Raw genomic sequence first — 142,001 nt, 5'->3', positions numbered from 1 at the left:
AGTGCGGGTCTGACAGCTGGGACCACCAGCAATCCCTAGAGAGGGGCTCACACAGCCTTGTCTGAATGCAGCAGAGGAGGTCCGCTCCTTTCACAGGGGGCTCTGACCTTCTCGGGATCGCTGGGGTCCAAGCGATTGATTCCCAGTGATTAGTACATTATTCCTTACACTATGTATAAGAAGATAAACGCTTCTAAGAAAAAACATCATTGGAGAAAGATGGAAACAGGGAGGCGACTCTTCAATCAGCTGCGGCAGAGAGTCCGGAGGGCAGCCGCACCGCCGACATCTCTCCCGTGATCGGCTCTTCCTCAATCTGTGGTTTCTCTGTCACCGCAATGCGATGATACTCGTCACATTTTATGCCGCTACTGCTTATTGCTTCCCTTTGCTGACAGTTGGAGGCGGCGGCATCTCCCGTACTATGATGATATGTTGTGATCAGATAAACACACGGCCCGCAGCCATGTTATAGTCTTCACAGCTGTCACTTGTCCTGTGCAAGGGAACCACAAGTCACAGCATGCACATTCCTAGGTCAGTTAATGCCCTTTAACTAGAGGTGGGAGGCTTGTGCTCACCCGTTCCAGGACTACAAGTATCAGCACTCCTGTACGTAGCAGGTACAATGGCAGATGTAGGGCCGAGCACATGTCCGGCAGGGGTATTGAGGTCGGGCTTCAGTTCTCTTAATGATAGATTTCAGAGAATGTTTTATAGCTGAAAGCTTTCAATGTCTCCTTCACGGATGTCTGCAGCCCACAAAGTCCGCACATGTCAGAAGAAAGAACTGGAGGAAGATCAGAGACAAACGTCTGGATCCAGAGTAAGTCTGACTCATCCACGTTCACATCAAAGGGCGCTCTGGACCGGACACATAGAGACTGTCTTCCAAGGAACATGTATGTGCGTGAGGCACGGTGAGACTTGCACAAGAGAGCGGCTCTGAGCCATGACGTGTGCGGCGGGTGATAACGGACACGCGTTACACAGACACGGCCCCGGGGAAGGATCTGCTCCTTCTCGTCAATGTCCCGGGATTTTACACTCTTCACGTCTGGTCATGGCTCCTTGGCTTCTGTGTGCTGTCTTCTGAGACACGGTAATTGACGACTAATACTTCACTGATCGCTGGGTAAAAATGATCAAGATCCTATCCGAATAGTGACCTTACGGCCTCGTCCACACGGGACCGAAACTGCAGATTTCAGGACCAGTCACGAGGACGAGGTCATGCGGTGCGTCGTCATTGCAGGTCGTCCGTCAGAGTAGCGGGATGAGATGCGTCCACGCGGGAACTCGCAGTGTATCTTCAGGCCCAAAGTTAGAGAACGACTATTAATCCATGGGATTATGATGCCTCGTTTCCATGTGTTGCATCACAGGATTTAAAACCGGTGTGAGCAATGACACAGGCCGGGAAGTGTGCAGATGTGCTGCGTGCGTGCCCCCCGACGTGCGTGCCCCCGGGGGCTGGACAGATATAAACCTGTGTTGTGAATTCTCTCTCTGGCTTCCCTCTGGTGATTACTGAAGATAGTGGAGCTGGTCAGATTGAGAGTTCTCTTTCTGGGCTCCCTCTGGTGGTTACTGGAGGTAGTGGAGCTGATCTGATTGACAGAGGCTTGCCACCTGATAATGAGGAAGACGATTGGAGATCTGGGGTTTCTGATTGGGATTTAAAACAGCTGACTCCCTCTATCCCTGCTGGTGATTTTATTCATGTGCCTCCTGAGGTCTGATGTCTCCTGCTCTTTCCCTGCATGTTCAGCTAAGTGGTTCATTTGATATTCTGCTTGCATTTGATCTGGTTTTGTCTATCTCTGCTTTGTGCGGGTCAGCTTTCTCCGGCTGGGGCTGTGCTGAATCACCGCCCATATCAAAAGCAATTTAAGCGGGCACCATCAATAAATAGTACAAAAATATAACCTAATGGGATCGCCAAATTTACATAGAAATACTATAGATTCTAAATAGATGAAAGACTATGCAAAAAAAATAATTTAGGATCACCACACTAATAACTAGTAATTGTGAAAAAATCATAAATTTTATTGTACATCAGGTCATGAAACACTACACACAGTAAAAACATTTAAAAACAAAGCAAGGGACTATAGCAGACAAGAGGTCCCATAGTCCACAATATGTCCACCAACTGCCTGTACAATATACAAATAACATATAAATTACTATTTAGTAGTAGTATGCTACATAGGTTCTACATAACCTATGGTCTTACCTAAATGGAACAACCAGCAGCATACTACTACTAAATAGTAATTTATATGTTATTTGTATATTGTACAGGCAGTTGGTGGACATATTGTGGACTATGGGACCTCTTGTCTGCTATAGTCCCTTGCTTTGTTTTTAAATGTTTTTACTGTGTGTAGTGTTTCATGACCTGATGTACAATAAAATTTATGATTTTTTCACAATTACTAGTTATTAGTGTGGTGATCCTAAATTATTTTTTTGCATAGTCTTTCATCTATTTAGAATCACTGCCCATATGTTACTGCTTGTGCCAGTTTGTTTTGTCCCCTTTTATATTGGTCTCTTTTTGCTCTGCTTTCAGAATATACCAGAGTGCTGATATAGTGGGGGGTGAAGTCGTGCGACTTCATTGTTTTTGTGCATCAGACGTGTTGGACTTTTTTCAGGGTTTTAGCGTGATTGCAGACAGTGTCTTTCCTGTCCTGTCTAGTCAGTGTGGGCCCCATCGTATGCGCAGTCTATTTTCCTGCCTGCGTTTGTGTTTTCATCATGCCTCACTGACAATATATGTTTGGGGGCTGTCTATTCCTTTGGGGTCTGCTCCGGGGCAGTTTAGATTTCCACTTTCTTGCTTTAGGCTTAGTTAGCTCTCCGGCTGTGCCAAGGCGTCTAGGATCATCGTAGGCACACTCCACGGCTACTGCTAGTTGTGTGGACAAGATCAGGGGTCTGCAATCTGCTTAGTTACCCACCTCTCTGGTTTTCTGCTTAGCCTGGCCTGCTCTCCTCCTCGGTGACCCTCTCATAACACACCTGCCTGTGTGATGGATGCGGATCTGAGCGCTGACTTACTTCTCTAGACTATATGACACCATGTGATTTCCACGACTTGTGACCTTGCTCCTTTTCCCTGCGAAGTTCGTGAAATCTCCTGCTGGCAGCATCGAGATCTAGTGATCAAGAAAAGAAAAGAGATTAATTAGGATTAATAAGTCCAGACAGTGATTTCATAACCGCACACATAATGGTGTCACAAACGTGGCGAAAGACGTGAACTACGACACACAAGCAACACGAGGCAAGAATGAAAACAAGTACAAAGATGAGGGAGCAGAAAATCAGACCGATCAGCTACAAGCCTGAATATACGGCAATACAAGAGTCACAAGAAGCCGCACAGGAGCCCTAACATTCACGTGGCCTCACTGAGCGCTCATGGGGCCGCTCCATGCAGTTCTGCAGCTGCCGCCATCCATCATCGCAGAACTCTTCAAGAACAAAGTGCATGCCCCATACGGCGGGGACTGCAGTCTAGCGCATAGACCTACGGCAGAGATGGAGAATATGTACTGTCTGCAACCGCCACTAGGGGGAGCTCCCTGTATACAGAGATACATGATAAGATCCTGTCTGCAGCCACCACTAGGGGAGCTCCCTGTATAGAGATACATGATAAGATCCTGTCTGCAGCCACCACTAGGGGGAGCTTCCTGTATACAGATACATGATAAGATCATGTCTGCAGCCACCACTAGGGGGAGCTCCCTGTATACAGAGATACATGATAAGATTATTAGTGTGGGTGGTCAGGAGCCGGAATCTCCAGGAGTGGACCCTCTGGACCGTGGCACCGAGGGGCCCCGGGCGAGCTGCCAGGTGGAACCAACCCCTATACAGGGACCGTTAAGAGCAGGCCCAGGGGTTCAAGTACCACGGTAGCCAGTATCGAGAGGGGTGGCTCAGGATGGACTGGAGTGGGAGTGTGGGACTGAAGTGTAGACGGTAAGGCTGGAACGTGGAGAGATGGCTGGAGCGGGACACAGGAGTCAGGACTGGAGTAGGATGGAACCGGAACAGAGGAACAGGACTGGAGTAGGACTGTAGGAGTGTGGATAGTTGAGAGGAGCAGGAACACCGGAGGCAGGGTTGGAGTAGGCTGGAACAGGAACAGGGCAGGAGACGGAGGAAACAGGAAAACTGGAGCAGGACTGAGAATACTGCAGGGAACAAGGAAGACAGGCTGCGAGGCTGCTGCAGGAAACACCGAGGACGGCACCGAGAGGCTGCAGAGAGCACAGGAGGAAGCAGGGCCCAGTGTGCAAGGTAACAACGATCAGGCGTCTCCCTCAGGGGGAAGCGGCCTGATATGGCCCCGTCTGGTCTGCCATAGGTCCGAAGGTGCTTCCGGGTCAGGGCACAGCCGGAGCACAAGAAGCAGAAGGGAGGCACGGCTGCGGACTATGGCGCATTGCATGCAGAGATGGCGTCGGCCGCGAGCTTGTCAGACGTGACCGCCATGGCCGTCGGGTGGTGAGAGGCTGCGGCGTGGGAGCGGAGGCCGGGTGAATATTCAGAGACTGCGTGAGAGCGGAGGCCGGGTGAGTATGTCGGAGCGGTGTAACAAAGATCCTGTCTGCAGCCACCACTAGAGGGAGCTCCATGTATACAGAGATACATAATATCCTGTCTGCAGTCACCACTAGGGGTAGCTCCCTGTATATAGAGATACATAAGATCCTGTCAGCAGTCACCACTAGGGGGAGCTCCCTGTATACAGAGATAAATGATAAGATCCTGTCTGCAGTCACCACTAGGGGGAGCTCCCTCTATATAGAGATACATGATAAGATCCTGTCTGCAGTCACCACTAGGGGGAGCTCCCTGTATACAGAGATAAATGATAAGATCCTGTCTGCAGTCACCACTAGGGGGAGCTCCCTATATACTGAGATACATGATAAGATCCTGTCTGCAGCCACCGCTAGGAGGAGCTCCCTGTATACAGAGATACATAAGAACCTGTCTGCAGCCACCGCTAGGAGGAGCTCCCTGTATACAGAGATACATAAGAACCTGTCTGCAGCCACCGCTAGGAGGAGCGCCCTGTATGCAGATCCTTACAGATCCCTTTAAAAGGGATTTTCTGGTCTAAGAAGCAAAGAATAGCAAAAGATTGAGAGACGTCAGATGAGGCAGGTTGGCACATGACCGCAAGTAAGCAAAATCATGACAAATGTGCGCAGACACTTACAGAGAATACAGACTATTCTACCTGCACTGGAAATCTCCTTTAAGAGCAATAATAAAAGTATGCATCACCGTATTGGTGGCTGCAGGTGGAATATTATAGAACGGCAGATGTGCAGCTCTACATATAGTCAGCACACAGCGAGGGCAGCACTAGAAGATCTGGTCCCTAAGGGAGAATGCCGGCAGCATTACGGGGGGCAGTCGGCTCTTCCATACAAAAATAGAAGACTTTATTGGTTATAATATTGTAAATGATAAAAGTTTGATAACTAATCACAGGCACTTCTGGATGTTCGCTGGGATGTGAGCGGCCAAATTCATTGTCATCACTGCGGCCACAGGGAAATTTATTTTCCATTTGTTTCTGCAAAGGAGAAATTTTGCTGATGAAATATATAAAGGAAAAGCAACGTAAAAGGCAGCCGATCATATATCTATGGCACAAATATAACGGAGGAAGTCTCAAGTGCAAAACGTGACTCTATGGTGAAATCCTCCGTTGTGCAAGACAGCACCAAGTGTCAAATATGAGCAGAATATGATGAAAGCGACCACAGAAAGGGGTCAGTGCGACCATCAGATGCGACCAGCGGACGTCCTGCGGAGAATGAGATTTCCTGGCACAGAGCTTGCCGAGCATCGTGGTGCCAAACACTGGGCCCCTGAGCTTCTCCCGGCCGCTCTCAGCTTCACTGCTCAGCACCGCGCTCCTCTATGTGAAACGGCAGAAAACAGGCAGAGATGCTTTACCTGCCCAGGCCTCCAAACAGAGGCACTAACAGGGTGCAGCGGACCCGACTAAAGATGGCGGCAACACAGGTGCAGCAACACCGATGAGGCAGACACAACCTGCCAATCCCGATGAGACAGCTATTCTCAGCCTACCGATCCATGGAGGGGGTGGCTGTTTGGTATATTAGTGCACAAGATAATAATCTGTACCCGGCGTTATTCACACACAGGTGATGCAGCGTATCAGTGACGCCCATACTCAGGCGGGCCGCCCAGTGCTAACCAAAACGCAGCCTGTGTGAACAGAGGTTGACGTGGGTTGGGAGCCTCCATATTTTGGCCTTAATATCAACTAATACGTCACATATATTGATGTTTTTTGCACTTCATTTATTTTTCAGGGTGCAGTTGGGCCCAGATGACTCTGTAGACTGAAGCCTCTGTTCACACAGGGCAAGTAATCATCTCTCCCTTTTTTTCTGGTAACATAGCCTAAATACTATGTGCACACGCTGCGGATTCACCCGCGGATTTGTATCTGCGGATTGGCCTGAGTTATTTTCCCTGCGGTTTGACATCTGGACAATGGAATAGGTGGTAAACCGCAGCGGAATCCGCAGAAAGAATTGACATGTCAATTCTTTCTGCGGATTAAAAACTGCAGCGTGTGCACAGTGCATTGTAAATCCCATAGACTTACATTGTACTGTACACTGTCTGCAGAACTTCTGCAGATCCGCAGCAAAAGCCGCAGCGTGTGCACAAACCCTAAGGTTGAAGGAAGACTTGAAGTCCATCTAGTTCACCCCATATCCTATCCTAACTTGCCCTAAGGCCGGGGTCACACTAACCAACGCAAAATATGGTCAGTATTTTACATGCGTTATACGGATGAATGGCCCCTAAACAGTGCTCCGTATGTCATCCGTATGGCGAGATTTTCTCGCAGGCTTGCAAAGTGGACATATAATGGAGCCCTATGACAGGTTTTATAACACGAAAGAAAGAATAGATATAGACACATAGAATGCATATATATATATATATATATATATATATATATATATGTGTGTGTATATATATATATGTATTCTATGTGTCTATATCTATTCTTTCGTTTGTGTTATTAAACCTGTCAGTGTGAGTTTACTGTATCGCGCACTGAATTGCCGGCTTTGCTAAAAGACACCAGGTGCGTATTTCTCGCAAGTCACATGTGTGGTCCGTGTGTAATCCGTATTTTTTGCGCACCCATAGACTTGCATTGGCGTACTACGGCCGTAGTACGCTGACAGTCCCAGCATGCTGCGATTGGCACGGACCGAATACAGATGAGAAATATACGGCTGGTGTGAGTGACCCCATAGAGAATCATTGGTCCGTGTCTAATGCGTGCTTTTAGCGCCTCTCACTCGGCCGTATTCCTCGCCAGTGTGACCCCGGCCTAACATGTTGATCCAGAGGAAGGCAAAAAATAAACCCATGTGGCAAACAGTAAGCTTCACATTGGGGAAAAAAATTCCTTCCCGACTCCACATACGGCAATCAGACTAGCTCCCCAGATCAACGCAATATCAAGGAGACTCGTGTATATACCCTGTAATATTATACTTTTCAAGAAAGGCATCCAGTCCCTTCTTAAATGTTAGTAGGGAATCACTCATTACAGCATCATATGGCAGAGAGTTCCATAGTCTCACTGCTCTTACAGTAAAGAATCCGCGTCTGTGACTATGCTTAACCCCTTAACGACCGCTGATACGCCTTTTAACGGTGGTAATTAAGGGTACTTAAACCACAGCGCCGTTAATTCACGGCGCTGTGATTTAAGTGAATTGCGCCCCCCAGTGTCGGATTTTCTCCGGGGTCTCGGCTGCCAGGGGTAGCCGAGACCCCAGAGAACATGAATCGGTCGGTTTTTACCGACCCCCGCTTTTGCGATCGCCGTTATTAACCCTATAACGGCGACCGCAAAAAAAAAAGCCGCGATTTTACATTTAATTTCTCTTTCCTCTGATGTGATCGCACATCAGAGGATAGAGAAATAGGGTCCCCGATCCCCCCGGTCCCCTCCCGGTACCTCTCCCTTGTCCTCCGTCCCCTCCCGGTGGTCCCGCTCCCGCCGGCGTCATCCGATGGGCGCCGACATCTTGAAAATGGCGGGCGCATGCGCAGTGCGCCCGCCGGGAATCTGCTGGCTCCGGCTGGCAGATTCCATTCATTATTTTGATCACTATAATAAACGAACATAGTGATCAAAATAATAAAAATAGTACATAACCCCCCCGTTTATCACCCCCTTATATAGGCACACATAATGAAATAAAAAAAATATTTTTTTTTTCAGTTTTCCATAAGGGTTAGGGTTAGGCTAGGGTTAGGCTAGGGTTAGGCTAGGGTTGGGGCGAACTAGGATTAGGGTTAGAATTAGGGTTGGGATTAGGGATAGGGGTGTGTTGGGGTTAGGGTTGGAGCAAGAATTGAGGGGTTTCCACTATTTACCAACTTTGGGGGTCTAAAAATTGGGGTCTAAAAAATCACTTTTGTGGAAATAAAAGACTTTATTTTCACGGCTCTGCGTTTATAAACTTCTGTGACGCGCTTGGGGGTTCAAAGTGCTCACCACACATCTAGATAAGTTCCTTAGGGGGTCTAATTTCCAAAATGGGGTCACTTGTGGGGGGTTTCCACTGTTTAGGCCCATCAGGGGCTCTGCAAACGCAACATGATGCCCGCAGACCATTCCATCAAAGTCTGCATTCCAAAATGGCACTCCTTCCCTTCCAAGCTCTCCCATGCACCCAAACAGTGGTTCCTCCCCACATATGGGGTATCGGCGTACTCAGGACAAATCGCATAATAACTGTGGGGGTATGATTTCTCCTGTTACCCTTGTAAAAATAAAAATTTGGGGGCGAAAAGATCATTTTTGTGGAAAAAAAAATGGATTTCTTATTTTCACGGCTCTACGTTATAAACTTCTGTGAAGCACTTGAAGGTTCAAAGTGCTCACCACACATCTAGACAAGTTCCTTCATGGGTCTAGTTTCCAAAATGGGGTCACTTGTTGGAGTTTTCCACTGTTTAGGCACATTAAGGGCTCTCCGAACGCAACATGGCATCCGATCTTAATTCCAGCCAATTCTGCGTTGAAAAAGTCAAACGGTGCCCCATCCCTTGCGAGCTCTGCCGTGTGCTGAAAAAGGGGTTTACCCCCACATATGGGGTATCGGCGTATTCAGGAGAAATTGTACAACAAATTTTGTGGTTGATTTTCTCTTTTAACACTTGTGAAAATAAAAAAAATTGGTTCTGAAGTAATTTTTTTCCAAAAAAAAGTTAAATGTTAATTTTTTCCATCCACATTGCTTTCGTTCCTGTGAAGCACTTAAAGGGTTAATAAACTTCTTGAATGTGGTTTTGAGCACCTTGAGGGGTCTAGTTTTTAGAATGGTGCCACTTTTGGGTATTTTCTGTCATGTACACCCCTCAAAATGACTTTAAATATGATGTGGTCCCTAAAAAAAATGGCTTTGTAAATTTTGTTGTAAAAATGAGAAATCGCTGGTCAACTTTTAACCCTTATAACTTCCTAACAAAAAAAAATGTTGCTTCCAAAATTGTGCTGATGTAAAGTAGACATGTGGGAAATGTTATTTATTAAGAAATTTATGTGATACATCTCTCTGATTTAAGGGCATAAAAATTTAAAGTTTTAAAATTGCAAACTTTTAAATTTTTTTGCCATATTTCTGTTTTTTTCATAAATAAACACAAGACTTATCGAAGAAATTTTACCACTAACATGAAGTACAATATGTCACGAAAAAACAGTCTCAGAATCAGCAGGATCCGTTAAAGCGTTCCAGAGTTATAACCTCATAAAGGGACAGTGGTCAGAATTGTAAAAATTGGCCTGGTCATTAAGCTGCAAACTGGCTCTGTCGCTAAGGGGTTAAACCTTCTTTCCTCCAGACGTAGAGGATGCCCCCTTGTCCCCGTCACAGGTCTAACAGTAAAAAGATCATTAGAAAGGTCTTTGCACTGTCCCCACATATATTTATGAGTCTGAGTTCACACGTGGCGGTTTTAACTGCGCGATTTTGCCGCAAAAAATAAGCATCCCATGCATTCCTATGGGATTCCGCAATGCTGTGCTAATGCTGCGGTTTTTACCATGGCGGAATCGCTTCGCGATAAAAAACGCAGCATGCTCATTAATTTTGCGGAATCGCGGCGATCCTGCACCCATAGGAATGCATTGTTCCTCTTACTTCCCGCATGTGGCTGTGCCAACCATGCGAAAAATAAGCAGGACATTTGCGGATGGTACCCACGGGCCGGAGGAGAGGAGACTGTCCTCCGGGCTTTGGGTACCATATCCCTGTAAAAAATAGAATTTAAAATAAAAAAATATTGTTATTCTCACCTTCCGGCGTCCCGCGCAGCCTTCCCGCCTCTCTCCACGCTCCCGGTAATCCTTTGCGAGCGATGACGTCCGTTCTCGCGGGATCGTGAAGTCTCGCGGTCGTCGCGAATGACCGCAAGACATCGCGATCCCTCGAGAACTGACGTCATCGTGGTAATTCACGCAAAGGACTACTGGGACCGGAAGCGTGGAGAGAGGCGGGAAGCCGGAAGGTGAGAATAACAATATTTTCTTTTTAAAATTATTTTTACATCCTATCTTTTACTATTGATGCCGCATAGGCCGCCTCAATAGTAAAAAGTTGGTCACACTCGTCAAACACTATGTTTGATGAGTGTGAGCAACCTGTCAATTAGTTCTCCAAGCGATGCTCCAGATCGCTTGGAAAACGCTAGCAATTCTGTAAGCTAATTACGCTTGGAAAATGCTAGTTTTTCCTCGAGAATTTAAAATGCGATTTTCCCGCGGAATGTTATTCGGAATTCTCGCGGTAATTTCCGTTACGTGTGAACCCAGCCTTAATTGTAATTTTTTTTTATTTTTTAAAATTTTTGGAGGATTTCTAAGTCCTCTTTTTGTGTCGTGAAACAGGCAGAATGTCACCCATAAACGAAAACCAGAGGAAACCCATCATCCGTGGCAGGTGGAGATTGAACAGTGCCACCTAGTGGTGATCAGGATACATGTCAGTGAATCATAAACAAGCCGGGGTGGGGGCAGATAATCCGAGATGAGGCTGCGCTCGCTGAGAGTAAACTTAAAGGGAATCTGTCCCCCCTTTTTTGAGATATCATATAATGATATCATTCAGTTGTGTGTCACATAAGGATTCTCTTAGTACTTTTGCTTCCCCCTGACCCCGCACCTTTCATGCATAAATACCTTCTTTATATCGGTTCAGATGTATGTAAACTGGCGTGGTCCGGTCCAATGGGCGGGGCTTATTCACCTGCTCCCCCCCTCCATGTCTTGCTCTACGTATTTCTTCTTGCATAGAGCAAGACAGGGGGAGGGAGCAGGTGAATAAGCCCCGCCCATCGGACTGGACCGCGCCAATTAAGGGTATGTGCACACGTAGTTTTCTTGGTGTGCGGATTTTGTAGAGAAAACCGCAGGACAAAAGTCCTGCGGTTTAGGCCTGTTTCACACTTCAGTTTTTTCTGTCAGTCAAAATCCACCAAAATAGTGGAAAACGGATCTGCTGGCGAACTGACAAAAACGGGGATTAGCGGATGTACGGATCCACCAAAGGTAAAAATTTAAAGGAACCGCGCTGAGGGAGAGAGATTTTTTTTCTTCCTTCCAGCAGCAAGAAAATATTCAGGGTTAAAAAGGGAAAATGCGGATCCGCAGGGCAAAAAAACGTTACAGGCTCCATTCGATGATCTCAGCGGACGGCAAAAATTTGGCGGATCCGCAAAAAAACGGATCCAACGGATGGCCATCCGTCAAGATTCGCCGGTAATGCAACTCAATGGGGAAAAAAACGGATCCGCCAAAAAAAATGGCGGATCCATTTTTTTTTGCAAAACGGCAGATTTTGACTGATGGTGAAAAACGGAAGTGTGAAAGAGGCCTTATCTGCGGTTTTACACCTCATAATGGATGAGTAAAACTGCAGCGTTTCTGCACCAAACAATTGACATGCTGCGGATTGTAAACCAAAGCGGAAAAATCTGCATCATGTGCACAGCGCTTTTTAACTTCCATAGGAAATAAAGGTCCTGTACAACGCAGCAGAATCCGCACCGTGTGCACACAGCCTGACATACATCTGAACCGATATAAAAAAGGTATTTATGCATGAAAGGTGCGGGGTCAGGGGGAAGCAAAAGTACTAAGAGAACCCATATGGGACACACAACTGAATGCTATCATTATAGGATATCTCAAAAAAGGGGGGACAGATTCAATTTAAGACTCTTATTTACACTTCCTTCTTACTTTTGTTACTTTCCTCCAAAATTATGTTAAATGGAAAAAATAAATCTGTTGTCTTAGGCCTGTTTCACACCTCTGGTTATTGACGTCAGTTGCAATCCGTTAAAAATCCGTGTCCGTTGTGACACCAACGTGTGCCACCGGACCATTGTTTTAAAGGAACCGCAGCCGAGAGAGCGAGAGCAGAGAGAGAGCGAGAGCGCGAAAAGAGAGCGCGAAAAGAGAGCGCGAAAAAAGATCGCGAAAAAAAGAAGAGAAAGATATGAAATGTTTCCTGGAGCTATTCTTCCGGCCATGCGCAATGGAAAATAGCGGACCGTAAAGGCAAAAAAAGTTGCAGAGTCCGTTTTTTTCCACAACCTGGCGGATTTTGACTAATGTCAAAAAACGGAAATGTGAACGTGTCGATAAGGCCTGTTTCACAGGTTTTCAGTGTGGATTTTACAGGCTTAAAATCGTATAAAAAAAAACGGTCCAGTCAGTTTTTTGGTGTGGGTTGTGGTGCGGATTTTGGTCTCTCTTGTGTTTTGGGGTTTAGTACTCATCAATCAGTGAACAAAAAAAAACTGAAAAGCATCTGAAAAGGCGGCGAAACGAGAGCTCCAGGTGTGAGTGCCATCCATAGGAAACGTAAGGAGGACATGAAGTCATCGTTAATGGAGAATTTGCACTAGAATCAACACCAATAGCCGTGCGAGGAAGCGCAGAGTCCATCCTGAGAGCAGCGTTCTCCGACACTGAAAAAATCCTACAATATTTTCAAAGGAAATCCATTGGCTTTTAATAAGGCTTTCAAATGCGATGGATAATTTTGATGCTTGGATCGGCTGCCGAAGAAATCTGCATCAGAGCCGCAACACGTTTCACCGTGTGACATCGCGGGCGTCCATCTATACTAGTAGGAAGCGCATTCATATTTTCATAACCCATGTAAGATCCGGTACGACCACCCCCGCTGCCCCACGGAGTCAAGTTCTGCCATTTTCCTACATGTTAATCCCCCGGCAGAGCTGTAATTTGTAACCGGATTCTGTCAGATTTTCCCATTATACCATCGATAGGATCGGTGTGATGGCGCCAAATATAACAGACTTCACTTTACCGGCGGCTGAAATGACAAAGTGTGGGACGATCGACGCCTCCGACCACACCGGATCTTCTATGTGACCAGGACGTAACGATGGCTCCGCTCCAGGTCCACTCAACCCACAGAGGAAGCCACACCTGGAAATCGTCCCAAAGAACATGGCCGTAGGCTACGGCGAGGAGACGCCGCATGGCGGGGAAGACACGGCCCAGATACAGCACGGCGGCGCAGACACGGCCCAAAGACGGCACGGCGGGGAAGACAAGGCCCAGATACGGCACGGCGGGGCTGACACGGCCCAGGTACGGCACGGCGGGGCTGACACGGCCCAGGTACGGCACGGCGGGGAAGATAAGACCCAGGTACGGCACGGCGGGGAAGATAAGACCCAGATACGGCACGGCGGGGAAGATAAGACCCAGATACGGCACGGCGGGGCAGACACGGCCCAGATACGGCACGGCGGGGCAGACACGGCCCAGATACGGCACGGCGGGGCAGACACGGCCCAGATACGGCACGGCGGGGCAGACACGGCCCAGATACGGCACGGCGGGGCAGACACGGCCCAGATACGGCACGGCGGGGCAGACACGGCCCAGATACGGCACGGCGGGGCAGACACGGCCCAGATACGGCACGGCGGGGCAGACACGGCCCAGATACGGCACGGCGGGGAAGATAAGACCCAGATACGGCACGACGGGCAGACACGGTCCAGATACGGCACAGCGGGGCAGACACGGCCCAGATACGGCACGGCGGGGAAGATAAGACCCAGATATGGCACGGCGGGGAAGATAAGACCCAGATACGGCACGTCGGGGCAGACACGGTCCAGAGGGGAAGATAAGACCCAGATACGGCACGGCGGGGCTGACACGGCCCAGATACGGCACGGCGGGGCTGACACGGCCCAGATACGGCACGGCGGGGCTGACACGGCCCAGATACGGCACGGCGGGGCTGACACGGCCCAGATACGGCACGGCGGGGCTGACACGGCACGGCGGGGCAGACACAGCCCAGTGGGGAAGATAAGACCCAGATACGGCACGTCGGGGCCGACACGGCCCAGAGGGGAAGATAAGACCCAGATCATAGAATCATAGAGTTGGAAGGGACCTCCTGGGCCATCTGGTCCAACCCCCTGCTCAAAGCAGGATTCGCTAAATCATCCCAGTCAGATGTCTGTCCAGCCTCTGTTTGAAGACTTCCATTGAAGGAGAACTCACCACTTCTCGTGGCAGCCTGTTCCACTCATTGATCACTCTGTCAAAAAGTTTTTTCTAATATCTAATCTGTGTCTCCTCCCATTCAGTTTCATCCCATTGCTTCTAGTCTTTCCTTGTGCAAATGAGAATAAAGTTGATCCTTCTACAATGTGACAGCCCTTTAGATATTTGTAGACAGCAATTAAGTCTCCTCTCAGTCTTCTCTTTTGCAAACTAAACATTCCCAAATCCTGCAACCTTTCCTCATAAGACAGGGTTTGCAGACAGGTCACCATTCTGGTCGCTCTTTTCTGAACTTGCTCCAGCTTGTTGATGTCTTTTTTAAAATGTGGTGCCCAAAACTGGACACAATATTCCAGATGAGGTCTGACCAAAGAGGAGTAGAGGGAAAGATACGGCACGTCGGGGAAGATAAGACCCAGATATGGCACTGCAGGGCAGACACGACCCAGATACGGCACCGTGGGGCAGACACGGCCAGATACGGCATGGCGGGGAAGATAAGACCCAGATGCGGCGCGGCAGACACGGCCCAGATACGGCACGGTGGGGCAGATACGGTCCAGATACGGCACGGCGGGGAAGATACGGTCCAGATACGGCACGGCGGGGAAGATACGGTCCAGATACGGCACGGTGGGGCAGACACGGCCCAGATACGGCACGGTGGGGCAGATACGGTCCAGATACGGCACGGCGGGGCAGATACGGTCCAGATACGGCACGGCGGGGCAGATACGGGGCAGATACGGCACGGTGGGGCAGACACGGCCCAGATACGGCACGGTGGGGCAGATACGGTCCAGATACGGCACGGCGGGGCAGATACGGTCCAGATACGGCACGGTGGGGCAGACACGGCCCAGATACGGCACGGTGGGGCAGATACGGTCCAGATACGGCACGGTGGGGCAGATACGGTCCAGATACGGCACGGTGGGGCAGACACGGCCCAGATACGGCACGGTGGGGCAGACACGGCCCAGATACGGCACAGCGGGGCAGACACGGCCCAGATACGGCACGGCGGGGAAGATACGGTCCAGATACGGCACGGTGGGGCAGACACGGCCCAGATACGGCACGGTGGGGCAGACACGGTCCAGATACGGCACGGTGGGGCAGATACGGTCCAGATACGGCACGGCGGGGAAGATACGGTCCAGATACAGCACGGTGGGGCAGACACGGCCCAGATACGGCACGGTGGGGCAGATACGGCACGGCGGGGAAGATAAGACCCAGATACGGCACAGCGGGGCAGATAAGGCTACTTTCAGACTTCAGTTTTTTAAATCCGGAAGGCTGCGGTGAAAAGTTGTCAAACCTGATCCGGTAGAAGCCGCAGCCCGCCGGATCATCTATTTAGGCCGGAGACGGTGCAGGAGAGGGAGACGGCGAGAGAGTCTTCGGGCATGCGCAGTGGAAAAAAGCGGTCCGGCGCTGTCAAAAAACATTGCCGGGAACGTTTTTTGCAGACACCAGACAGGCATTTTTTGCCGTATCTGGCAAAAGCCGTACACACCGCATGGCAATCAGGCGCAATGCAGCGATAATGCTAGTCTATGGGAAAAAAGCCGGATCCGGCTTTTACCTTTTTCTAAAAACTGATGTGTGAACATAGCCTAACGGTCTAGATACAGCAGGGCAGGGCAGATTCTATAATAATGACAAAAAGAAGTAAATGATATAACAGGGGACGGGCAGCACTCTCCGCCTCCTCCTCCTCAGGACGGGCAGCACTCTCCGCCTCCTCCTCCTCAGGACGGGCAGCACTCTCCGCCTCCTCCTCCTCAGGACGGGCAGCACTCTCCGCCTCCTCCTCCTCAGGACGGGCAGCACTCTCTGCCGCCTCCTCCTCCTCCTCCTCCTCAGGACGGGCAGCACTCTCCTCCTCCGCCTCCTCAGGACGGGCAGCACTCTCCTCCTCCGCCTCCTCAGGACGGGCAGCACTCTCCTCCTCCGCCTCCTCAGGACGGGCAGCACTCTCCTCCTCCGCCTCCTCAGGACGGGCAGCACTCTCCGCCTCCTCCTCCTCAGGACGGGCAGCACTATCCTCCTCCGCCTCCTCAGGACGGGCAGCACTCTCCTCCTCCGCCTCCTCAGGACGGGCAGCACTCTCCGCCTCCTCCTCCTCAGGACGGGCAGCACTCTCCTCCTCCTCCTCCTCAGGACGGGCAGCACTATCCTCCTCCGCCTCCTCAGGACGGGCAGCACTCTCCGCCTCCTCCTCCTCAGGACGGGCAGCACTCTCCTCCTCCTCAGGACGGGCAGCACTCTCCTCCTCCGCCTCCTCAGGACGGGCAGCACTTCTCCTCAGATGCTTGGTCTTCCAACTTCCAAGTTCCCATCTCCTCTCCGCTGTTTTCCCGCCCTTGGTTACTAGGAGACGGTCCGCGGTGCCCCGTTGCATCCTGGAAGATGTATTTACTTCTGTCGAATATCAACTACAGTTCCCAGCATGCTCGGCGCTCAGTGCAGCGCGCCGGAGAGCTCAGTCCCAGGTGCTGCCGGGAGTTGTGGTTCTTGTGCGGGCTCGGTGAATGCAGCTGGCATTCAGAAAACTACCCTCCCCGGCAGCCTGTGCGGAGGCCTAACCCCTGACTAGAGTGGCACACTCAACAGCTGCTCAGAACCATGCCGCGGGCCCGGAGGAGCGGAACCGCCGCCAAGAAGGGCAGCGCCAGCCGCGGTGAGAACCCAGGGAGTGTGAGCGGGGAGAGCGCGGCACCGGGGCCGTGACGGCCTCACTGGTAACAGCTGTTACCGGAGACTGCGAGACCCTCCGTGACCCTGACAGCTGGAGCAAAACAGCTGAAGCCCCCCCACCCCCTCTCCTGACGGCACCCGGTGAGCTGTGGTACGGTGATGTCGGGGGCCACCTTCCAGGGTTGTGCACGTGTGTATTGGGGGTCTCTGGGTTCATGCCCTCGCTGTGACCTCCTGTTTGTCCCCATCCCCCACCACAGGGTCCCTGAGACAAGAACTGCTGCAGCTGAACCTGAGCAAAGGTTCAGCATGTGCCACCACCCCCACGGTGCACGGCGCTGCCCGCCGTCCGTATCACCACCCCCACGGTGCACGGCGCTGCCCGCCGTCCGTATCACCACCCCCACGGTGCACGGCGCTGCCCGCCGTCCGTATCACCACCCCCACGGTGCACGGCGCTGCCCGCCGTCCGTATCACCACCCCCACGGTGCACGGCGCTGCCCGCCGTCCGTATCACCACCCCCACGGTGCACGGCGCTGCCCGCCGTCCGTATCACCACCCCCACGGTGCACGGCGCTGCCCGCCGTCCGTATCACCACCCCCACCACGGTGCACGGCGCTGCCCGCCGTCCGTATCACCACCCCCACCACGGTGCACGGCGCTGCCCGCCGTCCGTATCACCACCCCCACCACGGTGCACGGCGCTGCCCGCCGTCCGTATCACCACCGCCACCACGGTGCACGGCGCTGCCCGCCGTCCGTATCACCACCGCCACCACGGTGCACGGCGCTGCCCGCCGTCCGTATCACCACCGCCACCACGGCGCTGCCCGCCGTCCGTATCACCACCGCCACCACGGTGCACGACGCTGCCCGCCGTCCGTATCACCACCGCCACCACGGTGCACGACGCTGCCCGCCGTCCGTATCACCACCTTCACCACGGTGCACGACGCTGCCCGCCGTCCGTATCACCACCGCCACCACGGTGCACGACGCTGCCCGCCGTCCGTATCACCACCACGGTGCACGACGCTGCCCGCCGTCCGTATCACCACCACGGTGCACGACGCTGCCCGCCGTCCGTATCACCACCACGGTGCACGACGCTGCCCGCCGTCCGTATCACCACCACGGTGCACGACGCTGCCCGCCGTCCGTATCACCACCACGGTGCACGACGCTGCCCGCCGTCCGTATCACCACCACGGTGCACGACGCTGCCCACCGTCCGTATCACCACCACGGTGCACGACGCTGCCCGCCGTCCGTATCACCACCACGGTGCACGACGCTGCCCGCCGTCCGTATCACCACCACGGTGCACGACGCTGCCCGCCGTCCGTATCACCACCACGGTGCACGACGCTGCCCGCCGTCCGTATCACCACCACGGTGCACGACGCTGCCCGCCGTCCGTATCACCACCACGGTGCACGACGCTGCCCGCCGTCCGTATCACCACCACGGTGCACGACGCTGCCCGCCGTCCGTATCACCACCACGGTGCACGACGCTGCCCGCCGTCCGTATCACCACCACGGTGCACGACGCTGCCCGCCGTCCGTATCACCACCACGGTGCACGACGCTGCCCGCCGTCCGTATCACCACCACGGTGCACGACGCTGCCCGCCGTCCGTATCACCACCACGGTGCACGACGCTGCCCGCCGTCCGTATCACCACCACGGTGCACGACGCTGCCCGCCGTCCGTATCACCACCACCACCACGGTGCACGACGCTGCCCGCCGTCCGTATCACCACCACCACCACGGTGCACGACGCTGCCCGCCGTCCGTATCACCACGGTGCACGACGCTGCCCGCCATCCGTATCACCACCACCACGGTGCACGGCGCTGCCCGCCATCCGTATCACCACCACCACGGTGCACGGCGCTTCCCGCCATCCGTATCACCACCACCACGGTGCACGGCGCTTCCCGCCATCCGTATCACCACCACCACGGTGCACGGCGCTTCCCGCCATCCGTATCACCACCACCACGGTGCACGGCGCTGCCCGCCATCCGTGTCACCACCACCACGGTGCACGGCGCTTCCCGCCATCCGTATCACCACCACCACGGTGCACGGCGCTGCCCGCCATCCGTATCACCACCACCACGGTGCACGGCGCTGCCCGCCATCCGTATCACCAGTTCACCACCACGGTGCACGGCGCTGCCCACCATCCGTATCACCACCACCACGGTGCACGGAGCTGCCCGCCATCTGTATCACCACCACCACGGTGCACGGAGCTGCCCGCCATCTGTATCACCACCACCACGGTGCACGGAGCTGCCCGCCATCTGTATCACCACCACCACGGTGCTGCCCGCCATCTGTATCACCACCACCACGGTGCACGGCGCTGCCCGCCATCCGTATCACCACCACCACGGTGCACGGCGCTGCCTGCCATCTGTATCACCACCACCACGGTGTACGGCGCTGCCCGCCATCCGTATCACCACCACGGTGCATGGTGCTGCCCGCCATCCGTATCACCACCACCACGGTGCGCGGCACTGCCCGCCATCTGTATCACCACCACCACGGTGCATGGAGCTGCCTGCCATCTGTATCACCACCACCACGGTGCACGGAGCTGCCCGCCATCTGTATCACCACCACCACGGTGCACGGCGCTGCCCGCCATCTGTATCACCACCACGGAGCACGGCGCTGCCCGCCATCCGTATCACCACCACCACGGTGCACGGCGCTTCCCGCCATCCGTATCACCACCACCACGGTGCACGGCGCTTCCCGCCATCCGTATCACCACCACCACGGTGCACGGCGCTTCCCGCCATCCGTATCACCACCACCACGGTGCACGGCGCTGCCCGCCATCCGTATCACCACCACCACGGTGCACGGCGCTTCCCGCCATCCGTATCACCACCACCACGGTGCACGGCGCTGCCCGCCATCCGTATCACCACCACCACGGTGCACGGCGCTGCCCGCCATCCGTATCACCAGTTCACCACCACGGTGCACGGCGCTGCCCACCATCCGTATCACCACCACCACGGTGCACGGAGCTGCCCGCCATCTGTATCACCACCACCACGGTGCACGGAGCTGCCCGCCATCTGTATCACCACCACCACGGTGCTGCCCGCCATCTGTATCACCACCACCACGGTGCACGGCGCTGCCCGCCATCCGTATCACCACCACCACGGTGCACGGCGCTGCCTGCCATCTGTATCACCACCACCACGGTGTACGGCGCTGCCCGCCATCCGTATCACCACCACGGTGCATGGTGCTGCCCGCCATCCGTATCACCACCACCACGGTGCGCGGCACTGCCCGCCATCTGTATCACCACCACCACGGTGCATGGAGCTGCCTGCCATCTGTATCACCACCACCACGGTGCACGGAGCTGCCCGCCATCTGTATCACCACCACCACGGTGCACGGCGCTGCCCGCCATCTGTATCACCACCACGGAGCACGGCGCTGCCCGCCATCCGTATCACCACCACGGTGCATGGTGCTGCCCGCCATCCGTATCACCACCACCACGGTGCACGGCGCTGCCCGCCATCCGTATCACCACCACCACGGTGCACGGCGCTGCCCGCCATCCGTATCACCACCACCACGGTGCACGGCGCTGCCCGCCATCCGTATCACCACCACCACGGTGCACGGTGCTGCCCGCCATCCGTATCACCACCACCACGGTGCAAGGCGCTGCCCGCCATCCGTATCACCGCCACCACGGTGCACGGCGCTGCCCACCATCTGTATCACCACCACCACGGTGCTCGGAGCTACCCGCCATCTGTATCACCACCACCACGGTGCACGGCGCTGCCCGCCATCCGTATCACCACCACGGTGCATGGTGCTGCCCACCATCTGTATCACCACCACCACGGTGCACGGCGCTGCCCGCCATCTGTATCACCACCACCACGGTGCACGGAGCTGCCCGCCATCTGTATCACCACCACCACGGTGCATGGAGCTGCCCGCCATCTGTATCACCACCACCACGGTGCATGGAGCTGCCCGCCATCTGTATCGCCACCACCACGGTGCACGGAGCTGCCCGCCATCTGTATCACCACCACCACGGTGCATGGAGCTGCCCGCCATCTGTATCACCACCACCACGGTGCACGGCGCTGCCCCCACTGCCTGTAGTACCTACATGGTGCACTCTATTCGCTCCCCGCATGACACGTTATGTATGGCAGCCGTGTCGTCGGTTTCTCGTCCCCCATATTCGTCGGCTGATACTTTGGCGCTGCAGTTATGGGGGCTGCAGACACAAGTTTCCTTCCCTGCACCCTGACATAGAGGGTCACGAGGGCGGCGCTGCCCGAGGCTCTGGCTCATTCTTGGCCCCATGACGTCCGACCTCTGTGAATAATCACCAAAATAATGACGATTTTTGCAGATTTTCAATAAATTTGGGGAGACAATATGAAATTGGAGAGGGAGGTGTCAGATTTATCACTCGCTGCACCCATCCGGGGGAACAGACATGGCCGGGCGCGGTGTGCGCCGTGGTCAGTACATCCGTCGGGCCGATGGCGGCCCTGCCCCTTCCAGATAACCACACCCACTTTTCAAAAATGGCGCAAAGCAGAAATCCATTCCATCCGTTGTGTCTTGGCTCCATCTAAGACCTCTGCTTACTGTCAGTGGATTGTCTACACCCAGCGGCTAATAATCTCTCCCAACCTCGTCCTGCTCACAGCTGAGGGTTTGTTACTATGTATCACTGTAGATGAGATTTGTAGAGCATTGATACATTGTAACAGCCCCTCAGCTGTGTCAGCAGGACCAGAATGTTCCCATTCGCTGGCGGTTTGCTCTGCGTTGTGAGGGTCGCTGCTGCCTGTCACTGACCCGTGAGCTGCTGATTATTCCCCAGCACTGCTCGCATGGCTCTGCAGGGTTCCTGCGTACGGCTGCACACGCAGAGCTCTTGTGCCCGCTCCCTGTACGGATCCCCGCAGTGTGGGCTCGGCCGGGCTTCATGTTATTATGGGAAGGCTCAGTGACCTCCGCTCGGGTCGTGGGCCGCTGTAGAGGGTCCCGCAGGTCATGTGACGCCTGCAGCTCAGATAGCTCAGGCCCCGGACAGATCGAGTCCCAGCAAAGATTTAAAGGAACAGTGCAAATTAAAGACCAAGTGATGCGAGAGCCCGGCTGTCACTGGCGTGCAGCGGTGTAGTGTGCGCTCCGCCTCGTGCTCCTCCTCCGCGTTCACTGATCGCACGTCAGCCCTGATAAGTTTCCTATCATTTCAGGTTCTCGGGCCGGCACACGGGCAGACTCGGAGGCCAGCGATGATGAAGGAGCCAGTGATGTCCTCAGTCACTGCAGCAGCGCCAGTGAGAGCGTTAGTGTGGCCGAGGAGGGCTCAGGTGAGTGGCCGTGCGGCGTCACAGCGTTCACAGGCTGAAATATGACGGATTGTAACCCCCATCAGGCAGTGACGCGCAGGATTTGCTGTCGGCTCAGGAGCAGCGAGAAGACAAGCTGAAGGAAGACATCGACAATCTTACTGATAAGAGGTGAGGTGTCGGCACTGTGGCGCAGGGAGGATTCCGGATCTTCTGTCTTCTAATCACTATTAATTGCTTACAGCGCAAAAACCCGAGTGACGGCCCTGACCAGCGTGCGGCTCGCTCTGTCCTCACAGGTCCTCAGCGATTTCCTGGCAGAGAGAAGAGTCACCCTCACCGACGCCCTGGAGCGCTGTCTGAAAAAAGGTAACGTCATCCTAGATGTGCGCTCCACACATCCCAGAACACCGCCTGTCCGCCACTAGAGATGAGCGGTGACATCCCAGAACGCCGCCTGTCCGCCACTAGAGATGAGAGGTGACATCCCAGAACACCGCCTGTCCGCCACTAGAGATGAGCGGTGACATCCCAGAACACCGCCTGTCCGCCACTAGAGATGAGCGGTGACATCCCAGAACACCGCCTGTCCGCCACTAGAGATGAGCGGTGACATCCCAGAACACCGCCTGTCCGCCACTAGAGATGAGCGGTGACATCCCAGAACGCCGCCTGTCCGCCACTAGAGATGAGCGGTGACATCCCAGAACACCGCCTGTCCGCCACTAGAGATGAGCGGTGACATCCCAGAACGCCGCCTGTCCGCCACTAGAGATGAGCGGTGACATCCCAGAACGCCGCCTGTCCGCCACTAGAGATGAGCGGTGACATCCCAGAACGCCGCCTGTCCGCCACTAGAGATCAGCGGTGACATCCCAGAACGCCGCCTGTCCGCCACTAGAGATCAGCGGTGACATTGAGAATGTCTCCTATCCATCACTAGAGATCAGAGGTGACATCACTGAGAATGTCTCCTATCCATCATTAGAGATCAGAGGTGACATCACTGAGAATGTCTCCTATCCATCACTAGAGATCAGCGGTGACATCACTGAGAATGTCTCCTATCCATCACTAGAGATCAGCGGTGACATCACTGAGAATGTCTCCTATCCATCACTAGAGATCAGCGGTGACATCACTGAGAATGCCTCCTATCCATCACTAGAGATCAGCGGTGACATCACTGAGAATGCCTCCTATCCATCACTAGAGATCAGCGGTGACATCACTGAGAATGCCTCCTATCCATCACTAGAGATCAGCGGTGACATCACTGAGAATGCCTCCTATCCATCACTAGAGATCAGCGGTGACATCACTGAGAATGCCTCCTATCCATCACTAGAGATCAGTGGTGACATCACTGAGAATGCCTCCTATCCATCACTAGAAATCAGCGGTGACATTGAGAATGTCTCCTATCCATCACTAGAGATCAGCGGTGACATCACTGAGAGTGCCTCCTATCCATCACTAGAGATCAGAGGTGACATCACTGAGAATGCCTCCTATCCATCACTAGAGATCAGAGGTGACATCACTGAGAGTGCCTCCTATCCATCACTAGAGATCAGAGGTGACATCACTGAGAATGTCTCCTATCCATCACTAGAGATCAGCGGTGACATCACTGAGAATGTCTCCTATCCATCACTAGAGATCAGAGGTGACATCACTGAGAGTGCCTCCTATCCATCACTAGAGATCAGAGGTGACATCACTGAGAATGTCTCCTATCCATCACTAGAGATCAGAGGTGACATCACTGAGAATGTCTCCTATCCATCACTAGAGATCAGCGGTGACATCACTGAGAGTGCCTCCTATCCATCACTAGAGATCAGAGGTGACATCACTGAGAATGCCTCCTATCCATCACTAGAGATCAGCGGTGACATCACTGAGAGTGCCTCCTATCCATCACTAGAGATCAGAGGTGACATCACTGAGAATGTCTCCTATCCATCACTAGAGATCAGCGGTGACATCACTGAGAGTGCCTCCTATCCATCACTAGAGATCAGAGGTGACATCACTGAGAATGCCTCCTATCCATCACTAGAGATCAGAGGTGACATTGAGAATGTCTACTATCCATCACCAGAGATCAGCGGTGATATCACTGAGAGTGCCTCCTATCCATCACTAGAGATCAGAGGTGACATCACTGAGAATGCCTCCTATCCATCACTAGAGATCAGCGGTGACATTGAGAATGCCTCCTATCCATCACTAGAGATCAGAGGTGACATTGAGAATGTCTACTATCCATCACCAGAGATCAGCGGTGACATCACTGAGAGTGCCTCCTATCCATCACTAGAGATCAGAGGTGACATCACTGAGAATGTCTCCTATCCATCACTAGAGATCAGAGGTGACATCACTGAGAATGCCTCCTATCCATCACTAGAGATCAGAGGTGACATTACTGAGAATGTCTCCTATCCATCACTAGAGATCAGAGGTGACATCACTGAGAATGCCTCCTATCCATCACTAGAGATCAGTGGTGACATCACTGAGAATGCCTCCTATCCATCACTAGAGATCAGAGGTGACATCACTGAGAATGCCTCCTATCCAGCACTAGAGATCAGCGGTGACATCACTGAGAATGCCTCCTATCCATCACTAGAGATCAGCGGTGACATCACTGAGAATGTCTCCTATCCATCACTAGAGATCAGCGGTGACATCACTGAGAATGCCTCCTATCCATCACTAGAGATCAGAGGTGACATTACTGAGAATGTCTCCTATCCATCACTAGAGATCAGAGGTGACATCACTGAGAATGTCTCCTATCCATCACTAGAGATCAGAGGTGACATCACTGAGAATGCCTCCTATCCATCACTAGAGATCAGCGGTGACATCACTGAGAATGCCTCCTATCCATCACTAGAGATCAGAGGTGACATCACTGAGAATGCCTCCTATCCATCACTAGAGATCAGCGGTGACATCACTGAGAATGTCTCCTATCCATCACCAGAGATCAGCGGTGACATCACTGAGAATGTCTCCTATCCATCACCTGAGATCAGCGGTGACATTACTGAGAATGCCTCCTATCCATCACTAGAGATCAGTGGTGACATCACTGAGAATGCCTCCTATCCATCACTAGAGATCAGAGGTGACATCACTGAGAATGCCTCCTATCCATCACTAGAGATCAGCGGTGACATCACTGAGAATGTCTCCTATCCATCACCAGAGATCAGCGGTGACATCACTGAGAATGCCTCCTATCCATCACTAGAGATCAGAGGTGACATCACTGAGAATGTCTCCTATCCATCACTAGAGATCAGCGGTGACATCACTGAGAATGTCTCCTATCCATCACTAGAGATCAGAGGTGACATCACTGAGAGTGCCTCCTATCCATCACTAGAGATCAGAGGTGACATCACTGAGAATGTCTCCTATCCATCACTAGAGATCAGAGGTGACATCACTGAGAATGTCTCCTATCCATCACTAGAGATCAGCGGTGACATCACTGAGAGTGCCTCCTATCCATCACTAGAGATCAGAGGTGACATCACTGAGAATGCCTCCTATCCATCACTAGAGATCAGCGGTGACATCACTGAGAGTGCCTCCTATCCATCACTAGAGATCAGAGGTGACATCACTGAGAATGTCTCCTATCCATCACTAGAGATCAGCGGTGACATCACTGAGAGTGCCTCCTATCCATCACTAGAGATCAGAGGTGACATCACTGAGAATGCCTCCTATCCATCACTAGAGATCAGAGGTGACATTGAGAATGTCTACTATCCATCACCAGAGATCAGCGGTGATATCACTGAGAGTGCCTCCTATCCATCACTAGAGATCAGAGGTGACATCACTGAGAATGCCTCCTATCCATCACTAGAGATCAGCGGTGACATTGAGAATGCCTCCTATCCATCACTAGAGATCAGAGGTGACATTGAGAATGTCTACTATCCATCACCAGAGATCAGCGGTGACATCACTGAGAGTGCCTCCTATCCATCACTAGAGATCAGAGGTGACATCACTGAGAATGTCTCCTATCCATCACTAGAGATCAGAGGTGACATCACTGAGAATGCCTCCTATCCATCACTAGAGATCAGAGGTGACATTACTGAGAATGTCTCCTATCCATCACTAGAGATCAGAGGTGACATCACTGAGAATGCCTCCTATCCATCACTAGAGATCAGTGGTGACATCACTGAGAATGCCTCCTATCCATCACTAGAGATCAGAGGTGACATCACTGAGAATGCCTCCTATCCAGCACTAGAGATCAGCGGTGACATCACTGAGAATGCCTCCTATCCATCACTAGAGATCAGCGGTGACATCACTGAGAATGTCTCCTATCCATCACTAGAGATCAGCGGTGACATCACTGAGAATGCCTCCTATCCATCACTAGAGATCAGAGGTGACATTACTGAGAATGTCTCCTATCCATCACTAGAGATCAGAGGTGACATCACTGAGAATGTCTCCTATCCATCACTAGAGATCAGAGGTGACATCACTGAGAATGCCTCCTATCCATCACTAGAGATCAGCGGTGACATCACTGAGAATGCCTCCTATCCATCACTAGAGATCAGAGGTGACATCACTGAGAATGCCTCCTATCCATCACTAGAGATCAGCGGTGACATCACTGAGAATGTCTCCTATCCATCACCAGAGATCAGCGGTGACATCACTGAGAATGTCTCCTATCCATCACCTGAGATCAGCGGTGACATTACTGAGAATGCCTCCTATCCATCACTAGAGATCAGTGGTGACATCACTGAGAATGCCTCCTATCCATCACTAGAGATCAGAGGTGACATCACTGAGAATGCCTCCTATCCATCACTAGAGATCAGCGGTGACATCACTGAGAATGTCTCCTATCCATCACCAGAGATCAGCGGTGACATCACTGAGAATGTCTCCTATCCATCACTAGAGATCAGTGGTGACATCACTGAGAATGTCTACTATCCATCACTAGAGATCAGCGGTGACATCACTGAGAATGCCTCCTATCCATCACTAGAGATCAGAGGTGACATCACTGAGAATGTCTCCTATCCATCACTAGAGATCAGAGGTGACATCACTGAGAATGCCTCCTATCCATCACTAGAGATCAGAGGTGACATCACTGAGAATGCCTCCTATCCATCACTAGAGATCAGAGGTGACATCACTGAGAATGCCTCCTATCCATCACTAGAGATCAGCGGTGACATCACTGAGAATGTCTCCTATCCATCACCAGAGATCAGCGGTGACATCACTGAGAATGTCTCCTATCCATCACCTGAGATCAGCGGTGACATTACTGAGAATGCCTCCTATCCATCACTAGAGATCAGTGGTGACATCACTGAGAATGCCTCCTATCCATCACTAGAGATCAGAGGTGACATCACTGAGAATGCCTCCTATCCATCACTAGAGATCAGCGGTGACATCACTGAGAATGTCTCCTATCCATCACCAGAGATCAGCGGTGACATCACTGAGAATGTCTCCTATCCATCACTAGAGATCAGTGGTGACATCACTGAGAATGTCTACTATCCATCACTAGAGATCAGCGGTGACATCACTGAGAATGCCTCCTATCCATCACTAGAGATCAGAGGTGACATCACTGAGAATGTCTCCTATCCATCACTAGAGATCAGAGGTGACATCACTGAGAATGCCTCCTATCCATCACTAGAGATCAGAGGTGACATCACTGAGAATGCCTCCTATCCATCACTAGAGATCAGAGGTGACATCACTGAGAATGCCTCCTATCCATCACTAGAGATCAGAGGTGACATCACTGAGAATGCCTCCTATCCATCACTAGAGATCAGAGGTGACATCACTGAGAATGTCTCCTATCCATCACTAGAGATCAGAGGTGACATCACTGAGAATGCCTCCTATCCATCACTAGAGATCAGCGGTGACATCACTGAGAATGCCTCCTATCCATCACTAGAGATCAACGGTGACATACACTACTACATCTGGGCAATAAAAATGAAAAAAGCATATATAGAATGGGAGGAATAGGGCTAAGTGACAGCACATGTGAAAAAGACTTGGGTATACTAATAGATCACAGACTGAATATGAGTCAACAGTGTGATGCAGCAGCAAAAAAGGCAAATGCAATTCTAGGATGTATTAACAGAAGCATACAGTCTAGATCACGTGAAGTCATTATTTCCCTCTACTCCTCTTTGGTCAGACCTCATCTGGAATATTGTGTCCAGTTTTGGGCACCACATTTTAAAAAAGACGTCAACAAACTGGAGCAAGTTCAGAAAAGAGCGACCAGAATGGTGACCGGTCTGCAAACCCTGTCTTATGAGGAAAGGTTGCAGGATTTGGGAATGTTTAGTTTGCAAAAAAGAAGACTGAGAGGAGACTTAATAGCTGTCTACAAATATCTAAAGGGCTGTCACATTGTAGAAGGATCAACTTTATTCTCATTTGCACAAGGAAAGACTAGAAGCAATGGGATGAAACTGAATGGGAGGAGACACAGATTAGATATTAGAAAAAACTTTTTGACAGTTAGAGTGATCAATGAGTAGAACAGGCTGCCACGAGAAGTGGTGAGTTCTCCTTCAATGGAAGTCTTCAAACAGAGGCTGGACAGACATCTGACTGGGATGATTTAGCGAATCCTGCTTTGAGCAGGGGGTTGGACCAGATGGCCCAGGAGGTCCCTTCCAACTCTACGATTCTATGATTCTATGATCACTGAGAATGTCTCCTATCCATCACTAGAGATCAGAGGTGACGTCACTGAGAATGTCTCCTATCCATCACCACAGATCAGCGGTGACATCACTGAGAATGCCTCCTATCCATCACTAGAGATCAGAGGTGACGTCACTGAGAATGTCTCCTATCCATCACTAGAGATCAGTGGTGACGTCACTGAGAATGCCTCCTATCCATCACTAGAGATCAGCGGTGACATCACTGAGAATGTCTCCTATCCATCACTAGAGATCAGTGGTGACGTCACTGAGAATGCCTCCTATCCATCACTAGAGATCAGCGGTGACATCACTGAGAATGTCTCCTATCCATCACTAGAGATCAGTGGTGACATCACTGAGAATGCCTCCTATCCATCACTAGAGATCAGCGGTGACATCACTGAGAATGTCTCCTATCCATCACTAGAGATCAGTGGTGACATCACTGAGAATGCCTCCTATCCATCACTAGAGATCAGAGGTGACGTCACTGAGAATGTCTCCTATCCATCACCACAGATCAGCGGTGACATCACTGAGAATGTCTCCTATCCATCACTAGAGATCAGCGGTGACATCACTGAGAATGTCTCCTATCTATAATAATAATAATAATAAATTTTATTTTTATAGCGCTGACATATTCCGCAGCACTTTACATTTCAGAGGGGATTTGTACAGACAATAGACATTACAGCATAACAATAATCACATACAGTAGATTATAACAAATACCAAGAGGAGTGAGGGCCCTGCTCACAAGCTTACAGTCTATGAGGAAAGAGGGAGACACGAAAGGTGGGTGGTAACAGTTGCCCTGATTGTATGGACCAGCCATAATGTTAAGTGTGTAACAGTACAGACACAGAGGGCTAATGGATGCATAAAGCATGTGGGAACATGATGCTGGGAACCTGGTTATGGTAAAACTTTTGGCTCTGCCACACAGGGATAGGTTAGGTTAATGTGTTGAGGCGATAGGCCATTCTGAATAAATGCGTTTTCAGGACACGCTTAAAATTGTGGGGATTGGGGACTAATCGTATTGACCTGGGAAGTGCATTCCAAAGAATTGGCGCGGCACGTGTAAAGTCTTGGAGACGGGAGTGGGAGGTTCTGACTATTGAGGATACTAACCTCAGATCATCAGCAGAACGGAGGGCGCGGGTAGGGTGGTATACTGAAACAAGGGAGGAGATGTAGGGTGGTGCTGAGCCATGGAGGGCTTTGTGGGTGAGGGTAATAAGTTTATACTGAATTCTGGAGTGGATGGGTAGCCAGTGTAATGACTGGCACAAGGTAGAGGCATCGGTGTAACGATTGGTGAGGAATATGATCCTGGCTGCAGCATTCAAGACAGATTGGAGAGGGGAGAGTTTGGTAAGAGGGAGACCGATTAGAAGAGAGTTACAATAGTCGAGACGAGAATGAATAAGAGAAACAGTAAGAGTTTTTGCAGAGTCAAAAGTAAGAAAAGGTCGAATTCTAGAAATGTTTTTGAGGTGCAGATGACAAGAGCGAGCCAGTGATCGAATGTGGGGGGCAAAGGAAAGCTCGGAATCAAGTATGACCCCAAGACAGCGGGCATGTTGCTGGGGAGTAATAGTGGAACCACACACAGAAATGGCAATGTCGGGTATAGGTACATTAGTAGAGGGAGGAAACACCAGGAGTTCAGTCTTTGACAGGTTCAGTTTCAGATATAGTGAGGACATGATATTAGACACAGCGTTTAGACAATCGCCAGTGTTTTCTAGAAAGGCTGGCGTGATGTCAGGAGAAGAAGCGTATAATTGGGTGTCATCAGCATAGAGATGGTACTGGAAACCAAATCTACTGATTGTTTGACCAATAGGGGCAGTGTACAAGGAGAAGAGGAGGGGGCCTAGAACCGATCCTTGAGGAACCCCAACAGTAAGGGGAAGGTGAGAGGAGGAGGAACCGGCAAAAGAAACAGTAAAGGAGCGGTCGGAGAGATAGGAGGAGAACCAGGAGAGAACGGTGTCCTTGAGGCCAATGGAACGGAGCATAGTGAGGAGGAGCTGATGATCCACAGTGTCGAATGCTGCAGAGAGATCCAAGACAATTAGCATGGAGTAATGACCATTAGATTTAGCTGTTAGCAGATCATTAGAGACTTTAGTGAGGGCAGTTTCGGTGGAGTGTAAAGAGCGGAAACCGGATTGGAGAGGGTCGAGAACAGAGTTTTCTGAGAGATAGCGGATAAGACGGGAGTGGACCAGGCGTTCCAGGAGTTTAGAGATGAAGGGAAGATTAGAGACAGGTCTATAGTTAGCGGCACAGTTTTGGTCGAGGGATGGTTTTTTAAGTAGTGGATGTATGATGGCATGCTTAAATGAGGAGGGAAAAATACCAGAAGAGAGAGAGAGGTTAAATATTTTAGTTAGGTGAGGGGTGACAGCAGGGGAAAGGGACTGGAGGAGATGTGACGGAAATGGGTCACTGGTGCAAGTAGTTGGGCGAGAAGATGCAAGGAGCCTGCTTACTTCTTCTTCTGTGACTGGTTCAAAATCAGAGAGTGAGCTAGATGCAGTGGGGGAGGGAGGACAGTGCATGGTATGAGGTGATTGGGAGATAATTTCCTGTCGGATCTGGTCAATTTTTTCTTTGAAAAAGAACAGATCAGCGGTGACATCACTGAGAATGCCTCCTATCCATCACTAGAGATCAGCGGTGACATCACTGAGAATGCCTCCTATCCATCACCAGAGATCAGAGGTGACATCACTGAGAATGTCTCCTATCCATCACTAGAGATCAGAGGTGACATCACTGAGAATGCCTCCTATCCATCACTAGAGATCAGCGGTGACATCACTGAGAATGCCTCCTATCCATCACTAGAGATCAGAGGTGACATCACTGAGAATGCCTCCTATCCATCACCAGAGATCAGAGGTGACATCACTGAGAATGTCTCCTATCCATCACTAGAGATCAGCGGTGACATCACTGAGAATGCCTCCTATCCATCACTAGAGATCAGAGGTGACATCACTGAGAATGCCTCCTATCCATCACTAGAGATCAGCGGTGACATCACTGAGAATGCCTCCTATCCATCACTAGAGATCAGAGGTGACGTCACTGAGAATGTCTCCTATCCATCACTAGAGATCAGAGGTGACGTCACTGAGAATGTCTCCTATCCATCACTAGAGATCAGAGGTGACGTCACTGAGAATGTCTCCTATCCATCACCACAGATCAGCGGTGACATCACTGAGAATGCCTCCTATCCATCACTAGAGATCAGCGGTGACATCACTGAGAATGCCTCCTATCCATCACTAGAGATCAGAGGTGACATCACTGAGAATGCCTCCTATCCATCACCAGAGATCAGAGGTGACATCACTGAGAATGTCTCCTATCCATCACTAGAGATCAGAGGTGACGTCACTGAGAATGTCTCCTATCTACCACCACAGATCAGCGGTGACATCACTGAGAATGCCTCCTATCCATCACTAGAGATCAGCGGTGACATCACTGAGAATGCCTCCTATCCATCACTAGAGATCAGAGGTGACATCACTGAGAATGCCTCCTATCCATCACCAGAGATCAGAGGTGACATCACTGAGAATGCCTCCTATCCATCACTAGAGATCAGAGGTGACATCACTGAGAATGCCTCCTATCCATCACCAGAGATCAGAGGTGACATCACTGAGAATGTCTCCTATCCATCACTAGAGATCAGAGGTGACATCACTGAGAATGCCTCCTATCTATTACCACAGATCAGCGGTGACATCACTGAGAATGCCTCCTATCCATCACTAGAGATCAGCGGTGACATCACTGAGAATGCCTCCTATCCATCACTAGAGATCAGCGGTGACATCACTGAGAATGCCTCCTATCCATCACTAGAGATCAGCGGTGACATCACTGAGAATGTCTCCTATCCATCACTAGAGATCAGAGGTGACATCACTGAGAATGCCTCCTATCCATCACCAGAGATCAGAGGTGACATCACTGAGAATGCCTCCTATCCATCACCAGAGATCAGAGGTGACATCACTGAGAATGCCTCCTATCCATCACCAGAGATCAGAGGTGACATCACTGAGAATGTCTCCTATCCATCACTAGAGATCAGAGGTGACATCACTGAGAATGCCTCCTATCCATCACCAGAGATCAGAGGTGACATCACTGAGAATGTCTCCTATCCATCACTAGAGATCAGAGGTGACATCACTGAGAATGCCTCCTATCTATTACCACAGATCAGCGGTGACATCACTGAGAATGCCTCCTATCCATCACTAGAGATCAGCGGTGACATCACTGAGAATGCCTCCTATCCATCACTAGAGATCAGCGGTGACATCACTGAGAATGCCTCCTATCCATCACTAGAGATCAGCGGTGACATCACTGAGAATGTCTCCTATCCATCACTAGAGATCAGAGGTGACATCACTGAGAATGTCTCCTATCCATCACTAGAGATCAGCGGTGACATCACTGAGAATGTCTCCTATCCATCACTAGAGATCAGCGGTGACATCACTGAGACTGTCTCCTATCCATCACCAGAGATCAGCGGTGACATCACTGAGAATGCCTCCTATCCATAACCAGAGATCAGAGGTGACTGTCACGGTCACGTGTGTCTGGACGCAGCGAGTACTGCAAGGCGAACCCATGAGACACACGTGACCCTGGATACACCGCCTCCAGTTGGCCAATTTTAAATAATACGACGTGCAGCTGGATACACCGCCACCAACTGGCGAATTTAGGTATTACACGTTATACATACAGTAGTCTGGAAACCCCGCCTCCAGTAAGGCGAATTTAAATAATAAAGGGGGAACCTGGGTAACATTAACAATGGTGGGCCCTGCAATAGGGAATAGGGACGTGGAGACCTCCTGTACTCCCCTGAGCCAGTGTCCCTGCACTCCTAACGTTCCCTATGCCGGTTTCGCACCGGGCGACGCACAGGAGCCTAAAAACCCTAGCTCGCCCTAAACCTAAACCCTCACTAGGGAATTGGTCGGTGCAAAAACTAATCCCACCACTGCACTAAACACACGAGGGAAAATGACAATACAGGGGAAACACCACTTAGCTTTCCTCTGTTGCGTACGCTCCTAGCAACAGGGCCCACCACCTGAGTGCATCTTTTCCTCCACCCGGATCCATCACCATAACTGGATCCTTCACCATAGTGCAGCCTTGGAGCAGAGTCTACCACCAATTGCAGAAGTCCAGTAGCAGAGTCCCAAAGATGAGTTCAGCTCCTGCCCAAAAAGTCAAGCATGCTTGAGTCCAGCTCTCAGCAACCAAGTCCCACATGCTGAGTGCAACTCTCTCCATAGTCGTCACTCCACCAAGCCATGCAAGCACCTCCTGCTGACACCATAAACTGTGACTCCACCAAGCCATGCCAGCCCTTCTTGCAGACCACCTAGCTGCCACTCGTCCCCTCTGGCTGGGCTGCGCAGGACTCATGTTCAGCTCCTTCTTTCACCCAGGCTTCCATGTGAATGACTAACACACGATATCACCAACAGTGATTGAATACCTGGCTCTTTTTTATAGAGCCTCACACCTGAATTATAATTACGTGCACTATACCAAGGAAACTAAAGTGCACTGCCGCTCACCACCACCGGGGCAACTTAGAATGAACGACACCACGTGTAATAATTCTAATGGCCACCGGGGGCAATCACATCACTTTGGCACCTAGCCAAAGGGAAAAAAGGTCACTTATCCATTTAAACTGTCAGATCCACGCTGGATCATGACAATGACATCACTGAGAATGCCTCCTATCCATCACCTGAGATCAGAGGTGACATCACTGAGAATGTCTCCTATCCATCACCAGAGATCAGCGGTGACATCACTGAGAATGCCTCCTATCCATCACCAGAGATCAGCGGTGACATCAGCCAATAAGTAACCCTTTGCTATCTGCCTCCTTTCTAGGGAAGGATGAGGAGCAGTCTCTGGCAGCCGCTGTCCTCTCTCTTCTCTGTGTACAGCTGGGTTCTGGCTCGGAGGGTGAAGATGTCTTTCAAAGTCTGAGGCCGCTCCTCGTCACCATCCTGACTGACTGCAGCGCTGGAGTGGCGGCTCGGCAGGGTGTAAGTAGGGGATGGGGTGTAGTGTTAGTTCATACGCGGATGTGCCGCTCCTCATCGCTCCCTTCTCCTTGCAGTGCGCCTCCGCCCTTGGCCTGTGCTGCTTCATCGCTGCTGCGGATGTGGAGGTATGGTGCTTGTTTTTTATCTTGCACGCTATTGCAGGGAGGAAGGGGTTAAATAACACTTTTGTGGGGTTCTGGGGATGGTTCCTTTGGATACAGGTTAGTGCCCGGGCTTCATCCTGAGGTTCGGTGGGTTCTGCCGTGACGGGTGATCTTTGCCCTTGTGTGCGGTCAGTATAATGAGGGTCGATCTGCGTCTCTTCCAGGATCTGGTCTCCTGTCTCTGCGTCCTGGAGGGAATATTAACTGTACTGTACGCCGAGAACAATGGCACCCCGCCAACACAGCAGGGCCTGGTCTGTGCTGCCATGCAGTCCTGGGCATTGCTGCTGACCATCTGTCCCGCCAGCCGGATCGAGAAGACGCTGGAGAGGTGAGCGCTAACAGCAGGCGGCGACATCCCATGTAGTGATGTGGCGCATGGTATAACCTGGGCATCTCCTGTATATAATTATATATGTACAGCTGGTATAACCTGGGCATCTCCTGTATATAATTATATATGTACAGCTGGTATAACCTGGGCATCTCCTGTATATAATTATTTATGTACAGCTGGTATAACCTGGGCATCTCCTGTATATAATTATATATGTACAGCCGGTATAACCTGGGCATCTCCTGTATATAATTATATATGTACAGCTGGTATAACCTGAGCATCTCCTGTGTATAATTATATATGTACAGCCGGTATAACCTGGGCATCTCCTGTATATAATTATATATGTACAGCTGGTATAACCTGAGCATCTCCTGTGTATAATTATATATGTACAGCCGGTATAACCTGGGCATCTCCTGTATATAATTATATATGTACAGCCGGTATAACCTGGGCATCTCCTGTATATAATTATATATGTACAGCCGGTATAACCTGGGCATCTCCTGTATATATTTTTATATGTACAGCTGGTATAACCTGAGCTTCTCCTGTGTATAATTATATATGTACAGCTGGTATAACCTGTGCATCTCCTGTGTATAATTATATATGTACAGCCAGTATAACCTGGGCATCTCCTGTACATAATTATATGTATACAGCCGGTATAACCTGGGCATCTCCTGTATATAATTATATATGTACAGCCGGTATAACCTGGGCATCTCCTGTATATAATTATATATGTACAGCTGGTATAACCTGGGCATCTCCTGTATATAATTATATATGTACAGCCGGTATAACCTGGGCATCTCCTGTATATAATTATATATGTACAGCCGGTATAACCTGGGCATCTCCTGTATATATTTTTATATGTACAGCTGGTATAACCTGAGCATCTCCTGTGTATAATTATATATGTACAGCTGGTATAACCTGTGCATCTCCTGTGTATAATTATATATGTACAGCTGGTATAACCTGGGCATCTCCTGTATATAATTATATATGTACAGCCGGTATAACCTGGGCATCTCCTGTATATAATTATATATGTACAGCCGGTATAACCTGGGCATCTCCTGTGTATAATTATATATGTACAGCTGGTATAACCTGTGCATCTCCTGTGTATAATTATATACAGTATGTACAGCTGGTATAACCTGAGCATCTCCTGTGTATAATTATATATGTACAGCTGGTATAACCTGAGCATCTCCTGTGTATAATTATATATGTACAGCTGGTATAACCTGAGCATCTCCTGTGTATAATTATATATGTACAGCCGGTATAACCCAGGCATCTCCTGTATATAATTATATATGTACAGCCGGTATAACCTGGGCATCTCCTGTATATAATTATATATGTACAGCCGGTATAACCTGGGCATCTCCTGTATATAATTATATATGTACAGCCGGTATAACCTGGGCATCTCCTGTGTATAATTATGTGCAGCCGGTATAACCTGGGCATCTCCTGTATATAATTATATATGTGCAGCCGGTATAACCTGGGCATCTCCTGTATATAATTATATATGTACAGCCGGTATAACCTGGGCATCTCCTGTATATAATATATATGTACAGCCGGTATAACCTGGGCATCTCCTGTATATAATTATATATGTACAGCTGGTATAACCTGGGCATCTCCTGTATATAATTATATATGTACAGCCGGTATAACCTGGGCATCTCCTGTGTATAATTATGTGCAGCCGGTATAACCTGGGCATCTCCTGTATATAATTATATATGTGCAGCCGGTATAACCTGGGCATCTCCTGTATATAATTATATATGTACAGCCGGTATAACCTGGGCATCTCCTGTATATAATTATATATGTACAGCTGGTATAACCTGGGCATCCCCTGTATATAATATATATGTACAGCCGGTATAACCTGGGCATCTCCTGTATATAATTATATATGTACAGCTGGTATAACCTGGGCATCTCCTGTATATAATTATATATGTACAGCTGGTATAACCTGGGCATCTCCTGTACAGTGGGGAAAAAAAGTATTTAGTCAGTCAGCAATAGTGCAAGTTCCACCACTTAAAAAGATGAGAGGCGTCTGTAATTTACATCATAGGTAGACCTCAACTATGGGAGACAAACTGAGAAAAAAAAATCCAGAAAATCACATTGTCTGTTTTTTTTTTCATTTTATTTGCATATTATGGTGGAAAATAAGTATTTGGTCAGAAACAAAATTTCATCTCAATACTTTGTGATATATCCTTTGTTGGCAATGACAGAGGTCAAACGTTTTCTGTAAGTCTTCACAAGGTTGCCACACACTGTTGTTGGTATGTTGGCCCATTCCTCCATGCAGATCTCCTCTAGAGCAGTGATGTTTTTGGCTTTTCGCTTGGCAACACGGACTTTCAACTCCCTCCAAAGGTTTTCTATAGGGTTGAGATCTGGAGACTGGCTAGGCCACTCCAGGACCTTGAAATGCTTCTTACGAAGCCACTCCTTCGTTGCCCTGGCGGTGTGCTTTGGATCATTGTCATGTTGAAAGACCCAGCCACGTTTCATCTTCAATGCCCTTGCTGATGGAAGGAGGTTTGCACTCAAAATCTCACGATACATGGCCCCATTCATTCTTTCATGTACCCGGATCAGTCGTCCTGGCCCCTTTGCAGAGAAACAGCCCCAAAGCATGATGTTTCCACCACCATGCTTTACAGTAGGTATGGTGTTTGATGGATGCAACTCAGTATTCTTTTTCCTCCAAACACGACAAGTTGTGTTTCTACCAAACAGTTCCAGTTTGGTTTCATCAGACCATAGGACATTCTCCCAAAACTCCTCTGGATCATCCAAATGCTCTCTAGCAAACTTCAGACGGGCCCGGACATGTACAGGCTTAAGCAGTGGGACACGTCTGGCACTGCAGGATCTGAGTCCATGGTGGCGTAGTGTGTTACTTATGGTAGGCCTTGTTACATTGGTCCCAGCTCTCTGCAGTTCATTCACTAGGTCCCCCCGCGTGGTTCTGGGATTTTTGCTCACCGTTCTTGTGATCATTCTGACCCCACGGGGTGGGATTTTGCGTGGAGCACCAGATCGAGGGAGATTATCAGTGGTCTTGTATGTCTTCCATTTTCTAATTATTGCTCCCACAGTTGATTTCTTCACTCCAAGCTGGTTGGCTATTGCAGATTCAGTCTTCCCAGCCTGGTGCAGGGCTACAATTTTGTTTCTGGTGTCCTTTGACCGCTCTTTGGTCTTCACCATAGTGGAGTTTGGAGTCAGACTGTTTGAGGGTGTGCACAGGTGTCTTTTTATACTGATAACAAGTTTAAACAGGTGCCATTACTACAGGTAATGAGTGGAGGAAAGAGGAGACTCTTAAAGAAGAAGTTACAGGTCTGTGAGAGCCAGAAATCTTGATTGCTTGTTTCTGACCAAATACTTATTTTCCACCATAATATGCAAATAAAATGAAAAAAAAACAGACAATGTGATTTTCTGGATTTTTTTTTCTCAGTTTGTCTCCCATAGTTGAGGTCTACCTATGATGTAAATTACAGACGCCTCTCATCTTTTTAAGTGGTGGAACTTGCACTATTGCTGACTGACTAAATACTTTTTTTCCCCACTGTATATAATTATATATGTACAGCTGGTATAACCTGGGCATCTCCTGTATATAATTATATATGTACAGCCGGTATAACCTGGGCATCTCCTGTATATAATTATATATGTACAGCCGGTATAACCTGGGCATCTCCTGTATATAATTATATATGTACAGCCGGTATAACCTGGGCATCTCCTGTATATAATATATATGTACAGCCGGTATAACCTGGGCATCTCCTGTATATAATTACATATGTACAGCTGGTATAACCTGGGCATCTCCTGTATATAATTATATATGTACAGCCGGTATAACCTGGGCATCTCCTGTATATAATATATATGTACAGCCGGTATAACCTGGGCATCTCCTGTATATAATTATATATGTACAGCCGGTATAACCTGGGCATCTCCTGTATATAATTATATATGTACAGCCGGTATAACCTGGGCATCTCCTGTATATAATTATATAGGTACAGCCGGTATAACCTGGGCATCTCCTGTATATAATTATATATGTACAGCTGGTATAACCTGGGCATCTCCTGTATATAATTATATATGTACAGCTGGTATAACCTGGGCATCTCCTGTATATAATTATATGTGCAGCCGGTATAACCTGGACATCTCCTGTATATAATTATATATGTACAGCCGGTATAACCTGGGCATCTCCTGTATATAATATATATGTATACAGCCGGTATAACCTGGGCATCTCCTGTATACAATTATATATGTACAGCCGGTATAACCTGGACATCTCCTGTATATAATATATATGTATACAGCCGGTATAACCTGGGCATCTCCTGTGTATAATATATATGTACAGCTGGTATAACCTGGGCATCTCCTGTATATAATTATATATGTACAGCCGGTATAACCTGGGCATCTCCTGTGTATAATATATATGTACAGCTGGTATAACCTGGACATCTCCTGTATATAATTATATATGTACAGCCGGTATAACCTGGACATCTCCTGTATATAATTATATATGTACAGCCGGTATAACCTGGGCATCTCCTGTATATAATATATATGTATACAGCCGGTATAACCTGGGCATCTCCTGTGTATAATATATATGTACAGCTGGTATAACCTGGGCACCTCGTGTGTGTGTGTACATGTATAGCTGTGTGAAAGTGTCCACCCCCTTCCTGATTTCCAATTCTCTTGCACTTAAATGTTTCCGATCACCAAACAAATGTAAATATTACACAAGGATAACGCAAGTAATCAAAAATGCAATTTTTACATGAAGATCTTTATTATTAAGGGAAAAAGAAATCCAAACCTACAGATCCCTGTGTGAAAGTGTTTCCCCCTAAACCTAATAACTGGTTGCGCCGCCCTTAGCAGCAACAACTGCAATCAAGTGTTTGTGATAACTGGCAATGAGTCTCTTAGGCTACTTTCACACATCAGTTTTTTGCCGTCAGGCAGGATCCGGCTATTTTTAGAAAAAACGGATCCGGCATAAATTTTGGAGAACTGTAGAAACGGATCCGTTTTTTTGCTGGATCCGTCTCTGTTCCTGGGGGCTGGCCAATTGGATCTGAGCATGCGCAGACTTAAAAAAACCGGATCCGGTGGCTGGATCCGTCTTTTTCTGGATCCGGCGCATTCCGGCGCCCATAGACTTTCGTTGTAGCAAAAAGCTGGAAGCGCCGGATCCGGCGCTTCCGGCTTTTTCGCCGGAGACAAAAAACGTTACAGTAGCCGTTTTTTCCAGACGCCGGAATGAGACAAGTTGCCGGATCCGGCAAAAAACGGATGAAACGCAATGCCATCCGGCGCTAATGCAAGTCAATGGGGAAAAACTGGATCCGGCATTGCATTTTGCCGGATCGCGCCTGAAGGCAAAAAACTGATGTGTGAAAGAGGCCTTACAACGCTCTGGAGGAATTTTGGCCGCTCATCTCTGCAGAATTGTTGTAATTCAGCCACATTGGAGATTTCCAAGCATAAGCTGCCTTTTTAAGGTCATTACAGCATCTCAATCACATTAAGGTCAGGACTTTGACTAGGCCACTCCAAAGGCTTAATTTTCTTTTTCTGAAGCCATTCAGAGGTGGGTGGACTTGTGGGTGAACAGATGGCCGGACATTCTCCTTCAGGGTTTTTTGGCAGACAGCAGAATTCGTATTTCCATTTACTACAGTAAGTCTTCCAGGTCCTGAAGCAGCAAAACGGCCCCAGACCATCATACTACCACCACCATATTTTACTGTTGGCATGATGTTCCATTTCTGGAATGCTATGCTACTTCTACGCCAGATGTAATGGAAAATACACCTTTCAAAAAGTTCAACTTTTGCCTCCTCAGTCCACAGAGTATTCTCCCAATCTTTGGGATCATCAAGATGTTTTCTGGCAAAACAGAGGCGAGCCTTCATGTTCTTATTCCTCAGCAGTGGTTTTTGTCTTGGATCTCTGCCATGCCGGCCATTTTTCCTCTGTCTCTTTCTTATGGTAGAGTCATGAACACTGACCTTAACTGAGGCATGGGAGGCCTGCCGTTCTTTGAATGTTGTTGTGGGGTCTTTTGTGACCTCCTGGATGAGTCGCCACTGCGCTCTTGGGGTAATTTTAGTCGACCAGCCACTCCTGGGAAGGTTCACCACTGCTTTGTTTTTGCCAATTGTGGATAATTGCTCTCACTGTCGATCTCTGGAGTCTCAAAGCTTTAACCCCTTAATCCATATGACGTACTATCCCGTCCATGTGGCCTGGGACTTAATTTCCAGGGACAGGATAGTATGTCATAGCGATAAGCGGCGCCAACGTGGTGAGCGCCGCTGATCGCGGCCAGGTGTCGGCTGATTATCACAGCTGACACCCGGCACAATGTGTCAGGGGCAGTCACGGACCGCCCCCGACACGTTAACCCCTTGCACACTGCGATCAAACACGATCGCGGTGTACCCGGGAGTTAAGGGGAAGCATCAGCAGGGAGGGGGCTCCCTCCGTGCTTCCCTAAGCCCCCCACAGCAGCGCAATGTGCAGCGCTGCTGTGGGGGCTCCTTCCCTGCAGGCCCCCGAATCCAAGATGGCGACGGGGGCCTTCGGGGGCCGGCAGGCACGAGGAAGCCTGCTGCACTGCCTGTGACAGATCGCTGATCTGTCACATCACAGATCACTGTGACAGATCAGCGATCTGTCACAGGACAGTGATGTCCCACCTGGGACAATGTAATAAACTTAAAAAAAAAAAAAGTTAAAATAATTTTTAAAAAATCGCCAAATAAATTAGAAAAAAAAAAAATATTCCTCCAATAAATTCATTTTTTGGAAATAAAAAAAACCAAAACAATAAAAGTACACATATTTGGTATCGCCGCGTCCGTAACGACCTGCTCTATAAAACTGTCCCATTAGTTAACCCCTCTAGCGAACCCCTTTAAAAAATAAAAATAAAAAACGAAGCAAAAAATGATTTATTATCATACCGCCGAACAAAAAGTGCAATAACGCGCGATCAAAATGACGCATATAAATATCCATGGTACCGCTGAAAACGTCATCTTGTCCCGCAAAAAACGAGCCGCCACACAGCATCATCAGCGAAAAATTAAAAAAGTTATAGCTCGCAGAATAAAGCGATGCAAAAATAATTATTTTTTATATAAAAGTTTTCATTGCATAAAACCGACAAAACATAAACGACCTAAATGAGGTATCGCTGTAACCGTACTGACCCGAAGAATAAAACCGCTTTATCAATTTTATCGCACGCGGAACGGTGTAAACGCACCCCCCAAAAGAAATTCATGAAACGCTGGTTTTTGTTCATTCTGCGTCCCAAAAATCGGAATAAAAAGCCATCAAAAAATGTCACGTGCCCGAAAATGGCACCAATAAAAACGTCAACTCGTCCCGCAAAGAATAAGACCTCACATGACTCGGTGGGTCAAAATATGGAAAAATTATAGCTCTCAATATGTGGTGATGCAAAAACTATTTTTACAATAAAAAGCGTCTTTTAGCGTGTGACAGCCGCCAAACATAAAAACCGCCATAAATAGTAAATCAAACCCCCGTTATCACCCCCTTAGTTAGCGAAAAATAATAAAATAAAAAATGTATTTATTTCCATTTTCCCATTAGGGTTAGGGCTGAGATTAGGGTTAGGGGTGTGTTGGGGTTAGGTTTGGAGTTATAATTGGGGGGTTTCCACTGTTTGGGCACATCAGGGGCTCTCCAAATGCAACATGGCGTCTGATCTCAATTCCAGCCAATTCTGAGTTGAAAAAGTCAAATGGTGCTCCTTCCCTTCCAAGCTCTGCCATGCGCCCAAACAGTGTTTTACCCCCACATATGGGGTATCAGCATACTCAGGACAAATTGCAAAACAACTTTTGGGGTCCAATTTCTCCTGTTACCCTTAGGAAAATAAAAAAAATGGAGACTAAAAGATCATGTTTGTGGAAAAAATACGATTTTTTTTATTTTCATGCCCAGGCATTAAAAACTTCTGTGAAGCCCTTGGGGGTTCAAAGTGCTCACCTCACATCTAGATAAGTTCCTTGGGGGGTCTAGTTTCCAGAATGGTGTCATTTGTGGGGGGTTTCCACTGTTTTGGTACATCAGGGGTTTTCCAATCGTGACATGGTGTCCGATCTCAATTCCAGCCAAAAACGTCAAATGGTGCTGCTTCCCTTCTGAGCTCTGCCATGCGCCCAAATAGTGGTTTACCCCCACATGTGGGGTATCAGCGTACTCAGGACAAATTGCACAATAACTTTTAGGGTCCTGTTTCCCTTGGAAAAATAAAAATTGGGGGTGAAAAGATCATTTTTGTGGAAAAAATATGATTTTTTAATTGTACCGCTGTACGTTATAAACTTCTGTGAAGCCCTTGGGGATTCAAAATGCTCATCACATATCTAGATAAGTTCCTTGGGGGGTCTAGTTTCCAAAATGGGGTCACTTGTGGGGGGTTTCCACTGTTTAGGTACATCAGGGGCTCTCCAAACGTGACATGGCGTCCGATCTGAATTCCAGCCAATTTTGCATTGAAAAAGTCAAACGGCGCTCCTTCCCTTCTGAGCTCTGCCATGCGCCGAAACAGTGGTCCCCCCACCCCCCCCACATATCAGGTATAAACGTACTCGGGACAAACTGCACAATAACTTTTGCAGTCCAATTTCTCCTGGTACCCTTGGTAAAATAAAAAAAAATTGAACCTGAAGTATTTTTTTTGTGAAAAAAGTTAAATGTTCGTTTTTTTTTTTAAATATTCAACAAATTTCTGTGACGCACCTAAAGGGTTAATAAACTTCTTGAATGTGGTTTTGAGCACCTTGAGGGGTACAGTTTTTAGAATGAAATCACTTTTTGGTATTTTCTATCATATAGACCCCGCAAAGTGACTTCAAATGTGATGTGGTCCCTAAAAATAAAATGGTGTTGTAAAAATGAGAAATCGCTGGTCAACTTTTAACCCTTATAACTTCCTAACAAAAAAAAATTTTGGTTCCAAAATTGTGCTGATGTAAAGTAAACATGTGGGAAATGTTAGTTATCAAGTTTTTTGTGTGCCGTATCTCTGTGATTTAAGGGCATAAAAATTCAAAGTTGGAAAATTGAGAAATTTTCGCCAAATTTCTGTTTTCTTTCACAAATAAACGCAAGTTATTTGAATGAAATTTTACCACTAACATGAAGTAAAATATGTCACGAGAAAATAATGTCAGAATCACCGGGATCCATGGAAGCGTTCCAGAGTTACAACCTCATAAAGGGACAGTGGTCAGAATTGTAAAAATTGGCCCGGTCATGAACGTGCAAACCACCCTTGGGGCTTAAGGGGTTAAAAATGGCTTTATTACCTATTCCAGGCTGATAGATCTCAATTACCTTGTTTCTCATTTGTTCCAGAATTTCTTTGGATCACGTCTTGATGTCTAGCTTTTGATTATCTTTTGGTCTACATCACTTTGTCAGGCAGGTCCTATTTAAGTGATTTCTTGATTGAGAACACATGTGGCCGTAATGAGGCCTGGATGTGGCTAGGGAATGTGATAAACCACAGTTAATTTATGTTTTATGGGGAGGCAACCACTTTCTCACACAAGGCCCTGTAGGTTTGGATTTCTTTTTCGCTTAATTATATTATAAACTGCATTTTGTGATTACTTGTGTTATCTTTGTCTAATACTTACATTTGTTTGATGATCAGAAACATTTTAAGTGTGAGAGACATGCAAAAGAATAGGAAATCAGGGAGGGGGTGAACACTTATTCACACAACTGTATGTATGTGTTATCTGCTCTAACCTGGTCATCTCCTGTATATGTGTATGTATAGCTGCTGTAACCTGGGCATGTGGTGGTAATGTGATGTCCTCCTGTCTCGCAGCCATCTTCTCCGCCTGTCTGGTGTCCTGGCCTGTGAGAGCGTCAGCCTTCGTATCGCTGCCGGCGAGTCGCTGGCTCTTCTGTACGAGCTGGCCCGTGATCTGGATGTAGGTCTCACCTGGGGGTCCATGTAACATGGCAGAACATGTCAGACCCCTGTGTCTCATCATCGCCCTATTTTCCCACAGGAGGATTTCTACTCCGAGGACACGGACGCGCTCTGTGTGACATTGAAGCAGCTGGCCACTGACAGCAACAAATACCGAGCCAAGACCGACCGCAGGAAGCAGCGCTCCATCTTCCGGGACGTCCTGCACTACATAGAGGTACCACGTCACAGATGAGCTGAGCATCCGCACCTCCCACCTGCAGAGTGCCGATTACTGGTTGTACCCAAGGCTGTGGGGTCGGTACCCCAAACCTCCCACTCCACACCGGTCACTGCTGACACGGACATAGCGTGCCGCAACTAAACGCCGAGATCCTGAGATCAGGACGGACCTTTACAGAGCATCCCGCGCTGGACTACTGCCCCCAATGTGTTCTAGATGATGGGAGTCGCAGTCGCTCCATGTTATACCGACTCCACAGCCCTGCTTCTAATAGGTTACAGGATAGTGGATCACCCCTTTAATGAACTGTGTGGGTTATTGGGCTTCTGTTGGAATGACTGGAAACGTTTCTCCCTCCACAGAGCAGTGAATACCAAGCGGAGACCATAAAGTTTGGTCTTGAAGTGATGTACGTGGACAGCTGGGCGCGGCGGAGGACGTACGGCTTGTTTAAAGACGCACTCGGCTCAGGAGTGCGCCATCACCTGCAGGTAAGTCCCCGACCACTGAGAAGTGGCGCCACCCGCAGCCCACACACTGACACTGTCTGATATGTCTCCACTCAGTACAACGAGGTTCTGAGGGACATCTTCTCTCTGGGGCCCCCGCTGATCCTGGACGCCGCAGCAATCAAAGCCTGTAAAATCTCAAGAGTGGAGAAGGTAACGCCCAGGGGGGTGTCCTGTAACGCTCCTGAGGAGCTGGGGGGGGTCTGGGTCGTGTAACGCCCCGGGGGGGGGGTCTGGGTCGTGTAACGCCCCGGGGGGGGGTCTGTGTCGTGTAACCCCGTGGGGGGGGGTCTGTGTCGTGTAACGCCCCGGGGGGGGGGTCTGTGTCGTGTAACGCCCCGGGGGGGGGGGTCTGTGTCGTGTAACGCCCCGGGGGGGGGGGTCTGTGTCGTGTAACGCCCCGGGGGGGGTCTGTGTCGTGTAACGCCCTGAGGGGCGGGGGGGGTCTGTGTCGTGTAACGCCCTGAGGGGCGGGGTCTGTGTCGTGTAACGCCCCAGGGGGGGGGGGGTCTGTGCCGTGTAACGCCCCAGGGGGGGGGGTCTGTGTCGTGTAACGCCCCGGGGGGGGGGGGTCTGTGTCGTGTAACGCCCCGGGGGGGGAGGGTCTGTGTCGTGTAACGCCCCGGGGGGGGTCTGTGTCGTGTAACGCCCTGAGGGGCGGGGGGGGTCTGTGTCGTGTAACGCCCCGGGGGGGGGGTCTGTGTCGCGTAACGCCCCGGGGGGGGTCTGTGTCGTGTAACGCCCCAGGGGGGGGGGTCTGTGTCGTGTAACGCCCCGGGGGGGGGGGTCTGTGTCGTGTAACGCCCCAGGGGGCGGGGGGTCTGTGTCGTGTAACGCCCCGGGGGGGGGGGTCTGTGTCGTGTAACGCCCCAGGGGGGGGGGTCTGTCGTGTAACTCCCCAGGGGGGGGGGGTCTGTCGTGTAACGCCCCGGGGGGGGGGGGTCTGTGTCGTGTAACGCCCGGGGGGGGGGGGGTCTGTGTCGTGTAACGCCCGGGGGGGGGTCTGTGTCGTGTAACGCCCGGGGGGGTCTGTGTCGTGTAACGCCCGGGGGGGGGGTCTGTGTCGTGTAACGCCCGGGGGGGGGGGTCTGTGTCGTGTAACGCCCGGGGGGGGGGGGTCCTGTGTCGTGTAACGCCCTGAGGGGCGGGGGGGGGGGTCTGTGTCGTGTAACGCCCCGGGGGGGGGTCTGTGTCGTGTAATGTCCCGGGGGGCCTGTGTCGTGTAACGCCCGGGGGGGGGGGGGTCTGTGTCGTGTAACGCCCGGGGGGGGGGTCTGTGTCGTGTAACGCCCCGGGGGGGTCTGTGTCGTGTAACGCCCTGAGGGGCGGGGGGGGGTCTGTGTCGTGTAACGCCCCGGGGGGGGTCTGTGTCGTGTAATGTCCCGGGGGGCCTGTGTCGTGTAACCCCAGTTCACATCCAGAGCTGCATTTATAATTCAGCTAGTTCAGCTCAGGCCCTGCACCCTTACATCTCCCTGCTGCCCCCTGCTGGTTCGGCTTGTATCTGGGTATTTAGCCTCACTTCTCCTTTTTGTCCCCTCAGCATTTGGTCAATTCTGCCGCCTTCAAAGCCAGAACTAAAGCGCGGAGCCGGGTCCGGGACAAGCGGGCGGACGTTTTATAGGTGGCTGCTGTCGCTCCAGGAATCGGCCATGTCCTACTGACTGCTGTATGTATGTGACACCCTCTCGTGGCCGGCGGAATGATCTGCAGCTCAGAGCGTTGCTCCTTTTCTGGGTGAGAGAGAGGAGGATAATGGCCGCTGCACTGGTGACGGCCGGATGTTTTTATGAAGACTCGTGTTTTTAGATTGATGGCCGGAGCGCCACTCACCAACGTGCTTTACCCAACTCGAGCGTCCGCCGCCGACCGGATAAACCTCTATAAAGAAACGGCCGGTGGTAAAGGGAACTTGCTGCTGTCTGACACTGGTCGTCTCCTGCCGACGCTGCGTGAATGGATGATTGAGGTTTTAGGAGTTAATTTTAGCCAAAAATCTGTGAATCTGGGGCCAAGGGGAGAGGAGTGAAGACCCCGCAGACCCCCGATATCTGAGCTGCAGGGATGGATAAGGCGGATCAGGAAGAGGAGGAGCTGCCCTCGCTAAGGAACAAGGGGTTAAAAAAGTAATCACATCTGCCCTCCTCCACTCACAATGTGAGCACAGAGGAGGAGGCTCAAATGTTTACTATTCCTGTAGCCCTGGACTATATAGCGCCCCCCAGAGGAGTGCAAACCGCAACAGCCAAACGTTCCAAAGGTCTAAGATGAAAACCTCATGTCACATCTGCGTTCTAATATGTACAGATTGTATCCTACAGATACGTTCTCGCTGGAAGGTATTATCCTCCAGAGCTGCACTCACTATTCTGGTGATATTACTGTATACATTACTGATCCTGAGTTACATCCTGTATTATACCCCAGAGCTGCACTCACTATTCTGCTGGTGCAGTCACTGTGTACATACATTACTGATCCTGAGTTACATCCTGTATTATACCCCAGAGCTGCACTCACTATTCTGCTGGTGCAGTCACTGTGTACATACATTACATTACTGATCCTGAGTTACATCCTGTATTATACTCCAGAGCTGCACTCACTATTCTGCTGGTGCAGTCACTGTGTACATACATTACTGATCCTGAGTTACATCCTGTATTATACCCCAGAGCTGCACTCACTATTCTGCTGGTGCAGTCACTGTGTACATACATTACATTACTGATCCGGAGTTACATCCTGTATTATACTCCAGAGCTGCACTCACTATTCTGCTGGTGCAGTCACTGTGTACATACATTACATTACTGATCCTGAGTTACATCCTGTATTATACTCCAGAGCTGCACTCACTATTCTGCTGGTGCAGTCACTGTGTACATACATTACTGATCCTGAGTTATATCCTGTATTATACCCCAGAGCTGCACTCACTATTCTGCTGATGCAGTCACTGTGTACATACCTACATACATTACACCAGCAAAATAATGAGTGCAGCTCTGGGGTATAATACAGGATGTAACTCAGGATCAGTAATGTATGTACACAGTGACTGCACCAGCAGAATAGTGAGTGCAGCTCTGGGGTATAATACAGGATGTAACTCAGGATCAGTATTGTAATGTATGTACACAGTGACGGCACCAGCAGAATAGTGAGTGCAGCTCTGGGGTATAATACAGGATGTAACTCAGGATCAGTAATGTATGTACACAGTGACTGCACCAGCAGAATAGTGAGTGCAGCTCTGGGGTATAATACAGGATGTAACTCAGGATCAGTAATGTATGTGCACAGTGACTGCACCAGCAGAATAGTGAGTGCAGCTCTGGGGTATAATACAGGATGTAACTCAGGATCAGTAATGTAATGTATGTACACAGTGACGGCACCAGCAGAATAGTGAGTGCAGCTCTGGGGTATAATACAGGATGTAACTCAGGATCAGTAATGTATGTACACAGTGACGGCACCAGCAGAATAGTGAGTGCAGCTCTGGGGTATAATACAGGATGTAACTCAGGATCAGTAATGTAATGTATGTGCACAGTGACTGCACCAGCAGAATAGTGAGTGCAGCTCTGGGGTATAATACAGGATGTAACTCAGGATCAGTAATGTAATGTTTGTACACAGTGACGGCACCAGCAGAATAGTGAGTGCAGCTCTGGAGTGTTAGCTAAGGAGATTATATCCATACAGTTGGTGCTGACTGGTGCCCATTCCCTCCTGCGCTCTTGGTGGCGGTCATCATCTACAGTTTTGTTTTTTCGGACCTACCAGACACCTCTATACATCTTTTTTTACAGATATATTAGACCTCAGAATCGTATATAACATTGCAGCTGATGGGGATGTTTTTCTTATTTTTGTGCAGAGAAGGGACTCTGTTCTGGCGAGTTTCCTGCCTCTGGCGCGGTCTGATCATGCACAATGGCCGCTCTGCCCTGACATCGCTTCCTTGCCCGTTACTGGGATGATTTCATGGTATACATACTGATCCTTCTTTCCCGTCTACTGCGTCTGGATTTCCTATACAGAGAATTTCCCCTTAAAACAGAATGTTGCTTATTTATATAAAGCAATAATTTGACAACCAATACGGCCACCATCCTGTGCAGTCTGCATCCAGCTTTCCCAGGGTCCTGACAGGTTAGTTTCCATCCTTTTGTCTAGTAATAAGAAGCTAAGCAAAGGGTTAATTTCAAGATTTGAGGTCAGCTACGTGTCTGCTCTGAAGTCGGCCATATTTGTTGTCACCCAGCTTTCTTGGGAGCAGAAATTATGACTAGTCTTAGGTCCTGGGTACTCGGAAGGGTGAGTCCTGTGCTCTGCCGTCACCCGCCTCCAGGCGATGTTCTGTGCCTCCTCCCCCGCTCCTTATATCACGGCTGTGTTTTCAGATTTATTTATCTGCAGATTTTATACAGTCAATTTTAATAATATTTTTGGCCACAGATGTCAGATAATAAAGATTAAAAAATTAAAAGCCTGCCGTCTTCTGGGGGAAAGGGAGGGGGGACTACAGGTCCCAGCAGGTGTCTTGCTACTGATTCAACAGGGATTCCACACTTTTTAAGTAGGACAAAGATCCGTGACGTGCAGGCCACATGTGGAATCGCTGTTAGGGCTCTGTCGCACGTCCTGATATTTCCAGTACTGTGAAAACCAGTACCAGAGCTAACTGTGTGTTTAATACATGTGGCAATAGTGTGCCGTATAAGTATCACACGTAACGGCGCCTGGGAATCAGCGGTACTGTGAGTGCTGGCGCCGGGTGCGGAAGGCCGCTCTGCCTGTGATTAGCGCTAGCAGGGGACATAGTTAAGAGTTGTATTCAACTGTTAACAGCGATAGCAGGCGGCGCCTGTACTATAAATAAAAATAATAATGGCATGGTTTCCCCTGTATTTTTGATAACCAGCCAAGCAAAACTGATAGTTGTGGGCTGCAACCCTCTGCTGTCAGCTTTAGCAAGGCTGGTTATCAAGAATAGAGGGGTCCCCACGCCATTTAAAAAAAAAAAAAGTTTCAAATTTAAAAAAAAACGGTGTGGGGTACTCCTCATTTTTGACAACCAGCCAAACTAAATGACAGCTGGGGGCTGGTATTCTCAGGCTGGTAAGGGGCCCATGGATATTGCCCCTCACCTAAAAATAGCCCAAAGCTGCCCAGAAATATCAAATGCGACAATTCTGGCGCTTTGCCCGGCTTTTCCCACTTGCCCTGTAGCGGGGGGCAAGTGGGGTTCATATTTGTGGGGTTGATGTCACCTTTGTATTGTCTGGTGATATTAAGCCCATGGATTAGTAATATAGAGGCTTCTATAAGATACTCATCCATTACTAAACCTATAGTTATATGGTAAATAAAGACACAGCCAGAATAAAGTCCTTTATTAGAAATAAGACATAACACTTTTACGTTATTTAAAAATAACAGTTATACTCGCCTAACACCTATTCCACTGAAGCCCTCGTCTCCTATAAAAAAAAACCAAATACAGTAGTGTTCAAAATATCCAATATGACTAACCAGATGAATCCCTGTTTTTGGTATAAATGTTAGCACCACACGTCACACAATTTACCAGTCGGTGGAGTAGATCTTAAGAAAACCTCCAGACTCCGCATTCATGATCGGAAGGTTTCTGAGTCTGTGGATTACAATAATTAATTGCACAGGGGTGATCACAATAATGTCAGTGTGAAGTTCAAATAGGATGATCACAGACAGTCTCACGTTACCAGTGATCGGCTCCAGGATGATCACAGACAGTCTTGCGTTACCTGTGATCGGCTCCAGGATGATCACAGACAGTCTCGCGTTACCTGTGATCGGCTCCAGGATGATCACAGACAGTCTTAGGTTACCTGTGATCGGCTCCAGGATGATCACAGATAGTCTCACATTACCAGTGATCGGCTCCAGGATGATCACAGACAGTCTCAGGTTACCTGTGATAGGCTCCAGGATGATCACAGACAGTCTCGCGATACCTGTGATCGGCTCCAGGATGATCACAGACAGTCTCGCGTTACCTGTGATCGGCTCCAGGATGATCACAGACAGTCTCACGTTACCAGTGATCGGCTCCAGGATGATCACAGATAGTCTCACATTACCAGTGATCGGCTCCAGGATGATCACAGACAGTCTCAGGTTACCTGTGATAGGCTCCAGGATGATCACAGACAGTCTCGCGATACCTGTGATCGGCTCCAGGATGATCACAGTCTCACGTTACCTGTGATCGGCTCCAGGATGATCACAGACAGTCTCGTGATACCTGTGATCGGCTCCAGGATGATCACAGATAGTCTCACATTACCAGTGATCGGCTCCAGGATGATAGACAGTCTCAGGTTACCTGTGATAGGCTCCAGGATGATCACAGACAGTCTCGCGATACCTGTGATCGGCTCCAGGATGATCACAGACAGTCTCGCGTTACCTGTGATCGGCTCCAGGATGATCACAGACAGTCTCACGTTACCAGTGATCGGCTCCAGGATGATCACAGACAGTCTCGCGTTACCTGTGATCGGCTCCAGGATGATCACAGACAGTCTCGCGATACCTGTGATCGGCTCCAGGATGATCACAGATAGTCTCACATTACCAGTGATCGGCTCCAGGATGATCACAGACAGTCTCAGGTTACCTGTGATAGGCTCCAGGATGATCACAGACAGTCTCGCGATACCTGTGATCGGCTCCAGGATGATCACAGACAGTCTCGCGTTACCTGTGATCGGCTCCAGGATGATCACAGACAGTCTCGCGTTACCTGTGATCGGCTCCAGGATGATCACAGACAGTCTCGCGTTACCTGTGATCGGCTCCAGGATGATCACAGACAGTCTCACGTTACCTGTGATCGGCTCCAGGATGATCACAGTCTCAGGTTACCTGTGATCGGCTCCAGGATGATCACACTCTCAGGTTACCTGTGATTGGCTCCAGGATGATCACAGACAGTCTCAGGTTACCTGTGATAGGCTCCAGGATGATCACAGTCTCAGGTTACCTGTGATAGGCTCCAGGATGATCACAGTCTCAGGTTACCTGTGATCGGCTCCAGGATGATCACAGTCTCAGGTTACCTGTGATCGGCTCCAGGATGATCACAGACAGTCTCATGTTACGTGTGAGGACTGTGACAGCTAGGAGACGCCCATGTGATGCTATTCTCTTACCAAGTAGTCCCCGCAGAGTCCCAGTGTTAAAAAAGCCATGTACTGAAGAGGATACACATCACCCGGCCTAAAGAGAAACGGAGAAACATTCGGTGGGCTGATGAAAGTAAAATTGTTCTTTTTGGGTCCAAGTGCCACACACAGTTCATCAGACGACCCCCAAACTCTGCAGCCATAGTACACTCTGAAGACAGTGAAACATGGTGGAAGCATCATGATATGGGCATGTTTCTCTTACTATGGGGTCGGCCCTATTTACCGCACACCAGGGATCATGGATCAGTCTGCAGATAGTAAAATACTTCAAGAGGTCGTGTCGCCTTACGCTGAAGAGGATATGGCCCTAAATTGGGGGTTTCACCAAGACAACGCCCCTAAACACACCAGGAAACCAGCAAAATCTTGGTTCCAGTCCAACAAAATTGAGTTTATGGTGCGGCGGGCCCGATCCCCGGACCTTAATTCAATAGAACACTTGTGGGGTGACATCAAAAGTAACGTTTCTGCGACTAAGCCAACAAATGCCAAAAATTGTGAGATACAGTTCGAGCATCCTGGGTTGTTACCTCAGTAAACAGCCAGGAGGTATCACCTGCAGGACACACCGGATGTTCTCCCCTCACCCTGACGCACGTTTCGCAACTACACTTCTTCCAGTGACGCTATTTATCGCAGTCATGGATTCTGGGACAGAACATTAGGTGAGGGATATGGTTGCTGTTATCAGTGACAGCAGGCGTAGGCTGATGGGAGTAGTAGTCCTATCAGCCGACGTCTGTGACCGAAGGTAACATTTCAACTTCAGACATGTGAGGGATATTGTTGTTTCTTATTTTTAGTTGTTTATAGGGGACAATGGCTTCAGGGGATTAAGTGTTAAGGTAAGTATAATGGGATTTTTTTTTACATTTTCTTAATCTTACACTTTAATACAACCCTCAACGCTGATCACAGGCAGAGCAGGGGAGAATGTTGATAGCCGTCTTAAGCACCAGGCGGCGAGGAACATTGAAAATGGTACCGCAGTACGTGTCACCCATGTGCACATGTACGGGACATTTGCGGCCCATGCTGCTGGTAAAAAATGGACATGTCATTATGTTTTGCCCACAGACACGGTGTGTGCAAACACACTGCCATGTGCACGGACCCAATCACTTGAATATACAAATATATATAGGGCTGTCACATTGTAGAAGGATCAACTTTATTCTCATTTGCACAAGGAAAGACTAGAAGCAATGGGATGAAACTGAATGGGAGGAGACACAGATTAGATATTAGATGGGTGACAGTGAGGGTGATCAATGAGTGGAACAAGCTGCCACGAGAAGTGGTGAGTTCTCCTTCAATGGAAGTCTTCACACAGAGGCTGGACAGACATCTGACTGGGATGATTTAGCGAATCCTGCTTTGAGCAGGGGGTTGGACCAGATGACCCAGGAGGTCCCTTCCAACTCTACCATTCTATGATTCTATGAATGGGTCTACGTGTTTCCAGTACATGTGAAAACTATCACCACACGTACCAGAGACACTGACGTGTAAAAAAGCCTTTAGTAGGATTCTCCAGGATTAGAGAAACATGGAATTCTTTCAGAAACGGCGCCACCCCTGGCCATGGGTTGTGTGTTATATTGTAGCTCTGCACCATTCACTTCCATGGAGCTGAGTTGCATTAGCAGATACAATCTATGAGCAGCAGGTGGCGCTGTTTCTGAAAAGTTTCATTTTGCTGATACTGAGCAATCACTTTAAAGGGGGCAACGGCATTGGCTCCATCTGCGCTACATCTCTGGCCACAGGAATTGCTATAAATGATGTGATGTGCCCCAGCGCCTCAGACGTCAGCACGTTTCTGGTACAGACTCTGGTGCTGGTGGTCAGGGCGGGTGTCACCCAGCTCTCCCACGCTCCTGTGTGGGGGAAGTCTCTGTTATGGTGGGACACATCCCGAGCACTGCTGATGGTGGTCAGGGAGGATGTCACCCAGCTTTCCCAGGCTCCGTTGTGGGATGTCTCGGTGTATGGTGGGGCACATCCCGGGCTCTGCTGCCAGTGGTTAATGCGGATATCACCCAGCTTTCCCAGGCTCCTGTGTGGGATCTCTCGGGTATATGGTGGGGCACATCCCGGGCTCTGCTGCCAGTGGTTAATGCGGATATCACCCAGCTTTCCCAGGCTCCTGTGTGGGATCTCTCGGGTATATAGAATCATAGAATCGTAGAGTTGGAAGGGACCTCCTGGGCCATCTGGTCCAACCCCCTGCTCAAAGCAGGATTCGCTAAATCATCCCAGTCAGATGTCTGTCCAGCCTCTGTTTGAAGACTTCCATTGAAGGAGAACTCACCACTTCTCGTGGCAGCCTGTTCCACTCATTGATCACTCTAACTGTCAAAAAGTTTTTTCTAATATCTAATCTGTGTCTCCTCCCATTCAGTTTCATCCCATTGCTTCTAGTCTTTCCTTGTGCAAATGAGAATAAAGTTGATCCTTCTACAATGTGACAGCCCTTTAGATATTTGTAGACAGCAATTAAGTCTCCTCTCAGTCTTCTCTTTTGCAAACTAAACATTCCCAAATCCTGCAACCTTTCCTCATAAGACAGGGTTTGCAGACCGGTCACCATTCTGGTCGCTCTTTTCTGAACTTGCTCCAGTTTGTTGATGTCTTTTTTAAAATGTGGTGCCCAAAACTGGACACAATATTCCAGATGAGGTCTGACCAAAGAGGAGTAGAGGGAAATAATGACTTCACGTGATCTAGACTGTATGCTTCTGTTAATACATCCTAGAACTGCATTTGCCTTTTTTGCTGCTGCATCACACTGTTGACTCATATTCAGTCTGTGATCTATTAGTATACCCAAGTCTTTTTCACATGTGCTGTCACTTAGCCCTATTCCTCCCATTCTATATATGCTTTTTTCATTTTTATTGCCCAGATGTAGTACTTTGCATTTCTCCCTGTTAAAAACCATTCTGTTAGTTGCTGCCCACTTCTCCAGTTTATTTAAATCTTTTTGAATCCTCTCTCTCTCTTCTCTAGTATTAGCTATCCCTCCTAGCTTTGTGTCATCAGCAAATTTAATCAGTTTACCCTCAATTCCTTCATCTAAATCGTTGATAAAGATGTTGAACAATACAGGGCCCAGGACAGAGCCCTGTGGTACCCCACTTGAGACATTCTTCCAACTGGATGTGCAGCCATTTACGACCACTCTTTGGGTCCGATCACTAAGCCAGCTATGAATCCACCTAACAGTTGCCTTGTCCATTCCATACTTAGTCATTTTTTCAATAAGGATTGTATGAGAGACTTTGTCAAATGCTTTGCTGAAGTCAAGATATACTATATCTACAGCATTTCCTTGATCCACCCAATCAGTGATACCGTCATAGAAGGAAATTAAGTTAGTCTGACATGACTTATTAGTTACAAACCCATGCTGACTCTGTTTGATCACTTCATTCTTATCCAGGTATTGACTTACATGTTGTTTAATAATTTGTTCAAAGATCTTTCCTGGTATAGAAGTCAGACTCACCGGCCTATAGTTGCCTGGGTCCACCTTCTTCCCCTTTTTGAAGATAGGAACAACATTTGCTCTTCTCCAGTCTTCTGGCACTTCTCCTGTTCTCCAAGAATTTTCAAAGATTATGGAGAGTGGTTCAGAAATTTCTTCTGCTATCTCCTTCAGTACTCTGGGGTGTAATTCATCTGGACCTGGAGACTTGAATTCATTTAGGTTAGCTAAGTGTTTCCTCACTATCTTTCTGTTTATAGATATCCTGGATTCTTCTATTCCCTTAATAGGACAGTGAATAACAGTTGATGTTACATTTCCTTTCTGAGAGAAAACAGATGCAAAATAGGAATTTAAAAGTTCAGCCTTCTCAACATCCTGTCTTACCATTTCATCATTTTCATCCTGTAAAAATCCTATAGCATCTTTGACTTTTCTTTTACTTTTGACATATCCCCAAAATCCTTTATTATTGCTTTTGACATCTCTTGCAAGCCTCAATTCATTTTCAGCTTTTATATGGTGGGGCACATCCCGGGCTCTGCTGCCGGTGGTCACCCAGCTTTCCCAGATGCCGTGTAGACACTCGCTGCCTCGGCCTTGCGCTGCCGTATCCGGTGGGGGACGTTCCTCGGCTGCTATTTACAGCCTCCATATTCCAGGCGGCGCTCCCGGACCCTCTGCTCCTCCATCTTGGTGCCATCAGTCGCCGGCCTCATGGCTACCGTGCCCATCTGTGCCCTGAAACCGTCTGGTAACGTGTGCCTGCTGGCCGTGGACTCCATCACTGACCTGCACGGCGTCCCCCAGCCACAGAGACCCCACAAGAGGAAGGCGAGTACCACCAGTGTACTGCAGGACTACAACTCCCAGCAGGCAGGGTCCTCATCTACTTCTGCGTGTCACGACCTTAGTTACCCATAGCAGCCAATCACAGCGCAGCTCTCACTTTAGCACAGCAGTTTAGGTATGAACGCTGTGCTCTGATTGGTTGCTGCCCTTCTTTCTTGCTCTGCTTGCTGTCAGTGAGCGGCCATAGAATCCTAATCAGCCCCGTTCATTGTAATGGGAGGATTGCACCGCAGCCGTTCTGACCTGGATTTCCATAGTAAGTACATCTGCCTCATCAGGTCAGATCTCTGTAGTTTGCTGTGTGACAGATTCCTTTCCATCCCTTCGGTGAGGGTCTCCTGCTGTGCCGTCTGTTTATATTAGATGGACACAGAGCGAAATCTCCGAGCGCGGACCCCCCAGTCCCCAGATGTGCAGCCCCCTGTACGGACGCGCTCCTCCTTCTCATAGTCATTTCCCTTGTGAACATGAGCCTCATCCTCTACGCTCTGCACCATTATGGTGAGTAGTGTATGCGGTGGGATTATGCTCCACTCACAGCCAGAGCTGCCTTCACAATTGTGCTAGTTCTCAGCGGAAGAACCTCAGCGCTCCAGCTGCTCCGATGCCGCACAATGTGGAGGGCGTCCACCTACAGAAATATGACTGCAGCACTGGGTGTGAACAGTGTAGAACATATGTAACTAGAGATGGTGACTGGAGGATAAGTTATGATGGAACAGAATAGTGACTGCAGCTCTGGAGGTGAGTGGAGGATAAGACATGATGTGACAGCAGAATAGTGAGTGCAGCTCTGGAGGTGACTGGAGGATAAGACAATAACAGCAGAATAGTGACTGCAGCTCTGGAGGTGACTGGAGGATGAGACAGTGTAACAGCAGAATAGTGACTGCAGCTCTGGAGGTGACTGGAGGATATGATGGAACAGTATAGTGACTGCAGCTCTGGAGGTGACTGGAGGATAAGACATGATGGAACAGCAGAATAGTGACTGCAGCTCTGGATGTGATTGGAGGATGACACAATAACAGCAGAATAGTGAGTACAGCTCTGGAGGTGAGTGGAGGATAAGATAATGTAACAGCAGAATAGTGACTGCAGCTCTGGAGGTGACTGGAGGATAGAGCACGCCCAGGAAGAGGAGGAGCATCTGTGCTGAGCATCTGCAGGCTAGGGCCTTGCTAAGCTCCTGGGAAGGGAGGTTTTTTCCTGCAAGGACTTTCCATCTGCCCCCTTCCCAGGAAAGAGGACTTTCCCTGGGACTGAGCGCCGGGGCTGTGCCCCTGGCTCCCACCCTCCGGCAAGCCAGCTGGGGGTGGGGGGCCTCAGCACCATCCGGAGGCCAGGGTGCAGCCAGCCAGTCCCAGGGAGATGGGGAAGAGACGGAGCCAGGAGAGAGGGGGTCGCAGGACCCAGGAGCCCCGGGACACCGGGCCCCCCGAAGCTGGTACCGTGGCGGCTCCTCCTCCCGGAGGAGTGGCGGCCCAGAGCAGAGGTGCAGTGGCAGAGCCCCCCAACATCTGGGGCTCCAGAGCTGAGGGAGAGCCATCCACCATCTACGCCTCCCGCATCCATGCGCACCTCTGCGAATATGAGGAGGCCGCCAAACAGCTGAGAAAACTCCGGGAGGAGTTAAGGGGAGCACGAGCGGTGGCTAAGAACCGGCTCCCCGCCTCGAGACGAGCTGAGGTCTCCGCCACGGTGGAGAGGCTGAAGGGGGCTATCAGGGCCTTGGAGGAGATACGAGCGGCTATCCTGAGTGGGAGCGGCCCCTTTGCAGAGAAACTGAAAAACGATGACCGGTTTAGAGCCATGACCGGAGGGTCTCCTGGGGGGTCGGGAGGCCCCTGCCAGGTGGAGGGCCAAGAGGAGGAGGATGGCGGAACATCTACGCCTGCCCCACCTGAAGGCCTGGTGAGCAACAACACCCAGGTAACATGCAGCGGGGTGGCCCCTGAGCAAGTGGCTCTCCCACCGGACTCCAGTTACTCGGAGGAAAGTGGGGGCGAGGGGGAGGCTGGTGGGAGTGGGGACAGTAGTAGTGAGGGGGGCTGCCTCGTCCTACAACAGGTGAGGCAGATCGAGTCCCCAGAGCGGTTTGGCACACTGCTCTTTGGGGATGAGGTCTGCCCTGAGGACGAGGCAACCGGAAAGAGGAAAAAGAAAAAAAACAAGCGCAAGCCAAAAAACACCGTGGCTGACAAACTTATGTTTGTCCCTCTTTCCGGGGCCCCTCTGTCCCGCTGTATGGAACCCGCTGCCCACCCCGGCTCGGGCCCTGTGGTGGGTCCGCAGCGGGGGCGCGGGCAGAGTGATGTGTGCCTGGACCTTACCGTCACATCTGGTGGTGGCGGTGAGGGTTCAGGCAGCGACATGGAGGTCGGTGCTGGTGCCAGTGGTGTAACAGCCGCTGGCGGTATTGGCAGTAGTGGTGTCCGGGCTCAGTCCCCGGTGGCAGGGGGGGCTGGCCTGGCGCTCAGCACGGGTACAGCCAGGACCGCACCTCCGGCGGTGAGTGCTGGGGTCTCTGGATCCCCCACGCACGGGTCCGTTAAGTCTGGTCCACTTATGGGGGTCCAGAGACCTAGAAAGGGCGTGGAGGCTGCTGTGAAGCAGCAGCTAAAGAGATGCAAGGGGCTGGTAGCTCCTCTGACGGCGCCCGTGGCAAGAGCGGGGTCCCCGGCGCGTAGACCCAAAAAGGGGTCCGTGCTGGGGGCACCGCCGCCGCTGGGCGACGAGGGGGAGTGGCCAGCCCTGCCAACATCAAGTGGTGGGTTCAGGGGCGCAGTGACAGTCCGTGAGGGGGGTGTGGCCTCCCCGAGTGTTGCCCAGCCTGCAAAGGCTGCGGCATGCGGGGGGGGCGTGTCCTCCTCGGCCGCTGTCCCGCCCGCTGTGCCCGCGTCACCTGGGGAGGGCGTGGCCTCGCAAGGGGTCACTGCTCTGCCCGGGGTGGCTGCGGCCGGCGGGGGGGGCGTGGCCTTGGCGGGCCCACTGCCTCCTGTCCCGCCTACCCCCTCAAGCAGCATAGTGCCCCCAAAAGTCGGTAGGGAGTTGTCGGGGTCCCCAGCCCGCTTACCTCCATCTGGTGGTGCGGGGGCTCTGGCGCTCCTTGGGAAGCCGGCAGGGGCGAACAGCAGAGGGCAGGGTGCGGTGGCAGTGGCCGTCCCTGCCCTCAGTGCAAAGATACCGCAAAAAGAAAAAAATGTGGAGCCAGAGAACCCAGGAGCTGCTGCTGCTCCCAGGCTCGGGCAGGGCGTACTGAGTGCGCTCTGCTCGGAGGTATTTAAAGGGGCAGCGGCACTCTTGGACAACAGTTGGAGCAGTGCCAGCAGCTCCAAGGAGCAGAGCACTGGCCAGTCAGGGCCCCCAGCAGGCAGGCAGGGGTACTGCAACACCAAGTCTGCTAATGTAAATAGTGGTCTATCTGGAAGTGAGAGTGGGAGTGAGATAGGAGATATTTTTGAAGAGCTGTTTGAGGACATAAATGGTGATGTGAGCGATATGGATGAGGGAGTGAGTGCGAGTGTGAATGTGGCAGTAAATGCTGGAGTGAGTGCCGGAGCGAGTGGAAATAATAAAAGAGTGAACGGGAGAATGAATGAGGGTGCTGGCACAAGTGGTGGTAGTGGTGGGAGGGCTGGCCCGTCTGCCCCCCCATCCGCGAGGCCCCAACGTAATTATGCGGGGGTCGCGGCTGGGGGTCGGGGTGGTTCCGGGGGGGTCTCCTCGCCTCCGGGCTCCGGGGACGGCGGTTTGCACCGCCGTTTCCTGGAGGCCCTCCAAAGGGGAGAAAGATCGATCATGGTAGAGGGGAGGACAGTGGACCTGTCTTTCTGGATAGAGAGACATGGCCTAGCAGCCTTCCAAAATCAAAGGGAGGGAGGGACTGTTTGGTCTCTCCCCACAGCCGGGCAGGGGCCGCCAAGAAGGAATGTGGTCCGTCTTAGGTGGGGGGGCAGTGAAGCTTGTCCACCTAGGAGCAAGGTGGTGGAGCTCCTCCTTAAGATGGGCTTCGGGGCGAATGACATCTTTGCCCTGATACACCCTTCGGCGTCCCGCTTCTTCGACGTCAGCTTCGTGCGGCCAGAGGGGCTTGAGCTCTTCTGGTCAAACTACGAGCTGGTGCGAGAAGAGCCCGGATGGCGAGACTTCGTGGCTCAAGCGGTGTCTCGCCAAAATTCCGTCAAGCGAGTGACCGTGGTTACATGTAACGAGTCACTCGCAGGCGTGGACATCATGACGTGGCTTTCCCGTTACGGGGAGGTCACCGAGGTCCCAAAAAAGAACAGGGACGAGTTTGGCATCTGGTCGGGGGGCTGGACCTTCATGGTCAAATTGAAGGTTTCCGGCGGCACGGTCACCCACATCCCTTCCTCGGCGTTCCTGGGAAGGGACAGGATCCTGGTCTTCTACCAGGGGCAACCGAAGGTCTGCCACAAGTGCGGCGACCCCACTCACTTCAGCGCCAACTGCAAGGTGCAGAAGTGCGCGTTGTGTGGTGGGGTAGGTCACCTGGCTGCCTTGTGCAAAGACATTCGGTGCCACCTGTGTGGTGACCTGGGTCACCCTCTCAGCCGCTGCCCTCGCTCTTTCTCTAATGCCGCCACAGGCCCGGTGGGGGGAGACCTCGGGGGGGCAACCCCCGGTGGCGCTGCTTCTGCTGTGGCAGGTGGTGGCGAAGGGGGAAGGGCTGAGGGGCCAGTGAGGAAGGGCAATGCTGCAAGGGGCCCCGCGTACCAGCGGAGGCAGGAAAAACGCCAGGGAGGTAAGGGACAGGTGGAGCCTCGGGCAACCGGGGTGATGCCTGCTCCTCCCTCCAGGCCCGTGGCCAAAGCCTCTGAGGCCCTGGGGGAGAGTGCGGTGAGTGAGGAGATCAGGAGGATGGAGAGAGAGGAGAAAGCGGCTGACTCGGACAATTCCTCTCAGTATGAAAGTGTTGATGAGGATGTCCAAGAGCAGCCTACAGCACCAGGTGGCAAAACCAGGCGTGCCAAGCGCAAAGCGGTGGGGAGGAAGGCTGACAAGCCTTCAAAGTCCCCCCCGCCCCCGACCACAAGGGTGCATACGGAAGGGCCCGCTGACCCCCCTCTGATCAGACTCTCCAACCGGTTCAGCGCCCTCGGGGGTTCAGATGATGAACCGCAAGACGAGGGTACTGGGCCGGGGGTAACACCGGAGGGTCCTTCGGGGGATGGCGGAGTCCGTTCCTCAGGGGGCATTGCTCCTCCTGAGGGGGGGACAGACCTGGAACCCGGGGGCGAGGACACCGGGGGGGGTGGGATGGACACGTCGGGAGCTTCCCTGAAAAGGAAGGTGTCTGACCCCTCCCCAGGAGGAGGTAATAGCGGGGTAGGGAAGAAATTGGCCATCCAACTCGATCACCCATGATGGCTGAACTCGCCCCGTTGACGCTGGCGTCTATTAATGTCGCCAGCATTAAGTCAGATGCGGCTCGCTTCACGGCCTTTGATTTTTTCTCCCGGATTGAGGCAGAAATTTTATTCTTGCAAGAGACCAGACTAACAGACATGGGGGCCATCTATAAATCACGGAGGGAGTGGAGGTGCGGGCCCTCATACTGGTCTCTTGCGGCCGAGCCGTATAGCGGGGTGGCAGTCCTTTTTAAGACTGCAGCAGTTGAATGCCGACGGGTTACTGAGTTGGAAATGGGGAGGTGCCTGATCCTAGATGTCTTCATGAGGGGACAAGAGCTCCGGCTCATCAACATCTACGGCCCGCAGTCCAAGTGGGACCGCAAATGTCTCTTCCTGAGGATCAAGCCCTTTCTTTTTACGAGCCGACAGGTGGTCTTCGGTGGGGACTTCAACACCATTACGAGGTCCCGTGACCGGGGGGGTCCCGGAGATCGCCTGGCTTATGATAGCGTCGCGTTGAATAGCATAGCCAGTGAAGCTCGCCTGGTGGATGCCCACATCCGGCACACTCCAGGTCACGGAGGTTTCACCTACCATAGGGGTAGCTGTAGGTCTAGAATAGACAGGTTTTTTTTGAAGGAGGACGCCATCTTTTCTGCTGTGTCCGCCGTTGAGGTGGAGTTCTCCGATCACTGTTTAATTTTCTTTTCTCTGAATGTTGCAGAGACTCCTCGGATGGGAAGAGGGCTGTGGAAGCTCAATTCGTCCCTGCTGGAAGAAGCGGAGGTGAGACAATCCTTCGAGGATTTTCTTCAGAGCCAGGTACCGCTGTTGGATCTCTGTAGTAGTAAGTCAGAGTGGTGGGAGATCTTCAAAAAGCGGGTGGCGGGGTTCTTCCGTCAGCTCTCGAGCCTCAGGAGTCTGAACAGGCACCGCTTGTACCAGGCTCTGGGGAGGAAACTCGAGCAGCTTGTCTCGACTGGAGGTGACCGAGAGGAAATCTCCAGAGTGAAATCTTTGCTCAAGAGGTGTCAGTATGATAGGCACACATCTTTGGTTTTTGAGAGGGACTTCGGGAAGTACCGCTCGCCCGACCCTTACAGAAACTGTAAGATGTCAGTGAATTGTAAGATGGTGACAGGACTGATCGACAGTACGGGGTCCCTGAACAGATCCAAATCAGGGATCCTGGAGGTGGTCAGATCCTTCTACTCACACCTCTTGGAAAAGAAGGATCTGGATCGGGACAGGATGTCGGCTTTCCTGGCTGAAGCCATCCCTGAGCCAGGGGGTGACCCCTCTCTTGGTGTTTTGGCAGAAGAAATCAGGGAAGAGGAAGTGAGACTGGCCATTGATGGGCTTCGGCTCAAGAAATCGCCAGGTCCGGATGGCTTAACATCTGAGTTCTATAAGACTTTTAGGGACTCCTTGGTCCCCCTCTTGACAGGGGTCTTTAATGAGTGTCTCTCCTCGGGCACTCTTCCCGGCTCAATGAGGAAGTCAGCCCTCATTATTCTGTCAAAGGGTAAGGATCCGTCCCGAATCGAGAACTGGCGTCCCATAGCGCTTCTCGATACGGACCGGAAGGTTCTGGCCAAGGTGCTGTTTAATCGGCTGGTGAAGTTTGCACCCCGGCTCCTTTCAGGGGCCCAGCATTGCTCTGTTCCAGGCCGCAGTACTTTTAGTGCTGTGCTCGGTGTCCGAGAGGCAGTGGAGCAGGGTAGGGCAGGTCACTGGAAGGGGTACTTGCTGTCATTAGATCAAGCGAAAGCCTTTGACCGGGTCAACCACGAGTACCTCTGGTCCGTCCTTTTGAGGTATGGTCTGCCTGGGAGGTTTGTAAAATGGTTAGAGATCTTGTACCAAGGGGCTGAGACTTTTCCGCTGGTGAATGGTTGGTCAGGTCGTCCTTTTGAGGTGGGTTCTGGGGTCCGTCAGGGCTGTCCGCTGAGCCCGCTTTTATACGTGTTCGCGATCGATCCCTTCTTAAGGAGGGTAGATCGTGGACCGTTGGCGGGAGTCGGGATGGACCGGGCGGGCTCTGGCTCCTCTCTGAGGGTGGTGGCGTATGCCGATGATGTTTCCCTGTTCGTATCCTCGAGAGGGGAGGCGGACTGGGTCATGTCGGAGGTATTGCGCTACTCGGAGGCATCCGGGTCCATGATCAACCGGGATAAGTGTGAAAGTCTCTGGCTGGGAGGGGGAGATCCTAGTTTTGATCTCCCGGACACCCTTCCAGGGCCCCAGGCCACCGCCAAAATTCTAGGCATCGAATTTGGCCCCGGGGACTACCCCCAGCAAAATTGGGAGGGCAGACTTAAGATCGCCGCCCAAAAGGTGGACCAATGGAAGGGTTGGTCTTTAACCCTGAGGGAAAGGGTTGCCCTGGCTAAAGGCTATCTGCTACCTTTATTGATATACCTGGGCAGTGTGTGCATCTTGCCGGAACCTCTCTGGACGCGGGTCTATAGCCTGTTCTTCCAATTGTTATGGGGGAATAGGCTTAACCTAATCAAGAGGGAGGTTACATACCGTACGAGGAGACTAGGCGGGTTGGGTATGGTAAACCCGGTGGTGTTTCTAGTAAACACCTTTCTTAAGACTAACATCTCCAACCTCTGGCTAGAGAGGGCTCCTCCGTGGGTAGTCTCCTGCAAGGGTTGGCTTTGGCCTTTCTTCCAGGAATGGGAGACAGGAGGGCGGGTGAAGGACCTACGCACACCTCATGGGCATCTTCCGGCTTACGCTACCCCGGTTCTGAAGGTGATCCGCCGGTGGGGTCTGGGAATGTGGGAAATCAGGACCATGTCGAGGCAGTGCCTTGACAGGAGGGTCCTGTTGACCCATTTCCAGAAGCCCCTGGCCCTTAAGGATTGCCCAGGCCGGGATCTGGAGGTCGGGCTGGGGCTTTTAAATTCTAAGCGGATCCCCATGAAGTTTTGGGACTTGACCTGGCGTTGCTTCCACGGGAGGCTGTATGTAAGGGACAACTTGAAGTGCAGGAACTCCGATGACCGGGGTTGCCCTCGTGAGGAGTGTGGCGACGTGCTGGAAAGCATGGAGCACTTCCTGCTTCATTGTCCCTTTAATGCAGAGGTTTACAACAGGGTGGGTGCCTCCATACGTTGGCCGCGGCTGGCGTCCCTCTCCTACACTGAATGGGCCTATGGAGCGTTCAGATCCCTGGGTGGCCGGGACCCGTGCACTTTATTCCTAGTCAGTGCAGCGGTTAGGTTCCACACTTGGAATGCACGGTGCCTAGTTACGACGCGGAAAAAAACCCTCCCAAGGGATGAGGTGGTAGGAAACATCTTGGGTGACCTGGTGAAGGTCCGTTCTTTGGAGTTCGAAAGGTTGGGTGTGAGGAAGGCCTCTTGGCTTTGGAGAGGCCTCTCCTTTTAAAAACGCACTCAAGGGAGAGCTAGCTCCGTGTGAATGAGGGTAGGGATAGCATAAGTTTCACTGGGTGTGTTAGGGACAGAAGTAGGGGCAGATAGGGACAGGGAGGGACAGGCACTGAGGGACAGATAGAGAGTTAGTTATGATAAGTTAGGTAGAGTAGGGGCAGGTAGGGACAGATAGGGACAGGTTTCTTTTTTTTAGGGACAGAAGTAGGGACAGTCTTAGTTCTTGAGGGATAGGATGAATGTGTTAGTGAGGGATGGAGCCTCTAGAACCCCGTTTTCCTGGTGGTGGGCTGGTGCATGCCACCTTAGCTTTTTGTTTTAAAAACAGGACATATAATGGATATTGGGCTTACAGGTGCCAAACTTGGGCCTTGGGTATGTAAATGCTGTGTTTAGTTTGTATATTAATGCGTAAGTAGATGGGATGGTATTGAGAGTTTTGGAAAATGTCTTTTGGTTGTGCTTTGGTAAAAGGAAAAACATATAACACACGTTTTTTTTTTTGTTTTTTTAGTTAGAATGTGTGGATGGGGTGTAGTCAGGTTGGGAGGGGGGTGCATGGGGGGTGGTGGATGGATGACCGGATGCCAAGAGCAACATGAAGGAGCAAAGGAGCAGGGCAGGAGAAGTAGACTCTGCGGACCCTGGAAATAATTTTCGTGTGGAATTAAAAGGCCATAAACTTTCGTGGACCAGATTTTGCAGTGACAAGGCTACAAACTTGTAGGACCTGCGGTGCAAGGTGGTGGGGAAAAAAAGGCTGCGAACTTGTTGCCATGTGTGGGAGGGGAAAAGAAAAAAAAAAAAAAACAAAAAAAAAAAAATCTTTGCTGTGTAATAGGAGGTAAGGTTTGTCGGCCAAAGTGGCAGAGTTCTTGTTTTTTTTCAAGGCGGAGGGCCAGGAAAGGGTTATTTTCGTTTGGTTTTTGTAAATAGTAAAATTGTAAATAGTAAACTAGTAAAATGGGTGAGGTGTGAATGGGGGTGAATGGGGGTGAATGGAGTGAGAGTGGGGAGAGGGGTTTATGTTTCTTTGTATTCTCTTTTAAGTGGATTCCTGCTGGGGGACCCTAAGCTGCCAAGCTCAGTGGAGGACAAGGAAAAGATTTGGACTTTCAGTTGTTTGCGCATGTTTTGCACATTTTATGTCTGTCTATGTTGGTTTTCTTTAGTTTATGTATTGTGGTTTGTTTCTGAGTGTAATTTTGATAATTTTGTAAAATAAAAGAGTTGGAGGATAAGACACAATAAGTGCAGAATAGTGACTGCAGCTCTAGAGGTGACAGGAGGATAAGACATGATGTAATAGAATATTGACAGCAGCTCTGGAGGTGATGGGAGGATAAGACACAATGCAACAGCAGAATGGTCACTGGAGGATGAGACAATGTAACAGCAGAATAGTGACTGCAGTTCTGGGGAGGTGACTGGAGGATAAGTTATGATGGAACAGAATAGTGACTGCAGCTCTGGAGGTGAGTAGAGGATAAGACACAATAACAGCAGAATAGTGAGTGCAGCTCTGGAGGTGAGTGGAGGATAAGACATGATGTAACAGCAGAATAGTGAGTGCAGCTCTGGAGGTGAGTGGAGGATAAGACATGTAACAGCAGAATAGTGAATGCAGCTCTGGAGGTGAGTGGAGGATAAGACATGATGTAACAGCTGAATAGTGACTGCAGCTCTGGAGGTGACTGGATAAGACATGATGTAACAGCAGAATAGTGAGTGGAGCTCTGGAGGTGACTGGAGGATAAGACATAATGTAAGTGCAGAATAGTGAGTGCAGCTCTGGAGGTGACTGGGGGATAAGACATAATGTAAGTGCAGAATAGTGAGTGCAGCTCTGGAGGTGACTGGGGGATAAGATATGATGTAGGCGCAGAATAGTGACTGCAGCTCTGGAGGTGACTGGAGGATGAAACAATGTAACAGCAGAATAGTGACTGCAGCTCTGGAGGTGACTGGAGGATAAGATATGATGGAACAGAATAGTGACTGCAGCTCTGGAGGTGACTGGAGGATAAGATATGATGGAACAGAATAGTGACTGCAGCTCTGGAGGTGACTGGAGGATATGACATGATGGAACAGCAGAATAGTGACTGCAGCTGTGGGTGTGACTGGAGGATAAGACATGATGTAACAGCAGAATAGGGACTGCAGCTCTGGAGGTGACTGGAGGATAAGACATGATGGAACAGGAGAATAGTGACTACAGCTCTAGAGGTGACTGGAGGATAAGACACAATAACAGCAGAATAGTGAGTGCAGCTCTGGAGGTGACTGGAGGATAAGACATGATGTAACAGCAGAATAGTGAGTGCAGCTCTGGAGGTGACTGGGGGATAAGATATGATGTAAGCGCAGAATAGTGACTGCAGGATAAGATAATGTAACAGCAGAATAGTGACTGCAGCTCAGGAGGTGACTATAGGAAAAGACACTAACAGCAGAATAGTGACTGCAGCTCAGGAGGTGACTGGAGGATGAGAATGTAACAGCAGAATAGTGACTGCAGCTCTGGAGGTTACTGGAGGATGAGACAGTGTAACAGCAGAATAGTGACTGCAGCTCTGGAGGTGACTGGAGGAAAAGATATGATGGAACAGAATAGTGAGTGCAGCTCTGGAGGGTAAGACATGATGGAACAGCAGAATAGTGACTGCAGCGCTGGAGGTGATTGGAGGATAAGACACAACAGCAGAATAGTGAGTGCAGCTCTGGAGGTGAGTGGAGGATAAGACATGATGGAACAGCAGAATAGTGACTGCAGCGCTGGATGTGATTGGAGGATAAGACACAATAACAGCAGAATAGTGAGTGCAGCTCTGGAGGTGAGTGGAGGATAAGACATGATGTAACAGCAGAATAGTGACTGCAGCTCTGGAGGTGACTGGAGGATAAGACATGATGTAACAGCAGAATAGTGACTGCAGCTGTGGGTGTGACTGGAGGATAAGACACAATAACAGCAGAATAGTGAGTGCAGCTCTGGAGGTAACTGTAGGATAAGACATGATGTAACAGCAGAATAGTGACTGCAGCTCTGGAGGTGACTGGAGGATAAGACATAATGTAAGTGCAGAATAGTGAGTGCAGCTCTGGAGGTGACTGGGGGATAAGATATGATGTAAGCGCAGAATAGTGACTGCAGGATAAGATAATGTAACAGCAGAATAGTGACTGCAGCTCAGGAGGTGACTATAGGAAAAGACACTAACAGCAGAATAGTGACTGCAGCTCAGGAGGTGACTGGAGGATGAGAATGTAACAGCAGAATAGTGACTGCAGCTCTGGAGGTGACTGAAGGATAAGATATGATGGGACAGAATAGTGAGTGCAGCTCTGGAGGTGAGTGGAGGATAAGACATGATGGAACAGCAGAATAGTGACTGCAGCTCAGGAGCTGATTGGAGGATAAGACACAATGTAAGTGCAGAATAGTGACTGCAGCTCTAGAGGTGACAGGAGGATAAGACATGATGTAACAGAATATTGACTGCAGCTCTGGAGGTGATGGGAGTATAAGACAATGTAAGAGCCGAATAGTGACTGCAGCTCTGGAGGATAAGACACAATGTAACAGCAGAATAGTGACTGCAGCTCTGGAGGTGACTGGAGGATGAGACAATGTAACAGCAGAATAGTGACTGCAGCTCTGGGGAGGTGACTGGAGGATAAGATATGATGGAACAGAATAGTGACTGCAGCTCTGGAGGTGACTGGAGGATAAGACAATAACAGCAGAATAGTGAGTGCAGATCTGGAGGTGCCTGGAGGATAAGACATAATGTAAGTGCAGAATAGTGACTGCAGCTCTGGAAGTGATTGGAGTATAAGACATGATGTAACAGCAGAATAGTGACTGCAGCTCTGGAGGTGACTGGAGGATAAGACAATGTAACAGCACAATAGTGACTGCAGCTGTGGAGGTTACTGGAGGATGAGACAGTGTAACAGCAGAATAGTGACTGCAGCTCTGGAGGTGACTGGAGGAAAAGATATGATGGCACAGAATAGTGAGTGCAGCTCTGGAGGTGACTGGAGGGTAAGACATGATGGAACAGCAGAATAGTGACTGCAGCGCTGGAGGTGATTGGAGGATAAGACACAATAACAGCAGAATAGTGAGTGCAGCTCTGGAGGTGAGTGGAGGATAAGACATGATGGAACAGCAGAATAGTGACTGCAGCGCTGGAGGTGATTGGAGGATAAGACACAATAACAGCAGAATAGTGAGTGCAGCTCTGGAGGTGACTGGAGGATAAGACATGATGTAACAGCAGAATAGTGAGTGCAGCTCTGGAGGTGACTGGAGGATAAGATATGATGTAAGCGCAGAATAGTGATTGCAGCTCTGGAAGTGACTGAAGGATAAGAAAATGTAACAGCAGAATAGTGACTGCAGCTCAGGAGGTGACTGGAGGATAAGATATGATGGAACAGAATAGTGACTGCAGCTCTGGAGGTGACTGGAGGATAAGACATGATGGAACAGCAGAATAGTGAGTGCAGCTCTGGAGGTGATTGGAGTATAAGACATGATGGAACAGGAGAATAGGGACTACAGCTCTAGAGGTGACTGGAGGATAAGACATGATGGAACAGCAGAATAGTGACTACAGCTCTAGAGGTGACTGGAGGATAAGACATGATGTAACAGCAGAATAGTGACTGCAGCTCTGGAGGTGACTGGAGGATAAGACATGATGTAACAGGAGAATAGTGACTGCAGCTCTGGAGGTGACTGGAGGATAAGACATGATGTAACAGCAGAATAGTGACTGCAGCTCTGGAGGTGACTGGAGGATAAGACATGATGTAACAGGAGAATAGTGACTGCAGCTCTGGAGGTGACTGGAGGATGACATGATGGAACAGAATAGTGAGTGCAGCCCTGGAGGTGACTGGAGGATAAGACATGATGTTCTTTATAATTTTGGAGTAATCTCTATTCTGTACCACTTGCAGGACAACAGGACTTTCTGCTTCGTGCGCTCACTGAAAGGTTTGACTCTGAGCATCACGAATTAAAGGGACAAGAGTCCAGTAAATTCGGGGGTCCTCATGGTGCAGGGACCCTGTAGAGTGCTGAAGGGTCTGATGAGCGACCACCTCACCCCGGACCCAGAGCGACAGCCGTGGTGGGATCTCAGCAGGACCTGTCCTCGCCCCTCGGGACGCTGCGCCATTTTTCTATGCACATTCCCTATTACCTCCCCCAGGCAGGTGAGCGCCGCGGCATCGCCAGTCACAACACACCACGCAGACCGCTAAAAAGGGAAAGGAGTGAAGCGCGTCATCCCCCGATGTAACGAGAAGTGAAGCGTTCGGACCACCGCACATTCCTGGGCTCGGCCTTATACATGTGATGACCGGCGCGGGGCTCAGCCGTTACCTAGGGGGGGCTGCTTTGCGCAGCGGGTGGGTTCTGTCCTCTTGCGCTCTGGTGCTGACATTCCGCGCCCGATTCATCATTTGCAGGCTTTGTGAAGTCACTTTTCTTTTTTGTCTCATGTCCGTCGAGAACTTTTGCACCAAATTCTTCAAAATGTCGCACGCGATTCATGAATTTTGCACAAAATAAAAAATGCTCTTAAGTTTTTTTCTCACTTTTCTTGTGACTTTTTAGCACAAAAAAAGTTGCACAATTGGAGCCAATACCTCCGGCCTGAATAACATCACTGGAGGACTGGAGATATTGTCACAGAAAGCTCCTTGATTAATCATCCCTTTCAGAATGCCGAGCAGAAAAGCTCTGCCCAACCCTGAACCTCTAGGGGGCAGCACCAGTGCCAGTCCTGCAACCCAGGCGCTCACCATAAAGCAGCAGAACTGTGATTGCTGCTCTGGGTGTGTGCAGAGCATGAGATAAGCTATGAGTGAGGCTGGTACAGGACAAGCTGCAAATGTCTATATTGTGGATGGGATCTGTAAAATAAGGTCCAACCCCCCATCAATCGTCCCCTCCCCCAGATCCGATCGTGCAGTTAGGACAAATCAAGATGTAATTTTGACCCTTGGTGAAACACAAAGCAGCCGGTTTATTAATAACAGGGCGTCTCTACTTCCGCAGGTAACATTAGACCCTTTTCCAGTTTATAGAGTGGTTCTGCACTCGACAAGGCAACGTGGTTCGATGCCTCTTCATCCTTCCCAGTCTAAGCTCACACCATCTGTTTATAGGGCAGGATGCGCCCCTGTATCTTCAGGAGCGTAGGGTAAGGCACACACGTGAGTCTGCAGAATAGTCACGTCCTGCAGGGTCCTCCCGCGCCTCCACATCCTCATCAGATACACTTTTTCATCCAAAATATTGGATCTCCACGGAAGTCCCGGTACGGAGTCTGCAAGGAAAATCCAGTTCTTCTGTGATCTGCTGGTGAAAGAGATGGACGTGATGTGGGTCTAAATAGAGGAGGTGGTGGTGGTGTTGGCGGAGGTGGTGGCTCGAAGCAGGGTCCAGGAGGAGGTGGTGGAGGCACAGAGCAGGTTCCAGGAGGAGGTAGTGGAGACATGGAAGACCGTCCAGGAGAGGGCAGCATGGAACAGAGTCCAGGAGGAGGTAGTGGAGGCATACAGGAGAGTCTATGAGGAGGCGGTGGCATGGAAAAGGTTTCAGGAGGAGCCAGTGGACGCGGTGTGGAGCAGAGGTCAGGAAGGAGTGGTGTTGATGTTGGAGTCTCAAAGCAGAGGTAATGAGCAGGTGACTGCGGAGATGTTGGAGGAGTCAAGCATAGGTCAGGAGGAGGCGTGGACCAAGGTCCAGGAGCAGGTGGTGGTGGAGATGTGGAGCAGAGGTTAGAAACAGGTAGAAGAGGAGATGTGGAGCAGAGGTCAAGAGCAAGTGGTGAAGTGGCGCAGAGGTCAGGAGGAGGTGGTGGAGATGTAGAGCAAAGGTCAGGAGCAGGTGGTGGTGAAGTGCAGCAGAGGTCAGGAGGAGCAAGTGGTGGAGACGCGGAGCAGAGGTCAAGAGGAGGTGGTGAAGACATGGAGCAGAGATCAGGAGGAGGTGGCAGTGGTGGAGACATGGAGCAGAGATCAGGAGGTAGTGGTGGAGACATGGAGCACAGATCAGGAGGAGGTGGTGGAGATGTGGAGCAGAAGTCAGGAAGGGGTGTCAAAAGTGGAGATATGGGGCAAAGATCAGGACCAGGTGGCGATCTGGAGCAGAGGTCAGGAGGTGTTGGTGGAGACATGAAGCTGAGGTCAGGAGCAGGTGGTGGTGGAAACATGGAGCCGAGATCAGGAGCAGGTGTAGAACAGGGTTCAGAAGCAGGTGGTAGTGGAGACATGGAGCAGAGGTCAGGAGCATGGGGACGCATGGGGCAGAGATCAGGAGCCGGAGTTGAGAGTGGAGGACCTGGAGATGCAGGTGAGGAGATGGGGTAGTGGTGTGACATTGAACTCGCGCTAGATGCTGTCATCCTCTGGATCATGGCGGCAGGCAGCAGGCTGTTCAGACGGCCCATGTTGTGCACAGGCTCTGAGAAGCGATACCCCAGGTGCTGGTAGAAGTGCTGCTTGTCGTGGGTGGTCAGATACATGTTTCGGAAACCCTTTTCTCTTGCGTACCTCTCAGTGGCCTCCATTAGCTTCCGTCCATAGCCTTTACCACGCAGTTGAGTGTGAACCACAACTGACTCCACAAACAGGCTGTCTGGGAGGCCCACCACCCTACACAGTCTGGCGTGACCCAGGACAGGGCCCTCCGGGGCCCCGATAAGCACCAGACAGACAGGGAACTCCTCTGAGGACTGCTCTAGGGAGTGCATACGAGCCCCCAGACTCCGCCTCCATGTTTGGTTCAGGAGCTCGGCGCAGGATGCCGTGAGGTCCGGACGGCGGTGAAGGGGCACAAGCACAACATGGCCAGGAGCGGCCGCCCTGTGATAGGAAAGAGGAGGAGAGACATGAAGACACAGGAGGAGCACAGCTGTCACCGCACAGGAGAGAGAGGCCCCAATACCGACCCTGGGAGGAAGGGCGCCCAGTGCTGTGTCCTCGGGTAGAATAAGAGGACGGGGCAGAGGGACAATGTGTACGCACGTTACATATGGGGGCGTACATATGGGGGGTCCCATGCGCACGCTATATCCGGGGGTCTCTCTCCTCTCAATCTGGGGGTCTCGTGTGCACGCTACATCCGGGGGTCTCTCCCCTCTCAGTCTGGGGGTCCCGTGTGCACGCTACATCCGGGGGTCTCTCTCCTCTCAGTCTGGGGGTCTCGTGTGCACGCTACATCCGGGGGTCTCTCCCCTCTCAGTCTGGGGGTCTCGTGTGCACGCTACATCCGGGGGTCTCTCTCCTCTCAGTCTGGGGGTCCCGTGTGCACGCTATATCCGGGGGTCTCTCTCTCCTCTCAGTCTGGGGTCCCGTGTACACGCTATATCCGGGGGTCTCTCTCTCCTCTCAGTCTGGGGTCCCGTGTACACGCTATATCCAGGGGTCTCGCTCTTCTCAGTCTGGGGGTCCCGTGTACACGCTACATCCGGGGGTCTCTCTCTCCTCTCAGTCTGGGGTCCCGTGTACACGCTACATCCGGGGGTCTCTCTCTCCTCTCAGTCTGGGGTCCCGTGTACACGCTATATCCGGGGGTCTCTCTCCTCTCAGTCTGGGGGCCCGTGTACACGCTATATCCGGGGATCTCTCTCCTCTCAGTCTGGGGGTCCCGTGTACACGCTATATCCGGGGGTCTCTCCCCTCTCAGTCTGGGGTCCCGTGTACACGCTATATCCGGGGTCTCTCTCCTCTCAGTCTGGGGGTCCCGTGTACACGCTATATCCGGGGGTCTCTCTCCTCTCAGTCTGGGGGTCCCGTGCACACGCTTTATCCGGGGGTCTCTCTCCTCTCAGTCTGGGGGTCCCGTGTACACGCTTTATCCGGGGTCTCTCTCCTCTCAGTCTGGGGGTCCCGTGTACACGCTATATCCGGGGGTCTCTCTCCTCTCAGTCTGGGGGTCCCGTGCACACGCTTTATCCGGGGGTCTCTCTCCTCTCAGTCTGGGGGTCCCGTGTACACGCTATATCCGGGGGTCTCTCTCCTCTCAGTCTGGGGGTCCCGTGTGCACGCTATATCCGGGGGTCTCTCTCCTCTCAGTCTGGGGGTCCCGTGTACACGCTATATCCGGGGGTCTCTCTCCTCTCAGTCTGGGGGTCCCGTGTACACGCTATATCCGGGGATCTCTCTCCTCTCAGTCTGGGGGTCCCGTGTACACGCTATATCCGGGGATCTCTCTCCTCTCAGTCTGGGCGTCCCGTGTACACGCTATATCCGGGGATCTCTCTCCTCTCAGTCTGGGGGTCCCGTGTACACGCTATATCCGGGGATCTCTCTCCTCTCAGTCTGGGGGTCCCGTGTACACGCTATATCCGGGGGTCTCTCTCCTCTCAGTCTGGGGGTCCCGTGTACACGCTATATCCGGGGGTCTCTCTCCTCTCAGTCTGGGGGTCCCGTGTACACGCTATATCCGGGGGTCTCTCTCCTCAGTCTGGGGGTCCCGTGTACACGCTATATCCGGGGGTCTCTCTCCTCTCAGTCTGGGGGTCCCGTGTACACGCTATATCCGGGGGTCTCTCTCCTCTCAGTCTGGGGGTCCCGTGTACACGCTATATCCGGGGGTCTCTCTCCTCTCAGTCTGGGGGTCCCGTGTACACGCTATATCCGGGGGTCTCTCTCCTCTCAGTCTGGGGGTCCCGTGTACACGCTATATCCGGGGATCTCTCTCCTCTCAGTCTGGGGGTCCCGTGTACACGCTATATCCGGGGATCTCTCTCCTCTCAGTCTGGGGGTCCCGTGTACACGCTATATCCGGGGGTCTCTCTCCTCTCAGTCTGGGGGTCCCGTGTACACGCTATATCCGGGGGTCTCTCTCCTCTCAGTCTGGGGGTCCCGTGTACACGCTATATCCGGGGGTCTCTCTCCTCTCAGTCTGGGGGTCCCGTGTACACGCTATATCCGGGGATCTCTCTCCTCTCAGTCTGGGGGTCCCGTGTACACGCTATATCCGGGGATCTCTCTCCTCTCAGTCTGGGGGTCCCGTGTACACGCTATATCCGGGGGTCTCTCTCCTCTGTCTGGGGGTCCCGTGTACACGCTATATCCGGGGGTCTCTCTCCTCTCAGTCTGGGGGTCCCGTGTACACGCTATATCCGGGGGTCTCTCTCCTCTCAGTCTGGGGGTCCCGTGTACACGCTATATCCGGGGGTCTCTCTCCTCTCAGTCTGGGGGTCCCGTGTACACGCTATATCCGGGGGTCTCTCTCCTCTCAGTCTGGGGGTCCCGTGTACACGCTATATCCGGGGATCTCTCTCCTCTCAGTCTGGGGGTCCCGTGTTCACGCTATATCCAGGGGTCTCTCTCCTCTGTCTGGGGGTCCCGTGTACACGCTATATCCGGGGGGTCTCTCTCCTCTCAGTCTGGGGGTCCCGTGTACACGCTATATCCGGGGGTCTCTCTCCTCTCAGTCTGGGGGTCCCGTGTACACGCTATATCCGGGGGTCTCTCTCCTTTCAGTCTGGGGGTCCCGTGTACACGCTATATCCGGGGGTCTCTCCTCTCAGTCTGGGGGTCCCGTGTACACGCTATATCCGGGGGTCTCTCCTCTCAGTCTGGGGGTCCCGTGTACACGCTATATCCAGGGGTCTCTCCTCTCAGTCTGGGGGTCCCGTGTACACGCTATATCCGGGGGTCTCTCCTCTCAGTCTGGGGGTCCCGTGTACACGCTATATCCGGGGGTCTCTCCTCTCAGTCTGGGGGTCCCGTGTACGCGCTATATCCGGGGGTCTCTCCTCTCAGTCTGGGGGTCCCGTGTACACGCTATATCCGGGGGTCTCTCTCCTCTCAGTCTGGGGGTCCCGTGTACACGCTATATCCGGGGGTCTCTCCTCTCAGTCTGGGGGTCCCGTGTACACGCTATATCCGGGGGTCTCTCCTCTCAGTCTGGGGGTCCCGTGTACACGCTATATCCGGGGGTCTCTCTCCTCTCAGTCTGGGGGTCGCGTGTACACGCTATATCCGGGGGTCTCTCCTCTCAGTCTGGGGGTCCCGTGTACACGCTATATCCGGGGGTCTCGCTCCTCTCAGTCTGGGGGTCCCGTGTACACGCTATATCCGGGGGTCTCTCCTCTCAGTCTGGGGGTCCCGTGTACGCGCTATATCCGGGGGTCTCTCCTCTCAGTCTGGGGGTCCCGTGTACACGCTATATCCGGGGGTCTCTCTCCTCTCAGTCTGGGGGTCCCGTGTACACGCTATATCCGGGGGTCTCTCCTCTCAGTCTGGGGGTCCCGTGTACACGCTATATCCGGGGGTCTCTCCTCTCAGTCTGGGGGTCCCGTGTACACGCTATATCCGGGGGTCTCTCTCCTCTCAGTCTGGGGGTCGCGTGTACACGCTATATCCGGGGGTCTCTCCTCTCAGTCTGGGGGTCCCGTGTACACGCTATATCCGGGGTCTCGCTCCTCTCAGTCTGGGGGTCCCGTGTACACGCTATATCCGGGGGTCTCTCTCCTCTCGGTCTGGGGATCCCGTGTACACGCTATATCCGGGGTCTCGCTCCTCTCAGTCTGGGGATCCCGTGTACACGCTATATCCGGGGGTCTCGCTCCTCTCAGTCTGGGGGTCCCGTGTACACGCTATATCCGGGGTCTCGCTCCTCTCAGTCTGGGGGTCCCGTGTACACGCTATATCCGGGGGTCTCTCTCCTCTCAGTCTGGGGGTCGCGTGTACACGCTATATCCGGGGGTCTCTCTCCTCTCAGTCTGGGGGTCGCGTGTACACGCTATATCCGGGGGTCTCTCCTCTCAGTCTGGGGGTCCCGTGTACACGCTATATCCGGGGTCTCGCTCCTCTCAGTCTGGGGGTCCCGTGTACACGCTATATCCGGGGGTCTCTCCTCTCAGTCTGGGGGTCCCGTGTACGCGCTATATCCGGGGGTCTCTCCTCTCAGTCTGGGGGTCCCGTGTACACGCTATATCCGGGGGTCTCTCTCCTCTCAGTCTGGGGGTCCCGTGTACACGCTATATCCGGGGGTCTCTCCTCTCAGTCTGGGGGTCCCGTGTACACGCTATATCCGGGGGTCTCTCCTCTCACTCTGGGGGTCCCGTGTACACGCTATATCCGGGGGTCTCTCTCCTCTCAGTCTGGGGGTCGCGTGTACACGCTATATCCGGGGGTCTCTCCTCTCAGTCTGGGGGTCCCGTGTACACGCTATATCCGGGGGTCTCGCTCCTCTCAGTCTGGGGGTCCCGTGTACACGCTATATCCGGGGGTCTCTCCTCTCAGTCTGGGGGTCCCGTGTACGCGCTATATCCGGGGGTCTCTCCTCTCAGTCTGGGGGTCCCGTGTACACGCTATATCCGGGGGTCTCTCTCCTCTCAGTCTGGGGGTCCCGTGTACACGCTATATCCGGGGGTCTCTCCTCTCAGTCTGGGGGTCCCGTGTACACGCTATATCCGGGGGTCTCTCCTCTCAGTCTGGGGGTCCCGTGTACACGCTATATCCGGGGGTCTCTCTCCTCTCAGTCTGGGGGTCGCGTGTACACGCTATATCCGGGGGTCTCTCCTCTCAGTCTGGGGGTCCCGTGTACACGCTATATCCGGGGTCTCGCTCCTCTCAGTCGCCCCCCGCACATTTTACCCTACTTGGTCTCACCCGGCTTCATCGCTTTCCTTCATGCGCGTCCAGATTATCCGGCCAATCAGATATCGCCACGTCACAGGGTCAGCTGGGAGGAGCGCGAGGAATGCCGGGAGCTCTGGGTTTTTCAGCGCCACAGCCTGTGCGGCCACTAGAGGGAGCCGCGGGGCTGTGGCGTCGGTTCCTCACGGCTCCGGTCCGCGCCCGTTACCGGCGGTTATTGTGCTCCGTCTTTTCTCCTATTTCTTCCAGGTTCTGTCAGGTTGAGATTTTTGCTTCGTTTGTCGGTGGTGACAACTGAGAGCCACGTTGTGTATTTCGCCGCCTGAGGCTACAATCGCTGCCAGAGCGCGAAGCAAAAACTGGGGAAAATCAAAACTGTGATGTGTCAGTCTATTACCGGACAGTGAGGCGTCATTACCGGACAGTGAGGCGTTATTACCGGACAGTGAGGCGTTATTACCGGACAGTGAGGCGTTATTACCGGACAGTGAGGGGTTATTACCGGACAGTGAGGGGTTATTACCGGACAGTGAGGCGTCATTACCGGACAGTGAGGCGTTATTACCGGACAGTGAGGCGTTATTACCGGACAGTGAGGCGTTATTACCGGACAGTGAGGGGTTATTACCGGACAGTGAGGCGTTATTACCGGACAGTGAGGCGTTATTACCGGACAGTGAGGGGTTATTACCGGACAGTGAGGCGTCATTACCGGACAGTGAGGCGTCATTACCGGACAGTGAGGCGTTATTACCGGACAGTGAGGCGTTATTACCGGACAGTGAGGCGTTATTACCGGACAGTGAGGGGTTATTACCGGACAGTGAGGCGTTATTACCGGACAGTGAGGCGTTATTACCGGACAGTGAGGCGTTATTACCGGACAGTGAGGCGTCATTACCGGACAGTGAGGCGTTATTACCGGACAGTGAGGCGTCATTACCGGACAGTGAGGCGTTATTACCGGACAGTGAGGCGTCATTACCGGACAGTGAGGCGTCATTACCACCGGACAGTGAGGCGTCATTACCACCGGACAGTGAGGCGTCATTACCACCGGACAGTGAGGCGTCATTACCGGACAGTGAGGCGTCATTACCACCGGACAGTGAGGCGTCATTACCACCGGACAGTGAGGCGTCATTACCGGACAGTGAGGCGTCATTACCACCGGACAGTGAGGCGTTATTACTGGACAGTGAGGCGTCATTACCGGACAGTGAGGGGTTATTACTGGACAGTGAGGCGTCATTACCGGACAGTGAGGCGTTATTACCGGACAGTGAGGGGTTATTACCGGACAGTGAGGCGTCATTACCGGACAGTGAGGGGTTATTACTGGACAGTGAGGCGTCATTACCGCACAGTGAGGGGTTATTACTGGACAGTGAGGCGTTATTACCGGACAGTGAGGGGTTATTACCGGACTGTGAGGCGTCATTACCGGACAGTGAGGGGTTATTACCGGACAGTGAGGGGTTATTACCGGACAGTGAGGCGTTATTACCGGACAGTGAGGCGTTATTACCGGACAGTGAGGGGTTATTACTGGACAGTGAGGCGTCATTACCGGACAGTGAGGGGTTATTACCGGACAGTGAGGCGTTATTACCGGACAGTGAGGGGTTATTACCGGACAGTGAGGCGTCATTACCGGACAGTGAGGGGTTATTACCGGACAGTGAGGGGTTATTACCGGACAGTGAGGCGTTATTACCGGACAGTGAGGCGTTATTACCGGACAGTGAGGCGTCATTACCACCGGACAGTGAGGCGTCATTACCGGACAGTGAGGCGTCATTACCGGACAGTGAGGCGTCATTACCACCGGACAGTGAGGCGTCATTACCAAACAGTGAGGGGTCATTACCGGACAGTGAGTGGTTATTACCGGACAGTGAAGCGTTATTACCGGACAGTGAGGCGTCATTACCGGACAGTGAGGCGTCATTACCGGACAGTGAGGCGTCATTACCGGACAGTGAGGCGTTATTACCGGACAGAGAGGCGTCATTACCGGACAGTGAGGCGTCATTACCGGACAGTGAGGCGTTATTACCGGACAGAGAGGCGTTATTACCGGACAGAGAGGCGTTATTACCGGACAGTGAGGCGTTATTACCGGACAGCGAGGCGTTATTGCCACCAGACAGTGAGGCGTTATTACCACCGGACAGTGAGGGGTTATTACCACCGGACAGTGAGGCGTTATTACCACCGGACAGTGAGGGGTTATTACCACCGGACAGTGAGGCGTTATTACCACCGGACAGAGAGGCGTTATTACCACCGGACAGAGAGGCGTTATTACCACCGGACAGTGAGGCGTTATTACCGGACAGTGAGGCGTTATTACCGGACAGTGAGGCGTCATTACCGGACAGTGAGGCGTTATTACCGGACAGTGAGGCGTTATTACCGGACAGTGAGGCGTTATTACCGGACAGTGAGGGGTTATTACCGGACAGTGAGGCGTTATTACCGGACAGTGAGGCGTCATTACCGGACAGTGAGGCGTCATTACCGGACAGTGAGGCGTTATTACCGGACAGTGAGGCGTCATTACCGGACAGTGAGGCGTTATTACCGGACAGTGAGGCGTCATTACCGGACAGTGAGGCGTTATTACCGGACAGTGAGGCGTCATTACCGGACAGTGAGGCGTCATTACCACCGGACAGTGAGGCGTCATTACCACCGGACAGTGAGGCGTCATTACCGGACAGTGAGGCGTCATTACCACCGGACAGTGAGGCGTCATTACCACCGGACAGTGAGGCGTCATTACCGGACAGTGAGGCGTCATTACCACCGGACAGTGAGGCGTTATTACCGGACAGTGAGGGGTTATTACCGGACAGTGAGGGGTTATTACTGGACAGTGAGGCGTCATTACCGGACAGTGAGGGGTTATTACTGGACAGTGAGGCGTCATTACCGGACAGTGAGGCGTTATTACCGGACAGTGAGGGGTTATTACCGGACAGTGAGGCGTCATTACCGGACAGTGAGGGGTTATTACCGGACAGTGAGGGGTTATTACCGGACAGTGAGGCGTTATTACCGGACAGTGAGGCGTTATTACCGGACAGTGAGGCGTCATTACCACCGGACAGTGAGGCGTCATTACCACCGGACAGTGAGGCTTTATTACCGGACAGTGAGGGGTTATTACCGGACAGTGAGGCGTTATTACCGGACAGTGAGGGGTTATTACTGGACAGTGAGGCGTCATTACCGGACAGTGAGGGGTTATTACTGGACAGTGAGGCGTCATTACCGGACAGTGAGGCGTTATTACCGGACAGTGAGGGGTTATTACCGGACAGTGAGGCGTCATTACCGGACAGTGAGGCGTTATTACCGGACAGTGAGGCGTTATTACCGGACAGTGAGGCGTCATTACCACCGGACAGTGAGGCGTCATTACCGGACAGTGAGGCGTCATTACCGGACAGTGAGGCGTCATTACCACCGGACAGTGAGGCGTCATAACCGGACAGTGAGGGGTCATTACCGGACAGTGAGTGGTTATTACCGGACAGTGAAGCGTTATTACCGGACAGTGAGGCGTCATTACCGGACAGTGAGGCGTCATTACCGGACAGTGAGGCGTCATTACCGGACAGTGAGGCGTTATTACCGGACAGAGAGGCGTTATTACCGGACAGAGAGGCGTTATTACCGGACAGTGAGGCGTTATTACCGGACAGCGAGGCGTTATTGCCACCAGACAGTGAGGCGTTATTACCACCGGACAGTGAGGGGTTATTACCACCGGACAGTGAGGCGTTATTACCACCGGACAGTGAGGGGTTATTACCACCGGACAGTGAGGCGTTATTACCACCGGACAGAGAGGCGTTATTACCACCGGACAGAGAGGCGTTATTACCACCGGACAGTGAGGCGTTATTACCACCGGACAGTGAGGCGTTATTACCACCGGACAGAGAGGCGTTATTACCCCCGGACAGTGAGGCGTTATTACCACCGGACAGTGAGGCGTTATTACCACCGGACAGAGAGACGTTATTACCACCGGACAGTGAGGCGTTGTTACCACCGGACAGTGAGGCGTTGTTACCACCGGACAGTGAGGGGTTGTTACCACCGGACAGTGAGGCGTTATTACCACCGGACAGTGAGGGGTTATTACCACCGGACAGTGAGGGGTTATTACCACCGTACAGTGAGGCGTTATTACCACCGGACAGTGAGGCGTTATTACCACCGGACAGAGAGGCGTTATTACCACCGGACAGTGAGGCGTTATTACCACCGGACAGTGAGGGGTTATTACCACCGGACAGTGAGGCGTTATTACCACCGTACAGTGAGGCGTTATTACCACCGGACAGTGAGGCGTTATTACCACCGGACAGAGAGGCGTTATTACCACCGGACAGTGAGGGGTTATTACCACCGGACAGTGAGGGGTTATTACCACCGGACAGTGAGGCGTTATTACCACCGTACAGTGAGGCGTTATTACCACCGGACAGTGAGGCGTTATTACCACCGGACAGAGAGGCGTTATTACCACCGGACAGAGAGGCGTTATTACCACCGGACAGTGAGGCGTTGTTACCACCGGACAGTGAGGGGTTGTTACCACCGCACAGTGAGGCGTTATTACCACCGGACAGTGAGGCGTTATTACCACCGGACAGTGAGGGGTTATTACCACCGGACAGTGAGGGGTTATTACCACCGGACAGTGAGGCGTTATTACCACCGGACAGTGAGGCGTTATTACCACCGGACAGTGAGGCGTTATTACCACCGGACAGAGAGGCATTATAACCACCGGACAGTGAGGCGTCATTACCGGACAGCGAGGCGTTATTACCACCGGACAGTGAGGCGTTATTACCACCGGACAGAGAGGCGTTATTACCACCGGACAGTGAGGCGTTATTACCACCGGACAGTGAGGCGTTATTACCACCGGACAGAGAGGCCTTATTACCACCGGACAGTGAGGCGTTATTACCACCGGACAGAGAGGCGTTATTACCACCGGACAGAGAGGCGTTATTACCACCGGACAGTGAGGCGTTATTACCACCGGACAGTGAGGCGTTATTACCACCGGACAGAGAGGCGTTATTACCACCGGACGGCGAGGCATTATTACCACCGGACGGCGAGGCGTTATTACCACCGGACAGCGAGGCGTTATTACCACTGGACAGTGAGGCGTCATTACCGGACAGCGAGGCGTTATTACCACCGGACAGTGAGGCGTCATTACCACCGGACAGCAAGGCGTTATTACCCCCGGAGAGTGAGGCGTTATTACCACCGGACAGCGAGGCGTTATTACCACCGGACTGTGAGGCGTCATTACCACCGGACAGCGAGGCGTTATTACCACCGGACAGCGAGGCGTTATTACCACCGGACAGTGAGGCGTCATTACCGGACAGCGAGGCGTTATTACCACCGGACAGTGAGGCGTTATTACCACCGGACAGTGAGGCGTCATTACCGGACAGCGAGGCGTTATTACCACCGGACAGTGAGGCGTCATTACCGGACAGTGAGGCGTTATTACCACCGGACAGTGAGGCGTCATTACCGGACAGCGAGGCGTTATTACCACCGGACAGTGAGGCGTTATTACCACCGGACAGCGAGGCGTTATTACCACCGGACAGCGAGGCGTTATTACCACCGGACAGCGAGGCGTTATTACCACCGGACAGTGAGGCGTTATTACCACCGGACAGCGAGGCGTTATTACCACCGGACAGTGAGGCGTTATTACCGGACAGCGAGGCGTTATTACCACCGGACAGTGAGGCGTTATTACCGGACAGTGAGGCGTTATTACCGGACAGCGAGGCGTTATTACCGGACAGTGAGGCGTTATTACCACCGGACAGCAAGGCGTTATTACCACCGGACAGCGAGGCGTTATTACCACCGGACAGTGAGGCGTTATTACCGGACAGCGAGGCGTTATTACCACCAGACAGTGAGGCGTTATTACCGGACAGTGAGGCGTTTTTACCGGACAGCGAGGCGTTATTACCGGTCAGTGAGGCGTTATTACCACCGGACAGCGAGGCGTTATTACCACCGGACAGCGAGGCGTTATTACCACCGGACAGCGAGGCGTTATTACCACCGGACAGTGAGGCGTTATTACCAGACAGCGAGGCGTTATTACCACCAGACAGTGAGGCGTTATTACCGGACAGCGAGGCGTTATTACCGGACAGCAAGGCGTTATTACCACCGGACAGCGAGGCGTCATTACCACCGGACAGCGAGGCGTTATTACCACCGGACAGCGAGGCGTTATTACCACCGGACAGCGAGGCGTCATTACCGGACAGCGAGGCGTTATTACCACCGGACAGTGAGGCGTTATTACCACCGGACAGTGAGGCGTCATTACCGGAGAGCGAGGCGTTATTACCACCGGACAGTGAGGCGTCATTACCGGACAGTGAGGCGTTATTACCACTGGACAGTGAGGAGTCATTACCGGACAGCGAGGCGTTATTACCACCGAACAGTGAGGCGTCATTACCGGACAGTGAGGCGTTATTGCCACCGGACAGTGAGGCGTCATTACCGGACAGCGAGGCGTTATTACCACCGGACAGCGAGGCGTTATTACCACCGGACAGCGAGGCGTTATTACCACCGGACAGCGAGGCGTTATTACCACCAGACAGCGAGGCGTTGTTACCGGACAGCGAGGCGTTATTACCACCGGACAGTGAGGCGGTATTACCACCGGACAGCGAGGCGTTATTACCACCGGACAGCGAGGCGTTATTACCACCGGACAGTGAGGCATCATTACCACCGGACAGCGAGGCGTCATTACCACCGGACAGCGAGGAGTTAATACCACCGGACAGCGAGGCGTTATTACCGGACAGCGAGGCGTCATTACCGGACAGCGAGGCGTCATTACCGGACAGCGAGACGTCATTACCGGACAGCGAGGCGTTATTACCACCGGACACTGAGGCGTTATTACCGGACAGTGAGGCGTTATTACCACCGGACAGTGAGGCGTTATTACCGGACAGTGAGGCGTTATTACCACCGGACAGTGAGGCGTTATTACCACCGGACAGTGAGGCGTCATTACCGGACAGTGAGGCGTCATTACCGGACAGTGAGGCGTCATTACCGGACAGTGAGGCGTTATTACCACCGGACAGTGAGGCGTTATTACCACCGGACGGTGAGGCGTTATTACCACCGGACGGCGAGGCGTTATTACCACCGGACGGTGAGGCGTTATTACCACCGGACGGAGAGGCGTTATTACCACCGGACGGCGAGGCGTTATTACCACCGGACGGTGAGGCGTTATTACCACCGGACGGTGAGGCGTTATTACCACCGGACGGTGAGGCGTCAATACCACCGGACGGTGAGGCGTTATTACCACCGGACGGCGAGGCGTCATTACCACCGGACGGCGAGGCGTCATTACCACCGGACAGTGAGGTGTCATTACCACCGGACAGCGAGGCGTTATTACCACCGGACAGTGAGGTGTTATTACCACCAGACAGCGAGGCGTTATTACCACCGGACAGTGAGGCGTCTATTACCACCGGACAGTGAGGTGTCATTACCACCGGACAGCGAGGCGTTATTACCACCAGACAGGGAGGTGTCATTACCACCGGACAGCGAGGCGTTATTACCACCGGACAGGGAGGCGTTATTACCACCGGACGGTGAGGCGTTATTTCCACCGGACGGTGAGGCGTTATTACCGGACAGAGAGGCGTCATTACCACCGGACAGTGAGGTGTTATTACCACCGGACAGCGAGGCGTTATTACCACCGGACAGCGAGGCGTCATTACCACCGGACAGCGAGGCATTACTACCGGACAGTGAGGCGTTATTACCACCGGACAGCGAGGCGTCCTTACCACCGGACAGCGAGGCGTTATTACCACCGGACAGTGAGGTGTCATTACCACCGGACAGCGAGGCGTTATTACCACCGGACAGCGAGGCGTTATTACCACCGGACAGCGAGGCGTTATTACCACCGAACAGTGAGGCGTTATTACCACCGGACAGCGAGGCGTTATTACCACAGGACAGTGAGGCGTTATTACCACCGGACAGCGAGGCGTTATTACCACAGGACAGTGAGGCGTTATTACCGGACAGTGAGGCGTTATTACCACCGGACAGTGAGGCATCATTACCACCGGACAGCGAGGCGTCATTACCACCGGACAGCGAGGCGTTAATACCACCGGACAGTGAGGCGTTATTACCGGACAGCGAGGCGTCATTACCGGACAGCGAGACGTCATTACCGGACAGCGAGGCGTTATTACCACCGGACAGTGAGGCGTTATTACCGGACAGTGAGGCGTTATTACCACCGGAAAGTGAGGCGTTATTACCGGACAGTGAGGCGTTATTACCACCGGACAGTGAAGGCGTTATTACCACCGGACAGTGAGGCGTTATTACCACCGGACAGTGAGGCGTCATTACCGGACAGTGAGGCGTCATTACCACCGGACGGTGAGGCGTTATTACCACCGGACGGCGAGGCGTTATTACCACCGGACGGTGAGGCGTTATTACCACCGGACGGCGAGGCGTTATTACCACCGGACGGCGAGGCGTTATTACCACCGGACGGCGAGGCGTTATTACCACCGGACGGCGAGGCGTTATTACCACCGGACGGTGAGGCGTTATTACCACCGGACGGTGAGGCGTTATTACCACCGGACGGTGAGGCGTTAATACCACCGGACGGCGAGGCGTCATTACCACCGGACGGCGAGGCGTCATTACCACCGGACAGCGAGGCGTCATTACCACCGGACAGTGAGGTGTCATTACCACCGGACAGCGAGGCGTTATTACCACCGGACAGCGAGGTGTTATTACCACCGGACAGCGAGGCGTTATTACCACCGGACAGTGAGGCGTCTATTACCACCGGACAGTGAGGTGTCATTACCACCGGACAGCGAGGCGTTATTACCACCGGACAGGGAGGTGTCATTACCACTGGACAGCGAGGTGTTATTACCACTGGACAGGGAGGCGTTATTACAACCGGACGGTGAGGCGTTATTTCCACCGGACGGTGAGGCGTTATTACCGGACAGAGAGGCGTCATTACCACCGGACAGCGAGGTGTTATTACCACCAGACAGCGAGGCGTTATTACCACCGGACAGCGAGGCGTCATTACCACCGGACAGCGAGGCGTTATTACCGGACAGTGAGGCGTTATTACCACCGGACAGTGAGGCGTCATTACCACCGGACAGCGAGGCGTTATTACCACCGGACAGTGAGGCGTCATTACCACCGGACAGCGAGGCGTTATTACCACCAGACAGTGACGTGTTATTACCACCGGACAATGAGGCGTCATTACCACCGGACAGCGAGGCGTCATTTCCACCGGACAGCGAGGCGTCATTACCACCGGACAGTGAGGCGTCATTACCACCGGACAGCGAGGCATTATTACCACCGGACAGTGAGGCGTTATTACCACCGGACAGTGAGGCATTTATTACCGGACTGCGAGGCGTTCATTACAGTACAGTGAGGCGTTCATTACAGTATAGTGAGGCATTTATTACCGGACGGTGAGGCGTTATTACCACCGGACGGCGAGGCGTTTATTGCAGTATAGTGAGGCATTTATTACCGGACGGCGAGGCGTTTATTACCATCGGACAGTGAGGCATTTATTACCAGAGGACGGCTAGGCGTTTATTACAGGACGGCGAGGCGTTCATTACAGTATAGTGAGGCGTTTATTACCACCGGACGGCGAGGCCTTTATTACCACCGGACAGTGAGGCGTTTATTACCGGAAGGCGAGGCGTTTATTACCACCGGACAGTGAGGCGTTTATTACCACCGGACGGCGAGGCGTTTATTATCCGAGGACTGCGAGGCGTTTATTACCGGATGGCGAGGCGTTTATTACCGGACGGTGAGGCGTTTATTACCGGACGGTGAGGCGTTCATTACGACCGGACAGTAAGGCGTTTATTACCCCCAGACGGCGAGGCGTTTATTACCGGACGGTGAGACGTTATTACCGGACGGTGAGGCGTTTATTACCACAGGATGGCGAGGCGTTTACCAGGGCTGTGGAGTCGGAGTCGTGGAGTCGGAGTCGGTAGAAATGTACCGACTCCGACTCCAGCTTTAAAAAAAATGGATTAATATTTCAGGATTGAACTTTCATATGAATTTTATAAATGTTACTCAAATATATATGTTCTATCAAACTATGAACAACAGTGATAAGCAGTTCTGCTGGAGATAGAGACATTTCTTACTTCTTTTGTGTCACTGTTCTCCACTGCCCTTATCTAATTTTATACTTGGTTAACCTCATGCTGCCCCAACCCCCCTACTTACAATGTATGAAACTGAAAGTGAAAATGTGTTGCAAATTCTTAGTAGTAAAGCTCCTCCTCTAGACTAGATCATACTAGGTGTGCGTCTTCCAAGCATCTCACAGCTGCCTGCTACTCAGAAGAGGAAGACTGTAAGAAGTATTATCCTTTCAACAAACTTTGCATCAGTTAACTGTGAGTACATGAGGAATAATAACAGTATTACTGACCACTATATCAGTTGCATGACCTGGCAATAATTTTGTACAATTGTTTTTAGGAAAAACAATTGTCATTTGGATTGTGAATGCAGAATTAAAAACCTGAGAATGTCAAAGAAGCATCACATTAAATCAGCTGTATTTGAACATTTCACCATCACTCAAGATAGAAAACATTATGTCTGTCAGTGTATGACAAATGATCCAGACGAAAACAAATGCTGTGAAGCCAAGATGAGTGCATATTCAGGCAAAGATAAAAATGCTCCTACCAGAGCTTCTAATCTAAAGAGACATTTACAGCGCTTTCATCCAGAAGTACTGAAAGCAGTGGATGAGAAAGACTGCATCCAAACCAATGAACCAGTGCCCAGCTCTTCCAGCCAAACAAAGGAGCAGAGAACTTTGCAGCCATCAGTTGCAAGATATTTTGTCAGCGACAAAGTTACTGTGACAATGACAGTAGATACATTTAAAAAACAGATCATAGAGCTTGTTGTAAAGGATAGTGTGCCTATTTCATTATTTTCACGACCAGCTTTTATGTGTCTGAATGGGGAAATGGCCCGCAAGCTTGGTGTTTCTCTGGAGAGAGAGAGAGTATTAGAAAATTAGTAATCGAAGAAGCTTTTAAACAAAAGGAAGAACTTAAAAAAACTCTCAAGGGACGCTTTCTGTTTCTTAAAATGGATGCCTGCACACGTCACAGAGTGAACTATTTTGCCATCAATGTCCGATTTGTTTGTGACAAAAATGAAATAGTTACCAAGACATTGGCAGTAAAAGACACCAAAGCTCATCACACCAGTGAGTTTCTCCAGGTCTTGGTGGAAAAGGTTCTGCAAGACTATGAACTGAAAAAAGAGCAAGTTCTTTCTGTCGTAACTGACAATGCTTCAAATATGATAAGTACTATTAAGCTAATGAATGAGAGTAATGATGGTGACCAGCAGCTAGAAGAACATTCTGGGTCCACAGACACAGAAATGTTTGAAATAGAGGAACACAGTATTGTAACTGAGGAGCAAACTGAAGTTGCTTCAGATGAACAGTAACATGATAGTTTAGATGATCTTGTTGAAACTGTGTCAATATGTTCTTTCATTCATCACATGCGCTGTGTTGTGCATACGCTACAGCTGGCTATAAGAGACAGTCTGCAAGAAGGACATGCTGCTGCACTGATTGGCAAGGTGAGAAAATTGGCTACTGTTGCCAGAACCCCTAAAGTTGACTCAATTTTGAAGAGACGTGCTGGAAAAGGGGCAATTATTGATCAAGCCACACGATGGGGCAGTACTTACTTAATGATTCAGCGCTTGGTTGAACTGAAAACCTTTCTTGTAGACATGGCTAACCCTCAACTGACGCTAAATGAAAGTCAGTGGAATCAGGTGACTGAGCTGGAAAAATTGCTAGAGCACCCATTTACAGTGACTAAAAAATTACAAGCAGAGGACTTAACTCCAGGTATTTTCTTAAAGGAGTGGAAGAACCTGATGTTTCGCCTGTCCCAAAGAGGAGGGTTAATTGCAAGTGGCATTGCTACATCAATGAAACGGAGAGAGGAGCTACTATTACAAAATAACATTCTTTTGGCAGCTGTTTATGTAGACCCAATGCATCGGATTCTTCTAGATGATCAACAGCTAAGTAAAGGAAAAGAAGCTCTGTTTGAAATAGCAGTAAGGATGAAAGGGTTGCAGAACAGTCAGGAGGAACAAGAAGAATTTGGTCGTCCTGCCACATCTTCACCCTCATCATCAACTGATGAAGAATTTAATTTCGAAAAATATTTGGATCACAAGGACCGTGCAAAGCGTTCCCGCATAGAAGAAGAGTCATCCCCATCAAGGAACACAGCCAGTACATTTCAGCAGAATTCTTCATGTGCACTAAAAGAAATTGAGAAATTTGACCGTTCATCAAAAATAACAGTGCAACAAGCGATTCCTCTGTATCCTGACATTGTCAGAGATGTTGCCCGAGTGGTTACTGCTTTGCCACCAGCACAAGTTAGTGTAGAGAGGTTGTTCTCTGCTCTCAAAATAATTAGATCAGATTTGAGGGCATCCATGAAGGAGGATCTGACAGAGGCAATACTTTTTCTGAGGACAAATTTATAGATTTCTTCTTATTAACTGCATAAAAGTGTTTATTGCATATTTACTTACAGTTTAGAAAAGTTTATAAAAGTTATTTGCTATATTCTAATTGTATTCTAATAAATGTAGTTTTTGCTCTAAGTGGTCTGATTACTTATATGATGGTGAGAAACTGAATAAGCACGATGTTTAATATTTTACAACAGTAAATTTGTTGTTATGAATTGGCCATTTATGAAGGAGTCGGAGCCGGAGCCTGATAAAATCCAGGAGTCGGAGTCGCAACTGTGGCTTACCAACTCCACAGCCCTGGCGTTTACCACCAGACGGCGTTCAGTACAGTATAGCGAGGAGTTTATTACCGGACGGCGAGGCGTTTATTACCGGACTGTGAGGCGTTCAGTACAGCATGGCAAGGTGCTTATTACAGGACGGCGAGGTGTTTATTACCGGACGGCGAGGCGTTTATTACCGGATGGCGAGGCGTTTATTACCGTTTGGTGAGGCGTTTATCACCGGACGGCGAGGTGTTTATTACCGGACGGCGAGGCGTTTATTACCGGATGGCGAGGCGTTTATTACCGTTTGGTGAGTCGTTTATCACCGGACGGCGAGGTGTTTATTACTGGACGGCGAGGCGTTTATCACCAGACGGCGAGGCATTTATTACCGGATGGTGAGGCGTTTATTACAGGACGGCAAGGCGTTTATTACCGGACGGCGAGGAGTTTATTACCGGATGGTGAGGCGTTTATTACAGGACGGCGAGGCGTTTATTACCGGATGGTGAGGCGTTTATTACAGGACGGCGAGGCGTTTATTACCGGATGGTGAGGCGTTTATTACAGGACGGCGAGGCGTTTATTACCGGACGGCAAGGAGTTTATTACTGGATGGTGAGGGGTTTATTACAGGACGGCGAGGCGTTTATTACCGGATGGCGAGGCGTTTATTACCGGACGGCGAGGCGTTTATTACCGGATGGCGAGGCGTTTATTACCGTTTGGTGAGGCGTTTATTACAGGACGGCGAGGATTTCATTACCGGACGGTGAGGCGTTTATCACCGGACGGCGAGGCGTTTATTACCGGACGGCGAGGTGTTTATTACCGGACGGCGAGGCGTTTATCACCGGACGGCGAGGCGTTTATTACCGGATGGCGAGGCGTTTATTACCATTTGGTGAGGCGTTTATTACAGGACAGCGAGGATTTCATTACCGGACGGCGAGGCGTTTATCACCGGACGGCGAGGCGTTTATTACCGAACGGCGAGGTGTTTATTACCGGACGGCGAGGCGTTTATCACCGGACGGCGAGGCACTTATTACCGGACGGCGAGGAGTTTATTACCGGATGGTGAGGCGTTTATTACCGGACGGCAAGGCGTTTATTACCGGACGGTGAGGCGTTTATTACGGGACGGCGAGGAGTTTATTACCGGATGGTGAGGCGTTTATTACAGGACGGCGAGGCGTTTATTACCGGATGGTGAGGCGTTTATTACAGGACGGCGAGGCGTTTATTACCGGATGGTGAGGCGTTTATTACAGGACGGCGAGGCGTTTATTACCGGATGGTGAGGTGTTTATTACAGGACGGCGAGGCGTTTATTATCGGATGGTGAGGCGTTTATTACAGGACGGCGAGGCGTTTATTACCGGATGGCGAGGTGTTTATTACCGTTTGGTGAGGCGTTTATTACCGGACAGCGAGGCGTTTATTACCGTTTGGTGAGGCGTTTATTACCGGATGGCGAGGCGTTTATTACCGTTTGGTGAGGCGTTTATTACCGGACGGTGAGGCGTTTATTACCGGATGGCGAGGTGTTTATTACCGGATGGTGAGGCGTTTATTACCGGATAGTGAGGCGTTTATTACCGGATGGTGAGGCGTTTATTACAGGACGGCGAGGCGTTTATCACCGGTCGGTAACTATTTTTCTGCTTCTCCGTGTGATTGAGGGAGAAATCTGCTGTAAAATGCGTTGCTGGTAATAGCTGCTGGCTGTCGTCGGCAGCGTCTCACCCTCGTCTCCATCCTGACAGCCACAACGGGGTTTTCTTATTTTGTGCCTCATGATTGTTGTAGTGAGCCGCTCTGTTGGCTGTAGCGGGAGGAGCAGTGTGAGGATCCTGCTGAACTACTCCTCTCATCAGAGCAGTGCCGGATCCGCACCCCTCCCAGGTGAGCAGATTCTCCTCCTCCGTATCTTCTCACCCGGACTTCACCATGGAGCCTCCACCCAACAGTCACAAAACATCGAGACTGTCACATATGGTCACCCCTTAGTTGCTGCTGTCAAAAGTGACTACATCAAATAAATGGTTAATAGATTGTGGGGGCTTCCACTTTAGTCTGACACACCGAGATCATGATTGTGCGGTCCTGAGGTTTGCCATAGCGGTCCATGACCACGTAGCGGCCTCAGAGTCTCCGGCTACAGCGGTCCGTTCAGAAGTCGGCGACATTTAGGTGGTAAACAAACATTTCTTCATTCCCGCTGTACCACTTTGCATTAATTCCTGAAAATCACCCGAAGGGTTAATAAACTAGCTGACAGAAGTTTTGAATATGTCGGGGGGGGGGGCGCTGTTTTTAAAATGGTATCACTTTTGGGGGTTTCCAGTATATAGGACCCCCAAAGTCATTTCACACCTGGATATAGGTCCCTCAAAAAAATAAATTTCGTAAATTTCCTTGAAAAAATGAAAAATTCCTGCTGCATTGTTAAACCGCCTAAAAGGCAAACAAAATAGATGAGCGTTTTACCGACGGTGCTGATCTACGGCAGACATGAGGGGAATCAATGTCTTTGGGTGCTGTGACTATCTGGATTACAGAGATAATCATTCAAAGTTTGAAATTTGCATTTTTTTTTACATTTTTGTCAAATTTCAGATATTTTTTATAAATAAACACAAAATCACTGGGATTTGTTCCAGAGTTATCACCACATAAAGTGACATTGGTCAGAATTTAAAAAATTGCCTCCGTCACTAAGGGGTTAAATCTTGCTTGCCAGAGGGATCAAATACTTATTTCTCACTGCAAAATGCAAATAAATATCTATAATTTATACAATGTGATTCTCTGGATTTTATTTTTGATATTCTATCTCTCAATGTTACAAGTAACCGACCCTTAAATCTATAGACTGTTCATGTCTGTGTCAGTGGGCAAACGTGCAAAATCAGCAGGGGGTCAAATACTTATTTCCTGATGGTGGGAACATAGGCTAACAGATGACACCAATCCTGAGCCGCAACGCGAAGTCTCATACTGAGAGTGCACATCGTATCGTCACGTGACCATACAGAATAGTGACTGCAGCTCCGGCTGTGACCATATGTAACCGCAGAGTATTGATAGCAGCTCTGGAGGTGATTGGAGGATAAGACAAAGCAGAAAAGTGACTGCAGCTCTGCAGGATAAGACACCAACGTAACAGAAGAATAGTGACTGCAGCTCTGGAGGATAAGACACCAACGTAACAGCAGATTAGTGACTGCAGCTCTGGAGGATAAGACACCAACGTAACAGCAGAATAGCGACTGCAGCTCCGGCTGTGACCATATGTAGCCACAGAATATTGACAGCAGCTCTGGAGGTGACTGGAGGATAAGACAAAGCAGAAAAGTGACTGCAGCTCTGCAGGATAAGACACCAACGTAACAGAAGAATAGTGACTGCAGCTCTGGAGGATAAGACACCAACGTAACAGCAGAATAGTGACTGCAGCTCTGGAGGATAAGACACCAACGTAACAGCAGAACAGTGACTGCAGCTCTGGAGGTTAAGACACCAACGTAACAGCAGAATAGTGACTGCAGCTCTGGAGGATAAGACACCAACAGCAGAATAGTGACTGCAGCTCTGGAGGATAAGACCTATGGTGACAGCAGAATAGTGACCACAGCTCTGGAGGATAAGACCTATGGTAACAGCAGAATAGTGACCACAGCTCTGGAGGATAAGACCTATGGTAACAGCAGAATAGTGACTGCAGCTCTGGAGGATAAGACCTATGGTGACAGCAGAATAGTGAGTGCAGCCTTGGAGTTAAGGCCATGTTCACTTGTCTAGTAATCCTCCGTTATAACTGATCCTCCAGGAATCAGTGAGTTGTGCAGACATAACTTGTTTTGTCTGACTAAAAAAAAAAAAAAAATGATTTCCGCTAGATCCGTTTCTTAGCCTTGCAGTCTATGGTAAGTGGATCCGTTGTTTCGCCATCCATTTTTGTTTCATGTGAGAAGGAAACATTGTATCTTGTCCCCGTGATACATCGTGGCCTTCTGTATACTCACGCTGTGCGGTGATCTGGTGATCCTGGGTCCTCATCTCTCTCTTTTTACCTTCTTGATCAGCCAATCAGATCCTGGCTCACATTCCATAGCGTAATCCCTGGACCCTTGTGATTGGTCAGTTTTACGCAGTGTCAGACAGGGTTGGTGAAGGCCCACCATTAACCCTGGTTCTTGGGGCTCGCTGTTCAGATACCTCCAACCCTGACCCTAGCATACGCATGTACTTTTGCTTCTGTGTAATATTAATTTGGCTAGCTTGTTTAATGAATGATTGGATGATACCTTTTTCTGCAAATTATGAATCAAGTGTAATAACACTGCTCATTAGCACGCCGTAGCAATACGAGAGAAAAAACTGGAGCAATGCATCCAAAGAGTAACGTAAAAGGCAGACGTTTATTACAGGACCAGGGACATGAACAGTATAGCCGTACATGTAACACATATTAAACAGTAAGAGATATTACAGAGATGAGATCAGGGAGGTGGCGGCTGTACATCCTATTACATCAGGCAGTTACATGATAAAGTCACTGTGCCTCTTAAGGCCTGAGGGGCAATCTGAGGCCGCGGGACAGTAAATCGTATGTAACAAGCTTGTAGGGTATGGGGTGGTCTTGTTTGGGGTGGGTCTTTTTCTAGATACTACTTTCATTGTTAAATACTATTTACTGTCCCGCTGCCTCAGATTGCCCCTCAGGCCTTAAGTGGCACAGTGCACTTTATCATGAAATTACCTGATGTAATAGGGATGTACATGCCGCTCTCATTGCTCTGCATAGGGCCTCTCCACAGGGTTTGTGGCCCCTATTGCAGATTAGGACCAATGGTTCTTTTTCCTGTTTATCTCATTAGCACGCCTTCACTGGGGCCTACCGGAGGATTCTCCTGTTCTGCCGTGGGCCAGTCCAAGTCTGGCTGTATGGTTCCCACTCATGGGTTGTTGGGGCCCCCTGGTCAGGGCTCTGTCCTTTGCGAGCAGTCTGCCGCCCTCCAGCCAGGATAGCAGCGGCACTGGAAGTTGGTGTCCAAATATAACAGGTCCATCTTTGTGGCCTGTCCAGAGAGCCAGAAGCCTCCACTTTGCAGGTTTTTCCTGATCTGGAAGCTTCCTGGGTGCAGGTGGAGCTGAGCCTCAGAAGAGGGGTCACGTCGCACGCAGCGTCCATTCCCGGTACATAGAGCCTGGCTACACAACAAGGCGCCGCTGCTCACATTGACCACATACATCCCCAATGTGTCATCTATATAGGACTTCACGGCGAGGCAGGCTTCCTGTGATAAGAGATGGACACAAGAGCTGACAATCAGGACTGAACTTGTAATGCAACCGGCACAGACGTGGCCTTGAGGTATAATGTGTATTCACCGGGCCCCACAGCAGGAAGGCGGCGAGTCCCCGAGACTGAAAATAAGAAATGGTGAAACCAGCTCCGCTATAGCGGCACATGGCGCTGGCCACACGTGCTGTCACTCTAAGAAAGAGGAAATGCTCCAGATTCATCAAATCACAAATATTTATTAGAAAATCTTTTAAAATAGTAATGGCAGAAAGGTATCACCTAATGAAGTATGCGGCAGCGCGTTTCACATGCGTCCTTAAAGCTAGCTGCCGCTATAGCTGCGCTGGCGTCAGTTTCTTGTCTCAGTCCCCGAGACTGACCGTTCGATACTGGGACACTCACCTTACTGGAGCCGTAGTCAGCGTTCCCCCATAAGATGACCCCAGCGGCCCCGAGAGCTGCGCTCTGCCCGATCGTCTGGATGAGATCGTCCTGTGGGGGGTTAACAAGGACGCAGATCAATAAATGCATGGCTCAGGGTATGAAGAATCCTGGCTTCACAAGATAACTCTGTATCTCAATGACAATACCTAAGACAGAGACAAAATGAGCAGATGCCGGACAAGCAACGGTGCATGGAAACAACAGATCCAGAGAAGCGCAGCAGCCAGCCCACCAGGGGCGAGGGGTGCGCGCAGGCCAGCTTATACTACAGGGCATTAAGTTTTTGCATCTCACAACTGTTACCACCCTCCTTTCGTGTCCCCCTCTTTCCTCATAGACTGTAAGCTTGCGAGCAGGGCCCTCACTCCTCTTGGTATTTGTTATGATCTATGTGATTATTGTTATGCTGTAATGTCTATTGTCTGTACAAATCCCCTCTGAAATGTAAAGTGCTGCGGAATATGTCGGCGCTATAGAAATAAAATGTATTATTATTATCTCACTGGTCACAGACATTCTGTGTGATCCAGCGATTCATTTCACTTTCCTGTATGGCAGCCTCCTGGTCCATGAACGAAATGTCAGAACTAAAGTAGAGACTGACACCATAGCATAAGAGAAGAGGGATCAGAAAGGGATGGCTGCGCAACATAACCTTCAGAGTGCATGGAAAGCTGGCATGGGAACCATGGTTGTGGCCCAAAGTCACCCACCATCAGCAGCCGGCATACACCGCATTCCAAATTATTCCACAAATTCTAGTTTGCTCTGAAGTCCCTGGATGCAGATGAGTCGCACAATGTCCAATCATCGACCATTAGAGGAAAAATCACATTTATTGGACAAATCTCCCAATGAGAACAGGATTTATTTCAAAACTAAAAAACTCAGAAAGCAGCAAATTCTTCTGCAGAACAAGAGTCCGGACATTTTCCAGGTTGTGAAGCGCTGAGATCGGTGATTTGTGGGATCTGCAGCGTTAGACGTCACATTACCGACATCAGAAGCTTTTCCATCAGAAACCTCCGGACGGGCCGACTCCACGTCACATCGGAGCCGCTGTGATTTCACCTCCACAACTCGGCCTCCATTGGTCTCCTGCGTTTTTGGAGAGTTTCCGCATTAATTTCCTTGCAGGATGTCAGACTCTCCTCCAGAGCTGCTGTTCTGATGTGATCGGCCTCCCACCCTCATAGATCTTCTGCTGAGCATACCCTATAGCAGGGTCCCCAACCTGTAGCTCGGGAGCCACTTGTGGCTCGCGGTCCCATGAATTGCGGCTCGCGGCTGTCTGCCAGCTTGGTGCGTTAGCTGCAGATCTAGCAAACAGGTATGAGGAGCACATCTCAAAATGGTGAATTGTGTGAGTAGCCCTGCACAGAAGAGCAGATCTGATGCACATACACTGGTAGGGGGGGTAGAAATAATTTAAGTATGGTGCGCTGGAGAGAGGATGATACCACCTCTCGGAGAAGGTGCCTGAAGCTGGATGTGACAGTGTATTGAGAGTGCTGGATGGGAAAATACTGACTGGGAGTATTGTGAGTAAAACTGGATCTCCGTCTACTGCTTTGGGGTGATGTCTTTGGAAAAGCTTTGGTTATCATTATACCCGTAATGGGGGTTCTGGTTGCCACTACTGTGAGGGGGAGGGAGCTGGATGTGGTTCGCAACGCCCTCTCAGAGCGGAATGTGCCTCTCGAGGTCAGAAAGGTTGCGGATCACTGCTCTAAAGGTTCTCAATATGGCTGAGGTCAGGGGAGGGTGGTGGCCGCACCGTGAGTTTCTCTACTATTATACCCGTAGCAGCCAATGACTTGGTGCAGAGCCAGTTCTAGGTTTTCAGGGGCACCAGGCTAAAGAGTCTCAGTGGGCCCCTTTAACACAAACCACAAGTCATGAAGCTGAAATATAGCAGAAAAATATAGGTATAGTACAATGCCAAAGATTTCACTACTTACATTACGTGAGTGATCTCTATTGTAAAGTCTACAATACTATATATATAGTATAATGCATAGTCCTCCATATAATATAATGCACCCCCATAGTCCTCCATATAGTGTAATGCACAGTCCATAGTCCTCCATATAATATAATGCACCCCCATAGTCCTCTATATAAGATAATGCACCCCCATAGTCCTCCATTTAACATAATGCACCCCCATAGTCCTCCATATAATATAATGCACCCCCATAGTCCTCCATATAATATAATGCACCCCCATAGTCCTCTATATAACATAATGCACCCCCATAGTCCTCCATATAACATAATGCACCCCCATAGTCCTCCATATAATATAATGCACCCCCATAGTCCTCCATATAGTGTAATGCACTGTCCATAGTCCTCCATATAATATAATGCACCCCCATAGTCCTCCATATAACATAATGCACCCCCATAGTCCTCCATATAACATAATGCACCCCCATAGTCCTCCATATAATATAATGCACCCCCATAGTCCTCCATATAACATAATGCACTGTCCATAGTCCTCCATATAATATAATGCACCCCCATAGTCCTCCATATAACATAATGCACCCCCATAGTCCTCCATATAACATAATGCACCCCCATAGTCCTCCATGTAATATAATGCACCCCCATAGTCCTCCATATAACATAATGCACCCCCATAGTCCTCCATATAACATAATGCACCCCCATAGTCCTCCATGTAATATAATGCACCCCCATAGTCCTCCATATAACATAATGCACCCCCATAGTCCTCCATGTAATATAATGCAGCCCCTATAGTCCTCCTTATAGTAAACAAACAAGAGAACAAAAAGCAGTCCCAGAGTCCACAAAGAATTCAAAATTGTATGTCTTTAATAAACAAATCCACATAAAAAGGAACAGACAAACTGCAACAATGAGGCTAAGATGCAATCAGATGAACTCCAGCATAAAAATTGCCCAAGGAGGGCTAGCTCCTAGTGCAGAGAAATTCAGAGGACAAGAAACAAAATGTCACTAAATATAATGCACAGTATATACTTACGGGTAAAATATATATTGCAAGGCTACACTGGCCATTCCCCTGACATGGTTAATTATGTCATAGATAGGGCAGCATCACCCCAAACCATATCCACATACCCATGGCAGGAAAAAAGTACCCACGTACAAAAACATCATCATGGAAGCATATCAGAACATACCTCAAGTGAAGTAGATGCTGCACCGGATCAGCCCACCTACCCCGACGCGCGTTTTGGCAAGTTGTGCCTTCCTCAAGGGGCATACCAAAGGGGCAAAGTACGTGGCTTTAAATAACAAGTCACCCGGAAGTCTCATGCGGTGACGTCACCACAGCGTCTGCCGCGCCCCCCGGCCCGCGCTCCAGCAGGCCGCCGGGAACCGGAAACACGTGGGGCCCCATGTGATCCGGAAGCCGTCGCAACGCCGAGACACCGGACAGCAGACACAGCGGGAACCACGGCGCATGCGCCTGCCGCAAGCATGCATACCCACCACAGCAAGTCCGGAGGGACATGTAAAGTGTTAGCACATATATAGTGATAATATTGGTGTGATCCTCAATAATAAGCTTGACTGGGCCCATCACATGGATGCAGTGTACAGGAAGGACCACAGTAGGCTTTATCTGCTCGGAGAGCCTGAGAGCCTTTGGAGTTAGGGGGGCACTCCTTGCATCCTTCTTCAACTCTGTTGTGGCATCAGTCATCTTCTTTGGTGTGGCATGCTGGGGTAGTGGCATATCAGCCAGGGACAGGAATAGGCTGGACAAACTGATTAGAAGGGCCAGCTCTGTCCTGGGATGCCCCCTTGATCCAGTTCAGGAAGTAGGCGACAGGAGGATACTGGCCAAGGTGAGCTACATAGTGCAGAATGATTCCCATCCCATGCATGAGACCGTGACAAAGATGTGCAGTACTGTCAGTGACCGGCTACTTCATCCTAAATGTGAGAGGGAGCGCTATCGAAAGTCCTTCCTTCCTGCTGCAGTTAGGCTGTATAACCAGCACTGTCCAAAACGGAGAACGACCCAAACAGAGAACTGATAGATCCAAAGTTGTGATAGTCCGGTTATATCTTTTTTTTTTCCCCGTATATGTACCTACCTACTGTCAATGTAATGCCTTTATGCATCTGTATCTGTACTTGTTCCTGCCTTGCTGCTGTAATGCTCTGAATTTCCCCATGGTGGGACGATTAAAGGATGATCTTATCTTATTAATTCTAGCGGCCATCATGTAGCATCAGGTGGGGGAGACAAAATCACATTAACATACAGAGAGGTGCCTAAACAAATATATATATATATAGGTGCATAGATATACAAATATGTAAAATTAACACACTACACAAATGTATACACACAACGTTGGATATAGAGATAAGAGTGGCATATATAATAAGATATAGATGTTTAAAAAAACAACAATACATTCAAGATTGTAACAGAGCATTGTAAACAAATCACACGCTTTGCCTTAAGTACAAGCTAAGTATTGGGTTTACAGGGTCATATACTGACAGTGTACAGACGTGCACAAATATAAAATATCATATACAGGTAAAGCAGTGTATTTAAACAACGTCATGACACATGTCAATGATATATACCGCAAACTCATGATGTCATGATCCAGGACGGGGTTTCGCTTTGACCCGTCCTGGTTAGACTATGGGTTAATTGTGCTGCCTCTCTCTGGCAGCAGGAGGCTATTTAGTGCTCACTGGACCTGGGTCCGGTGTCAGTTATACTCCTGCCCTCGGCTGAGTTAGTTGACCTTGTGCGTACGTGTGCCTTGTGCCTGATAACTTGTTGCTTGTTTGGTTTTGATCCGGTTCTGTCCCTGTTACGAGTTCTGCCTGACCCTCTTGTACTGCGCTACCTCCTGTGTATGACTCTCTGCTTGTGACCCGACTTCTCTCTGCTCGTCCCCTTGGTACCACGTCGCCCTCTTGTGTATGACCTTCGGCTTTGTCTGACCACCCGTCTGTTTGTCCCTCCTGTGCCTTGTTTGCCCGTACTGTGTGTGACCTCCGATTTGCCTGACTCTGAGTTGTTGTATGGTGTCCTGTCATCTATGAAAGCAGGATGCTAAGCCCCGCCCCTTGCAGTCACATGACCATAGGTCCTGTGCCAGCTTGCTAACTTCAGCGTCCTCAGGTCCTGTGCATCTTTACTTTCCGGTGCTGACAGGACCCTGACACTGATAGTCTGAAGCACGCATTGTCACCTCTGCTGCCCTGCTCCACAGGTATCTTTTAGCACTGTTTCTGTACTCAGGACACGCGCACTGGCTCAGGCTTACCACAGGGCGAAATACTCTGTACGAAATCGTTTGCTATATAACCAACATAGCGATAAATCGGAGGGTGGCGATCAGTGTAGGGTTATCACCACGTCTCACCCGTATGCTGAGAGGGTGCCATCTGCACTGACTAAGGCCTGGCCTATTTTGCAGGTGGACCCGGTGGTTGGTAAATTTCTCCCTAAACGTCCTTTGATTACGTTTAGGCGTGCTAGGAACTTGCGGGATTTTCTAACTAAAAGTCATTACGTAGGACAGCAATCTAGGACATTGTTGGAGAATATTCCTGTTGTGGGGGGCTGTACTCCGTGTGGTCGCTGTGTGGCGTGTCCCAACGTGGATAGGTGCTGTGATTTTCGGAATTCAAGAGACACGAGAAAATTCAAAATTAAAAAACGGATTACGTGTACCACTCGCCATGTAATATACTATACAACCTGCCCTGGTGGCCTCATCTACGGTGGGATGACGACGAGACAGTTTAAGGTTCGCGAACACGTCTTAAGCATTCAAGCTGCTGAGAGCCACTCGGATGAGGCCACCCTTAAAACGATCCCCAGACATTTTAAAGCTGTTCATCAATGCGATAGTACCCTTCTTAGGGTTAGGGGGATTGATGCCCTGGATATGAACATTAGGGGAGGTAATTTATCGAAACGCCTTGGTCAGTTGGAATCTCGGTGGATTTGGACCCTGGGGACCATTCAACCCCTGGGACTTAACGAAAACATAAGCTTTGCGCCGTTCCTATAGTCACTAGTACACTGCACCTTGATGTTATCCCGCATGTTGTGTTTTTGTTTTTATGGATTTTAATTAGTGTTTTTGTTATCTAGTTACGTGTGCTGTTATATCCATCATCTTTCATCCCGGAATAATGGATATTTGTGACCATCAGTGCCTTGGGTGTGCTGCTCCATTCTCCTTTTGGATTCACGGAGGACTATGATCTTCAGTACCATAATGGACTTTTTCTTTATGAGTGCCTGTCGTATGCATTTGTTTTTTGGGGGGATATGTTTTATGACTTATCGTTGGCATGTTTGGTATTATCCAGGGTGCTATATATATGTGAGCATTTTGTTTCTGATATCGTGTTTTAGATACCAGGCTTTAGATATTGTGAGTTTGCAGTATATATTATTGACATGTGTCATGACGTTGTTTAAATACACTGCTTTACCTGTATATGATATTTTATATTTGTGCACGTCTGTACACTGTCAGTATATGACCCTGTAAACCCAATACTTTGCTTGTACTTAAGGCAAAGGGTGTGATTTCTTTACAATGCTCTGTTACAATCTTGAATGTATTGTTGTCTTTTGAAACATCTATATCTTATTATATATGCCACTCTTATCTCTATATCCACCGTCGTGTGTATACATATGTGTAGTGTGTTAATTTTACATATTTGTATATGTATGCACCTATATATATATATATATATATATATATTTGTTTAGGCACCTCTCTGTATGTTAATGTGATTTTGTCTCCCCCACCTGATGCTACATGATGGCCGCTAGAATTAATATTATCAATATATATGTGCTAACACTTGGCGTGTCCCTCCGGACTTGCTGTGGTGGGTATGCACGCTCTGGCTCCTATACGGTCATTTGTATTTATGCCAGCACTTGTAATGGGGCTTGCATGGCGCTATGTATATATGTGCCAGCACTTAAAATGGCCCCTTTGGATTTTGTTTGCGGCAGGTGCATGCACCGTGGTGCCCGCTTTGTCTGCTGGCCGGTGTCTCAGCGGTGCGCCGGCTTCCGGATCACGTGGGGCCCCTCGTGTTTCCGGTTCCCGGCGGCTTGCTGGAGCGTGGGCCGGGGGGCGCGGCAGACGCTGTGGTGACGTCACCGCATGAGACTTCCGGGTGACTTGTTATTTAAAGCCACGTACTTTGCCCCTTTGGTATGCCCCTTGAGGAAGGCACAACTTGCCGAAACGCGCGTCGGGGTAGGTGGGCTGATTCGGTGCAGGATCTACTTCACTTGAGGTATGTTCTGATATGCTTCCATGATGATGTTTTTGTACGTGGGTACTTTCTTTCCTGCCATGGGTATGTGGATATGGTTTGGGATGATGCTGCCCTATCTATGACATAACCAACCATGTCAGGGGAATGGCCAGTGTAGCCTTGCAATATATATTTTACCCATAAGTATATACTGTGCATTATATTTAGTGACATTTTGTTTCTTGTCCTCTGAATTTCTCTGCACTAGGAGCTAGCCCTCCTTGGGCAATTTTTATGCTGGAGTTCATCTGTTTCCATCTTAGCCTCATTGTTGCAGTTTGTCTGTTCCTTTTTATGTGGATTTGTTTAATAAAGACATACAATTTTGAATTCTTTGTGGACTCTGGGACAGCTTTTTGTTCTCGTTTGTTTGCTATGCTTAATGCAGTTGTCTAGCTATTTGTCCTGACTGTGGGTGGCGATTTCTGTAATTTCTACCTTGACATCTATATAGTACACCCACTATGTTCATCAGAAATCTTGTTTATTTTTCCTCCTTATAGTATAATACACCACCCATAGTCATCCATATAATATAATGCACCCCCATAGTCCTCCATATAGTATAATGCACGGCCCATAATCTTCCATATAGTATAATGCACAGCCCATAATCCTCCATATAATGCACCCCCTATAGTCCTCCATATAATATAATGCACCCCCTATAGTCCTCCATATAGTATAATGCACCCCCATAGTCCTCTATGTAATATGCACCCCCCCATAGTCCTCCATATAATATAATGCACCCCCATAGTCCTCCATATAATATAATGCTCCCCCTATAGTTCTCCATATAGTATAATGCACAGCCCATAGTCCTCCATATAATATGCAACCCCCATATAGTATAATGCACAGTCCATAGTCCTCTATATAATATAATGCACCCCCCATAGTCCTCCATATAGTGTAATGCACAGTCTACAGTCCTCCATATAATATAATGCACCCCCATAGTCCTCCATATAATATTATGCACCCCCTTAGTCCTCCATATAATATAATGCAGCCCCTATAGTCCTCCATATAGTATAATGCACCCTCTATAGTTCGCTATATACAGTAGTATAATGCACAGTGGCGAATTTGCCAATCCTGGTGTTCTGTGGCAAATGCCAAGCGTCCTGCACGATGTTGGGCTGTGACCACAACCCCCATCTGTGGACGTCGGGCCCTCATGGAGTCGGTTTCTAACCGTTTGTGCAGAAATGCGCATTTGTGGCCTGCTGGAGGTCATTTTGCAGGGCTCTGACAGTGCTCCTCCTGTTCCTCCTTTCACAAAAGAGGCGGAGGTAGCGGTCCTGCTGCTGCGCTGTTGCCCTCCTACGGCCCCCTCCACGTCTCCTGGTAGCGCCTCCAGCCTCTGGACACTACGCTGACCAACACAGCAAACCTGTGACGTCTGCCTGTGGTCTGGACTGCAGCCAGACAGCACCCCGAGAAACACTGATACCCTTTACCCCTATACAGGGATCTGGATTTATAGCAGAGCCCAGGAGGTGCTGTCTGAATAGGAGCAATGACCAGAGCAGGACGGTCGCCAGAAAGGTGTTCCAATACAGGACACAGAGGCAATGATATCCGAGACTAAACCAGTCAGGCAGAAATGGTATAAAAACAGTAGACAGTAGCAGAGTCAGATTCCAGGCCGAAGCCAGAGTCATAAACCAGGAGAGTCGCAGAGGTACAGAATCGTTAGGCAGATGCAGAGTCAGAATCCAGGCCGAAGTCAGAGTCATAAACCAGGAGAGTCGCAGAGGTACAGAATCGTTAGGCAGAAGCAGAGTCAGAATCCAGGCCGAAGTCAGAGTCATAAACCAGGAGAGTCGCAGAGGTACAGAATCGTTAGGCAGAAGCAGAGTCAGAATCCAGGCCAAAGTCAGAGTCATAAACCAGGAGAGGTGCAGAGGCACAGAATCGTTAGGCAGAAGCAGAGTCAGAATCCAGGCCGAAGTCAGAGTCATAAACCAGGAGAGTCGCAGAGGTACAGAATCGTTAGGCAGAAGCAGAGTCAGAAGTCCAGGCAAAAGTCAGAGTCAGTCAACAGCAATTCACACAGTAACACGCAGGGGAACCAAGAATATATCCGGCGGCTTGCAAGCCCAGTCCAAAGGTATTTGAGGGATCAGGTCATCCCTCACAGGCTCCCGGGCTGATGATGTCATCAGGACCGCCCCCAGGACCAGACCTGATGACGATGCACCAACCCCTTCATGACTGACAGAGGAGCGGAGTCTGTGTCCACTAGAAGCCTGCGCAGAAGCCCTTTCACTGTTGCCGCCATTACTTGGGCGCGAGCCACGGCGCCTCACAGTGGCTGAGGGCGGAACAGCAGGCCCTGAATTCGACGATGACATGTCAGTCCGGCGCCTCCTGGTAGCTGAGGCCTGGACAGCAGGCCCCGAGCCCGAGGGCGGCGTGACAGTCCGTCGCCTCCTAGTGGCTGAGGGCGGAACAGCAGGCCCCGAGTCTGACGGTGACGTGACAAAACCTTCTTGCCACAGCTCGCATTGATGTGCCATCCTGGATGAGCTGCACTTCCTGAGCCACTTGTGTGGGTTGTAGAGTCCGTCTCATGCTACCATGAGTGTGAAAGCACAACCAACAATCAAAAGTGACCAAAACATCAGCCAGAAAGCATTGGTACTGAGATGTGGTCTGTGGTCCGCGCCTGCCGAACCACTCCTTTATTGAGGGTGTCTTGATAATTGCCAATAATTTCCATCTGTTGTCTATTCCATTTGCACAACAGCATGTGAAATTGATTGTCAATCAGTGTGGCTTCCTAAGTGGACAGTTTGATTTCACAGAAGTTTGATTTACTCGGAGTTATATTCTGTTGTTTAAGTGTTCCCTTTATTTTTTTGAGCAGTGTATAATGCACAGCCCATAGTCATCCATACAGTATATAGCCCACAGTCATACATAGTAGTATAATTCACAGCCCATAGTCATACATACAGTATCATGCACAGCCCATAGTCATCCATGTAGTATAATGCACAGTCCATAGTCATCCATGTAGTATAATGCACAGCCCATAGTCATCCATGTAGTATAATGCACAGTCCATAGTCATCCATACAGTATATAGCCCACAGTCATACATAGTAGTATAATTCACAGCCCATAGTCATACATACAGTATCATGCACAGCCCATAGTCATCCATGTAGTATAATGCACAGTCCATAGTCATCCATGTAGTATAATGCACAGCCCATAGTCATCCATGTAGTATAATGCACAGCCCATAGTTAATGTAGTATAATGCACAGCCCATAGTCATCCATGTAGTATAATGCACAGCCCATAGTCATCCATGTAGTATAATGCACAGTCCATAGTCATCCATGTAGCATAATGCACAGCCCATAGTCATCCATGTAGTATAATGCACAGCCCATAGACTATGTTGTATAATGCACAGCCCATAGTCATCCATGTAGTATAATGCACAGCCCATAGTCATACATGTAGTATAATGCACAGTCCATAGTCATCCATGTAGTATAATGCACAGCCTATAGTCATCCATGTAGTATAATGCACAGCCCATAGTCATCCATGTAGTATAATGCACAGCCCATAGTCATCCATGTAGTATAATGCACAGCCCATAGTCATCCATGTAGTATAATGCACAGCCCATAGTTATCCATGTAGTATAATGCACAGCCCATAGTCTATGTTGTATAATGCACAGCCCATAGTCATCCATGCAGTATCATGCACAGCCCATAGTCATCCATGTAGTATAATGCACAGTCCATAGTCATCCATGTAGTATAATGCACAGTCCATAGTCATCCATGTAGTATAATGCACAGCCTATAGTCATCCATGTAGTATAATGCACAGCCTATAGTCATCCATGTAGTATAATGCACAGCCCATAGTCATCCATGTAGTATAATGCACAGTCCATAGTCATCCATGTAGTATAATGCACAGCCCATAGTCATCCATGTAGTATAATGCACAGCCCATAGTCATCCATGTAGTATAATGCACAGCCCATAGTTATCCATGTAGTATAATGCACAGCCCATAGTCTATGTTGTATAATGCACAGCCCATAGTCATCCATGCAGTATCATGCACAGCCCATAGTCATCCATGTAGTATAATGCACAGTCCATAGTCATCCATGTAGTATAATGCACAGTCCATAGTCATCCATGTAGTATAATGCATAGCCCATAGTCATCTATGTAGTATAATGCACAGTCCATAGTCATCCATGTAGTATAATGTACAGCCCATAGTCATCCATGTAATACAATGCACAGCCCATAGTCATCCATGTAGTATCATGCACAGCCCATAGTTAATGTTGCATAATGCACAGCCCATAGTCATCCATGTAGTATAATGCACAGTCCATAGTCATCCATGTAGTATAGTGTACAGCCCATAGTCATCCATGTAATATAATGCACAGCCCATAGTCATCCATGTAGTATAATGCACAGCCCATAGTCTTTCATGTAGTATAATGCACAGTCCATAGTCATCCATGTAGTATAATGCACAGCCCATAGTCATCCATGTAGTATAATGCACAGCCCATAGTTAATGTAGTATAATGCACAGCCCATAGTCATCCATGTAGTATAATGCACAGTCCATAGTCATCCATGTAGTATAATGCACAGTCCATAGTCATCCATGTAGTATAATGCACAGCCCATAGTTATCCATGTAGTATAATGCACAGCCCATAGTCTATGTTGTATAATGCACAGCCCATAGTCATCCATGTAGTATAATGCACAGCCCAGTCATCCATGTAGTATAATGCACAGCCCATAGTCATCCATGTAGTATAATGCACAGCCCATAGTTAATGTTGTCTAATGCACAGCCCATAGTTATCCATGTAGTATAATGCACAGCCCATAGTCATCCATGTAGTATAATGCACAGCCCATAGTCATCCATGTAGTATAATGCACAGCCCATAGTCATCCATGTAGTATAATGCACAGTCCATAGTCATCCTTGTAGTATAATGCACAGCCCATAGTCATCCATGTAGTATAATGCACAGCCCATAGTTAATGTTGTATAATGCACAGCCCATGGTCATCCATGTAGTATAATGCATAGCCCATAGTCATCCATGTAGTATAATGCACAGCCCATAGTCATCCATGTAGTATAATGCACAGCCCATAGTCATCCATGTAGAATAATGCACAGCCCATAGTCATCCATGTAGTATAATGCACAGTCCATAGTCATCCATGTAGTATAATGCACAGTCCATAGTCATCCATGTAGTATAATGCACAGCCCATAGTTATCCATGTAGTATAATGCACAGCCCATAGTCTATGTTGTATAATGCACAGCCCATAGTCATCCATGTAGTATAATGCACAGCCCAGTCATCCATGTAGTATAATGCACAGCCCATAGTCATCCATGTAGTATAATGCACAGCCCATAGTTAATGTTGTCTAATGCACAGCCCATAGTTATCCATGTAGTATAATGCACAGCCCATAGTCATCCATGTAGTATAATGCACAGCCCATAGTCATCCATGTAGTATAATGCACAGCCCATAGTCATCCATGTAGTATAATGCACAGCCCATAGTCATCCATGTAGTATAATGCACAGTCCATAGTCATCCTTGTAGTATAATGCACAGCCCATAGTCATCCATGTAGTATAATGCACAGCCCATAGTTAATGTTGTATAATGCACAGCCCATGGTCATCCATGTAGTATAATGCATAGCCCATAGTCATCCATGTAGTATAATGCACAGCCCATAGTCATCCATGTAGTATAATGCACAGCCCATAGTCATCCATGTAGAATAATGCACAGCCCATAGTCATCCATGTAGTATAATGCACAGCCCATAGTCATCCACGTAGTATAATGCACAGCCCATAGTCATCCATGTAGTATAATGCACAGCCCATAGTCATACATGTAGTATAATGCACAGCCCATAGTCATCCATGTAGTTAGTATAGCCACTGTGTACTCCCTGACTAAAAAAAAAAAAAAAAAGACTCGCCTCCTGTCCGCTGCCCCTCCGTGCGGCGTCCTCTTCTGAAGCCGGCAGCCGACTTCAGTGTGCAACAGGAGCACATGGGGTCACTGACATGTGACCCTGGTCACCTGCCCACCATTGTCAGCTGCTGGCCTCTGATTTGCTGGCATCATATATTGCCGTGCACGGACCCGATGGGTTTGTGCACTGCTATACACGTCACCTGAACATATGTCCGAGGACCCACATCCAGCTGAAGTATGTGCTGGTGTCGGTGGGTCCTCACCCGCTGGGCCCAGCAGTAGGTTACGCCCCTGCTGACAGGAAGTGGGACCCCGTTTGTCCAGGGCCCCAGCACTTGTCTGGGTGCGCTGGGTGGTGACGCTGACCCTGACTCAAAGGTTTCTTTGCAGCATGAGATGGGGCATTGTCAACATGAAGATGACGTTGCTGCGGACGGTGCAATTCTTCTTAGTCTACCAAGGATGAAAGTGATTGTCAATAACTATATACTTTACCAAGGTCATTTTCACATCTAATGGGGCTACCAGCTTTCCCCCCATGATTGCGGCCCAAAACATGACTCCGGCACCTCCTTGCTGACTTCGCAGCCTTGTTGACACATGGTGGCCATCCACCAACCATCCACTACTCCATCCATCTGGACCATCCAGGGTTGCATGTTGTGATCACGAAACATGACTGGTTTACAATGAGTCTTCATGTATGTCGGGGCCACTACAAACTGTCCAATTGTGAGCGTGGTTTAGAGGCCACAGCTGTGCATAAACCTACTATTCAGGTTTATGCACAGCTGTGGCCTCTGGAGGATCCTACACCTTGAGGTTCGTGGACTCCAGAGGCTCCAGCAACTTCACATACCTGTTTCCTGCTTTGTAATGGGATTTAGACAGCTGCTTTCTTAATTCGATAAATTTTTCTGTCAGAAATTTTCCTCATTCTGCCTTTATCTGCACGTACCTTCCTCATTCTGCCTTTATCTGCACGAGCCGTCTGTGCACTGTATCAGCCACAAATCTCTTCATAGTATGATAATCGCGCTCAAGTTCCTGTGAAATATATAATGCTTTCACATCTTGTTTGAGACATGGCACTTTTCGGCAGCAGAGATCCTTTTTCTTTCCCATATTGCGTGAAACCTGTGGCTGCTTAATAATGTGGCTCATCCTTCTTCTTAAGGAGATTTCCTTTAATTGGGCATCTGGCAAGTAATTATCACAAGGATCTGAGATCAGTGTGCCAAAAACCCCGAGACACAAAGCGTCCATGAGGTTATGGGTAAAATCCAAAAATACATCTTTATGGCACTGCAGTCCAATCTGCAGAATAATTCGGAATAGGGTGTAAGAGACCAGAATACCTCAGTAGTGACTGACTAGAATAGGAAACGACCGCACATAAGGGGATAAGTCAGGGCAGGGAACTCCTCAATTACCCAAAAATCTGCTGTAAGCCAATAAACAACATACGAGATGGGAGGAGCTGAAGAATTTGGGGGCATATGATTAGCTCCATACGCTAAGCACTGCTCCGACATCCCACCAGTAAAAGCCCACCCATTCAGCCAGTGTAGAGGACCGACCTGCAGCTCCTCTCCTGGAGGAGGGATTGCGAGCTCCTTACCTGCTCCAGGAAGTCCATACTGTAGGTATAGACGATTCTGGCATATGGCAGGACCGGGATCTGCCCCTCGGTCCCCGCACGGGACACTCGGAAAGCTTCTCCTAATCTGTACCTCACGTATCTGCCGACGTATTGTGATTTTCTCAGCAACTGTTCCAGGTAGATGTCGGGGTACAGGGCACGGCTGGATCTCCACATCCACCGCAGCTGGTCGTTCCGCTCCACCTCGACTGGGGGACATTCTCCGGTGTAATTGTGACTTGAGTTTTTATAGCCATTATTATAGCAGGAAGGAAAACCATAAAACCCCCACAATCCGCCCGGTCTAAACTTGCACCCCAAGTTCAGGGTGTCTTCCATGAACATTGCAGCCGCTTCCTCAAATTCCTTCTCTGCCTCTTTCTTCACCTTCTCATCCGACCATTGTGGGTGCCGCTGCCTCACCAGCTCCACAGAACGCTGCTGGTAGATGGACTTTGTATCCCAGTTGCGAACCCATAGAGGCCTCCAGCTCTCCCAGTCCACAACCACCACACCTGTGAAGTCTGGAGACACTATTGTCGCATTAAGGTCATCAAAAGCTTTTTTCAGATGCTCCGAAAGGCTGGCATTTTGGGGAGTGCCACCATTGACAGGGTCGCCATCATTGTCATAGTAAGGATAGAGGCCCAGCTGAGATATATAGAAGATGACCATCTCGCTGCCCACAAACGACTGGTTCTCATTAACAACAATGTCAAAGGGATTCAGATCCAGAGCCACCCTGTACTTGTCCCAACACCGGCTGCTCGGGGCGTTCCACACCGTCACAAAAGGCCTTCCAGGGAGGAGACATGCTGGACCGGCAAGAGTTAACTCCAGGAGTGTGAGCAGCGTGAAGACCAGGAGAACGACCATCACTGACCTAAAGAAAGGGGACATGGAGAGGCTGAGAGTTGTCAGATACCAGGGAACATGGACAGGCTGAGAGTTGTCAGACACTGCGGGACATACATCTGGGAGTTGTCGGATACTGGTGCCCGTGCGGCAGAAGCTGTGAGTTGTCGGATACTGGTGACCGTGCGGCAGAAGCTGTGAGTTGTCGGATACTGGTGACCGTGCGGTAGAAGCTGTGAGTTGTCGGATACTGGTGCCCGTGCGGCAGAAGCTGTCAGTTGTCGGATACTGGTGACCGTGCGGCAGAAGCTGTGAGTTGTCGGATACTGGTGACCGTGCGGTAGAAGCTGTGAGTTGTCAGATACTGGTGCCCGTGCGGTAGAAGCTGTGAGTTGTCGGATACTGGTGACCGTGCGGTAGAAGCTGTGAGTTGTCGGATACTGGTGACCGTGCGGTAGTAGCTGTGAGTTGTCGGATACTGGTGACCGTGCGGTAGAAGCTGTGAGTTGTCGGATACTGGTGACCGTGCGGTAGAAGCTGTGAGTTGTCGGATACTGGTGCCCGTGCGGTAGAAGCTGTGAGTTGTCAGATACTGGTGACCGTGCGGTAGAAGCTGTGAGTTGTCGGATACTGGAGACCGTGCGGTAGAAGCTGTGAGTTGTCTGATACTGGTGACCATGCGGTAGAAGCTGTGAGTTGTCGGATACTGGAGACCGTGCGGTAGAAGCTGTGAGTTGTCAGATACTGGTGCCCGTGCGATAGAAGCTGTGAGTTGTCGGATACTGGTGCCCGTGCGATAGAATCTGTGAGTTGTCGGTATAATCTGTGAGTTGTCGGATACTGGTGACCGTGCGGTAAGTTGTCGGATACTAGTGCCCGTGCGGTAGAATCTGTGAGTTGTCGGATACTGGTGACCGTGCGGTAGAAGCTGTGAGTTGTCGGATACTGGTGCCCGTGCGGTAGAAGCTGTGAGTTGTCGGATACTGGTGCCCGTGCGGTAGAAGCTGTGAGTTGTCGGATACTGGTGACCGTGCGGTAGAATCTGTGAGTTGTCGGATACTGGTGACCGTGCGGTAGAAGCTGTGAGTTGTCGGATACTGGTGACCGTGCGGTAGAAGCTGTGAGTTGTCGGATACTGGTGACCGTGCGGTAGAAGCTGTGAGTTGTCGGATACCGGTGCCCGTGCGGTAGAAGCTGTGAGTTGTCGGATACTGGTGACCGTGCGTTAGAAGCTGTGAGTTGTCGGATACTGGTGCCCGTGCGGTAGAAGCTGTGAGTTGTCGGATACTGGTGACCGTGCGGTAGAAGCTGTGAGTTGTCGGATACCGGTGCCCGTGCGGTAGAATCTGTGAGTTGTTGGATACTGGTGCCCGTGCGTTAGAAGCTGTGAGTTGTCGGATACTGGTGCCCGTGCGGTAGAAGCTGTGAGTTGTCGGATACTGGTGCCCGTGCGGTAGAAGCTGTGAGTTGTCAGATACTGGTGACCGTGCGGTAGAAGCTGTGAGTTGTCGGATACTGGAGACCGTGCGGTAGAAGCTGTGAGTTGTCGGATACTGGTGCCCGTGCGATAGAAGCTGTGAGTTGTCGGATACTGGTGCCCGTGCGATAGAATCTGTGAGTTGTCGGTATAATCTGTGAGTTGTCGGATACTGGTGACCGTGCGGTAAGTTGTCGGATACTGGTGCCCGTGCGGTAGAATCTGTGAGTTGTCGGATACTGGTGACCGTGCGGTAGAAGCTGTGAGTTGTCGGATACTGGTGACCGTGCGGTAGAAGCTGTGAGTTGTCGAATACTGGTGACCGTGCGGTAGAATCTGTGAGTTGTCGGATACTGGTGACCGTGCGGTAGAAGCTGTGAGTTGTCGGATACTGGTGACCGTGCGGTAGAAGCTGTGAGTTGTCGAATACTGGTGACCGTGCGGTAGAATCTGTGAGTTGTCGAATACTGGTGACCGTGCGGTAGAAGCTGTGAGTTGTCGGATACTGGTGACCGTGCGGTAGAAGCTGTGAGTTGTCGAATACTGGTGACCGTGCGGTAGAATCTGTGAGATGTCGGATACTGGTGACCGTGCGGTAGAAGCTGTGAGTTGTCGGATGCTGGTGACCGTGCGGTAGAAGCTGTGAGTTGTCGGATACTGGTGACCGTGCGGTAGAAGCTGTGAGTTGTCGGATACTGGTGACCGTGCGGTAGAAGCTGTGAGTTGTCGGATACTGGTGACCGTGCGGTAGAAGCTGTGAGTTGTCGGATACTGGTGACCGTGCGGTAGAAGCTGTGAGTTGTCGGATACTGGTGACCGTGCGGTAGAAGCTGTGAGTTGTCGGATACTGGTGACCGTGCGGTAGAAGCTGTGAGTTGTCGTATACTGGTGACCGTGAGGTAGAATCTGTGAGATGTCGGATACTGGTGACCGTGCGGTAGAAGCTGTGAGTTGTCTGATACTGGTGACCGTGCGGTAGAAGCTGTGAGATGTCGGATACTGGTGACCGTGCGGTAGAAGCTGTGAGTTGTCGGATACTGGTGACCGTGCGGTAGAAGCTGTGAGTTGTCGGATACTGGTGACCGTGCGGTAGAAGCTGTGAGTTGTCGGATACTGGTGACCGTGCGGTAGAAGCTGTGAGTTGTCGGATACTGGTGACCGTGCGGTAGAAGCTGTGAGTTGTCGGATACTGGTGACCGTGCGGTAGAAGCTGTGAGTTGTCTGATACTGGTGACCGTGCGGTAGAAGCTGTGAGTTGTCGGATACTGGTGACCGTGCGGTAGAAGCTGTGAGTTGTCGGATACTGGTGACCGTGCGGTAGAAGCTGTGAGTTGTCGGATACTGGTGACCGTGCGGTAGAAGCTGTGAGTTGTCGGATACTGGTGACCGTGCGGTAGAATCTGTGAGATGTCGGATACTGGTGCCCGTGCGGTAGAAGCTGTGAGTTGTCAGATACTGGTGACCGTGCGGTAGAAGCTGTGAGTTGTCGGATACTGGTGCCCGTGCGATAGAAGCTGTGAGTTGTCGGATACTGGTGCCCGTGCGATAGAATCTGTGAGTTGTCGGTATAATCTGTGAGTTGTCGGATACTGGTGACCGTGCGGTAAGTTGTCGGATACTGGTGCCCGTGCGGTAGAATCTGTGAGTTGTCGGATACTGGTGACCGTGCGGTAGAAGCTGTGAGTTGTCGGATACTGGTGCCCGTGCGGTAGAAGCTGTGAGTTGTCGGATACTGGTGACCGTGCGGTAGAATCTGTGAGTTGTCGGATACTGGTGCCCGTGAGGTAGAAGCTGTGAGTTGTCGGATACTGGTGCCCGTGCGGTAGAAGCTGTGAGTTGTCGGATACTGGTGCCCGTGCGGTAGAAGCTGTGAGTTGTCGGATACTGGTGACTGTGCGGTAGAATCTGTGAGTTGTCGGATACTGGTGACCGTGCGGTAGAAGCTGTGAGTTGTCGGATACTGGTGACCGTGCGGTAGAAGCTGTGAGTTGTCGGATACTGGTGACCGTGCGGTAGAATCTGTGAGATGTCGGATACTGGTGACCGTGCGGTAGAAGCTGTGAGTTGTCGGATACTGGTGACCGTGCGGTAGAAGCTGTGAGTTGTCGGATACTGGTGACCGTGCGGTAGAAGCTGTGAGTTGTCGGATACTGGTGACCGTGCGGTAGAAGCTGTGAGTTGTCGGATACTGGTGACCGTGCGGTAGAATCTGTGAGATGTCGGATACTGGTGACCGTGCGGTAGAATCTGTGAGATGTCGGATACTGGTGACCGTGCGGTAGAAGCTGTGAGTTGTCGGATACTGGTGACCGTGCGGTAGAAGCTGTGAGTTGTCGGATACTGGTGACCGTGCGGTAGAATCTGTGAGTTGTCGGATACTGGTGCCCGTGCGGTAGAATCTGTGAGTTGTCAGATACCGGTGACCGTGCGGTAGAAGCTGTGAGTTGTCGGATACCGGTGACCGTGCGGTAGAATCTGTGAGTTGTCGGATACTGGTGACCGTGCGGTAGAATCTGTGAGTTGTCGGTTACTGGTGACCGTGCGGTAGAAGCTGTGAGTTGTCGGATACTGGTGACCGTGCGGTAGAATCTGTAAGTTGTCGGATACTGGTGACTGTGCGGTAGAATCTGTGAGTTGTCGGATACTGGTGACCGTGCGGTAGAAGCTGTGAGTTGTCGGATACTGGTGACCGTGCGGTAGAAGCTGTGAGTTGTCGGATACTGGTGACCGTGCGGTAGAATCTGTGAGATGTCGGATACTGGTGACCGTGCGGTAGAAGCTGTGAGTTGTCGGATACTGGTGACCGTGCGGTAGAAGCTGTGAGTTGTCGGATACTGGTGACCGTGCGGTAGAAGCTGTGAGTTGTCGGATACTGGTGACCGTGCGGTAGAAGCTGTGAGTTGTCGGATACTGGTGACCGTGCGGTAGAATCTGTGAGATGTCGGATACTGGTGACCGTGCGGTAGAATCTGTGAGATGTCGGATACTGGTGACCGTGCGGTAGAAGCTGTGAGTTGTCGGATACTGGTGACCGTGCGGTAGAAGCTGTGAGTTGTCGGATACTGGTGACCGTGCGGTAGAATCTGTGAGTTGTCGGATACTGGTGCCCGTGCGGTAGAATCTGTGAGTTGTCAGATACCGGTGACCGTGCGGTAGAAGCTGTGAGTTGTCGGATACCGGTGACCGTGCGGTAGAATCTGTGAGTTGTCGGATACTGGTGACCGTGCGGTAGAATCTGTGAGTTGTCGGTTACTGGTGACCGTGCGGTAGAAGCTGTGAGTTGTCGGATACTGGTGACCGTGCGGTAGAATCTGTAAGTTGTCGGATACTGGTGACCGTGCGGTAGAAGCTTTGAGTTGTCTGATACTGGTAACCGTGCGGTAGAAGCTGTGAGTTGTCGGATACTGGTGACCGTGCGGTAGAAGCTGTGAGTTGTCGGATACTGGTGACCGTGCGGTAGAATCTGTGAGTTGTCGGATACTGGTGACCGTGCGGTAGAAGCTTTGAGTTGTCTGATACTGGTGACCGTGCGGTAGAAGCTGTGAGTTTTCGGATACTGGTGACCGTGCGGTAGAAGCTGTGAGTTGTCGGATACTGGTGACCGTGCGGTAGAAGCTGTGAGTTGTCAGATACTGGTGACTGTGCGGTAGAAGCTTTGAGTTGTCTGATACTGGTGCCCGTGCGGTAGAATCTGTGAGTTGTCGGATACTGGTGACCGTGCGGTAGAATCTGTGAGTTGTCTCATACTGGTGACCGTGCGGTAGAAGCTGTGAGTTGTCGGATACTGGTGACCGTGCGGTAGAAGCTGTGAGTTGTCGGATACTGGTGCCCGTGCGGTAGAATCTGTGAGTTGTCGGATACTGGTGACCGTGCGGTAGAAGCTGTGAGTTGTCGGATACTGGTGCCCGTGCGGTAGAAGCTTTGAGTTGTCTGATACTGGTGACCGTGCGGTAGAAGCTGTGAGTTGTCGGATACTGGTGACCGTGCGGTAGAAGCTTTGAGTTGTCTGATACTGGTGCCCGTGCGGTAGAAGCTTTGAGTTGTCTGATACTGGTGACCGTGCGGTAGAAGCTGTGAGTTGTCGGATACTGGTGCCCGTGCGGTAGAATCTGTGAGTTGTCGGATACTGGTGACCGTGCGGTAGAAGCTGTGAGTTGTCGGATACTGGTGCCCGTGCGGTAGAAGCTTTGAGCTGTCTGATACTGGTGACCGTGCGGTAGAAGCTGTGAGTTGTCGGATACTGGTGACCGTGCGGTAGAAGCTGTGAGTTGTCGGATACTGGTGACCGTGCGGTAGAATCTGTGAGTTGTCGGATACTGGTGACCGTGCGGTAGAAGCTTTGAGTTGTCTGATACTGGTGACCGTGCGGTAGAAGCTGTGAGTTGTCGGATACTGGTGACCGTGCAGTAGAAGCTGTGAGTTGTCGGATACTGGTGACCGTGCGGTAGAAGCTGTGAGTTGTCGGATACTGGTGACCGTGCGGTAGAAGCTTTGAGTTGTCTGATACTGGTGCCCGTGCGGTAGAATCTGTGAGTTGTCGGATACTGGTGACCGTGCGGTAGAATCTGTGAGTTGTCTGATACTGGTGACCGTGCGGTAGAAGCTGTGAGTTGTCGGATACTGGTGACCGTGCGGTAGAAGCTGTGAGTTGTCGGATACTGGTGCCCGTGCGGTAGAATCTGTGAGTTGTCGGATACTGGTGACCGTGCGGTAGAAGCTGTGAGTTGTCGGATACTGGTGACCGTGCGGTAGAAGCTTTGAGTTGTCTGATACTGGTGACCGTGCGGTAGAAGCTGTGAGTTGTCTGATACTGGTGACCGTGCGGTAGAAGCTGTGAGTTGTCTGATACTGGTGACCGTGCGGTAGAAGCTGTGAGTTGTCGGATACTGGTGACCGTGCGGTAGAAGCTTTGAGTTGTCTGATACTGGTGCCCGTGCGGTAGAATCTGTGAGTTGTCGGATACTGGTGACCGTGCGGTAGAAGCTTTGAGTTGTCTGATACTGGTGCCCGTGCGGTAGAATCTGTGAGTTGTCGGATACTGGTGACCGTGCGGTAGAATCTGTGAGTTGTCTGATACTGGTGACCGTGCGGTAGAAGCTGTGAGTTGTCGGATACTGGTGACCGTGCGGTAGAAGCTGTGAGTTGTCTGATACTGGTGCCCGTGCGGTAGAATCTGTGAGTTGTCGGATACTGGTGACCGTGCGGTAGAAGCTGTGAGTTGTCGGATACTGGTGCCCGTGCGGTAGAAGCTTTGAGTTGTCTGATACTGGTGACCGTGCGGTAGAAGCTGTGAGTTGTCGGATACTGGTGACCGTGCGGTAGAAGCTTTGAGTTGTCTGATACTGGTGCCCGTGCGGTAGAATCTGTGAGTTGTCGGATACTGGTGACCGTGCGGTAGAAGCTGTGAGTTGTCGGATACTGGTGCCCGTGCGGTAGAAGCTTTGAGTTGTCTGATACTGGTGACCGTGCGGTAGAAGCTGTGAGTTGTCTGATACTGGTGACCGTGCGGTAGAAGCTTTGAGTTGTCTGATACTGGTGACCGTGCGGTAGAAGCTGTGAGTTGTCGGATACTGGTGACCGTGCGGTAGAAGCTGTGAGTTGTCGGATACTGGTGACCGTGCTGTAGAATCTGTGAGTTGTCGGATACTGGTGACCGTGCGGTAGAAGCTTTGAGTTGTCTGATACTGGTAACCGTGCGGTAGAAGCTGTGAGTTGTCGGATACTGGTGACCGTGTGGTAGAAGCTGTGAGTTGTCGGATACTGGTGACCGTGCGGTAGAAGCTGTGAGTTGTCGGATACTGGTGCCCGTGCGGTAGAAGCTGTGAGTTGTCGGATACTGGTGACCGTGCGGTAGAATCTGTGAGTTGTCGGATACTGGTGACCGTGCGGTAGAATCTGTGAGTTGTCTGATACTGGTGACCGTGCGGTAGAATCTGTGAGTTGTCGGATACTGGTGCCCGTGCGGTAGAATCTGTGAGTTGTCGGATACTGGTGCCCGTGCGGTAGAATCTGTGAGTTGTCGGATACTGGTGCCCGTGCGGTAGAAGCTGTGAGTTGTCGGATACTGGTGCCCGTGCGGTAGAAGCTGTGAGTTGTCGGATACTGGTGACCGTGCGGTAGAAGCTGTGAGTTGTCGGATAGTGGTGACCGTGCGGTAGAAGCTGTGAGTTGTCGGATACTGGTGACCGTGCGGTAGAAGCTGTGAGTTGTCGGATACTGGTGACCGTGCGGTAGAAGCTGTTAGTTGTCGGATACTGGTGACCGTGCGGTAGAAGCTGTGAGTTGTCTGATACTGGTGACCGTGCGGTAGAATCTGTGAGTTGTCGGATACTGGTGCCCGTGCGGTAGAAGCTGTGAGTTGTCGGATACTGGTGACCGTGCGGTAGAAGCTGTGAGTTGTCGGATACTGGTGACCGTGCGGTAGAAGCTGTGAGTTGTCGGATACTGGTGACCGTGCGGTAGAAGCTGTGAGTTGTCGGATACTGGTGCCCGTGCGGTAGAAGCTGTGAGTTGTCGGATACTGGTGACCGTGCGGTAGAAGCTGTGAGTTGTCGGATACTGGTGACCGTGCGGTAGAAGCTGTGAGTTGTCGGATACTGGTGACCGTGCGGTAGAAGCTGTGAGTTGTCGGATACTGGTGACCGTGCGGTAGAAGCTGTGAGTTGTCGGATACTGGTGACCGTGCGGTAGAAGCTGTGAGTTGTCGGATACTGGTGACCGTGCGGTAGAAGCTGTGAGTTGTCGGATACTGGTGCCCGTGCGGTAGAAGCTGTGAGTTGTCGGATACTGGTGCCCGTGCGGTAGAAGCTGTGAGTTGTCGGATACTGGTGACCGTGCGGTAGAAGCTGTGAGTTGTCGGATACTGGTGCCCGTGCGGTAGAAGCTGTGAGTTGTCGGATACTGGTGACCGTGCGGTAGAAGCTGTGAGTTGTCGGATACTGGTGACCGTGCGGTAGAAGCTGTGAGTTGTCGGATACTGGTGCCCGTGCGGTAGAAGCTGTGAGTTGTCGGATACTGGTGACCGTGCGGTAGAATCTGTGAGTTGTCGGATACTGGTGACCGTGCGGTAGAAGCTGTGAGTTGTCGGATACTGGTGACCGTGCGGTAGAAGCTGTGAGTTGTCGGACACTGGTGACCGTGCGGTAGAATCTGTGAGTTGTCGGATACTGGTGACCGTGCGGTAGAAGTTGTGAGTTGTCGGATACTGGTGACCGTGCGGTAGAAGTTGTGAGTTGTCGGATACTGGTGACCGTGCGGTAGAAGCTGTGAGTTGTCGGATACTGGTGACCGTGCGGTAGAAGCTGTGAGTTGTCGGATACTGGTGACCGTGCGGTAGAAGCTGTGAGTTGTCGGATACTGGTGACCGTGCGGTAGAAGCTTTGAGTTGTCTGATACTGGTGACCGTGCGGTAGAAGCTGTGAGTTGTCGGATACTGGTGACCGTGCGGTAGAAGCTGTGAGTTGTCGGATACTGGTGACCGTGCGGTAGAAGCTGTGAGTTGTCGGATACTGGTGACCGTGCGGTAGAAGCTGTGAGTTGTCGGATACTGGTGACCGTGCGGTAGAACCTGTGAGTTGTCGGATACTGGTGACCGGTTCGCCCTCCTTACCCTGCTGCAGTCTGTGGCCGCCCGGTGCTGGGGTCACTGTTCTGCCCGCCGCAGGGGAAAGCCCTGGAGTGGTGGCGGGTTGTCTCTGGAGTCTTCCCTTGGACGCCTCCCTCCTTCTCTTCCTCTTTCACTTCCTCCCTTCTGTTATGACCATTTTTCCCTCTCGCCCCCAGACTCCTCATCTTCAGTATATCGTCTCGTGTTTTACTCACAATATCATCTATGACTTTTTGGTTCCCGGTGACCGTGTGATGTGATCTGTGGACCTTCCGTCATTGATGATCCTGAACTCCCGGTGAATTGTTTTATACACTCCGGCGTTGTCCTGGTGGTTGTCACCTTTTAGTTTGTTCCCTCCTCACCCTCCTGCTTCAGGCTGTGGCCGTCCGGTGTATGGGGTCACTGCATGTTCTCCCCAGGGGAAACCACTGGAGTGATGGCACTTCCTCTCTGGAGTCCTCCCTTCTACTCCTCCCTCTTTCTCCTCTTCTTTCACTCCCTCACTTCTGTCACTTCTTGGCTGTAGCTGCTCATTCAGTCCCAACTCTTGATTTCAAGTATATTGTCTCCACTCACAATGTAACATGACGAAACACTACTGTATATATCAAGGGAGAACGCTAAATATTATAAGGGAGGACACTATAAATAACGGTTAAATTGTATGCAATAGGGGAGGGATAGTGTGTAATAAGTGAGGACACAGTTTATAAAAAGGGAGACATGGCATATAATAAAAGACTCTGTATGAGATATGTATAAGAGGAGACTTCGGGTATGTTTCCACAGTCAGTATCCGGCAGCGCTTTGGACGCAGCACATGTCCGCTCTGTCCAAACGCTGCCGGCTTTTGAACGCCGGTGATTCCGCATGTGTTCATTGAACTGTGCGGAATCGCTGTGTCCTATACATTGTATGGGTGACTTTATCTTGCGGAGATAAATAGACATACTGCGGTCTGGAAAGACGCACCGCATGTGTGTATACGCAGGGAAGCTGGAGGCGTCCCTGCACGCATAGTGGAGATGGCATTTCATGAAATCCCCTCCACTATGCTGTAATATCTGGCCGCTGCAGATGTACGGAGCGTCCAACCTGCAGCGTTTACTGACCGTGGAAGCATACACTTAATAGCTGTCTACAAATATCTAAAGGGCTGTCACATTGTAGAAGGATCAACTTTATTCTCATTTGCACAAGGAAAGACTAGAAGCAATGGGATGAAACTGAATGGGAGGAGACACAGATTAGATATTAGAAAAAACTTTTTGACAGAGTGATCAATGAGTGGAACAAGCTGCCACGAGATGTGGTGAGTTCTCCTTCAATGGAAGTCTTCAAACAGAGGCTGGATAGACATCTGACTGGGATGATTTAGTGACTCCTGCACTGAGCAGGGGGTTGGACCAGATGACCCCGGAGGTCCCTTCCATTCTATGATTTTATGCAGTTAGGGTTGATAGTGTATTTAATAAGGAAAGGCACAGTATTTAGCAAGTTTACATCTGCACCCCCACAAAATGGTGCAGATGGAGTCATCGTATACTCTGTCGTGCATCATTTTCAGCCATATACGCCTAGTCCAGGCACACACCGAGATGCAGTTAACTATGTCTTGCTGGCCGCCTCCAACAGGCATATTGGTGACTCATTCTGCTTCATGATAGTCAGTGGCCCCGTCAGCGTATACGCCTGAATCCTGTTTTGTGGGGGTTTACGCATAAGTCCTGATGGAGCCACTGATGTGGAGATATCTCAGAATGGGAACAGATCTTCTCGTCTTCAAAGCCTCGATTGTGAAGCGTCATCATCCACGCTGGGATGAGGGTGGCTTCCTTCGCGAGCCTCCTTAGAGAAGGGTGTGATCTTCTGAACTGAAGGATTTCTCGAAATGTGTTGTCCTGCAATTCTCCAGCTGCAGAATAAAGCTGGCGAATCGTGGACATCTTGGACCCATTCAGGCACAATCTAATCTAAGTGCAGGAAGATCTCACAAGATCTAGATCAGGTCTTTCCAGCGGTGTCTGGGGCGATCTGCTGCCGGCAGCAATGATTTCTAGGCTCCTAGGAATGATCCATCTGACTCATTCATTAAGTGCTCGACACCATGTACACACGAGGCGATAATCACGAACGAGCTTTCTTATGGAAACCCTGTGTGAGAGGTCTGTAATGTCCACCAGGACATCTCCCCGACCGCGCAGAAGGAACGCTAATGGCAGGCATGTTCTTACTTCCTCCAGTGACTCTGTGTGTTACATCTGTGTCTGAACCCTCTCCTGTAATCTCTGCCACTAGGGGGCGCCGCACTTATCACCGTGAACGGCACAGGTCTATTAATCGTTGGGTACACCTTGTCGCGGTGGGACAGCTTTATGCTTTTTTTAAATCAAAAACAGTGTTTACCAAATCCCCTATGTTAATGATTTAATGCATTTGCTTTTTTAGCTATTTATTTTCACTCGGGTATATGCACACATTGTCTATTTGTTGGTTTTGCTAGTAATCGTTATTGTAGATGGGACTTGGCCCCCTGGCTGCTCAGCACCGTCTTACTGCCGGATACAGCTTGGAATTCGCTTTCTGCTTTGAGGCGTGAACAGGCTGCACTGATGGAATAAATGGCGCTATAATAATAAACAAAAATAATAATAATAATAATAATAATAATAATAATGTGCGTCCGGACCCCGCTCTGCTGTTGATTCTTCTTGGTGACCCTGGATTGTTTTCTGAGCTCCCACCGTGTTTACAATTCTTACCCTGTTCCTCCTGGTATTGATATCGGCTCTTCCTGACCACATCCCTGACCACGGATTCTATCCTGACTCAGCACTGACTCAGGTTTGAATCAGTTTGTTGCCAGTCTTCAGCCAGTTCACTCCACCAGCCAGCAGCCACTCCAAGGCCTTAAGCCAGTGGCCCTGCATGAATCCAGATCCCTGCATACAGGGTTAAGGGGCAAAGGACAAGGTTAATTTGGGACCTGCCAAGCAAAGTGGCTTGAGCAAAGCCCTATTAAGATCTGCCAGGTTTGTACATACACATTTACAAAACAATGTGCCAGCCATACTTATGTTATATATATACTTGTAATTCCAGATGTCACCAGCAGCAGGCGCCAAATCCTCAACTATAACTCAATGGAGGATCAGACAAGTGGGGTCAGAATGTGAGTAGTGTCTTCATCAGTTCCCTGTATCCTCTCTGCTCATGCCCCCTCCCTCCGTGTCGTCTCCTCAGTTCCCGCTAGTCTCCCCCCCGCGTCCTCTCCTCGATCCCAACTCTTCTCCCCGTGTCTTCTCCTGTGTCCCCCGCCTCCTCTCCTCTGTCCCCGCTCGTGTCCCCCATGTTCTCTCCTCTGTCCCCGCTCGTGTCCCCCGCGTTCTCTCCTCTGTCCCTGCTCGTGTCTCCCCCGCTCTCTCTCCTTTATCCCTGCTCGTGTCCGCCGCGTTCTCTCCTCTGTCCCCACTCGTGTCCCCCACGTTCTCTCCTCTGTCCCCGCTCGTGTCCCCTGTGTTCTCTCCTTTGTCCCCTGCGTTCTCTCCTCTGTCCCCACTCGTGTCCCCCACGTTCTCTCCTCTGTCCCTGCTCGTGTCCCCCACGTTCTCTCCTCTGTCCCTGCTCGTGTCCCCCACATTCTCTCCTCTGTCCCCGCTCGTGTCCCCCGCGTTCTCTCCTCTGTCCTTGCTAGTGGCCCCCACGTTCTCTCCTCTGACCCTGCTCGTGTCCCCCTCGTCCTCTCCTCTGTCCCTGCTCGTGTCCCCCGCGTTCTCTCCTCTGTCCCTGCTCGTGTCCCCCGCGTTCTCTCCTCTGTCACTGTTCGTGTCCCCCGCGTTCTCTCCTCTGTCCCCGCTCGTGTCCCCTGCGTTCTCTCCTCTGTCCCCGCTCGTGTCCCCTGCGTTCTCTCCTTTGTCCCCTGCGTTCTCTCCTCTGTCCCCACTCGTGTCCCCTGCGTTCTCTCCTCTGTCCCCACTCGTGTCCCCCACGTTCTCTCCTCTGTCCCTGCTCGTGTCTCCCCCGCTCCCTCTCCTTTATCCCTGCTCGTGTCTCCGCGTTCTCTCCTCTGTCTCCGCTCGTGTCCCCCTCGTCCTCTGCTCTGTCCCTGCTCGTGTCCCCCGCGTTCTCTCCTCTGTCCCTGCTAGTGGCCCCCGCGTTCTCTCCTCTGTCCCCGCTCGTGTCCCCCGCGTTCTCTCCTCTGTCCCTGCTCGTGTCTCCCCCGCGCTCTCTCCTTTATCCCTGCTTGTGTCCCCGCGTTCTCTCCTCTGTCACCGCTCGTGTCCCCCTCGTCCTCTCCTCTGTCTCCGCTCGTGTCCCCCTCGTCCTCTCCTCTGTCCCTGCTCGTGTCCCCCGCGTTCTCTCCTCTGTCCCTGCTAGTGTCCCCCGCGTTCTCTCCTCTGTCCCCTCTCGTGTCCCCTGCGTTCTCTCCTCTGTCCCCGCTCGTGTCCCCTGTGTTCACTCCTTTGTCCCCTGCGTTCTCTCCTCTGTCCCCGCTCGTGTCCCCGCGTTCTCTCCTCTGTCCCCGCTTGTGTCCCCTGCATTCTCTCCTCTGTCACCGCTCGTGTCCCCCACGTTCTCTCCTCTGTCCCTGCTCATGTCTCCCTCGCTCTCTCCTTTATCCCTGCTCGTGTCCCCGCGTTCTCTCCTCTGTCTCCGCTCGTGTCCCCCTCATCCTCTCCTCTGTCCCTGCTCGTGTCCCCCGCGTTCTTTCCTCTGTCCCTGCTAGTGGCCCCAGCGTTCTCTCCTCTGTCCCCGCTCATGTCCCCCGCGTTCTCTCTTCTGTCCCCGCTCGTGTCCCCTGCGTTCTCTCCTCTGTCCCCGCTCGTGTCCCCTGCGTTCTCTCCTCTATCCCTGCTCGTGTCTCCCCCGCTCTCTCTCCTTTATCCCTGCTCGTGTCTCCCCCCGCTCTCTCTCCTTTATCCCTGCTCGTGTCCCCGCGTTCTCTCCTCTGTCTCCGCTCGTGTCCCCCTCGTCTTCTGCTCTGTCCCTGCTCGTGTCCCCCGCGTACTCTCCTCTGTCCCTGCTAGTGGCCCCCGCGTTCTCTCCTCTGTCCCCGCTCGTGTCCCCCGCGTTCTCTCCTCTGTCCCTGCTCGTGTCTCCCCCGCGCTCTCTCCTTTATCCCTGCTCGTGTCCCCGCGTTCTCTCCTCTGTCACCGCTCGTGTCCCCCTCGTCCTCTCCTCTGTCTCCGCTCGTGTCACCCTCGTCCTCTCCTCTGTCCCTGCTCGTGTCCCCCGCGTTCTCTCCTCTGTCCCTGCTAGTGTCCCCCGCGTTCTCTCCTCTGTCCCCTCTCGTGTCCCCTGCGTTCTCTCCTCTGTCCCCGCTCGTGTCCCCTGCGTTCTCTCCTTTGTCCCCTGCGTTCTCTCCTCTGTCCCCGCTCGTGTCCCCGCGTTCTCTCCTCTGTCACCGCTCGTGTCCCCCACGTTCTCTCCTCTGTCCCTGCTCGTGTCTCCCTCGCTCTCTCCTTTATCCCTGCTCGTGTCCCCGCGTTCTCTCCTCTGTCTCCGCTCGTGTCCCCCTCATCCTCTCCTCTGTCCCTGCTCGTGTCCCCCGCGTTCTCTCCTCTGTCCCTGCTAGTGGCCCCAGCGTTCTCTCCTCTGTCCCCGCTCGTGTCCCCCGCGTTCTCTCTTCTGTCCCCGCTCGTGTCCCCTGCGTTCTCTCCTCTGTCCCCGCTCGTGTCCCCTGCGTTCTATCCTCTGTCCATGCTCGTGTCTCCCCCGCGCTCTCTCCTTTATCCCTGCTCGTGTCCCCGCGTTCTCTACTCTGTCTCCGCTCGTGTCCCTCTCGTCCTCCGCTCTGTCCCTGCTCGTGTCCCCCGTGTTCTCTCCTCTGTCCCTGCTAGTGGCCCCCGCGTTCTCTCCTTTGTCCCCTGCGTTCTCTCCTCTGTCTCCACTCGTGTCCCCCACGTTCTCTCCTCTGTCCCCACTCGTGTCCCCTGCATTCTCTCCTCTGTCCCTGCTAGTGGCCCCCGCGTTCTATCCTCTGTCCCCGCTCGTGTCCCCCACGTTCTCTCCTCTGTCCCTGCTCGTGTCTCACCCGCTCTCTCTCTCCTTTATCCCTGCTCGTGTCCCCCGCGTTCTCTCCTTTGTCCCCTGCGTTCTCTCCTCTGTCTCCGCTCGTGTCCCCCGCGTTCTCTCCTCTGTCCCCACTCGTGTCCCCCGCGTTCTCTCTGTCCCCGCTCATGTCCCCCACGTTCTCTCCTCTGTCCCCGCTCGTGTCCCCCGCGTTCTCTCCACTGTCCCCGCTCGTGTCTCCCGCGTTCTCTCCTCTGTCCTCGCTCTTGTCCCCTGCGTTCTCTTCTCTGTCCCCGCTCGTGTCCCCCGCGTTCTCTCCTCTGTCCTCGCTCGTGTCCCCCGCGTTCTCTCCTCTGTGCCTGCTCGTGTCCCCCGCGTTTTCTCCTCTGTCCCCGCTCGTGTCCCCCTCGTCCTCTCCTTTGTCCCTGCTCGTGTCCCCCACGTTCTCTCCTTTGCCCCCGCTCGTGTCCCCCGCGTTCTCTCCTTTGTCCCCGTTCATGTCCCCTGCGTTCTCTCCTCTGTCCCCGCTCGTGTCCCCCACGTTCTCTCCTTTGTCCCTGCTCATGTCCCCCGCGTTCTCTCCTTTGTCCCCGCTCGTGTCCCCCGTGTTCTCTCCTCTGTCCCCGATCGTGTCCCCCATGTTCTCTCCTCTGTTCCCGCTTGTGTCCCCCACGCTCTCTCGTTTGTCCCCATTCGTGTCCCCTGCGTTCTCTCCGTTGTCCCCTGCGCTCTCTCCTCTGTCCCTGCTCGTGTCTCCCCCGCTCTCTCCTTTATCCCTGCTCGTGTCCCTGCGTTCTCTCCTCTGTCTCCGCTCGTGTCCCCCTCGTCCTCTCCTCTGTCCCTGCTTGTGTCCCCCGCGTTCTCTCCTCTGTCCCTTCTAGTGGCCCCCGCGTTCTCTCCTCTGTCCCCGCTTGTGTCCCCCGCGTTTTCTCTTCTGTCCCCGCTCGTGTCCCCTGCGTTCTCTCCTCTGTCCCCGCTCGTGTCCCCTGCGTTCTATCCTCTGTCCCTGCTCGTGTCTCCCCCGCTCTCTCTCCTTTATCCCTGCTCGTGTCCCCTGCATTCTCTCCTTTGTCCCCTGCGTTTTCTCCTCTGTCTCCGCACGTGTCCCCCGCATTCTCTCCTCTGTCCCCACTCGTGTCCCCTGCGTTCTCTCCTCTGTCCCTGCTAGTGGCCCCCGCGTTCTCTCCTCTGTCCCTGCTCGTGTCTCCCCCGCTCTCTCTCCTTTATCCCTGCTCGTGTCCCCCGCTTTCTCTCCTTTGTCCCCTGCGTTCTCTCCTCTGTCTCCGCTCGTGGCCCCCGCATTCTCTCCTCTGTTCCCACTCGTGTCCCCCGCGTTCTCTCTGTCCCCGCTCGTGTCCCCCGCATTCTCTCCTCTGTCCCAGCTCGTGTCCCCTGCGTTCTCTCCTCTGTCCTCGCTCGTGTCCCCTGCGTTCTCTCCTCTGTCCCCGCTCGTGTCCCCCTCGTCCTCTCCTTTGTCCCCGCTTGTGTCCCCCACGTTCTCTCCTTTGTCCCCGCTCGTGTCCCCCGCGTTCTCTCCTTTGTCCCCCTTCATGTCCCCTGCTTTCTCTCCTCTGTCCCCGCTCGTGTCCCTCTCGTCCTCTCCTCTGGCCCTGCTCGTGTCCCCCTCGTTCTCTCCTTTGTCCCCGCTCGTGTCCCCCACGTTCTCTCCTTTGTCCCTGCTCATGTCCCCCGCGTTCTCTCCTTTGTCCCCACGTTCTCTCCTTTGTCCCCGATCGTGTCCCCCGTGTTCTCTCCTCTGTTCCCGCTTGTGTCCCCCACGCTCTCTCCTTTGTTCCCATTCGTCTCCCCCCGCGTTCTCTCTATTGTCCCCTGCGTTGTCTCCTCTGTCCCTGCTCGTGTCCCCTGCATTTTCTCCTCTTTCCCCGCTTATGTCCCCCGTGTTCTCTCCTCTGTCCCCACTCATGTCCCTCGCGTTCTCTCCTTTGTCCCCCGTGTTCTCTCTTCTGTCCCAGCTTGTGTCCTCCGCGTTCTCTCCTTTGTCCCCACTCATGTCCCCCGCGTTCTCTCCTCTGTCCCAGCTCGTGTCCCCCACGTTCTCTCCTTTGTCCCCACTCGTGTCCTCAGCGTTCTCTCCTCTGTCCCCGCTCATGTCCCCATGTCCTCTCCTCTGTCCCCGCTCGTGTCCCCCATGTTCTCTCCTCTGTCCCCGCTCATGTCCCCCATGTTCTCTCCTCTGTCCCGCGTGTTCTCTCCCCTGTCCCCACTCGTGTCCCCCGCGTTCTCACCTCTGTCCCCGCTCGTGTCCCCCCACGTTCTCTACTTTGTCCCCACTTGTGTCCCCCGCGTTCTCTCCTCTGTCCCCGCTCGTGTCCTCTGCGTTCTCTACTCTGTCCCCTCCCGTGTCCCCCGCGTTCTCTCCTCTGTCCCCGCTCGTGTCCCCCTCGTTCTCTCCTCTGTCCCCGATTGTGTCCCCTGCATTCTCTCCTCTGTCCCCGCTCGTGTCCCCCGCGTTCTCTCCTCTGTCCCTGCTCGTATCCCCCATGTTATCTCCTCTGTCCCCGCTCGTGTCCCCCATGTTTTCTCCTCTGTCCCCGCCCATGTACCCCGTGTTCTCTCCTCTGTCCCCGCTCGTGTCCCCCATGTTCTCTCCTCTATCCCCGCCCGTGTACCCCGTGTTCTCTCCTCTGTCCCCGCTCGTGTCCCCCGGGTTCTCTCCTCTGTCCCCACTCGTGTCCCCCGCGTTCTCTCTGTCCCCGCTCGTCTCCCCCGCGTTCTCTCCTCTGTCCCAGCTCGTGTCACCCGCGTTCTCTCCTCTGTCCTCGCTCGTGTCCCCTGCGTTCTCTCCTCTGTCCCCGCTCGTGTCCCCCACGTTCTCTCCTCTGTCCTCGCTCGTGTTCCCCGCGTTCTCTCCTCTGTGCCTGCTCGTGTACCCCGCATTTTCTCCTCTGTCCCTGCTCGTGTCCCCCTCGTCCTCTCCTCTGTCCCCGCTCGTGTCCCCCTCGTCATCTCCTCTGTCCCTGCTCGTGTCCCCCTCGTCCCCGCTCGTGTCCCCCACGTTCTCTCCTTTGTCCCTGGTCATGTCCCCCGTGTTCTCTCCTTTGTCCCCCGCGTTCTCTCCTTTGTCCCCGCTCGTGTCCCCCGTGTTCTCTCCTCTGTCCCCGATCATGTCCCCCATGTTCTCTCCTCTGTTCCCGCTTGTGTCCCCCACGCTCTCTCCTTTGTCCCCATTCGTGTCCCCCCGCGTTCTCTCCGTTGTCCCCTGCGTTGTCTCCTCTGTCCCTGCTCGTGTCCCCTGCGTTTTCTCCTCTATCCCCGCTTATGTCCCCCGTGTTCTCTCCTCTGTCCCCACTCATGTCCCTCGCGTTTTCTCCTTTGTCGCCCGTGTTCTCTCTTCTGTCCCAGCTTGTGTCCTCCGCGTTCTCTCCTTTGTCCCCACTCATGTCCCCTGCGTTCTCTCCTTTGTCCCCCGCGTTCTCTCCTCTGTCCCAGCTCGTGTCCCCCACGTTCTCTCCTTTGTCCCCACTCGTGTCCTCTGCGTTCTCTCCTCTGTCCCCGCTCGTGTCCCCCATGTTCTCTCCTCTGTCCCCGCTCGTGTCCCCCATGTTCTCTCCTCTGTCCCCGCTCATGTCCCCCATGTTCTCTCCTCTGTCCCCCGTGTTCTCTCCCCTGTCCCCACTCGTGTCCCCCGCGTTCTCTCCTCTGTCCCCGCTCGTGTCCCCGCACGTTCTCTACTTTGTCCCCACTTCTGTCCCCGCGTTCTCTCCTCTGTCCCTGCTCGTGTCCCCTGCGTTCTCTCCTCTGTCCCCTCCCGTGTCCCCCGCGTTCTCTCCTCTGTCCCCGCTCGTGTCCCCCTCGTTCTCTCCTCTGTCCCCGCTCGTGTCCACCGCGTTCTCTCCTCTGTCCCCGCTTGTGTCCCCTGCATTCTCTCCTCTGTCCCCGCTCGTGTCCCCCGCGTTCTCTCCTCTGTCCCTGCTCGTATCCCCCATGTTATCTCCTCTGTCCCCACCCGTGTACCCCGTGTTCTCTCCTCTGTCCCCGCTCGTGTCCCCCATGTTCTCTCCTCTGTCCCCGCCCGTGTACCCCGTGTTCTCTCCTTTGTCCCCGCTCGTGTCCTCCGCGTTCTCTCCTCTGTCCCCGCTCGTGTCCCCCATGTTCTCTCCTCTGTCCCCGCCCGTGTACCCCGTGTTCTCTCCTCTGTCCCCGCTCGTGTCCCCCGCGTTCTCTCCTCTGTCCCCGCTCGTGTCCCCCGCGTTCTCTCCTCTGTCCCTGCTCGTATCCCCCATGTTATCTCCTCTGTCCCCACCCGTGTACCCCGTGTTCTCTCCTCTGTCCCCGCTCGTGTCCCCCATGTTCTCTCCTCTGTCCCCGCCCGTGTACCCCGTGTTCTCTCCTTTGTCCCCGCTCGTGTCCTCCGCGTTCTCTCCTCTGTCCCCGCTCGTGTCCCCCATGTTCTCTCCTCTGTCCCCGCCCGTGTACCCCGTGTTCTCTCCTCTGTCCCCGCTCGTGTCCCCCGCGTTCTCTCCTCTGTCCCCGCTCGTGTCCCCCGTGTTCTCTCCTCTGTCCCTGCTCGTGTCCCCCGCGTTCTCTCCTCTGTCCCCGCTCGTGTCCCCCGCGTTCTCTCCTCTGTCCCCGCCCGTGTACCCCGTGTTCTCTCCTCTGTCCCCGCTCGTGTCCCCCGTGTTCTCTCCTCTGTCCTCTGCGTTCTCTCCTCTGTCCCCGCTCGTGTACCCCGTGTTCTCTCCTCTGTCCCCGCTCGTGTCCCCCGCGTTCTCTCCTCTGTCCCCGCCCGTGTCCCCCGCGTTCTCTCCTCTGTCCCCGCTCGTGTCCCCCGTGTTCTTTCCTCTGTCCCCGCTCGTGTCCCCCACGTTCTCTCCTCTGTCCCCGCTCGTGTCCCCCACGTTCTCTCCTCTGTCCCCCGCGTTCTCTCCTCTGTCCCCCGTGTTCTCTCCTCTGTCCCCGCCCGTGTCCCCCGCGTTCTCACCTCTGTCCCCGCTCGTGTCCCCCTCGTCCTCTCCTCTGTCCCTTTCCCTCACCCCTGTGTTTGGTTGATTTGTCTTTCAGTAAATTTGCAAATTGTTTTTTTTTATTGAAAATTTTCCCCATATAATTGAGTGAGGCGTGTAAAATCTGCAGATAATTCTGTGCTTCTTTAGTACATTCCTGCAGCAGAAACGCAGTAAAATGCACGTAATCCGTACATGACTCAATCAATAAAATTGTTCAAAGCTAGAAAACCGAGCGAACCAGAAGTTTCAAAAACGAAGTAGCTTTCTTAAAACAAGACATGCGAAAAAGAGAAAAACCGCAGCTGAAAACTCATAATTAAGATGCATGAAAAAACCGCAATCGCTCCAAAATCTGCAGCATCAGAAACGCTCCAAGTCCTCGTGGTGGGAATTCGGCCTGATGGTTTTCGCTGTATTATGGCGCCTGCAGACATTTTTCGCTCTTGTCTCCTTCGTGCTGAGTATTTATCACCTGTCAGAGAATCACTGTCAGGACATTGCGCAGTACGAGACGAACCGGCCGAGCCGCCTGCTCTGGACTCCGCAGAATGTCTGCCGTGCAGGTCATAGCTCATGTATGGAGGAGACGCCACCAAAACCCCTCTGCTCCTCACACACGGAGGGGTCCAGGGCATTGTGCGGGTCCCTCATGGCCCCATTCTAAACCCACTACTGTCATAAATCACTGCAGGGACGGCACTATCAGAAGCAGGTGGACCTGGGTTGTCAGCTCCTGAAGGGCCTAATAATATCACACCTTCAGAATGTGACCTGAGTGCAGCGATTCCCCCGAGGAGACCGCATGGCCTCCAGATAAGAGCGTTCCCTAAAAGTCACCAAACCGGACAAGAGCGTGGAGCAATGTCACTAAAAATCAGGGACAACATCACACATTGCAGAATACCGCAGCTTCAAAGCAGCACGCCGTCCCTAATGTGCAGGTGCTGTAGAATATGCTATCATATATGTGACCGATATCAGCCCCTCTTATAATGCTCCAGTACTGATATAACCTCCAGACATTACATCATATGTGACTGATATCAGCCACTCTTATAACGCTCCAGTACTGATATAACCTCCAGACATTACACCATATGTGACTGATATCAGCCCCTCTTATAACGCTCCAATACTGATATAACCCCCAGACATTATACCATATGTGACTGATATCAGCCCCTCTTATAACGCTCCAATACTGATATAACCCCCAGACATTATACCATATGTAACTGATATCAGCCCCTCTTATAACGCTCCAGTATTGATATAACCTCCAGACATTACACCATATGTGACTGATATCAGCCCCTCTTATAACGCTCCAATACTGATATAACCCCCAGACATTACACCATATGTAACTGATATCAGCCCCTCTTATAACGCTCCAGTATTGATATAACCCCCAGACATTACACCATATGTGACTGATATCAGCCCCTCTTATAACGCTCCAATACTGATATAACCCCCAGACATTATACCATATGTAACTGATATCAGCCCCTCTTATAACGCTCCAGTATTGATATAACCTCCAGACATTACACCATATGTGACTGATATCAGCCCCTCTTATAACGCTCCAATACTGATATAACCCCCAGACATTACACCATATGTAACTGATATCAGCCCCTCTTATAACGCTCCAGTATTGATATAACCCCCAGACATTACACCATATGTGACTGATATCAGCCCCTCTTATAACGCTCCAATACTGATATAACCTCCAGACATTACACCATATGTAACTGATATCAGCCCCTCTTATAACGCTCCATTATTGATATAACCTCCAGACATTACATCATATGTAACTGATATCAGCCCCTCTTATAACGCTCCAGTACTGATATAACCCCCAGACATTACACCATATGTGACTGATATCAGCCCCTCTTATAACGCTCCAATACTGATATAACCTCCAGACATTACATCATATGTAACTGATATCAGCCCCTCTTATAACGCTCCAGTACTGATATAACCCCCAGACATTACACCATATGTGACTGATATCAGCCCCTCTTATAACGCTCCAGTATTGATATAACCTCCAGACATTACATCATATGTAACTGATATCAGCCCCTCTTATAACGCTCCAGTACTGATATAACCCCCAGACATTACACCATGTGACTGATATCAGCCCCTCTTATAACGCTCCAATACTGATATAACCTTCAGACATTACATCATATGTGACTGATATCAGCCCGTCTTATAACGCTCCAATACTGATATAACCTTCAGACATTACACCATATGTGACTGATATCAGCCACTCTTATAGCGCTCCAATACTGATATAACCTCCAGACATTACATCATATGTGACTGATATCAGCCCCTCTTATAACGTTCCAGTACTGATATAACCTCCAGACATTACGCCATATGTGACGGATATCATACTCTTATAATGCTCCAGTACTGATATAACCTCCAGACATTACGTCATGTGACTGATATCAGCCCCTCTTATAGCGCTCCAGTACTGATATAACCCCCAGACATTACACCATATGTGACTGATATCAGCCCCTCTTATAGCGCTCCAGTACTGATATAACCCCCAGACATTACACCATATGTGACTGATATCAGCCCCTCTTATAACGCTCCAGTGCTTATATAACCTCCAGACATTATACCATATGTGACTGATATCAGCCCCTCTTATAACGGTCGAGTACTGATATAACCCCCAGACATTACACCATATGTGACTGATATCAGCCCCTCTTATAACGGTCGAGTACTGATATAACTCCCAGACATTACATGTGACTGATATCAGCCCCTCTTATAGCGTTCCAGTACTGATATAACCCCAGACATTACACCATATGTGACTGATATCAGGCCCTCTTATAATGCTCCAGCACTGATATAACCTCCAGACATTACACCATATGTGACTGATATCAGCCCCTCTTATAATGCTCCAGCACTGATATAACCCCCAGACATTACATCATATGTGACTGATATCAGCCCCTCTTATAACGCTCCAGTACTGATATAACCTCCAGACATTACATCATATGTGACTGATATCAGCCCCTCTTATAACGCTCCAGTACTGATATAACCTCCAGACATTACACCATATGTGACTGATATCAGCCCTTCTTATAACGTTCCAGTACTGATATAACCTCCAGACATTACACCATATGTGACTGATATCAGTCCCTCTTATAACGCTCCATTACTGATATAACCCCCAGACATTACATCATATGTGACTGATATCAGCCCCTCTTATAAAGCTCCAGCACTGATATAACCCCCAGACATTACATCATATGTGACTGATATCAGCCCCTCTTATAACGCTCCAGTACTGATATAACCTCCAGACATTACACCATATGTGACTGATATCAGCCCCTCTTATAACGCTCCAGTACTGATATAACCCCCAGACATTACATCATATGTGACTGATATCAGCCCCTCTTATAACGCTCCAGTACTGATATAACCCCCAGACATTACATCATATGTGACTGATATCAGCCCCTCTTATATCGCTCCAGTACTGATATAACCTCCAGACATTACACCATATGTGACTGATATCAGCCCCTCTTATAACGCTCCAGTACTGATATAACCTCCAGACATTACACCATATGTGACTGATATCAGCCTCTTATAACGCTCCAGTACTGATATAACCTCCAGACATTACACCATATGTGACTGATATCAGCCCCTCTTATAACGCTCCAGTGCTGATATAACCCCCAGACAATACATCATATGTGACTGATATCAGCCCCTCTTATAACGCTCCAGTGCTTATATAACCCCCAGACATTACACCATATGTGACTGATATCAGGCCCTCTTATAACGCTCCAGTACTGATATAACCTCCAGACATTACACCATATGTGACTGATATCAGCCCCTCTTATAACGCTCCAGTACTGATATAACCTCCAGACATTACACCATATGTGACTGATATCAGCCCCTCTTATAACGCTCCAGTACTGATATAACCTCCAGACATTACACCATATGTGACTGATATCAGCCCCTCTTATAACGCTCCAGTACTGATATAACCTCCAGACATTACACCATATGTGACTGATATCAGTCTCTTATAACGCTCCAGTACTGATATAACCTCCAGACATTACACCATATGTGACTGATATCAGCCCCTCTTATAACGCTCCAGTGCTGATATAACCCCCAGACATTACATCATATGTGACTGATATCAGCCCCTCTTATAACGCTCCAGTGCTGATATAACCTCCAGACATTACACCATATGTGACTGATATCAGCCCCTCTTATAACGCTCCAGTGCTGATATAACCCCCAGACATTACATCATATGTGACTGATATCAGCCCCTCTTATAACGCTCCAGTACTGATATAACCTCCAGACATTACACCATATGTGACTGATATCAGCCTCTTATAACGCTCCAGTACTGATATAACCTCCAGACATTACACCATATGTGACTGATATCAGCCCCTCTTATAACGCTCCAGTGCTGATATAACCCCCAGACATTACATCATATGTGACTGATATCAGCCCCTCTTATAACGCTCCAGTGCTTATATAACCCCCAGACATTACACCATATGTGACTGATATCAGGCCCTCTTATAACGCTCCAGTACTGATATAACCTCCAGACATTACACCATATGTGACTGATATCAGCCCCTCTTATAACGCTCCAGTACTGATATAACCCCCAGACATTACATCATATGTGACTGATATCAGCCCCTCTTATAACGCTCCAGTACTGATATAACCCCCAGACATTACATCATATGTGACTGATATCAGCCCCTCTTATAACGCTCCAGTACTGATATAACCTCCAGACATTACACCATATGTGACTGATATCAGCCCCTCTTATAACGCTCCAGTACTGATATAACCTCCAGACATTACACCATATGTGACTGATATCAGCCCCTCTTATAACGCTCCAGTACTGATATAACCTCCAGACATTACACCATATGTGACTGATATCAGTCTCTTATAACGCTCCAGTACTGATATAACCTCCAGACATTACACCATATGTGACTGATATCAGCCCCTCTTATAACGCTCCAGTGCTGATATAACCCCCAGACATTACATCATATGTGACTGATATCAGCCCCTCTTATAACGCTCCAGTGCTGATATAACCCCCAGACATTACACCATATGTGACTGATATCAGCCCCTCTTATAACGCTCCAGTGCTGATATAACCCCCAGACATTACATCATATGTGACTGATATCAGCCCCTCATATAACGCTCCAATACTGATATAACCCCCAGACGTTACACCATATGTGACTGATATCAGCCCCTCTTATAACGCTCCAGTACTGATATAACCTCCAGACATTACACCATATGTGACTGATATCAGCCCCTCTTATAATGCTCCAGTACTGATATATCCTCCAGACATTACACCATATGTGACTGATATCAGCCCCTCTTATAACGCTCCAGCACTGATATAACCTCCAGACATTACACCATAATGACTGATATCAGCCCCTCTTATAACGCTCCAGTACTGATATAACCCCCAGACATTACACCATATGTGACTGATATCAGCCCCTCTTATAACGCTCCAGCACTGATATAACCTCCAGACATTACACCATATGTGACTGATATCAGCCCCTCTTATAACGCTCCTGTACTGATATAACCTCCAGACATTACACCATATGTGACTGATATCAGCCCCTCTTATAACGCTCCAGTACTGATATATCCTCCAGACATTACACCATATGTGACTGATATCAGCCCCTCTTATAACGCTCCAGCACTGATATAACCTCCAGACATTACACCATATGTGACTGATATCAGCCCCTCTTATAACGCTCCTGTACTGATATAACCTCCAGACATTACACCATATGTGACTGATATCAGCCCCTCTTACAACGCTCCAGCACTGATATAACCTCCAGACATTACACCATAATGACTGATATCAGCCCCTCTTATAACGCTCCAGTACTGATACAACCCCCAGACATTACACCATATGTGACTGATATCAGCCCCTCTTATAACGCTCCAGTACTGATATAACCTCCAGACATTACATCATATGTGACTGATATCAGCCCCTCTTATAACGCTCCAGCACTGATATAACCTCCAGACATTACACCATAATGACTGATATCAGCCCCTCTTATAACGCTCCAGTACTGATATAACCCCCAGACATTACACCATATGTGACTGATATCAGCCCCTCTTATAATGCTCCAGTACTGATATAACCTCCAGACATTACACCATATGTGACTGATATCAGCCCCTCTTATAACGCTCCAGCACTGATATAACCTCCAGACATTACACCATAATGACTGATATCAGCCCCTCTTATAACGCTCCAGTACTGATATAACCTCCAGACATTACATCATATGTGACTGATATCAGCCCCTCTTATAACGCTCCAGCACTGATATAACCTCCAGACATTACACCATATGTGACTGATATCAGCCCCTCTTATAACGCTCCAATACTGATATAACCTCCAGACATTACACCATATGTGACTGATATCAGCCCCTCTTATAACGCTCCAGCACTGATATAACCTCCAGACATTACACCATAATGACTGATATCAGCCCCTCTTATAACTCTCCAGTGCTGATATAACCCCCAGACATTACATCATATGTGACTGATATCAGCCCCTCTTATAACGCTCCAGCACTGATATAACCTCCAGACATTACACCATAATGACTGATATCAGCCCCTCTTATAACGCTCCAGTACTGATATAACCTCCAGACATTACATCATATGTGACTGATATCAGCCCCTCTTATAACGCTCCAGCACTGATATAACCTCCAGACATTACACCATATGTGACTGATATCAGCCCCTCTTATAACGCTCCAATACTGATATAACCTCCAGACATTACACCATATGTGACTGATATCAGCCCCTCTTATAACGCTCCAGCACTGATATAACCTCCAGACATTACACCATAATGACTGATATCAGCCCCTCTTATAACGCTCCAGTGCTGATATAACCCCCAGACATTACATCATATGTGACTGATATCAGCCCCTCTTATAACGCTCCAGCACTGATATAACCTCCAGACATTACACCATAATGACTGATATCAGCCCCTCTTATAACGCTCCA

General features: G+C 50.9%; 4 protein-coding genes across 5 annotated transcripts; 2 read left to right on the top strand and 2 right to left on the bottom strand.

Moving 5' to 3' along the window:
- Nucleotides 1-17,064: 17,064 nt before the first annotated feature.
- IFRD2 (interferon related developmental regulator 2) lies at nucleotides 17,065-49,496 on the top strand. Its single transcript, XM_073562554.1, has 12 exons — nucleotides 17,065-17,366; nucleotides 22,680-22,796; nucleotides 22,862-22,946; nucleotides 23,020-23,144; nucleotides 35,537-35,694; nucleotides 35,769-35,819; nucleotides 36,023-36,189; nucleotides 46,214-46,319; nucleotides 46,401-46,538; nucleotides 46,907-47,035; nucleotides 47,111-47,206; nucleotides 48,597-49,496. Exons 1-12 carry the CDS (start codon nucleotides 17,312-17,314, stop codon nucleotides 48,675-48,677), a joined length of 1,308 nt encoding a protein of 435 aa, XP_073418655.1. The 5' UTR covers nucleotides 17,065-17,311; the 3' UTR covers nucleotides 48,678-49,496.
- A 10,323-nt stretch (nucleotides 49,497-59,819) lies between these two features.
- Nucleotides 59,820-73,036, top strand: LOC141075478 (uncharacterized). The gene is made up of 2 exons (XM_073562555.1): nucleotides 59,820-60,571; nucleotides 72,396-73,036. Exons 1-2 carry the CDS (start codon nucleotides 60,011-60,013, stop codon nucleotides 72,456-72,458), a joined length of 624 nt encoding a protein of 207 aa, XP_073418656.1. The 5' UTR covers nucleotides 59,820-60,010; the 3' UTR covers nucleotides 72,459-73,036.
- Nucleotides 73,037-73,448: 412 nt separating this feature from the next.
- Nucleotides 73,449-80,158, bottom strand: NAA80 (N-alpha-acetyltransferase 80, NatH catalytic subunit). The gene is made up of 2 exons (XM_073562553.1): nucleotides 80,076-80,158; nucleotides 73,449-75,311 (listed from the first exon to the last, which is right to left on the bottom strand). The coding sequence occupies exons 1-2, from the start codon at nucleotides 80,096-80,098 to the stop codon at nucleotides 73,715-73,717; spliced, it is 1,620 nt and encodes a 539-aa protein (XP_073418654.1). The 5' UTR covers nucleotides 80,099-80,158; the 3' UTR covers nucleotides 73,449-73,714.
- A 17,305-nt stretch (nucleotides 80,159-97,463) lies between these two features.
- LOC141075475 (hyaluronidase-1-like) lies at nucleotides 97,464-124,237 on the bottom strand. 2 transcript variants are annotated; one of them, XM_073562550.1, is made up of 4 exons: nucleotides 123,781-124,237; nucleotides 113,819-114,722; nucleotides 98,772-98,861; nucleotides 97,464-98,361 (listed from the first exon to the last, which is right to left on the bottom strand). In XM_073562550.1, the coding sequence occupies exons 1-4, from the start codon at nucleotides 123,960-123,962 to the stop codon at nucleotides 98,044-98,046; spliced, it is 1,494 nt and encodes a 497-aa protein (XP_073418651.1). In that variant the 5' UTR covers nucleotides 123,963-124,237; the 3' UTR covers nucleotides 97,464-98,043. The 2 variants fall into 2 exon arrangements, with proteins under 2 accessions (XP_073418651.1, XP_073418652.1); XM_073562551.1 differs by having other exon boundaries at nucleotides 123,993-124,237.
- Nucleotides 124,238-142,001: the final 17,764 nt, after the last annotated feature.

This window comes from Dendrobates tinctorius, unplaced genomic scaffold (assembly GCF_039654945.1).
Source record: "Dendrobates tinctorius isolate UK_male_01 unplaced genomic scaffold, ASM3965494v1 ptg000357l, whole genome shotgun sequence".
NCBI classification, from domain to species: Eukaryota; Metazoa; Chordata; class Amphibia; order Anura; family Dendrobatidae; genus Dendrobates; species Dendrobates tinctorius.
The sequence above is the reverse complement of the archived record's forward strand: the minus strand, read 5'-3'. Positions and strand labels throughout refer to the sequence as shown.

What these genes read in the sequence shown, in the direction of transcription:
- NAA80 (XM_073562553.1), bottom strand. Translation starts at nt 80,098, where the DNA reads ATGAAGGAAAGCGATGAAGCCGG. An exon ending in AAGGAAAGCGATGAAGCCGG is followed by an intron (nt 75,312 to 80,075) that starts GTGAGACCAAGT and finishes TTCCTATCACAG; the next exon opens with GGCGGCCGCTCCTGGCCATG.
- LOC141075475 (XM_073562550.1), bottom strand. Translation starts at nt 123,962, where the DNA reads ATGAGGAGTCTGGGGGCGAGAGGGAAAAATGGTCATAACAGAAGGGAG. An exon ending in CGGCCACAGACTGCAGCAGG is followed by an intron (nt 114,723 to 123,780) that starts GTAAGGAGGGCG and finishes CCCTTTCTTTAG; the next exon opens with GTCAGTGATGGTCGTTCTCC. An exon ending in GTATGGACTTCCTGGAGCAG is followed by an intron (nt 98,862 to 113,818) that starts GTAAGGAGCTCG and finishes AACCCCCCACAG; the next exon opens with GACGATCTCATCCAGACGAT.
- LOC141075478 (XM_073562555.1), top strand. Translation starts at nt 60,011, where the DNA reads ATGGGGAAGAGACGGAGCCAGGAGAGAGGGGGTCGCAGGACCCAGGAG. An exon ending in TGGTGAGCAACAACACCCAG is followed by an intron (nt 60,572 to 72,395) that starts GTAACATGCAGC and finishes TACCACTTGCAG; the next exon opens with GACAACAGGACTTTCTGCTT.
- IFRD2 (XM_073562554.1), top strand. Translation starts at nt 17,312, where the DNA reads ATGCCGCGGGCCCGGAGGAGCGGAACCGCCGCCAAGAAGGGCAGCGCC. An exon ending in GGAGCGCTGTCTGAAAAAAG is followed by an intron (nt 23,145 to 35,536) that starts GTAACGTCATCC and finishes CCTCCTTTCTAG; the next exon opens with GGAAGGATGAGGAGCAGTCT. An exon ending in GAGTGGCGGCTCGGCAGGGT is followed by an intron (nt 35,695 to 35,768) that starts GTAAGTAGGGGA and finishes TTCTCCTTGCAG; the next exon opens with TGCGCCTCCGCCCTTGGCCT.